The sequence below is a fragment of the Mya arenaria genome, chromosome 3 (genome assembly GCF_026914265.1).
Source record: "Mya arenaria isolate MELC-2E11 chromosome 3, ASM2691426v1".
Classification (NCBI taxonomy): domain Eukaryota; kingdom Metazoa; phylum Mollusca; class Bivalvia; order Myida; family Myidae; genus Mya; species Mya arenaria.
This window is the reverse complement of record NC_069124.1, coordinates 55053936-55175831: the sequence shown is the minus strand read 5'-3', so window position 1 is coordinate 55175831 and position 121896 is coordinate 55053936. Positions and strand designations below refer to the sequence as shown.

General features: G+C 35.3%; 8 protein-coding genes across 17 annotated transcripts in view; 5 read left to right on the top strand and 3 right to left on the bottom strand.

Annotated features, from left to right (window-relative positions):
* Positions 1-1789: 1789 nt before the first annotated feature.
* LOC128227772 (FHF complex subunit HOOK interacting protein 1B-like) lies at positions 1790-21347 on the bottom strand. Of its 4 annotated transcripts, none has more exons than XM_052938606.1 (13): positions 21224-21347; positions 19626-20413; positions 19229-19387; positions 18643-18729; positions 15535-15582; positions 13968-14135; positions 13524-13603; positions 12361-12501; positions 11193-11216; positions 7956-9133; positions 7334-7512; positions 6691-6886; positions 1790-6389 (listed from the first exon to the last, which is right to left on the bottom strand). In XM_052938606.1, the coding sequence occupies exons 2-13, from the start codon at positions 20382-20384 to the stop codon at positions 6103-6105; spliced, it is 3306 nt and encodes a 1101-aa protein (XP_052794566.1). In that variant the 5' UTR covers positions 20385-20413; positions 21224-21347; the 3' UTR covers positions 1790-6102. The 4 variants fall into 4 exon arrangements, with proteins under 4 accessions (XP_052794566.1, XP_052794564.1, XP_052794567.1 ...); XM_052938604.1 differs by lacking the exon at positions 11193-11216 and adding an exon at positions 10143-10244; XM_052938607.1 differs by lacking the exon at positions 11193-11216.
* Positions 21348-23742: 2395 nt separating this feature from the next.
* Positions 23743-29654, top strand: LOC128228489 (transmembrane protein 218-like). Its single transcript, XM_052939827.1, has 3 exons — positions 23743-23923; positions 27221-27314; positions 28719-29654. Exons 1-3 carry the CDS (start codon positions 23808-23810, stop codon positions 28860-28862), a joined length of 354 nt encoding a protein of 117 aa, XP_052795787.1. The 5' UTR covers positions 23743-23807; the 3' UTR covers positions 28863-29654.
* Positions 29655-30314: 660 nt separating this feature from the next.
* LOC128226853 (uncharacterized) lies at positions 30315-39793 on the bottom strand. Its single transcript, XM_052936934.1, has 4 exons — positions 39717-39793; positions 33913-35586; positions 33313-33506; positions 30315-32903 (listed from the first exon to the last, which is right to left on the bottom strand). The coding sequence occupies exons 2-4, from the start codon at positions 35584-35586 to the stop codon at positions 32573-32575; spliced, it is 2199 nt and encodes a 732-aa protein (XP_052792894.1). The 5' UTR covers positions 39717-39793; the 3' UTR covers positions 30315-32572.
* A 200-nt stretch (positions 39794-39993) lies between these two features.
* LOC128228044 (fatty acid hydroxylase domain-containing protein 2-like) lies at positions 39994-46344 on the top strand. Of its 2 annotated transcripts, none has more exons than XM_052939084.1 (8): positions 39994-40122; positions 40605-40779; positions 41055-41161; positions 41850-41965; positions 42357-42568; positions 42814-42974; positions 43979-44090; positions 44715-46344. In XM_052939084.1, exons 1-8 carry the CDS (start codon positions 40110-40112, stop codon positions 44872-44874), a joined length of 1056 nt encoding a protein of 351 aa, XP_052795044.1. In that variant the 5' UTR covers positions 39994-40109; the 3' UTR covers positions 44875-46344. The 2 variants fall into 2 exon arrangements, with proteins under 2 accessions (XP_052795044.1, XP_052795045.1); XM_052939085.1 differs by lacking the exon at positions 39994-40122 and adding an exon at positions 40266-40326.
* Positions 46345-54193: 7849 nt separating this feature from the next.
* LOC128228043 (fatty acid hydroxylase domain-containing protein 2-like) lies at positions 54194-67434 on the top strand. Of its 4 annotated transcripts, none has more exons than XM_052939080.1 (8): positions 54194-54287; positions 60414-60588; positions 60799-60905; positions 62990-63105; positions 63498-63709; positions 63949-64109; positions 65031-65142; positions 65764-67434. In XM_052939080.1, exons 2-8 carry the CDS (start codon positions 60419-60421, stop codon positions 65921-65923), a joined length of 1038 nt encoding a protein of 345 aa, XP_052795040.1. In that variant the 5' UTR covers positions 54194-54287; positions 60414-60418; the 3' UTR covers positions 65924-67434. The 4 variants fall into 4 exon arrangements, with proteins under 4 accessions (XP_052795040.1, XP_052795041.1, XP_052795042.1 ...); XM_052939081.1 differs by having other exon boundaries at positions 54201-54251; XM_052939082.1 differs by lacking the exon at positions 54194-54287 and adding an exon at positions 54529-54549.
* An 18178-nt stretch (positions 67435-85612) lies between these two features.
* On the top strand, positions 85613-90236 carry LOC128226133 (acid ceramidase-like). The gene is made up of 11 exons (XM_052936024.1): positions 85613-85707; positions 86022-86106; positions 86240-86323; positions 87170-87248; positions 87903-88023; positions 88309-88453; positions 88675-88729; positions 88833-88996; positions 89406-89582; positions 89811-89867; positions 90029-90236. Exons 1-11 carry the CDS (start codon positions 85613-85615, stop codon positions 90116-90118), a joined length of 1152 nt encoding a protein of 383 aa, XP_052791984.1. The 3' UTR covers positions 90119-90236.
* A 2109-nt stretch (positions 90237-92345) lies between these two features.
* On the bottom strand, positions 92346-110967 carry LOC128229103 (cyclic nucleotide-binding domain-containing protein 2-like). Of its 2 annotated transcripts, XM_052940783.1 has the most exons (18): positions 110323-110967; positions 106975-107207; positions 106592-106665; positions 100965-100982; positions 99521-99644; positions 98857-98931; positions 98481-98569; positions 98082-98155; positions 97670-97758; positions 97012-97163; positions 96515-96592; positions 96239-96299; positions 95958-96072; positions 95696-95763; positions 94283-94363; positions 93458-93610; positions 93164-93223; positions 92346-92702 (listed from the first exon to the last, which is right to left on the bottom strand). In XM_052940783.1, exons 1-18 carry the CDS (start codon positions 110663-110665, stop codon positions 92478-92480), a joined length of 2112 nt encoding a protein of 703 aa, XP_052796743.1. In that variant the 5' UTR covers positions 110666-110967; the 3' UTR covers positions 92346-92477. The 2 variants fall into 2 exon arrangements, with proteins under 2 accessions (XP_052796743.1, XP_052796744.1); XM_052940784.1 differs by lacking the exon at positions 100965-100982.
* A 2414-nt stretch (positions 110968-113381) lies between these two features.
* LOC128228113 (TBC1 domain family member 19-like) overlaps positions 113382-121896 on the top strand; it is an 18803-nt gene continuing 10288 nt past the window's right edge. The window contains exons 1-9 of one of the 2 annotated variants that reach the window (XM_052939219.1): positions 113382-113662; positions 115637-115709; positions 116315-116439; positions 117031-117105; positions 118488-118551; positions 119377-119473; positions 119881-119941; positions 121226-121334; positions 121857-121896. The exon at positions 121857-121896 is cut by the window's right edge and continues 73 nt beyond it. In XM_052939219.1, coding sequence (XP_052795179.1) covers positions 113570-113662; positions 115637-115709; positions 116315-116439; positions 117031-117105; positions 118488-118551; positions 119377-119473; positions 119881-119941; positions 121226-121334; positions 121857-121896 — 737 coding nt within the window. In that variant the 5' untranslated portion in view covers positions 113382-113569. Of the gene's footprint in view, positions 113663-115636; positions 115710-116314; positions 116440-117030; positions 117106-118039; positions 118138-118487; positions 118552-119376; positions 119474-119880; positions 119942-121225; positions 121335-121856 lie in introns of those variants that run through there. The other variant, XM_052939220.1, reaches the window with a different exon arrangement.

Here is a 121896-nt window from a genome sequence, read left to right as displayed (position 1 = left end):
GGATAAATAAATGTCAAAATCAATGGCTTTTATGAAGGACACTGAGTTTAATTTGAAAGAATGTGCAGAAAACACGGTATTTCTACCTTATTAGACGATGGTAGATCGCAGTAAATCTTTTAGCACTCATCAATCGTTTAATATTTTTGCGTAATTAGTAATTAATATTTTCCATAAATGCATTATTTAGGAAGTAGTTAAAAGTTTATCACTCAAACTCACTCACTCACTTTATGTTTGTTATACATGCATGTATTAATTTTGAATTAGAGTGTTACTTTATTACACTGCAAATCATCAGTCTGTGGTACAATTGTCAAAAGACCGAAAATGAAAAAAAAATATGAGACGGTTACAAGTTTAGAACAACCGGACGAAACTATGACCACTGACGCCAACACCTTTTACTAAATTCACATAGATTTCAGAACCATAGTTCCTTGGGCACTTCCATGATTGGCGTCTCAAGATGAATCCCGCCACCCAATTACCTATCTTATGTCTAAAAGTCCTTATCAGCCGGGACAAGGGCCGTATTCCCTGAGAAATATCTCCCCTTCATTAAGATTTAATGAAAATTAAGTGACTATTAATGAAAAACAAAAGCATTAAATAGCAATAATTGTCACAGGACTAAATAGAAGTAATAAAGTTTTTCTTCTAAGAGCTGATAGGATGATTTTCTCTGGCACGAGAATGACGTTGATAGGGCGAAAACAGATTGCTTAGAGGTTTGTGGTTATGTGGGTTCCGTATTTAGAGCTGAATGCGCAAAGGCTGTATGTGACGTTAGAAAAAGAAGAATATATAAGCTTTTCGTGTCACCCTCGGTATTTCCAAGTAAACATGTGTGTTTGTCTAAAACTGTAAATTCAAAGAAAAATATTAAAAATTGTGTTTATAGTTAACTTCCTAAAAAAAAATCCTATCAACCTGAGATTTAATCTATTTTCGAATCGTTCCATAATAACTCCATCCACATACCATTTTCACACAAGAGGTCGTGGGTTCGATCCGCACCAGGGGTACTTTCTCATGGCCTCTCATAATGGACACCAGTACTGGTTTCTGCCCAGGAAACAGACCAGTGAGTGATTCCATAAGCTATCAGCTTTCATCACAATCGAGCTAAAACAAATTAGTAAATACCGAAAAGACGAATTCTAACCATACCATTTACTTTTTTTTCTAATGATAAGCCATAGTACCAAAACCTTCCAACTGTTGACTTAAGCGTTATTTTGGCTGCTCTAAGATCGCTGATGGAGAAAAGGTTGTAAACTTTAAGGTTATGCTGAAGCCTGAACTGATTTAATAAACCAGTTTATGTACTCAATTGATGAATAACCACTCGAGCCCTGTTGGCTCGAGGTCGCTTTTCTCGTTGGCTCGAGGTCGCTTTTCTCGTTGGCTCGAGGTCGCTTTTCTCGTTGGCTCGAGGTCGCTTTTCTCGTTGGCTCGAGGTCGCTTTTCTCGTTGGCTCGAGGTCGCTTTTCTCGTTGGCTCGAATGTTAACACCAACTGTATTCTATTGATTGCAAACATTCCCGCTTGGCTCGAATTTCCGATGTACGATGTCGTTTTTTTCGGTGGTCCCTGTGAGTTGGAACGATTACGGGGTTCGACTGTACTTGCTGTACTCTTAAAAAACATTACCAGTAACTGAATAAGCAATCTTAAAACTATTTGAAGAAGTAGAAAGTAACTGTACAGTATAAGAAACCATAAATTTCGATATTATCAGTGAGATAACCGTGGTCAATGGTTCGATTTAAAACACAAAAACGAGTTAGTGGAAAGTTTATTGCGGCTTATAGTGTTTGACTAGGGATACAAACGCATATACAATAACTAGTAAAGATGATATGTAACAAGTCTACATAAAACAAAGCTCGTTAAGCCGGAACGTGGGACAAAATACATGACGCCAGAAACATGCATGTATCGTGAATAGATCCATGAATAGATCCGTGAATAGATCCGGGGATGTATTCATAAAGCATCTTAAGTAATTTTCTAACTTAATTTCGACTTATTAATATTTTCATAGTCAAATTAAAAGAAATGTATAAGTGTTTTTAACATTTAAGTATTTTGTTTGAATAAGGTCAATGAAAAGAATGTATTTTTGAATTTTTTAAGTTTTTATTTCATATGACTAAATAGATACCCAAATAAGAAAGTGACTTAAGTAAGGAAATAACTTGAGATGCTTTATGAATACTGCCCCCGAACTTCATTTATTAAGCAATGAGTTGAAGGTAGCGCAACCCAATTAAGTCCATCGCTGGCGTAAAGGGGTTGCACTATCTTAAGAGTTTGGAAGCACAAACAGGGACCACACAACCTTTAAAAGATATGATTAAACTTTGAAATATGTAACATTTGGAAATATTTTTAATAATGTTGATTTTAGTCATCATCATGATGTTTGAAGGTGTAATTAATTAAAATAAAACAAAGAATGTAAAACAAATTGGGGGAAGAAATGCGAAACAGCCTTAATAAAAGCTGATTTAAGACAAACATGGCAGTAACATTCAAGTCCATAAATGGAAAAATGTGTGCCTGAAACACTGAAAAACAATCTAAAATACTACAAATAAATTTATACAAATTGCACGACTTGCCTACATTTTCAATAGAACATGATTAAAATAGACAACATAAAAAGTGTCAAAATGTTTTTTTACTTTTTTCCTAGTTCAAAATGGGGTTTCTTACAAGCTTAATGAGTAATGACATATAGTAATATAAGTAATATATTTAATACATTCAGTGCAGGGCTGCGACATTTGCTGCCAGTTATGTGCATAAATCAGTGCAAGTGATATGTATGGTTATTTCATTTATTCATAGGGACTTTCACAATACTTCATTGTGCACATCAAAACTTGTAAATTTACTTTCAAAGCAACATTAAATTTTTTCTACCAATTGCAATAAGAACAATCTGGCAATAGCTCAGAACATTGTTAAAGTTCACAATTTTAAATTTGAAATACTTGATAATGTGCTAATAGATCTAAATAAAAGAAGTACAGCTTTAAGAGTTGTCTCACATACTGCACATTACAAGTATATCCATTAATCTTTCAGAACACCACATGTTTGAAAGTTAACAACGAAGACATTAACAACGTTAACTTGCACAACGTTCTGAACAATCGGCCTAATGTCTTGAGAACATCAAAGATAGATAGGGCAAACTGTTTCAAGCAGAACCATAGTTTTAAGATTTAAACCTGAGCTTAAGGCAACAATGCATTACTGGCAAGAAATCAAATAAACATAGGCTGTATAACAAAAAAATGAAAACTAAAGCTGTCCCTGAAGCGATGAATACCCAAGACACATTCTTCCCAGACACCACCTGGACACAGGGATGGTTGTCATATTTTGGAATTAAAAGCACGGGCATGTGCATTATAAAACTGACCAACATTCCTTTGAAGTTTCAAGAGCATTGATCAAATACAATTTATGTGATAAAATATTTTGCAGACCAACTTCAATGGCCAAGTGAAATGTCAAACAAAATGCATGTTCACAACTGCCCGTGCTGACCAACATTTCTATGAAGTTTCATGAAAGTAGGTTTGTAATACTTTTTGGGCTTTATGCGGCACAATATTTTCCGACCATTTTTACTTCTTCAAGAGAAAAGTGAAATGTCAAACAAAATGCATGTTCACAACTGCCCGTGCTGGCCAACATTTCTATGAAGTTTCATGACTGTAGGTGCAATATTTTTGGAGTTAAATGCAACACAATAATTTGCAGACCATGTTTAACCATCTTTCAATGTCCATAACTATTGTTCAACAGATTGACATATCAAACAAATTGCAGGAACACAACAACCCTTGCTGACCAACATTCCTATGAGGTTTCCAGGGTTACAATGGGACAAACACAATTCCTATATAGCCCCCCAAGGCAGGTATTCATAAAACATCTTAAGTAGTTTTTTCTTAAGTTAAGAATCTCGCTGGTCATATGGTATAAAAACTTAACAATATCTAAAATACTTAATTCTCATTAGTTTTATGAAATAAACAACGAAAAAAAACATGCTTGCAATTCTTTTAAAAATTGAGTATGAAAAACATAGGAATTTGTTTTAAGATAAAAAAAAGTACTTAAGTTGTATTATGAATAATGTCACAGATAATCTTTAAGGGGGTATAAAATGTTAGTACCAAAAAACCTGATAAAAACCTACCATAATAAATGTCAAATAATTCATAAAATTATATGTTAATTTCCCTGTAATGGATTTTAGAGATATTGATATATATTGAGCAGCCAAATTATTTTAACATTCATAGGAAAAACAATACTTTTATGAAAGAGGGTAAATCATTGTGTTATATGAAGAAGAGCCCTCGTTTCTTTCTTACACCACATCATTGTGACAAATATTTGAAGAATCAAATTTCAACTCATTTCATTGCTAAAAACATGTGCCCATAATATGAATATCAATTTAAAATCATAAGCTGAAATGTAAACAGTAATGTCAAGCGAATGTCAAGCGAAACAAAATAACCTAAGATAACGTATAAAGCATTTAAAATAGTTATTGAATATATATAAGTAAGGCATTTTGCTCATAAATGTCTAAAAACTATCAGAACTAAATGAACGACATAAAATACACACTGTACATTTAATGACTATTGGCCACAGTATGCAATTACCAAAGGCAGTGCAACAAGTACATATTATCAGTTCAAACAGAATTATAAAGAACCCTTTGATGTTTATTCAACAGACTTAAAATTGGAAAATAAAATATTTGTTAATCTTTGTTGAAACAAAGCACTCACAAGTTTTATGGTATGGTTAAAACATAAAATGCCCAAAATTTCACAGCCCCTCATTTCAATAAAGATTGTAAAACTTAAGTACGTAAATCTACATGCGTAACAACGTTTTTTATGTAAACTGCCTTTCAATAAAAAATATCTTAAGGACATTTATAGCGTGTAGTCCGATTTCTTGAATGTTATTTATGGCATTGATTCTGCCCATAACATTACAGGCATACCTGAGCACTCTTACGCAGGGTAAGATTTACAGCTAAGAAGCCTAAGATGTTTTATTGAAACTTGGTCCAGAACTTAAGCAACTCGAGATACAAATCCATGTTTTGTTTGAAGAGCTAGGCTGCTTACCATTATATAAGTCCATGTCATCTGAATACTTACTGCTAACTTAAATGAATAAAATGTAAAATCAAAAAAATGTTACTCGTACATTTCTTATTGCAAATAAATGAAACATAGAGTACTTCCAAATAAGAACAGGATGTCAATATTTCCATTTTCTGCTTAACAAGGGGCTTTAAATAAACCTATAAATTTTCATAATTATAAAGTATGACAAAATAACTAGAATTTATCATGTTTTTAAAGTAAGATTTTAGAAAGATAAAACATAGACAGGTACTTAAAGTTACTTAAAGCAAAGCCCAATTTCAGCTTAATTTCATCCTTGGCTAAAAGCCTAAAATGAATGTCAAAATGAAGATACAAACTGTAGATAGCATTAAAATATATAAACTTTCAATTGCAGTAAAACATATGAACGGAAGTGTAAAGCAGTGCTCTTATAAATAAGCATGAGGTAATTTATTAAAATACAATAACAACATAAAATATAACCTTGTCTCTTGAAATAGCCATATTTAGGTACATGTGAGGAACTCTTCACGAAGCTATAAACTAACTAAAAATAACCTAAAAAAGCAAATACTAAAAAATATTGCCAATTTTCCAGATTTTTTTTAAAACTTAATTATTTTAAATAAATGAAATTAATAATTTTTAAAAAAGGAGCAATGAAGTTTTATTCATATAATAATATTATTTAGAAATTAATCAGTCGTTACTTAACAATCGCTTATGCCATTAAAAGTTGGTAATATGTAAGAAGTATCAAGTGATTGGCTACTCCAATCCATTCTCTTTAAAACCATGAATAAATAACCCAAAACAGGCAGGCCCTTATAGCAATCTAATATAAAGTACAAAGTGTTCTTTGAATTTAGCAAATATTGATAAATGATACATTTTTCTGCCTTCCTAGCCCAGCATGTCACAACTCCTCATCCTCATGTAACAGTATTGAGTGTTCCTGGGTTAGAGAAGCCAGCTCTTTCACAAACTCTTCAAGCACGATGGCGCAATAAACTGCGTTCCTCGTCTTCAATGACTCCCCGTAGCTGGCGGGATTTTCGTCTGGTCGTCTGTGGATGTAACGCATGCCTCGGTTGCCTGTTAATAACTCCAGTTTGTTCCCATTTCCATTTGGGCTGGGTAACGACTTCTTGTCCCGTGTATTACGACGGAACAGGAGCTCAGTCAGAGTGCGGTGTCTTTTTTCTGTCAAAGGAAACATTTCGGATTTAGACATGACAGGAAATGATCCACATACAGCAGTCGTAAATATCATATGTTTCAACTTTCCAAAGAAATTAAACTGCTTTGTAAAAGCAATTAAACCAGCTTTATATACCAGTCTATGAATCTTGTTGTTTGTTTTAACACCTTAAGTCTGTTTCTTGTTTAGAACTTTTAAAAAAACACTGAATGTGTATCAAAAGGAAATGGCTAACATACCTCTAGAATAAAACTACAACTTCATATCTACTTTATACATAAAACTATAAAATCAAAATATAACCTTTTGATGGCATTTCAGCGGCAGTAGAAGCCCGTAATTTCGTGTTGAGTTCTGGGCTTGGGGTTTGAGAGTGGGCTCTCTCTGGGAAGTTCCCCTCTCGATGGGCAAGCGTCCTTCGGGCTCGCAACAACAGAGCCTCAAAGTTCTGTATGGTATAGGAGTAGTGGTCAACTCTCTGGCGTATTGACGTCAACACCTATTGGAAGAAAATAACATATTTTGTATACACTGAAAATGTTTAAGATTTTCAATCAAGCATATTGGCAGTTTCTCCCTCAGTGAGTAGGAGTCTTATTTTACATTATCACAGATTTAACATAATAATAGAAGCTTTGGAAGACATTTTATGTTTTATGTAGATTTCTATCAATGGTTAGTATTGTACTGAATGTACACGAGCTTCCTACATCCTACATGTATATTTAAGTATTGTCCTTTAATTAATTAATTACCATTAAACATAATCAGTCTGATGAAGTTTATGTAAGGGAGAAAAGTAACTATCACTAAAGAGGTTGCTTTCAAAATTGTCCATCCATAAATTAATATAGTAGCTACAGTTCTAAAGTCATCCCATCAACTGTTAATTATCAAAATTATTAAAGTATATGAAATAAAAATCTTGCTCATAAACATCCTTTACCTGTACAAGTGACTTGACGGTAGGCTGGAACACAAGATTGTGGTTAAGGAGAAAGGATCGTAGCAGTGGCTGACTGTACACAGCCAAACGAGAGATGAGACCCGTCAACATCAGGTTCACCGGCAGGGTGTTCTGCATCATACTCTCCAACTTGAGAAGCACAGCTGTCAGGAATGGCCCTGTTAATACATACAAGGCTTATTGAAGGGTATCATTATCTTCTTTGATGTACCACAGACAAGATCATGTAGCAATGCTTTACAAAAACTTTCAATGTTATGGATTTGGACTTGCATTACCGTAACTACTGTATAACATCAATTGCATACAATTTTATAAAGAGCATTGAATTGAATCTGCTACTAAGATTAACCTACACCTCAATTTTAGAATGAAGTGACCTCTGTCTTCAATTATTCATACTGATTAAGCAAAAATTGACACTAGATTTACAACATTTTCAGACAACTGAAAAAAACGTTTAACATGTCAGTACTGCATAATCATGCATCCTTCAGGATGATTTAGGAAAATTTAGTAATGATGCTCTATGACACAAAAAGGAAATATCCTTGTCATAAAATTTTAAGTTTAAATTACTGAATTAATCATTAAAGCTTACCAATGTTTGGTGTTCCTACACCTCTCACTGATGGATTTAGGCCGATGCTGAATGACAACTTTGCAGAGCCTATTGTCTGCACCTGAGTAGTCTCTGAAAATCTGACAGACTTGTCTCCCTTAGTTCCTGTCTGACCATCAACTTTTTCTTCTTCTGTCGCCTTGGTAACCAATATGCCACTAACTGGTTGCAAAGATTTTGGTATTTCTGTTCCAAAATGGTGTACGCTGACTTCCATAGAGTCTGTGTCTGAATTCAACTTTTCTGTGTCAGAATTCTGGCCAGCAGAAGATATGTCAATAAATGAAGTGATATCACTGGGCTTACTACTTTGTTCTGCTTTTGTTTTATTTGAACTTTGGGTAATCTGAGTATCAACAATTTCAAATTCTGTAGCGTTTGTAGTTTTTTGTCTAGTGGGATCATCAATGACATCAAATGAAGTGTCGTCAATGGATTTGAACGCCGCGCTGTCGTCTGCATGGGAGGTCTCACAATCGAAATACACAGAGCTCATCTCACCTTCAGCACCTAGCACCATCGATTCTCCATCTAAACTGCGATCCTTTCTTGGTGTTGATGTACAAGAGATAGACATTGTTTGTGAAACAGTAGTTAAAACTGACTCTAAGTTTTTCAAGCTATCTTCAACATTTGCCGACTTGTCTTGAGGGATAGCACTTTCTTCAAGCATTGTAATGAAGTCTTCATCAGAAGTGAATCGTCCTCTCTTACTGGCCCTTTCATATGTTAAGCTAATATCATCATCTCCAATATCAGTTTTAACTATTGCACTATCCACTATGCTAAAATCACTATTATCACAGCTTCTGGGAACAACATTAGAGTTATTTTCTACCCCATCGGTTCTTTCTAAACTACCGACATTTTCTGCATCAGTTGATGCGAACTTGCTCTCATCTGTCTTGTTAGAAACAGAATCAGTGAAATCTTTAGACAGTTCTATAGACTGGTTACTGGGGTCAACATCAAAACTGGTGAATGGTGGGTTGTCACCATCGTACGGATATTGCCATGAGTGGCAAGCCTGGGAACACTTCAGAACACGAAGGTGGGCATCGGCCAAGTATTCCAGATAACTGGTCTCAAAATCCTCTAGCTTGCTTCCAAATGTACCGGGTGGAAAGGCAGTGTTGACTTTGTCCTGAGAAGGGTCACTGGAAAAAGTAGACCAATTGTATTGAAGTAAACATGGTGGTAAGTGAAATTTAGGAAAGTAGACAACAAAAACACAAATTCAAAATGCATATAAATCTAAACATAAAGCAATTATATGTGGCATAGCAAAATATTTTATAAATGCATTACATTGAAATGAAATTTGCCACTCAAATTTACAACATTGGCTGAGCAGGTGTAAAATTATATATTGAAAGCTACAGCATGCATGTGCTCTAGTCAAACAAACTGAATCATGTAAGAATATTGGGCAATCTTTGATATGGCAAACCAACCAGGCCCCAAAAACACAGTCTATCTTTTAGGACTAGCATTGTTTTTGATGTTTTACCAAAAGAATGATTTTGAATAAACAGGATGTCAAAATTCATTTCAAGTTATAAGATTCTTAGCACTGACTCTGAACAAAATCATACACTTCCATTTACATACAGAAATTATTTTAACATAAAAAATCTAACTTTTACACAAATACAAGGGCAAACAGAGCATTACATTCATATGCCAACACTCGTCCATTGTACACAGGTATAACTGAACAAACGATAGTGTTATGGAATTTGGAACAACACATGCGCATATTGTCATAGTAAACATGAACATGTATAGTATTTGTATACCAAGTTTCATGACAATAATATGTTCTTTGTCTAATACCGGTATATCTCTGCCTTTTCCTTGATGACAACAATGACACCAACATGATGACATCAAGGCTATGAAAATATCTGGGCTCCATTTCAATACAAAGCATTAGGCTTGAGATCATAATTTATCAGACGTAACCTGCCATTCAATAGAAAATTTATCGTATAGATTCTGCACGTAACTTTACGGGAGGCCCTGAGCACTCTTTAGCAGCGGAAGCTTTATGACAAAGATATCTTGAAACCAGCCCGCCGACTTATTACCCGAAAAGAAAGACAAATTTGAAAACAGATAAATATTTGTTGAGAGGTTCTGTTAGTATAATACTGTAGTTGTTACCTGACATGGTTTTGTGTTAGTGTCTTGTCCCGTTTTGACCTGAACAGTTTTCTACTGGGCTTGCTAGGTGCTTTGGGCATGTTAGTAGGCATGTCACCCACACTACAAAATACAACATCTAACTGACCTACACCAAGAATTAGTAGGATTATTCACCAACATATGGTTTGTGAACAGGAACATTGTGTTACTGCCATGCATGTCTTAATGAATGCATTTGGTGTAAACAAAGTGTTTCTATCGTTCGAATATTTTTTAAGCTTGTGTTTGTTTGTTTGTGTATTCATCTGATTATACTATGCTGTAGACAAATGCATTCAATAGACATGCTTTATAATATAGCAACTGTTGTCTTATAAAATGATATGATTAGAGAATGGTGCTTCATCTGTAATCCAAAGGAAGGGACATAACTGCGATTATACTGTACTACAATACTTTATATAATCATGGTAACAATACAGTACCATTTCATTCAATATCATCTTTTGTTAAAAGAAAGATTCCAAATGCATTTTCTATGAACAGTTTACAATTATGCTGTATAATGACCAGAAAATCAAATATTTCATAATCATTGATAAACAAGAGTTTTGTGCAGTATGTCTCTTCCTTTACATTAATTGAGATAGCCTTAAACAGATTATGTCTGCCCTCAGTACAGACAATAGAATCTATGGCATCCAAGTGTATGTGTATATGTTTGTAAAATTGCTATTTCTTCTTATCCTTGGTTTAACGATGACTAAAATCAAAAACCTTGTTGCTTCATATCATTTCAATTTGTAACTTAAATAATGACTCATTGTAAATTGTGACAAACTTTGGCTGACAGAGTGTTTAAGTGTGACTCATGTGCAATGAAGTACAGTTAGTTTTCTGTCCTTAACCATATACCAATGTTTTGTGCAATAATACTACATTGTGACATCACTACATTCATACAAAATGGTTAGTGCAATGTGTAACATTTAAACATCTACAATCTACAAAACTAATGCTAGCATCCGTAAAAACAAAACAGACTTCCAAGGCTCAAAACATACAAACCCATTCAAAGTAATTGTTTTCAATCTGAATAGCAAATATAAACATGAAAATAATGAAAACATCAAGCAAATGAAAATACCATGATGCAAAATGAAAACAAAATATCAAAATCTTCTATAAAATGTAAACAGAAATACAACAAACAATTTCATCCTGTAGGATGCTTAAATTGTGCTATGTCCTTTTTTGTTTTTGCCTTGTTTAATATTAGCAACATTCTTAATCATCCAAAGGCAATGGTCAGTTAAATGATTTTGTAGGATTTGTATTCATTACAATGATAATATTTCACAAAAAAAATGTGGAAATTAAACACTCACTAAATTTAAACAATCTACTGTTCATCAATTGTAAAATATACCAAAGAAAAACAATTAGGTATCAGGTATGATTTATGAACTGAAAGATATTTACCATAAACCTGTGAGCAATAGTATAAGTTCAAGACCGCCATTGCACAAAAATTTGTATATAATGTGCTTCATTCACAGTCAAAATTTAAATTGAAGGTTAGTTTTATTTTCAAAGATTAAGTAAATCATTTTTTCTTGCTTTAACATACAATTTTACTTTTCAAATTTAATTGGCAGTGTTTCATTGACCAAAACGGCTGAAGTATATTTCTAATCAACATGACAAACATTATGATACTGGAAAACTATTGATTGTATGAAAAATAGTGGAAAAATGCATACAAAAGATGTCAATTTTATGAGAAATTATTTTAAAATCATTTTTCACTCATATGTACACTTTTTTCTTATTTAGTAGTAAATACACACTCATTTCTTTTTTACTATTCAGTGTAATATGTAAACAGAATATATACTCTCAGAATATATATCTGGCATGAAAAATGACTCAATAATTGAAAATTGAAAGATAAAAAAATGTCTTAAATATGCTATTAGTTATGAGGATTTATAATCTGTATAAGAGTGAATATGTGAACAACATGTTATCACCACACATCTCTGATCATTTTAACAAAATAATTAGCATGAACAATTAATTTATTCTGCTGGTATATATATATATATATATATATATATATATATATATATATATATATATATATATATATATATATATATATATATATATGCATAAAACATGATCTCATCAATTCTTATTCAGGTATTCAATGATTAGCCTGTTGTTTGCGTACCTGTGTTTAGGACTGTCTATCTCGGGGAGGCAGCAGGTGGGCCTTAACGAGAGAAACTTCTCTGCACTCTTACAGTAGATATCCTGGTCCTTCACCGCACGACGCTGACTCACCATAACGTGCCGGCACGGAATCAGGTACCTGGCGGAAAGAAAGCCTGTATTCAAATTCCTTGAACATTTCATCATATCAAATTAACCCAAGAAGAGCTGGAAATTAGCACAAGCCCAAAAGCCTTTACAGATAAAATGTATGCCCCACTTGTGTAAAATCTTAGTTTGTTTTACAAAACAGGGCTTGTTGAAGGCTTTTATGGTAAGAAATAATGTAAAAGTTTGGGTTTTTTGATCTAAATTAAACTTTGATTACTGCAAAAATTATGATTCATAATTTAATAAACTGGTCAATTGCATATCATTACTTCCCTATAAAAATGAATTCTTCTTTCATTTCCTAAGAATATAACTGAACTTGCATGCTCTGAGAATCCCATTTTTTAATGTGTTTCAAGGGGAACCTGGCATCTGACTTATTGCTCTTCATAAACACATAGAAAAAGATTTTTTAAATAACATCACTTACATGACCAGAGTTTCTATTGCATCATTAAAGTACATCCTCTATGAGTGTTAACACACATAGAGTAAGCTCAATGTCTGAATTAATGCAATTTATTTGTCAACAAAGAAAAAACTAATAAAGGCCGTATGGAGAATATTAGATTAGACCTTGAATTAAAAGATGATAAAACGAGCACTCTTAGCTGATAACAAAATCAGTTTAATGGAAAAGAATGTACCTCTGTGACTGTGTTAGAAAAAGTTGTTGTTTATTTTTGGTTTTCTAAACAATTAGGTTAGAAGGCTGGGATCATATGGAGGAAAAGGTACAATTTTGAAGTTACATGTATTTTGTTATATAATTTTCACAGGGCTTCACACATTATCCAGAAATCTACATCACTCTCTTGGAGCCCTCCTTATAGTTTCCCAAGAAAAGATTTGTCAAAAGAAATTATCTGATTAGATTGTTATCATTATTGTCTAAATAGCTCTTTGGAGTTCATGCTTGTTGGATATTTTTGTGAAACCAGACCCTGGCTCTCAGCCAATCAGATTCCCACAAGCACACCGAACATGCATCAACACGAGAATTTATCTTACTTGAAGACAAGGTCAAACATGACATCCTCACAGTTCAGGTCCACCAGCGTATGAAACAGTGACAGGGAAACCAGGCACAACTGCAACACAAGGTCATAAAATGTACCGTAACACCGTAATACTGTTTTAATCAATCTTGGAAGAGAATTTATAAATCAAATTATGTACAAATGTTCATTGGATCATTCATGGGACAAAGAAGCTAGCTATATTTTGCTTGGGCGATTACTTCTCACCTCATTTAAAACTGAAAGCAGTAAAAACAAAAGAAATGTTTGATATTTTTTTACATTTCTTTCTTCGCAAAACCTAACAAATTTAATGTTTTAACCTCCAATATTTCAGGCAGGTTGCAATAATTAAGCGCTTAACATGTATACAAAGTATATACATGTAATATAAAACTGTGTACAATCTTAAAGCTCTGTAAGTTCTTGCACTTACCTTGGAGCTGCTGTTGATGCGTGTGACGAGTGAGTCGAGAATGACAATCTCATCGTTTCTCTCCGTAAAGATAAACGCCAGGAAGGCACGCACGAGACTTGGCTCTGAGATCTTCCGTAGAAACAGGTCAAGGTACGCTGTGGCAGTAATCACTTCCTCACGGGAATTCTAGCCGGTAGAAAAGTTTAGAAGTTAAATCAAAACTGTATCAAGTCAATCGTATGGTACCATGCCTTGTTACATTGAAAATGCAACCTGAATAAAATAATAAATTACCAAATGTACTTCAGTTGACAGGAATACACTATATATGATTGATTTTCCATACTCATGGTCTTAAATCTAATCTTTTTCATAATAGATGTTAAAACGCTTGTGCATTTTACATATATGATATTGTAAATAATTGTTTTTTTCTGTCTATAGACCTATATTTGCATTTTCCAAGTTCAACATTAAAGCCTTCTTGGGAATGAAAGCAAATTTTAACAATTATTTCAGATAGTTGAAAAACAAGGCAACTCAGTTTGCCAAACATGTGATGGCTCCATGTTCTCTTATGAAGATTGCAAAATAAAACCAAAAACAGTTAACTTTAAACAATTGCAACAATAAGCAGGCTGTAATATAATCACATGCATGTATGTTTATGTATTAACTCAAATAGCAGGTGTAAATTATTTCAAAGAAAATTAATTTAAGAGCTTACATTAGAATTCTGTGTTTCATTAAAATGACTTGCTCATGGTTTGTAAAATGCATTTTTTTTACGAAATAATGTGTGGCAAATCATAAGGAGTGTTAAAACAAAAATACCAAAAGCTGGAACCCTTCAGCAAATGTTGATATTTGCTCAAATACTGTCTTTGAAGACCACAGTTTTCATTAGCATTTATAACACAATTGAAAATTAATTACAGCTGTGGTGTTGTATGATTGGTTGATTGACCTTATCATGTGATGTTATTAATGTATCTTTAAAATGTCAACATATTCACCACTTTTGTTAAAGTCCTGGTGGCCATGTGGATTAGCTGGCTGTATTCTATTTTGTTCTTGACTTTACCAGCGTGGGTTCGAACCCCACTAAAACCAAAACACTTTTTTTGTGCAATAAATGTATTTTTTTCTGCATTTTCGTTATCATAGCATAAAATAATGACAAAATGAGTGTTTTCAGATGCCTTACCGGGAAAACTAGTTATTGGTCCAAAAACATGAGCAAGTCACTTTAAAGTCAGGCAAACATCTAAACAAGACTAAATGAATACTTATTGAAGATTAAACTGAAACCAAAATTCACAAAACATTCATACAAATAAGATATATATACAACGTTTAAATAAACCAAAAGAACTTAAAGCAAACGAAAAGATTTTCATTGTGAAGTAAATAAATACAACATTGAAATACTACATTGTACTGAAAGAAAACTAAACAATTCATCTTACATGGTGCAACAACACCGATTGAAACTGAAATATACAGCAACACAGAGGGTATCATAGGTGAGGAATTCATAAGCAACATGGAACATAACAGTAACCATGGAAACTAGAATACTGACCGAAAACATAGGTGAATCAAGAAGCGGGGTAGGTAACCCCGAAATGTCCTGTACCAAAATGAAAACATTTCTTGAAACTAAAACATAAAATGCTGCAAACTAGGCCTATCATTCATCCAAGTCCTTGAATTAGACTTAATATGTTGACTGATTTTTAATCAAATCAAATTTGAATACCATTCTTATCTTTTTAAGTTTTTATCTAATTCAACCAAATTATAATTTAACGAAAATAAATTATCTTTACTGATAAATATCATCCAAAAACCATATAGTAATTAAATTACTAATGACTGCATTAGAAACAAAAATACTCAATTACTTTTTCTTCATAAAAACAAAATATAAAATTGTCATAATAGAATTAACAGTACAAACTTAACTGAACAATGGTTTAAATTTGTTGTCATATGAATTATGCAGCAACATTTAAAATGATTCTCCATGCTTACATGTTTTTTCTCGCAACCAATAAAATGCTAGCTAACACCATATTGATAATAAATGAAATAAGCTCTAAAAGTATATCAAATGGTCAATTCCTAATAGCTTAAAGGAATAAAAGATATTGAGAAATATGAAACCTTAATTTTACCATAACTAATATAAACCAAGCAAAACATTTTATATAAAACATGGAAGTTTATAAAATTGAAATTGGCAATGCAAAATTGTAAAACAGTAAAGTTATACACTGGATATATCTGAAAAACGACAAAGTTCTCTGCAAACAAAATGGATGTTGAGCAACAAAATGCATCTTACCTTCCACAAGAGACATGACCTATAGGTGCAGTGCCTCTCTCGCATGGGAGAGACGACATGCCCTCCTTCAAACAAACCACAGTCAACAAACTATGAAAGTCATATCTTATAAAGGTACAGTGCTGCTCTCGCATGGGAGAGAACGACATGCCCTCCTTCAAACAAACCACACAGTCAACAAACTATGAAAGTCATATCTTATAAAGGTACAGTGCCGCTCTCGCATGGGAGAGAACGACATGCCCTCCTTCAAACAAACCACAGTCAACAAACTATGAAAGTCATATCTTATAAAGGTACAGTGCCGCTCTCGCATAGGAGAGAACCACATGCCCTCCTTCAAACAAACCAAATAATCAACTTTGAAAGTAATACCTTATAAAGGTGCAGTGCCTCTCTCACATGGGCGAGAACAACAAACAAAACACACTGTCAACAATCAACTTTCAGTCATATGGCATTACTCTTATAAAAAGAATAATATACAAGATTTTAGTACCAATCAATGACAACAACTTCATGTCAGTGATGACAAATTAAAAAATAAAACAAACACAACTGTATTGGAATTGAATATCAGTACCCGTTACTCCTTTTAAACCCAAATTTGTTTGAAATCCACCTTTAGCAATTTGCCAACAAGGAATTAGGGTTCAGTGTCTGATAGAATACTCAATAGTGCCGATGTTCAACCAGTCTTGAGTACTCGTATAACCTTGAAACAAACTGTAATATACATGTACTGATCCAAGAAAACAGTCCGTCAACACCAACTGGCAGAACAATACATTGTTAAAATCAGGTGGACCTTAAAACATGTTAAAATGCAAATCAAATTTAAAGATATTGTTTTCTTAAATGTGTGCTGCTACGTGCCAAATCTTGCCTCCGGGTGTTTGAAATATTGAGTAAATCTTTCATCAAAGTCCTTCAATATAATCAATAATCATACCGTACATCAATGAAGTTTTAACACACACACACACACACACACACATACATCTAAACAACCAACAGTTCCAAACAGTCACTAGTTTTTAAAATATATGGGTAAAGAATTAAGAATTTTAAAGTATTACATGTATACAGTGTTAACTAATTCCTATATGGTCTCTATAGCTCTAGCTATATACATGTAATTGCAAGTGAGGTCTACAGGAAAATGTTTACAATGTTTACAATTTGAAGCTTGAACAGGGTAAAAGAGAGAAAATACATGGATGGGGAGTATTCATACTTCACTCGTTATTTCCTAGAAAAACAAAATATAAGCTGATAATGGAATAAATGGAGTCTTTTTTAATGGATATTGTTTAGTTTAATAGCCATTGATGTGTCTTTCTTGGTTTTCTGTTGTTTTTTTTGGTAACTTACAAACATGAACATTTGAAAATGTGACAAATATTAAAGGTAATACCATAGATGAAATTGAAAAGAAAAATTTAATACACATTTATATATATATATATATATATAATCATAAGAATGGACTATAACACAACTTATTTGGCAGAAAGAAGACAGGGCTGCCAATCTGATATTACAAGAGCACTGAAGAAAGAATGCTGATGCTCTTCTTTTCTTTTTTTCAGTCAAACAAGGGCATAACTATATAATTATTTAAAACAGAGGTTAACCCCTTGCTGTACATGTGCTTATCATCTCTGGCAACATTCAGTGGATGAAATAAACACAAGCCCGCAAGCCCTGTACTGGTAAAATGTCTTAGCAGTGCTTGTTAAAAAAATTGATGCCAAGCAATAGTAATAGAATTAGGGCTTGTTCATCCAAAAGTCTATTTTTCGATGACTGCAACATGTGAACCAAGTTTCATTTGAAAGTCTTGAATAGTTTTTGCACAACAAAAATCAGACACCAAAAATTTAAATAACTACTTAGTTAAGATTGGAGAATACGCAATGCTTTCTATTATTGAAAAAAAAAATCCCCATATTTACAATTCTTATACAATATTTACTTTCAAGATCAGTCAGAATTGTCAGTTTTCATTAATATGCAACAATACAACATTTTGAAAAATAATGGTTAATTTCAGTGTAAAATTTCTTAATCAGTTTCTTAAGCACCTTCATGTTTTACGGTATATTTTGTCTATAATTGAGACCAGTTTAAAAACTGAACATGCTTTAAAAATTTGAACATCGAAACCACAAACCAAAACCATTAATACACAAAATTGCAGCACATACTTTTCTCTAGAACCTAGTCAAAGATGTAGATCTAGATAATCATCCATGGCATAGATACATTTACAAGACATATCAATCTATGACATAGATCTAGTTTACATGAAGGAGACACAGAGACACATGCATTACTGACCTGATGAAGGGCAGGACCAAGAACAGGCACTAGGAAACCGTTGTATATGAACTTGATGAGCTGGTCTCGGACGAGCGGGTGGGCGATCTACAAATAACATGCAGCATGTTTCCAACATTCTTGATACTGTTTGGTTTACAAACAAAATTACTATCTAAGTTTTCTACAGGTATAATAGGAACTCTACATGTAAATAACGGGCTTTATTCATGCAAAAGTATTTTTGATTGTGTAATGCATATATGGCAAATCTTTAAAGAATGGATAGAAATTGCAATGCTGATAGAAAGAAGCAGTTTGGGGGTACAGAATAGTATGTCATGCATTGCTCATACTGTAAATTTATCATAGAGTAAAAAAATATTTATCTATAATGTGAATGTTTCATCAAAATATTTAAATGGAATGTCACTAAATACCTGGTACAGAGTTTAAGTTCATCATGTTTAGTGATGCAAAATATCAGCAAATAGCTTTTGAACAAAACATCAAATAATCTAACTTAAAAATCAAGACAACTTGTAGAATGTTATTAATATCATAACAAAATAGTTAAGTCTATTTGGAAAACTTCATGACACTCTACCTGTGCAACAGCATTACAGAACTCTAGAGAGTTTAGGAACATGGCCATCGTTGGCATCCTCTGGACATCCTCGTCTGTCATCTGACACCAGTCCTCCCTGGGGATCACTATCTTACGGGGCAGATCAGAGTACAAACCGCTTAGACCTGTCGCCAACACCTGAAAATTGTAATAGTACATGCACAATTGTTCAGGTAAAAATACTGAAAGTCTAAAATATCTTGAAAAATTTAAAATATTCATTCATTCAAAGGACATGTTCTACATTATTTATGGTGATGTCATGTAATTTAGACTTTGAAGGTAAAAGAAACATTCTAAATGCACATGACTTGTAAGCTTCAATGTGCATGTTAAAGAAAAATAAATGAAACTCACAAAGTCCTGACAGACTTACTGGGCAAAAATCAGAGTTGTCTGCAATGTATTGGCCAATGTATGGGTATTTAGCTGACAATGTCATAATCAACAGAAGGGCATCCCTGGCTTGCTGTCCAACCTTGCCTTCCCTGTGTATGAAGGGAATCAACAAGGAAAATATCAAGAACTTTGCCGCCCCATGGTCTGCATTCATGTTGAAGAAGCTTTCTAGAATGACTCTCTCTTTTGAAATACAAACACATAACTGATGCAGAACCAGTACCATGTTTTCTTCTACTCCTGGTGTGGTGTAACCATCCGAGCAATATGCAAGTAGATTTAATAATGGTCTAATGACTGGCTTATGGATTAAAAGAAGTTGGTGTGACTGGCTAATCAGAGTTTCAAACATGCGTAACTCTTCATTTACAAGGTTGTCTCTGGCAGTATGGTATCTATGGCACCATCCACAAAATTTCTCCAGTATTTCTTGTTCAAGAAGAAAATGCAGAATAGGCCCAGGCATTCCTTGTCCATCCTCACCATCTTCTTCTGCAAGTAAAGTCACCATCTGTTCGAAATTGTGACTCACTGCATTAATCTCATCATCAGTTGATTTTTCAGCATTTTCAACATCTCGCTCAATGATTTTGTAAGCCTGATGCCAGTGGTTTTGGAAAACTTCAAGACATGTCCCTGGGTCTGTGTCTCGTCGCGATCTGCGTTCAGCAGACCCTTCACTTCCTACATCGGATGACGTACGGGAATCACTCCTTATCTTGTTGAACCAACTCATATTGTCAACAGCAGTTGATTACAGCTGACCTGGTAAATGAAAGAAAGTAAGTTTTGCAGGTATCATACTAGAAATATGGTGAAATTAGCATTTGGTTGGTTAGTCGAATGGCATGTTTAAATCATCCCCAGTATGATATGGTGTTCATGTTAAAGGTAAAATGGCAATGGTAAACGTGAACTTTTTCTTAAAAATTGATAGTAACTCTCCAAGAAAGTCCAAAATTGTTGAGTTTGTTTAAGAGTTCATAAAGTTATGGCCTCTTGAACATGGTTGTCTCATCAAATATAGGGACATACAGGGGCAAGTCAGTTCATTTTAGAAAGATTAAAGAATAATATTGTTAAAAAAAGTATTAGGATGTGGGGGAGGGGGCGTGGCCATAGGGGTGAGGCATAAACAACACACTCTGCCCTGTGGTCTGAGAGTGTATTGGAATAATTCCATTGTTAATACAACCTACATTCATCAACACATTTATGGATTTAAGCCATTCAGAGGATAACATATATCAAATTTGCATAAAACCCCCCCATCTTGTCGAGTTCACAGAGTGGATGACGGACTTAAAAACCTAAAAGCCCACGTCAGATTCTTGGATTCTCAGACTCAACTACTCTGATTTTTTCGCAGACAGATTTTATATACAGCCGATTTATTTTGATACAATGTACAATTAAAATCGTACAATTCAATGAATAGCATTTAAAAAAATACTGTGTTGTTTTAGTGGTGTGGCACTTGACAGATACTGTACTGAATATTCAGGAAATCTCTATTGTAAGGTGTCCAAAGAATAGGGGTTTTTTAAAGTTTCTGTACAGAATGAGTATACTCACAGAATTCTACATGGTCGTTAATGAGAAAAAGGCATCCAATATAGCATGATATCGAAAAATACTTCCGAAAACTGTTTTGCTGTCAAATTGTGCTGACAAGTTCAAGGTCGATTCGGTGTGGTCAGGCGCTTGATCAAAACCTTCTGCCCAATAGCATTAAACAGGCTACATACCACCTGTCAAATGAAAGGGTCCCCTTTCATGAAGCGACAACCTGTCTTCATCGCTAAAAAATCGTATTGATTTAGTGACCTCGCAGCGAAACTCCGCGTCTGATGCATTACTGCTGTTGATATTAAATGATTACATGGGAAGTTATTAATTTAATAAGTATGTTATGCTCACATTCGTTATTTCCTCTTTTGTAAAAAGTAGAACATAACTATATATATTCTATTAAAATTTCTTATTTAATTACCATTCGACTAATATTTTAAGTAATGAATAAACCTGCATCACCATCACGGACCTGTATGGCATCGTTTATTGCCTTTGGTTTCGGTAATATTAAAATAAAACACGATACATTGTTGTTTTTCATCATTGTTATCTGAGAGTAGGATGATTTGGACAGGTTCTTAGCGCAAAGTCGTTATTTGTTATGGCGTACGTTGAGCATATCATAAGGTGCTACATATCATTTGTGTTTACCGCATTCTAGATAATATTGTCATGCATTTAAAGAGGTTTGAGAGAGTAAGCCTGCACAAAAACGGATATATATAATCTTCTACCAGGATGGTAAAATACTTAAGAGGACACTGTCAAAGTGACATATCGAGTGATAATTAATATAAGATATTGGATATTGCAGTATACACACTAGACCGGTTTGTTGCAAAACAATGATGAAGCAAGTGGGGTCGTGCCGAGCTTCGCGTCTGTGAGTGACGAGGCTACCGACCAATATGGAGAAGAACTTGATCCTCGATGGGCTTCAATCTTGTCTGTCTAAGCATATTGATCTGGTGATTAAAGGCGATGCGCACTCCATATCAACAACACCCCGTCGGGCGCATGTGAGTTTGGTTCGTGGTCACCTAGCCGGACAAATGGGTTTTCTCCGGGTTCTCCGGTTCTCCCCACAAAACAAGACCACACATTCGCGTAAAATCAGGCCAACGAGAGTGATTAATATAATGTTGTAATAACTTGTTTCACAATCGCTTTAAAATAAATATGTTTAAACTAAACCAACAACACCCCGTGTCATCAAATCCCTTGGTTCACGATCTTATCCTTCTAATACGGCTAGATGGTACGATACGTAACCAAAGAGATGCGGATGCAGTTTTGCCAGCAGCTAATCCATGCGGACAATGACTTAATTTTGGCGAATGCCGTATTTACCGATGAATCAACTGCGATACTGGAGCAGAGCAACGATGTCTCCAATGATACATGTACCTCCGACGGAGCACCATAAACACCGTCATTCCAAAGACTAAACACTCCACGGAGATCTATGTATTTTTTTGCTTTAGACCTTGCGGTCAAGGATAACCCGTGAAAGTGCAAGCACTTATTTCCAACGGGGTCCTTTGTTTTTTTGCTGAAGAGACCGCACGCTGAAGAGACAGTGGTGGGATACAAGGAAGTCCGGTGTGATACCTTAGCTCTTTTTTGAAGAGACCCCTTGGTTCTTTAACGTGCTCGGTGTAAAGCACCGATACACGGGGTACAACTTTCCTGGGTTAAACCAGTACTGAGAACACCACTTTTCCAAGCACTACCCTGTAAATGCTGAGCGCCAGGCAAGGGAGCTACTTGTACCAACTTTAAACGTCTTTTGGTATGACGCGGCCAGGGATCGAACCCACGACCTCCCGCTCCGTAGGCGGACGCTTAACCACTAGGCCACGGTGTGAGGTAGGATCAGCCATCGAGGTCGCCATCTTCCAGGCAAGAATGGATATGACCTTTATAACCAACGCATTTTGGCGAAAGGGGCACTTTTGTCTATTCCAGCATTTTATTCCGTGAAGAGAGTTCACCGCAGTCAGTAGCCCAATAAACAATATAATTATTCACTAATTCATTTAAATTCGATTGTGAAGACAGCGGAAAGCTTACAGGAGTCACTCTCGAGTCATTTTTTTGTTAGAAACCAGCACTGCTTCGCCCTGGTGAGGAATGAACACACCATATACATATTAATTAGTCGAGCTCATGCACATGTAGGCTTACACCTACATGTACACGAAAATACCACTAGATCACTATCACCCTGACGGTACTGTACCTATTCAGAGTATTTTTAATCCTTACAAATATGTAATAGGTTTTACTAATACGATTATATATATAAAAAACACAAACTTTCCATTAGCATTAAGATCTTAGATAATAGCGTCGCGAACAGATAACACCCGTGACCCGACCGCAAAATGAATAATAAGTTTTTAGTTAAAAATGGTATTATCTAACCGCGAGCTTTTCTTTAACTGAAATGCTATTGGACAGTGTGTGCACCATTAACCAATAAAAACAAAGCTTTCAAAATATTTCAGCAAGTTTGTGTACATTCGTGACCATTTTGTCTTGACCTGTTTTTTATGAAAGATTATTAGTTTATTTAGACAAAATGACTTCACATAATACTATTATGGGAATTGGCCTTGGCTTGTTTTTGATAATACTCGTGTGGGTATTGGCTTTATTCCTATGTATTGCATTTTCGAGGGCAACTGGTGCGTTATCGTAAGTATTGACCATATTTTTGTATAGTTTCGAGTTTATTATTTATACTGAGTATATTTGACCGTTAAAACTTAATTTGATCATGACATCAGCACTACAAGATGCCATGCACTCTATCCACATATTTAAATGCAGTGTCTCAGTGCAATCTTTTTGTTTAAAGGGTATCCCTCACAGATTGGCTATAGGAAAATTAGTCCAAATAATTGTACGTTGACAGATTTTTTTTAGATTTTTGATATGGCAAATCCTTCACATACAAATTGTTTAGTATCAAAAGTGGGTAGTTGTTCCGATCAGGATTCCGGGTTAAAGCATATAGCGTCTATAAAATATCATAAAAACAAGAAATATTACCAGATAATGTTATTTTATATTAGTTCCGTACACAAAAAAATAAATATCCAACTTATAATTATGAGTTTGACGGCTTTTTTCATTTCATTCTGTCAAAACATAACGATATATACATGAAGGGCACCTGCAAGGCTTTAGGGCACAGTTTTAAATCGCTCGGAACATTTCGGCCATGGCCGAGATGTTACGATTGTATAACGAGGTCTATCTCGAAGCTTTGTCGGAGGAGGCCGAGGTATTACAATTGTATCGAGTTGTTCCCCTTCGCATAATTGTTGTCTGTGTCAGTCAACTTTCGTTTTATTGGAAAGGTAAACAACTTGTTTTAATGCATTAAATGCTTGTTTAGTGCAAAATAACATTTCACTTACATGGTAAAATATGAATATAACTCTTTATGATCAATTTCAACCATAAAATACTTCACTTAAAACAATTTCAATATTTTTAAAACGCCCCCGTTTTTTGCACATTCCCGTTTAGACGTTATGGATTTGAAGAATCCCGTATAACACGTCTATTATTTTAGACTATAGGAAAATGTGAAAGCTTACTCAATACATTATTTTTTTATATAATTAATCAAGTCCTCGACTTTAAACTTGTTTAGTACCTCCATAGTGCATTGGGATAAAATTGGATGTACACTCACAGTTACCTGTACATGTAACAATACTTTCAGTACTTAGACCATCCTGGCAATAAGGCACAGCAGCAGGTCCTCACACTGCAGGTCCTCACATTCCATTTAAATGTGTGTTCCAAGCATTGATTTGAAGTGTCAAATTAAAAATTTGATACCTCAATGTTTGGTTCATTTATATCTTCAAAACTAATGCTCATTTATCTGTAGAATGGACAATTTTTCAAACGTGGTGAATATATTTAGTGACCATTCCCATATTTCCTTAGAAGGTTTGATAAAGTTGTGTGAGTCTAAATGATTAGCATGTTTTTAAACTCTTAAATGCTGAAAACAAATTTTGGCATAGTAATTATTGCATTAAACATCTCAATAAGCTTTGGAAAATCAGTCCTGTTAAGGATAAAGGGACCCTTCCTTTTTTGTGATCAATGGAGACAATCAATTATAGCTTCTTTTTAAAGCTTTTTAACAAATTTTGAATGTTAGTTTATTCATTATTTTAAGATTGTTTCAAATCATATCAGCTGGGTTTTTTACAATACTTTTTTTATAATAAAGTGAATATTTCAACAGGAATCATTTTCGCAGAAGTATATATTTAGTGTATGTAATGAAAAAAAGTCATTATGATCTATATTAAATTTTGTAATGGAAATAAACAGTTTCACTTCATCCGAAGTCCAGTTTTGAACTTAACGAAAACAATATATTTGTAAATTTATTCTGACTGCTCCCTCCAAATTATTTGGCAAAATTCTGACAAACAAAAAAATAAATTGCTGTGTCTTTTGTCTGAAACAAAACAGTGAATATACACACATATTCATTTTAAGTGTTTTAATGTTCTTTTCATTAGCTAATGCATTTTGGTGCCAATCTATAAGCGTCGCTTTTAAGCAGTGGTTAGAGTTCTGGACCCAGCAAAACAAAAATAAATAACAATTTTCTTAGTGTTTGTGAGAATTTTTCATTTCAAGTCATAATTTGCATGCGCAAAATGTCAATAAACTTAAGAATTTCAGTTTTTGAATTAATGTAATATTGCCAATTGTTTTGGGTTTTTTTATCAGAGGCTCTCTAAATTATCAAATGAGAATGTGTCAGGCCATTTTATTAGCTTGACTATTCGAAGAATAGGTGGGCTATACTACTCGCCCCGGCATCGGCGTCCGGTTAAAGTTTTAGGGCAAGTTGGGATTTTCACTTATAAGTCCAATACCTTACATTCAATTGAGTTATGGCCCCTGATTGACTTAGGTTAAAGTTTTAGCGCAGGTTAAAGTTTTAGGGCAAGTTGGGATTTTCACTTAAAACTCCAATACCATTCATTCAATTGACTTAATACTTCACACAGATATTCAGAGCCATCACATAAGGAGGTTAGATAACTCCGTATTATCTTTTATACAAATTATGGCCCCTGATTGACTATGGAACTTAGGTTAAAGTTTTAGGGCAGGTTGGGATATTGTTTAATAACTTCTATACCCTTCATTCAATTGACTTAATACTTCACACAATTGTTCAGGACCATCACCCAATGAGGTTACATAACTCCATATCCTTAATACAAGTTATGGCCCCTGATTGTCTTAGGTTAATGTTTTAGGCAAGTAAAAGTTAAGGGCAAGTTGGGATTTTAATAAAAAAACTTCTATACCGTTCATTAAATGCACTTAATAAAATTCAAAATTATTTACGACCATCTTACAACAAGAAACATAACTCCGTTTTAAGCCTAAATACAAGTTATGGCCCCTGATTTTTTTAAAATTTCCTTTGAAAGGCATATTTTTATATTCTTAACCACATTTTCATATTGGGAAATCAAGTTATTTGAATGACTTGCGTCATTGTTTGGGCGGGCTGGTGGGAGGGCAGCATCAAAGTCACCTTATGTATCAAATAATTTTAGTTAGGTTTGACATAAAGAGACCAAACTTGGTATTATTACATCGTTATTGTATTCTAAATCAAAGCGGCGTAGTCGAGCGCGCTGTCTTACGATGGCTCTTGTTGGTTGAGACATCAGCCTATGTTATTGGTAACAATAAGTTGTTTTTTTAACAAGTTTGAAACCGGGCTTTTATCGATTTCCTTTTTTAATTTTACCTTGATTATAATTGAATTCCAGTACAATTTAAAATTGCAAGTAAACCTATTTAAAGATCTATTCAATTGTTTTAAATATTTTTATATATACAATGTATATATAAATATATATCATAAATTGCAGTTCAAAAAATGAAGATGTTATACATAAGATACAGAAGTTTGTATTTTGTATATTGCAGGAATGTTGGAATAGCTCTTATTCTTGTAGCAATATTATTCAGTATTATATTGCTGGTGCTGCCCAGAGAAGATTTTAGTCAGCCTTCAACTAAGGTAAATGTTTTTTGTGGTTTTCTCTCCTGAACTGTCTGAAAGGTCAATCTTATTTCCAGCAATATAAAGAATAGTGTCATGTTTTGAAGTGTTTTCTGTTTTTATTTGACATTTAGTGATACCAGAAATGTAGGTTTTATACTATGATGCTTGTGTAGATCTGATTTATTCTAATTTAGATTTATTTGCCATTATCAATTTTGATGAATACATTCTTACCTGTTCTGTAAATATATCATATATATATGTCTTGATATCATGATTTTAAAACTAAACAATACTGAGTGTTACCAAATTTTGTTATATGTTATTCAGATGTTATCTGATTTATGCACCAGTCAATTGTAACCACGGCCTCCCCAGGTCCGGGGAAAAGCGGGGATTTTGACTTTTGGCCCAGCAAAGCCTGTGTAAAATCCCCGCCCTGCCGAGACAAACTGATGGTAAAATCTCTGCCAAATGCCCCCGCAGCCCAGAGACCCTAGGTAAGGCCCATCCCCCCTATATTTGGCGCAAAGACAAAAACACCGCATTCACCCGGCACTGCAGGATCATATGAAAGGTAAAAACACGGCCCATTTCCCCGGCTATCCTGGGTATACCCCCGGACCTGGGGGAGCCATGGTTACAATTGACTGGTGCATTATGCTGTGTATTTTGGAGTTGTCTTATAATTATTTTACCTCTGTATGTTAGGGACCATCAAAGGTATTTGTGTATTATTTTCATTTAATTACCCACAGTCAACAGCCACTTTTACTCACATTTAATGTCACATATTTTGAGAATTATGTTTAATAAATTGCAATAAACTAAATAAGCACATTCTGAGTTAAGTTTCAGTTTATTTGTATGTCGATGATTTATGATAAGTCTGATTTTAGCACATTTGCTATGGGTCACTGTATAACTAGTTTAAACTAACACACTAACCTGACTGGAAAAAAATAGCAATCGAGGAAATGTTTATATGCATGTTCACTTTAATATTTAAATAAAACAACTGACTGAAACAGTGTACTCAAAGAAGCATGCCATGTGTTGTCAGATATAGCATTAGTCTTGACTCTTGAGTGTTGTTGTCCATATGAATGGGGTGGGGGGGGGGCTCTTTGGGAGTTTAAGTGAAGAAGTGCGTCCCCTCCCCAAAAGCCAAATATAAATACAGTGTTTATATGTGGTTGTAAAGGGTTGAGAAATCTTTTATGGCTACTTAAATTATATTTTTTCTTCGAAATTGAGCATAGGAAGATGCTAATAATAGCCTTGTCTTTTTTGAATGTATTGTTGTTTGAGTTATGGCCAAGGTTATAGTATTTATGCAGGCCAATACCAAGGCTATGACAATGCCTCAACTTTTTCTTTGCAGAAAACATGAGTTATAAATGTTTTTGTATGTTTCAGATATACGACTATTCTGTCATCTACCGTTCCTTACTGATAGCTGGATGTGCACTATTCCTGGTTATCGGCCTTGTAGCATACCTTGTCACCCACGCTATGGAACCAGTGTACGCCAAAACCCTACGGCGTATCAAGCTGTCATAGACGAAGACTGTTGAGGGCACCGTATAGTCTGTGATACGCAAACAATGTTGACCTCTGGAGTGACAAGCATATACATACGTCATTGTGCAGATTCAAATCAATATAACTTCATTGTCAACCACTCTGTTGGAGTTTTTAATAGTTTGATGATGATTCTGCCAATATGTTTAAACATGGCCATTGTGATTTACATGTAGGCAGCTAGATGGAGATGGTATTGGTTTGTTGAATGATATTGCCATAATAGTTGCTTTTCATGGTTGTATTATATTTATAGATACTCATGTATGTTGGACTAGAAAGTAATGTGTTGAAATAAATTGATAAAGTCATGCTTATAGAGATCAAAGTAATACTAACAGAGATCAGTCAATAAAGTAATCTTATTAAACCAAAAGTAGGATTTATGCGGAAACAGCTTCATATAAGAGCAAAAAAGGAACATCTTTTAAATTTGGTATCAAAATATTTTGTAGATTGAACATATGAAAGGATGGTGTGAGCTTAATGCATAAATGTATATGCTAGAAATGCATATATTTATTTCAATTTGGTCATCACTGAACAATGTATTCATGTTCATATACTATCATTTCATGTTACTATGATGTTAGGTATATAAACTTATACGCAGTAATGTTTTTTTTATTCATATGTATGCTTCGGTTGTCAACATATATGACAGAACTTAGTAAGATCTATTCCGATATATACTTAATAGTCTTATGATTATGTGATATTTGAAGTATACTTGCTTTTATGTGATATTTGAAATATATACTTGCAACTATTTGATATTTGTCTTAAATTTATTTTGGCACATATAATATTTTTTCAATTCCAAAAGGCATTGTAGGACATGGAAAAAATTCAACATTACCTAGATTTCAGAAATACACACATTCTGACCAAGTTTATTGACATCGGAAGAAAATGAGAATGCTGTTGACATTATATGACAGGCAATAACCTGCTATCAAACTTGGTCAATGGTAATGGACAAAATATCTTAAACAACATGTACTGGTAGTACAAGATCCAGCCGTGAAGACCCTATCTCTCCAGAGTTACGACCTTTCAATTGACAAAAATGTAAGTAATTCCCAGTATCCACTCTCCAACTTTGGCAAATGTACACCAATCATCACCTATCTTGGTCATTGTTTATATATACCAGCTATCATGTAACACCGGGAATGGACAAATCATCTCCCAACAACTTCAATGATTAATTATAAAGGCTTTGTCACTCTGAAGTTATGGACCTTGAATTAACAAAATTGTCATTGTCTCTTCGTCTAAACACCAATCATCACCAAACTTGTGTCCCAAACGGGTATATTTTGTTATAACTATCAGCTTCTTAAGCGACAAATGTTATAACAAATCCAAAAATTATTCCCATTTCTTGATGATATCTTAAAAATACCACTATTAAGTGTCAAACAACAATTGACTAAATGCATATTTATTTTGGTATATGATAAGACATTAAAAACAGTTAACACAATTATTGGCAATTAAGTGTAATATATATCACATTTAACTAAATAATAAAATTAGACATTCTAACTACATCAACAAATAAAATGTAATGTTCCTGTTTTGTTCCTGACAGAACTCTTCATCTTTTTGGAACTGGGATAGATTAGCAAATCATAAAAACAACATTCATTGTCCAAGGTTCAGGAAACAACACAACCTTACAAAGGTCTCAGATATGTCAAAAAGTGATTGCAAGTTCTGTGTACGGTAATAACTGCTTTGCAATTTAACTATGATGGTTATTTACATGTTTTTATTAACCTGGTTTTTAATGAAAGACAAGTTTTAAGAACGAGGTTTTGGTTATCCAGGCAGGCTTCAAACTGTTGTTTTTCCACTCGATATCCTAAGTTTGGAATGACGTGATGGAACTTCATGTCTAATGGTATGGTGGTTCTAGGCCAAGGTTACTAAAATAAGAAAAATGGTTTCCACTCAATAAATTGTGGTGACATACCTCACTTAGTATTGCATTTGGGGTATGCCGAGTCAAGGTCACTAGTACTAAAAAAAAATGAAATGGTTTCCACTCAATAACATTACATGTGAAGTTTGGACTGACATTAAGTTATTGAAAATTACATGGATACTAACATGCATGTAATGTCTAGGTCACCGTTACTAAAAGTATAAAATGATTCCTTTCAAGAACTTAAGTTATTAGTGACATGTATGAATGAAATTGGTATAAGCTAGCTCACATGGAGATATATACTCGGAATGCATTTGTGCATATGAAGTCATTATCAAGGTCACTGTCATGAACACATAAAAAAAAAACGCTTGATACTTTTAGTTAGGAGTGATGTTCAGAAATGAAATTTGGTATGTGGCAAGCTTTTGTGGAGAAGAAACTTGGGATTGCAGTTTGGGTATGTATATTGAATATCGCTATTACTTAAATATAAAAACAGATTCCATTCAAAAACTCAGCCTTGACCTTTGACCTCAAAATCAAAAGGGTTCATATGCTAGTCATTACCAACCTGCCTACCAAGTTTGAGGTTCCTGTGGCTAAGCATTTTTGAATAATTTGATCAAAAACAAAGGGAATGGACAGACAGTTTGATAACTATATGCTGCCCTTTGGGGGCATAGCAACAAAAATATACCAATACCATACCTGTCTAAGAAAGAAATCACCAGAAAAAGAGCAAAACATGCAGGTTCATTAAGTATAATTCATGTTAAGAATTGAATTGCCAAAATATACACATGTTTATATCTCCAGAGGTCGATAAAAATTTATTTGAGTGTATGTTTTAACAATTATTATTATAACAATGGTCTGTTATTGAATTATAAGAGTTATAAAAACAATTCACACTGGTGAATGTTATTTTTTAAAGTGAAACATACAGTCAGATATTTCTGAAAGGGATTCAAATCAAGTTCCATTCTGCACAAAGCTTTAGAACTTAAAATTTGAAATAACAGCAGAAAAAATACTAGAATGTATACATGCATTCTAGCTGTTACAACCACCAAACTCATCAAAGAAAAAAGAAACCTGGAGTAACAAACTAAACAACAACACAATATATTCACTAATAAACAGTTTTACAAAACAAATTTCAACTAAGTAATGCTAATATTTAAATATTACCTATTGGCTAAAATGTCCAAAAATATCTTCAGTGAACTAGTAATTTAATGTCCACAGAATTAAATCTACATGAAATACTGAAACTATATGGGCACAACACTCAGAACAATTTCCACAACAGTTGAAATGTAATCCTGAGACAAATAAAATCCAAAAGTTTAGCACTGGTGAAACTTTTATTGAAACTTTAATTTTATCCAAAGACCCAAGATCAGAGAAGTTTGCCCATGTACCAAATAAGAATGTTCCATAAAATACCACAAAATCATCAAAAACTTTCTCTCAAGTTCTAAAAGAATATAGAATAAATAGAACATTCCAAACAATGGAACTAGATTATTTAACAGTGAACCACTGAATTTGAAATACATGTTCATGTAAATGCAAAAATATACATGAATCTGCTGAATAATTCCATTTTCAACTTGCTTGGTAAAAAGAGGCATAGTACTAACAATAAAGGAAAAAGTTTTATTGATATGTTGCATGAAAAATCTTTATAGCATTATACTATGAGGATAATGATCTTTCAGTATTGTGGACATGTTGATTAAAAAACTCAATTGTCAATGACCTGGCTTAAAGACTCAGCTAACAATTGAACGTAACTTGGATTTGCATGTGTTCCGTCAAATGTAAACTCTGGTTTTAACGCTTGTCCATCTTCAGTGAGCAGTTCATTTACGAAGTTCAACCAGTACAGAGCAGGTTCAGCAAGCAGCCTGGTAGCCAAGATCCTGTTAAACTGCATCACAATTGGACGAGTGACGTCCAGTACAGGCATCACTGGATGGACTAATATTTTCCAACCTCTTTTGGCCTGAAGTTCCTTGAGGACACGCACATATATCGTTATAATTGTGTCCATGCCATCTTCAATCCGGTCATACCTTGAAAAATAAATAAAAAAGCAAAGTTAAAATGTTTGAATAAAGCAATCATTGTCTGGTAGATCAAATATTTACCAGTGTACAATACTTCTTTTTCAAGGAAGCCTGGTGTTGTAGTAGTTTTATTCATTAGACAAAGTGGAATATAATGTCATTTACAATGTTTTCTGTGATCGTTCATGGATTAATACATTAGTATTAATATTTCAAATACCTTTGATGGGTGTCAGAAAAATCTCAGATTATTAAAAAACGTTTGAGCTATGTTAATGAAAGGATTAATGACTTAGTTTATCTATTAAGAGAAAGACATTAAATATTTCATGGTTACAAAATTTACCTAAAAGTGACCCAACGTGTTATGGTATATGTAGTCAAAGCAAATTCTATGCCAGAAAAAAAAACATACCTTGCTTTCTCCCAGCACTTCAATAATGCTTCTCTGCAGTCTATTTCTCCAAAACAAACTATCACAGTTGAGTCATATGGAATGTTATCAACAGCAGAGATGAAGTTGGCTTTAGGGTAAAAGGTACTCTCTTGTCGTAGATGCCAAATCTTTGTTCCAGTGGACAAGGCAGGTTTTATCATCGTGGATCTGTCCTGGAAATGTAAATTAAAGCACACTACAGCACACTAGCACTGTCTATAAATGTACGCTGCTATGATGATTCTAGTGGAATTACAAATAAAACTGAGTTTTGCTTAAACATTGACATTGTAGAATTATTTGAATTTATTATGTGGAATTGTTTAACGATTACGAAGTTTTTGTACTGGTTGAATGGACATAATCTCCACTTGTGATTCTGATTGTCACTTAATGAAGACAAGTCCTTAAAATCAGGCCCTGCTACGTTGTTTGTGCCATATATTGTAAGGTATAATAAATTTATATGCATCCATTACAACAAAACTAATCAAAGTCGGCTAATTGTAGCCCAGCTCATTAAACGGACAGAATTCTGCAAAGGATTTAATATCTGAATTTGAATTTTTCTTTTAATACCTGAATTTGAATCTGTCTCCATGCTGCTGGAATGCAATGACTGTCCCCTAACAGGTAGACATATTCTTCCTCTGGAACTTTCTTTACAGCAGGAATGAATGGAAACAACTTCATTCCCTCATTGATGCAGTTGAAATAAGCTGCCTCATTTCTGATGTTGGTCTTGTGCAGTTCTCTACCCAAATACAGAGGCTCTAGCACATTCAACAGTGGCTTCAATAGATCCAAGTTTCCCAAAACATACATAACCTTCACAGTTGTGAAAAGTATGGCTAAGAAATATCTTTCATCCTCACTGTATACATGTTCATATTGTTTGTCATCAGAAATGTCAAAACTGTCAACAAATAAATGTTCCAGAGTGTCAATGTCCTGCAGTGTTTCATTACCAATAAGTGATACAACAGAAGTGAAGTAACGATGAAAAAGGGAGCATGGTACATTTCCCAAACATTTTGATCCATACCCGTTTAAAAATGCTGTAACAACCTCAAAGATCTTCGATGGTGTGTTGACGAGTTCTAATGTATGAATATATATTAGTGCAATACTGGGATTCTTAGGATCAACTTTAAGAGCTTCTTCAAATAGTTCAAGACTTTCTTTAAGAACACTATGATCTCTCAAACAAGAACCCAGGAAGACCAAAGCCGCTGAGTCAAGAAATACACCAGATGCTACTTGCCTTAGAACTTTCATTCCAGATTTTTCACTCATCATTTTAGCAAATACTTCCCTTGCTCTTTTGTCATTCGGTTTTCTAGCTAGAACCCCTAGAATGACAGACACAGCTTCCTCTGCCTGACCAGTACCAATAGGAAAAAGAAGACTAGCATACTCTGTAAGTGCATCATCATGCCCCATATTTTCACGCAGAACACCCTGCAGAATGGTTATCGCCATGTCTTTTTCATCTTTAATGAGGTATGCCTTTGCCATAAGAACCTGAAGGTCCTGCTTGCTTCCTTTGCCCATTCCTCCCTCATTTCTAGCTAGTTTTGCACATTTCATCAACATTTCTACTGCAGCTTCACCATCCTTACATCCAATATATGCTTCCCCTGCTAATCTTAGAAAAACCAAGTCATTCGGATACACTTTAAAAGCTTTCTTAAGTGCAACATTAGCCTCTTTGTATCTGTCTGCTCTTAAATATGCATCAATCAATCCTTCATGCGCTGACCTATTTGCACCTTCTTGCTTTAAGATTTCAACATATATTTCTATTGCTTTTCTATACCTTTCATTTCCCATGTGGATCACGGCCGCATTTAGTTTCTGTTGAGTTGATGATTGTTCTATAATGTTTTTATCTTTAGTTTTGAGATCATTACTTTCACCATTTGTCTGGTGTAAAGACTTGCATGTGCTAGATCCCTGCTTCTCAACTATATGACATCTTTCAATTTCATGACCATCATCTCCAATATCTGCTGTCTTTGAAACAATAACAAACAGATCATTTTTGGTTTTACTAACAGCATCTGATAACTTCTTCGTGAAAGATACATTTTTACCATGGCAGTCTCTAACAACTGTAACTTTCAATTCCGGGGTGGTTTCATTCAGTTTTGTCTGGAAGTTATCAACTGCATTTTGCACAGTAAGATCTTCTAGATCCCAGTTAAAAACTGTAGTTACTTCAGGCTCATTGCAGTGGAGGTAAAACTTCATCTGAAAAGACAACAAGAAAACAAATAAATAACAACATAAAGTTTATCACAATATTTAGATGTACATTATGTAGGCTGATTTCAATCAACGTTCTGCTCCTTTTATTGTTAAAATCTGAAATATAGAGCACTTCTTTTATCATTACACACATTCTCAAGGGAATTTGGATTAACTGATGAAATTTAACATATAGAAAGATTTTATCATTACAACAATTCTCAAAGACATATCAAGCATTTTGTGAAGTACAGTCGAAACTTGTTGGCTCGGTATCTTATGGCTCGATATCCTCGTTGGCTCGAACCAGATAAAAAGGACCAATTTTTTCTTACTCTTTGTTCATATAAAATTCGATCGGATGGCTTGGTATCTTGAGGGTCGATATTTCTCCACGCTCGAAGTCATTTTCGCGGTCCCAAGTAAGAATTTCACTCTTTGTTTTGTTTGCTTAGGTCGATGTCATTTTCGCAGGTTCAGTTAGGAATCTAACACATTGATTTGTTTGATTGGCTTCATTTAGCACATTAGGCGCTAATCGATAAAATTGCTTGACTTGTATTATAATTATTATCAAATTTAAAAGGTTAAACAGTTTAAATAAACATGTCATCACTTTAAGTTCTGTCTCTAATTGTTATCCATCCATAAATTTCTATGCATTTTGATATAACTTATAAGCTATGTTTGTGTTACCCACTGTTTAAAATTGCTTGTTTGTTGTTTTCGCATCAATGTATTTTTATAATAAATAAAAAAAAAAAAATGATATTTTCCATGTATCGAATAAGTCATGTTACAAACTTTACAATGCGTAACTATGTCCAATAAATACTCTTCTCTTCTCTTGCGGAGATAGTGTAGCCAATAACAAACGAGGTAAACAGGACTTTTTGTAACGAATAAAAAAAACATTCTGTAAGCAATCCCGCTTGGCTCGATATTCTCGAGGCTCGGAATATTTTGGCCGGTCCCTAGAATATCGTGCCATCGAGTTTCGACTGTATTGTAACCCATGCTTCAAGATACATCCATGAACAAATTTTCAAACAAGAGTGCCATGATGGCCCTAAATCGCTCACCTGAGTAAAAGAGTTTAACCTTTGTTATCCATATAGCTTGATATTTGTTCTCAAAAAATATTGAAAAACATACTGGTCAAACATGTTGCCTGAATAGGACTTGTCACAGTTGCCTGCACACTGACAAGACTTGTCACAGTTTCCTGCACACTGACAGGACTTGATGATTGACTGCACACTGACAGGATTTTGTTCAGTTGCCTGCACACTGACAGGACTTGATGATTGACTGCACACTGACAGAATGTTATTCTTATACCTGCACATTGACAGGACTTTGTTCAGTTGCCTGCACAATGACAGGACTTGTTAACTGACTGCACACTGACAGCACTTGGTACAGATACCTGCACACTGACAGGACTTTTTTCAGTTGCCTGCACACTGACAGGACTTTTTTCAGTTACCTGCACACTGACAGGACTTTGTTCAATTGCCTGCAACCTGACAGGACTTCGTTAAATTGCCTGCACACTGAAAAAACTATGTTAAATTGCTTGCACACTAAAAAAACATTTAGTATAGATACACAAACAACAAACAGTGCAACATCCAATAAAATCAATAAACTTCCTTAAGCTCTAAAAATCAGATATCAGAACACATTCAGCACCTTCAACTAATATTTATCACTGCATCCATCTAAGACAACATCAATTTCCCTATGTTTCTTGATATAAGGCTTATTCACTATCCACACAGAAGATTTTAGCTTAGAATAATCTACATGAATTTTACAATAATCTACATGAAGTTCAATGGAAAAGTCTGATTATTAGATTTATCATTAAGTAAAAATTAAATTTCTTCTAAAGAATAAAGTGTATAATAATTATTTGAATAGATGAAAAAAGAACAATAATAACCTTAGTTGAAGACTTAATAAAATTTAAAATCTATTCCATTTTTACTAAAAATAGAAAGTAGTGGAATCTCCAACAAAAAGAGAGACCATATAGCAAGACTTGCTGCCCTTTCTTCACGGGTAAACTTTACATAACTATCCGATTTTAACAAAATGGGTTTATAATGAACTTGTAACCCACGGGGTGAGGCCAATTTTTCTCCAGCGGCATTATTTGAATAAACATGGAAGATAACCAATAGACAATGTTACACACCAAAGATTTAAGCACTAGGCTTCATAGTATTTGCCAAAAAAGTTTTGTAATTTTTCCTTCAGGTTGCCATGGCAACCAGAGTTCAGCATGGAATTAATTTCTTTGAACAATTTTGAAAAAAGCACCAACCAAGGATCATTCCTATGAAGTTTCATCAAAATTGTCCAAGCGGTTTAGGAGAAGAAGATGATTATAACCAATTGTTGACATTTTCCTTTAGGTTGCCATGGCAACCAGAGTTCTGCATGGAATTAATTTCTTTGTATGATTTTGAAAAAGCACCAACCAAGGTTCATTCCTATGAAGTTTCATCAAAATTGTCCAAGCGGTTTAGGAGAAGATGATTATAACCAATTGTAGACATTTTCCTTTAGGTTTCCACAGCAACCAGAGTTCTGCATGGAATTAATTTCTTTGAACAATTTTGAAAAAAGCACCACCCAAGGATCATTCCTATGAAGTTTCATCAAAATTGTCCAAGCGGTTTAGGAGAAGAAGATGATTATAACCAATTGTTGACATTTTCCTTTAGGTTTGTGCTCAGGTGAGCTAAAAATAATTTTGATGATGACTTCATATAAAGTCTTATATTTTAAAAAAAAGACAATATTCAAGTATTCTTTTTGCAATTCCCATTCACAGAATCGTGTGAGTGCTCTGAAAGTGTATGCTGGGTGATTTAAAGCATTTTGGTTAATGTTAATACAATCCATTCCTCCGGTCACCAAGGTGAACATGAAAAAAAACAATAATGCATCAAAGCTAATTAGATGGTGTGAGTTGAAAGGCTCGGACAATGAAATCAGCAATGAAAAACACTGAAATAAGCGACTGCCAATGCTTTTATGTTTTTTTCTCAGTCAAATGAGAGGCATAGCTCAATAAATGAACAGCATTGCTATACAATATACATGTGGGTTTAGTCTATGGCAACATGTTTAAAAAGTTTTGTATGAATATCAGGAGTTATGTCTTACAAGCAAATTTATGAAATGCCGATACTGGAGATTGTGACATGATATTCACATGACCATTAAGAGGTAATGCATCTGACAACACTTATTTTCTCATTATTTTACTGTATGAAATCCAAATTGCAGAAACAAATACAGTTATAGCATAAAAAAGTATTTTGGTTTAAGTGGGTTTCGAACTCACACTGGTAAAGTCAAGAAAAAAAGTATAAAACAGCTGGCTAGTCCACATGGCCACCAAAAGTGGTGGATATGTTGACCTGTTAACGATATATTAATAACATCATGTGATTATAAATATCAATCAGCCGATCACGCAACACCACAGCTGTAATTAATTTTCAATCGTGTTATTAATGCTTATGCAGATTGTGGTCTTCAAAGACCATATTTGAGCAAATATCAGCATTTGCTGAAGGGTTCCAGCTTTTGGTATTTTTGTTTTAAACACTCCTTATAATTTGCCACACTTTATTTCGTAATTAAAAAAAAAGTGCAATTTACAAACCATGAGCGACTTACTTTAAAAATAAGGTAAATGCTTCAGATGTTTCTTGAACATTTGATGCAAAGAAAACACATATTTTATATAACACATTTGCCAAGAAAAATACTGCTCCTGAACGAGTACTGTACAGTTCATACGTCAATTATGAAAAATTTTACTTGTTAGCAAGAGTAAAAGTACGTATAAGGCTTATCAGAGCCAAAATCAACTAGAAGTCAATAAGTTTTAAAACAAATAACACTAAAATACATTGAAACAATCAAAATTCAAGGGCTATAACTCTGGAATTTGTATTGATCTTGATCAACATATCGATCAATACTAGACGTGGACGTTTTGACTAAACCCTATCAGTAATTTGTGTAAAACAAGCAACGGTACAAGTAACTACTACTACTAGCATTCGAATCGAATAAAAGTAATAAGTAAGGAAAACATAATTACTTACACTTATACATAAATCTATTTAAATCGCCTTTCATTAAAATTTTTTCCACAATCCTTTACCACATTGGCCATCTGCTACTTCCCGTGCTAGTGTACTATTTGTTCGCCGTACACAGTGTAGTACGGTGCGATCTGTAGAGCCAATATAATTCTTTAAATAGTGCAGAGTATTTCATTTAAATAGTGTTTCCCTTAAAAATCTCAATCCTTTATTCTTCTTTCATCCACAAAGTTCAGTGTTGGTATGAGTATGTTAACGTAATAATGTAATTTACTACGGGGTTTTCAATCTGGGATGACAACGAGAAAGATACTCTTTTACCATTCCGAAATTGACAGTTCGCAGTGGAAAGATTTATTTTGAATGAAGATTTATGCATGGCAAGAATAATTTATGACTGCTGAAGGTTGGACATCCCTACTCTTTTCACATTATTCATATCACTCTTTGCGTTTGAATCTATGAAAAAGTATTGCGTAGAAGTATATAGCATATTTTATCGTTACCAGGCGAGGGTCAAAATCTATAACGTTTTTCTTTCTTATTTGCGCAGTCGGTCATAGCTTAAGCTTGTTAGAGAAATTGGAGCCAGAGGAGCTTAAACATACATGTATGTAATTTCAAAATCTGCAATAACAAATGATTTTGATCACTATTATTTGCACACATATATCAACTTGACAATCATTATCAACTAAGACATGTACAGTGAACATGAAAATGACCTGCTGCATTTTGATCTTCAAAAAAATATGATAATTATATATAAAAAATAATATAAAGTGCCAACATTTTTATGACTAAAGGGTCATTTTTTAAGTATAAAGAAAACTTAGAAACAACAAATAAACAAAACAGTTCCATCTGATCTTAATTTATTAATTACAGCAAAAATGGCTGACTTAAGAGACACACCAGAAGCTTTGGGGTTGCCAGCAGAGGTGAGCCAGAGCCAGAGCAAGGGCCCTAAGATGGGGCGAATAATGGACTCTGTGAAGAAAGCCCTGTATATCATGGGTTCATGCCTTCTTCTATTTGCTGCTGCTCGAAATTCATTTCATTGGTAAGTACAGTAGCAGGTAAATGTTGAATATAATTATCGGTTTATTTTTATTTTGTTACCTACTGTTTTTTTGCCTATTGATTTTAGCACATTATGCTTGATAATATACATGGGAATTTTAGTAACCTTTGAATAAATATATTGTAAATCATGTGCTTCATTGATATGTAAATTAATTTATTATTTGAAATATACATATGTGTGTTCCTTTGAGAATGTTTGAATATTGACTCTAAAACTAAAAATACCTGTTATACCTGTATTTCAATTTCCAGGCAAATCCATCGTCTGTGGGGTGCCACGGGAAGTTTCTGGCAGAGCTGCTGGGACTACATGTACACACACTGGGGACAGGAGAATGACTTCTGGTTCTGCTGTATTGGTAATGGATCATTTATTCATGGAGTCATAAATGATTTAACTAATAGTGAATGATTTCACTTTCTGAGTTATATTATTTACTTAATAATAATATTTAGTCGTCTGTTTATGGCAGAACAAAAGTCCAGGTATTGCCTTTCAGGTGTCTTTGTTGGTATTTAAAAGCTCTTTCCCTAAGCCATAACAAAAAAAAGGTTCAAGATATTGAAAAAACACCATTGCCAGAGACAATACACATATGGAGCAAGGCCCATAACTCTGGCTTTTTACAGTTCAGGGCTTAGATTAAGAATTTGAAAGTGGAAGTTTGAATTTCCTTGCCATCAGCTTTGGCAGTTTTTCTCCCAAACATGGATGTTCAAGTCTAAGATTTTTCACTTTCAATTAAGTTCCACTTTAATTGTTGTTAAGTTATTCTCTCTGATGACTGGGACAAGCATTGGCATATATACGCATCTGATTGTGCTGCCACTTGTCTTGATTAAATAACATGAAATTGAATAGGGGAATGAATTGAGAGAATGTTAAATCTCATCACTTCTCTGTTACTGTCCTCATCTTTTTTCAACCTGAAATATTGAAAATGAACTTGTAAATCAAATATGAAACCCAAAACGGCAATAGAAGCATTTCTTCCAGCTATTCAAATCCTTTTAACAACTTATAATGGATTTTTTTTTTCATTTCAGGAACATTTGTAGTGACACAAGGAGTGTTTTGGCTTGGCAACAGTTTCTTTATGCTGTTGGATGTCTATGGCGTGCCAGCATGTCTACTCAAGTACAAAATACAGGAGGATGTTAAAGTATATAATTTTACAATGTTGATTTTAGCTATAAATCTGTTTTTCAAAGAAAAAAAGTTTGGCTAAGGCCATTTCATTCAAACACTTTTTAACCATGTCCATAAGTATTTCAAATGTGGCAATGCCATTGTTAACTTGGGTTTTGGTACTCACTTTGTAAAATATATAGGTAACTTTCACTTAAACAAACAATGATCCTCTATAAATTTGCACTTACTCTTAAGTCAGTTCCAAGAAATGTGGTTAAAGCAGAGAGTACTGAACAAATAGTAAAACAACTGGTTAAAGATGCAATTCTGAAAATGGGTTGAAACTTTGGTGTATAAAAGTCGTGTCATCGATATAATTGAGGTTTGAATCAATTGAATTTTTATTGTTTTTTTTTTACCAGGTGGAAATGCCGAAACTGTGGAAGGCAGTCAGACAGGTAGTGTTCAACATGCTCGTTGTGGGAGTGCCGTTTATTTTTGTGGCATCCTACCTCTTCCAGTTACGAGGAGGGTCGTCAACAATAGGCGGGGAGCTACCAACGTTCACCTGGGTCATGCTGGAGATTCTTATATTCTCCTTTGTGGAAGAGTTCTGCTTCTATTACTCACATAGGTTAGAAAGAGTGTTAAGGTGCAGGGATGCAAAACTTCTGTGATACACAGCAATGAATTTTATATTGCAGATATATAATCAATATTTAATTTTAAATTTAAAGACCTCTTTCAAATGAAGGTTTTTGATTATTTAAATGACAAGTATCCTGGTTGAACATGAAGGAGATTACACTATATTTTTATATAAATCATATTGTGAATTTCTAATGTTTAACAGGTCTAAAAAATACAATATTTTTCCAGGCTGCTTCACCACCCTCGACTGTACAAGCACATCCACAAGCTCCACCATGAGTGGACGGCCCCCATAGGTATTGTTGCCGTGTATGCCCACCCAGTAGAGCATGTGATCAGCAACATCCTCCCGCCAACCCTCGGACCCCTCATCATGGGCTCACATCTTGGTATGTTGTGTAAGATCAGTCTTCAAAATTAGACGTTTAGCTGAACAAGCCCCAATTCTTGTATTAATAGCTCAAGATATCTTGTTACACATATATATATATATTTATTAGCTCCAGAATGTGAAAAAGCTCTGTAAACAATTGAACAGACCAGTGCTTGCAGGCTCTTGATAGTTTCCATCATTGTAAATTGTGTATAAAATTAGTTAAATTACCTGTTGTTGTTCAAAGTCATCCATTGATGCCAGTATTGAATGAAGAGATATACACATGACTGAATTATGGATTATTTGATTAAAATATAACTATGTATTAAATCTGTTAATGGAGCAATATTTTTAGAATCATAACTATGTTAAAAATTGGTGAGAAAACAAAAGATAGGACGCAGCGGAAAAATGTTTATAGAATTATTTCCCTAAACCAACTGAAAAGTTTGGATGAGTACTGGCATCTACTTGGGTGCTCTTGTTCACATCGAAAGTTATGGTCTTAGTGTTCTGTGACAATGTTGGTTACATTGTGCAAATTGCATTATATAAGTCACTTCAGAAATTCTGATGTTCATCGAGCATCTCTATGGTGTAGCTTAAATGGGTGAATTTCTATATTTGCTTGCCAACTGCGTGGCTGTTGTTCAGCCTTGGGTTGCTGTTGCCCACAATCCCCCACTGTAGCTATCATATCTACCCCTCCAGCAGTTACCCGAGATAAACAAATTACAATTTCACATTGTCCGTCTTTAAAAAAGAAAATGTTCTGATAGCCTTGGTGTCATTGTCTGCATTGCCAAGCGAAAACTTTATCTTACCAGTAATTTAAAAAAAACCTTGAAGACATTGAAATATAACTCAAATGCAAATTTGTACCCATGCTGCCAATGACAGTACATGCATGCATAGCAAAGCAAATAGCTCTGGCTCTAATATCTGTTAAATAATGCTTTTGTTTGAAAGTTATTTTATTTCCCATAGATTTAATGTTTCATTTCTATACTTTAACAGCAACTGCATGGCTGTGGTTCATCCTGGCGTTCCTGTCGACGACGATCTCCCACTGTGGCTACCACCTTCCTCTCCTGCCTTCACCCGAGGCTCACGATTACCACCACCTCAAGTAGGCCAAAGTTTTGTTTTAGCATATCATACATATCATAGTATTGTTTTACCATATAAGGAAATTGCAACAAAACATAACATCAGTATAGTAGAGGTGTGAAACTGCAATTTATTTCACCAACTGATCACAGGAAGCAATATTTTAACGGGTCATACTATATATTTTGATCTTGCAACGAAACTTCCTGTTTCCTTTATAAATGCTTAAAGGCAAGAAAAATGTTAATTGGGAAATTTGCGAGAAAAACAACATCATATGTCAATGCAATTTTGATGTAGTCATTTGAAACAATTTACACCCAGTTCTATGAACTTAACTTTTTTAAAGCAACTCTGGAACCAAAATCTGTAAGAGCAGTGAAAATTACATGATATTTCCCCGAAAAAAACATAAAAGAAATTATTAGACATTTCCTAGACATAAGCTTTCAAAGTAGCTGCTTTTAGTACTGTACTTTGATTAACAGTTATTTGTCTGTACCCAAGTGTGGATGTCCATGTTCTTTGAAAGCAATATTAGACATGTTAGGTTTACTGGGTGTTTGAGCAATGGGAATCAGCTTATCAAATCTTATTTTTTAACATATTGATGTATCATAAAAATATCATGTATGTTTTTCAGATTCAACCAAAATTTTGGAGTGCTTGGGGTGCTGGACCGTCTTCATGGGACAGACATCCAGTTCCATGCCAGTAAACAGTACCAGCGCCATGTCATGTTGCTAAACACGGTTCCCCTGAATTCCCAGTACCCAGCAGAACCCAAGAAAAAACCCGAGTAAGCTGGGAACCTACAACAGCATTAAGGGTAGATTGGTTCCCCTTAAGAACCAGCAAGTGCTATGATTATACCAGTTAATTGGGGACCAGTGGTGCATTTGTCTGTATTATTGATGAAATGGTTTGACAATTAAACAGAGCTATTTTGCAAGGTACATGTACCTGTATATTATATCATTTAGTATAAATAGTTGTTTTCTCGGTGGACATAAAGCTATGTTTATGGTCTCAGTAAAATTGACATATTTTTGCTCTATTAATCAGCAGCGAAATGTTTGAAAGATATAAAAAAAAGATATGTTGTGATTGTAGTTTCTGGATATTGTAGAAGCTGCTGTTGACAGAAGTCAATATATGTCTCATTTAACTTTATGAACACACAAGTCTGCTTAATAGAGAGTTTATTGTAACTTGTACCGGTCTCCAAGTCTGCATACAATAACTGCATATTCATTTGTTATCATCACAGAAAGAATTTACATATTTTTATATTGACTGTCCATTCAGAAACAATATTTAAGGCAAGTTTTACTTCAGTAGGCATTGGAATAAACCATGTAACCATTTTTTTAAATTATATAAAAGATGTACATGCAGAGATTTTACTTTTGATTTTTAATTACTGAGCCACGAGGAAATGCTAAAACAGTTTCAAAAAGACTTAATGGCTATATGTGTATTGAGCAATGGTATACATGTATGTTTTGTTAATGTGATCATGACTATTGTATTTACTAGATGCTTATATTAGCTATGCTATGATAGTGATCTTGAAGGCCATGACTTTATGTTGTTTTACTTGCTGTTAGGATCTTTTATTTTCTTGATATAAGAAGTTGTTCTATTTAGTACACACATCCTTAACTAAAATAGTCTTATTGAATACTTTATTAAGTATGTTTATGTTTCATTAATTACATTTTGTTTGACTATCTCTGTATGTCTTGATTTCTTGATCTCATTTTGCTGATTGGTTTAGGCATGCTTTAGTTTAGAATCAATTACAATTATATTTAAGTGTCTGAAAATGTGTAGAAAATCCTTGCTGTGTCAAATAAATGTTCAAGTGAATCTCCTTTCTCTGCAATTATCATTTCTATGTGTGTAGATGATTAAAACATTTATTGTTGTATATGGAATGTCGTCAAGTATTTCATGTGATTCGCCAAAAAAGCTTGAATTTTAAACAGAAAACATATATTTTCACCATATATAATCTAGATTTGATATGTTGTTGTTCACTGTTGCACTGTTAATTCTACACTGTTCTCCACATATATGTCTTAGAATACACTTAATCACATTTATAGCAAATAGATTTTTTCAGAAGCAACAGTTGACAGAAATTTCATTCCATTGAAGAAAGATATCTCCTAGTCAAATTTTACTCAGTGGGAATTTTTACATGTAGTTAGCATTGATACTTGGAAAAAGGTTGCCTCACCATCATTAATTAAATCAACAAAAGTATTCTCCTGCCTTCATATTGTGTTATCTTTTGTTGCAAACTATGAATAAAACATTGATTGTAAACATTTGAAAAAATAATATAATTGAAAAAATATTAAAGAAAATATGTTGATAATTGAAATGTGTAACATTTAGAGGTGTACTTGATGTTGTTGCTGGTCCATAATTAAATATTTAAATGATATGCCCCATTGCTTTGGATCTGTTGCTTACTTCTTTAATCTGGTCAATTTGAGACTGCTTCAGGTATTGTGAATTTAGTCTGTGATATGATGTGTTATTATGCCCCCTTTTGAAAAAAGTGGGGTATATTGTTTTGCACATGTCGGTCGGTCGGTCGGTCGGTCGGTCTGTCTGTCGGTCGGTCGGAATACCAAATGGTTTCCGATCAATAACTTGAGAACGCTTTGACCGAGGGACCTCATACTTGGTATGTGTATTGGTCATCACCAGCAGATGAACCCTATTGATTTTGAGGTCAGTGGGTCAAAGGTCAAGGTCAGTGTGACCTTTACATGAAAAACGGTTTCCGATCAATAACTTGAGAACGCTTTGACCCAGGAACCTCATACTTGGTATGTGTATTGGTCATCACCAGCAGATGAACCCTATTGATTTTGAGGTCAGTGGGTCAAAGGTCAAGGTCAGTGTGACCTTTACATGAAAAACGGTTTCCGATCAATAACTTGAGAACGCTTTGACCCAGGAACCTCATACTTGGTAGGTGTATTGGTCATGACCAGCAGATGAACCCTATTGATTTTGAGGTCAGTGGGTCAAAGGTCAAGGTCAGTGTGACCTTAACATGAAAAACGGTTTCCGATCAATAACTTGAGAACGCTTTGACCCAGGGACCTCATACTAGGTAGGCTTATTGGTCATGACCAGCAGATGAACCCTATTGATTTTGAGGTCAGTGGGTCAAAGGTCAAGGTCAGTGTGACTGTAAGCTGAAAAAAGGTTTTCTGATTGTCCATATTTTATTTTCTTATATAGTAGACAGTAGAAATTTATATGTCACTAAATGCATGAGTTGAAGTATCAGTTTTCAGTGAACATCTAGTTTAATTATGCCCCCCTTCGAAGCAGAGGGGTTATATAATTGCTTTGCACATGTCGGTCGGTCTGTTGGAAGACCAAAGCTTGTCCGAGTGATAACTCAACAATTCCCGGACCTATGGTCATCAAACTTGACATGAAGATTAGGTATGACCAGTAGATGACCTGCCTCATATGCATCCAATGACAAATCAGCTGTCATTTCAGTCCATGCATATTTCATTCAATTGTCCAAATATTTCTGGTTTGTGCTTTGATTGGAAATTAATTAAAAGTTAAGAAAAACATGTGTTTTGTTCAAGCATTTTCCATTTGTTGTTTTAATCTTTGGAATTGCCAAAAGATTATAATTCCATGATGTGTATTATAAGCCAATGTGATTGGTTGTTCGCCAGCGAGCACGCATATCATCTGCGCACATTTTGCTAGTTAACATTTTAGCAAACACATTTTCTAGCTAATGGATGTGTGTCCTATTGAAATCTAGGTCCTGTTCGATTATGGGTCAAGTCCCGAGAAATAGGTCACGAGGTCCAATTTTCTAAAATCTTTCAATCTAAAACAGTCCATGTGTCACATTTTTAAACCAATTTCTGTAAAACTTGCTGTGGATGTTTGTCTGTACATTCTTAATGAATATATTGATTATTGACTATGTCTGACCAAAAAGGTTAAATCAATTTAATAACGAATATTTACACCTCAACTTCCATTCCTTAAAATATGAACGGCAATTCGATATGTTCGGATCGCAATTCAATGCATACCAATATATATGAAAACTATTGATCTTGTTATTGTTTGTATTGTGACAGCAGGTCCCGTAAAATATAAATCAACATTTTAGAAAGTGTTAATTTATTATATTTTAAATGTATTGTTGCCATAAGGGTTTCAATTTTACGTTTAAAAGTCAGTTAAAGTGGTTGATCTTTTCCCGCGTTATTGTGACGTCATTTGAAAAAAAATGTTTCCGGTTACAGTCGGGTCGTTCTTTTTACAGAATGGGTAAGAAAGGATTACTGAAAGATTTTCTGAACTGAAATGAATTAATTCTTAAATGAAATAAAGAACTATTGGTGTAAATATAAGGACATATATAGGACTCCACACACACTGACCAGCCCAATTGCGTACATACCCCGATAATGACATCAACCGTGCAATTCATTCCTTAAATGAACATTTTAGATGAAAGAATATTTTTTACTAGGCCCCAATTTCTCGAAAATTCTTAAGTACGTTAAATGTGCTGAACGCGTTAAAGTCTTGAATGGCTCGTGTCGGAGGTAGATCTAGAAGTGTTAACTATCTGAAAATATTTAATATCTGATTTTCAGTCCAATCTTCATAAACTGTGGTCAGATTCTCATCATGTTCGTTCAAACAGTTCGCCACTAGAGCAGATAATTAAACTAGATAAAAAATATGACTGATGTTATTAGAGTTACTATTGAACTTGATGTTATTTGTAATTATGATGAAATATATGTAGAGATGGTCATATTTGAAAATTCAAGGCCTTTAACTCAAAGGTGACGGTTGCTGCTATACGATGGGCAAACTAGTGCGATATATTATGCATTGAAAATGCTAAAATGTTTGGTCAGTTTAATCTGTTATGTGCACTGATGATAAAAATATAATGAAAATATATTCAACACTTCAATCACCGACAAATATGCAATCAGAACTGATAATTTACAAGATAGTTTATAGTTGGTATCTGTATTTACATCTCATCATTGCACATACCACAAAACACATACAATGAAAAATAACATTAAAAAACAGTGCAATGCCATTCCATTCGGAATTATAAGAGATGGTCCATGACCTTTTACAGTAATATTTTACATATCTACACAATATTCATGTACATGTATTCTAAAAGCTAATAGATTTGCTAAAATCATTAAATATTTCATATCGAGTAGTAAAATATAGAAATTAATAGTTTCTTTTACCCCCCCCCCCCCAAAAAAAAACAACAACAAAAAAAACAACAATATTAAATTAGCTAAAATAATTTAACTTATTAGCAAAAATGTTTGAAAGCATGACAACATAATAAAACATACATAGTGAAGATGCTAATAAAAAGAGTAACTTTATTTACAAAGTAAAAAACGACGCCTTTGTAAAATACTGTAACAGGTTTTGGCACAGGTTTTTATTATAGTTGGATCTGTGCTGGAAAACAGGTAATTATATTTATCACTAAATATGTTATTTTTCATTAAAGCCTTATAGTATATAAGTCTTCCCTTAGATCATTGTAAACATAACAGTGCAACATAACGTGCAACTCACTTTCTATAGAATTATTTCCACCAAAAGGGCAAATTCTACTTTCAACATTCAGGCCTTCATACCGACCAGTTTCAATACGAATCGGGGCAACCCCGTGTCTAAATTTACTAAAAGCTTACCGATGAGCAAGAGGCAAAATTATTTTACAATATTGTTCAGTTACATATTCAGACTTAAAAGTCATATACAGTCTTAGCTTATTTTGACCATGCCCAGAAGACCCAATAATGTTCTGCAATCTAGCATACCATTTGCTCTTGAAATTATGATAAACACGTTCCTCAACAACTTGCACGAATCCAACACAAATGTAACCATCTAAACGTAAATACATATTTATTATTTAAGTCATTTGTCAAAAGAAAGGACTTTACATAATAAAACCAGTTCTTGCACAGTTGAGTTGCATTGCTGTATGCCCAAAGTGCAGCGCGTTTGTTAAACCTGTAATCGTCCATACATGCTATCTTTGATCAGTACAGTGATATACTTTTCAACTGGCGAACTATCGGGGGTTTCCAACCTATTTCACCAGCCAACCCATCGTTAGGCGTATATTTACCAACACCAAGGAAAAATCTCTGAGCCCTGTTGTGTACAGCTTCAATACAAGCGTATGACCGGTATACCCAAAGAGGAGCGCTATAACCAACAACAGGCCAAACAACTGTGTCATACAGTTTTGTAAATACATCGTATAGGAGTCCTCCAACAACCTTACATTTAGCAATCAGTAAACCTAGAGCTCGACTTGCACTTTGAGCAACAGACTTGACAGTAACATTTAGATCTAAGTGTTCGTGAAAAACCACACCAAGGTAAGTATATCTATCTACCGTTGTTAACTGACTAGAGCCAGACACAAAATTATAAGTTGTACGTGATACTGAATTGGGTCTAAAATGGACTATGTTGCTCTTAGTAAAATTAACATGCATATTGTTTATAGACACCGGTCACCCAAGGCAGACAAAAGTAACTGCATTTCGTCTGCGGACTCGGCTAACAGTACAATGTCATCAGCATATATAATAATACAGACTCTGTCGTCATTAACAGGCACACCAACACCAAACGATTTGAGATAAATTGACAAATCATTAATGAATAAATTAAACAATAGAGGCGAAAGAATACAACCCTTTCTAAGGCCACAATCTACATCAAACCATTCAGTTCTAAGGGAATTAACCCTGACACCGTATTATAAATGGACTTTAAAGCTGTAAACATTTTACCACCAATACCTAGATCGGATAGCCTATTCCATAGAATATTTCTATCAATAGTATCATATGCTTTTCTAAAATCAATAAAGGCACAAAAAGTAGATTTACGAGACGTCTTCCTTGTATCAAGAATATTATATAAAGACATAATGTGATCAGTCGTGCTTCTACGTTTCCTGAAGCCATTCTGCTCGTCAGAAACTATATTATTTTCTTCAGACCATTTGCTTAGCCTGCTGTTTAAGGCATGACAATACAATTTGTACATTGATGACGCCAGGAAAATGCCCCTATACGATAAGGGGTCTCTTTTATCCGCCGTGGACGATTTAGGTATAGGATTAATGATGCACTTACTCCACAGTGACGGGACAATACCCTTGTCAAAACAAATGCTAAACAGTACGTGAAAAAAAGAAACAGAAACATCATTATTCAATACCTCTACAGGAATATTGTCTACACCACATGCTTTGCCTTTATTTACAGACATTAATGCATTTCTGACTTCCAGGACTGATATACCATCAATGAAACAAGGATGCATATTTCCATCATTAGTAACATAACTATTTCGATCATTAACACTACGTTGACTGCCAACAGATAAATAATTTGAAGTATTAAACAGTGAGCTAAAATCATGTTTCCATTTGTTAAGGACAGTATTTACATCATTGGAAATAGAACCATCTGGAATAAGAACCTCCATTGGGATAACTTTGCTGGTTGTGACGTTGACACCTATTTTAGCCACTGACTTCCAAAACTTCGAAGAGTCAACATTACATTCATCAAGCAATTGCGTTTGTAATGTAAACCAGTATAACCGTTTAGCACGTTGTACTTGACGATCAAATAGTTTACGTTTATCTATATAAACAGTTTTAAGAGTTTTCTTAATACCAATATAAGCGCAAGATAGCCATGCCTTCTCTGCAATACATACGTTATTTCAAACCTCAGCTAAAGTATCAGACCACCAAGGTTTCCCGGGACGTCGTTTCTTGTTATTAGAACCAAATTGTTTAACTTAACTTGGCAATTTACTATTCATATTGTGGCTAATAATATTACACCAATCATTGTACACCCCATCTGTTATAATAATACCCGATCTGTTTATGAGATCTGTGGCCTGAATTACATTAAACTGTACAAAACCTGATAGCTTTTCGTGGCTCACAAAACAATAATCAACTACAGACTTTCCTTTAGTCGATACAGAAGTAAAGTTATTACATGCGTTATTTCGGCCATTTAAATACACATGTTTGCATTAATTAAAAAGTCTAAAAGCAGTTCACCATACTTGTTAATAGTAAAGTCAATAACTTCCCGGTCAATAACATCATCAATACCACGGATAAAGTATCATGGATCATTATCTCCACATCTGCCATTAAAATCTCCACATATATACATTGTTCCAACATCTCTATATTGATAAATCAAAGAGACTAATGAATCATAAAGATGGTTTACATCAAACATTCTGGAAGAATTTTCGGGTGGTAAATAACAGACACAAGGCAAAATAACCATATCACTATGCTTAAGAGCTAATTTCAGTAATGGAATACCTTCATTAAAAGTGTCAACCACTGATACATTAAATTCACTAAGTTTCTAATAAAGAAACCGACACCTCCGGAACCAGTCTTTGCGTTCCTGTGAATATGTGTCATATTATGGCCATACCATGAATAGCCATCAAGATAGATCTCCTCATTACCAAGTAAATGGCTCACGGCAATACCTATTATATCTAAGTTCAAAGTTAGAACACAGGAAGATCGTAGTATATGGTTGTCAGAATTAGCGTCTGTTTTCCAGCCTCGCACATTCCAAAACCCGGCGCTTATCTATCTAGGACCACGGTTATGGCCGCTAAAGCTACCACGAGAACCTCCTCGACCGCTGACAGTTTTCCACTGAGCCCGTGTGTCCGACTGGCGATTTTCGCAACAGTCATCCCGATAATCACGAGTACTGTCGCGACTATTGCGCTGACCATCTCCCATGTTATAATTGTCACGGCGTGAATTACGATTGTCGCGCGGCCCCTGATCTTGTGCATGGTTCCAGCGCCTATCATCGGTTCGCTGTATAACCCGAGATCCTTTCATAGCAAGATCGTTCGATTTTAGAGCGCCCAAAATGGTAGCAAAGTTTCTACTAGCCGCACGTTCCACAGGAGCCAAATCATTGTTTATACACACATTTAAAAATTGGCGGCTGTTTCTTAGCTGGGATTTGGCCTTCATTAACGCCTGTTTGTCTGCCCGCGTTTTCAAAGTTGCCACGACTACACCAGGCTTAGATGTTGTGTACGATTTGCGGCGATCAGCCCTGCTAAAGGTTATATTTGATAGCCTCAAACCATCTTTGATAATACCATTTACCTTCGCCTGTGTACTTTCACTTACACTCTCAGGTAGGTTACGAATAACAATGTTCAGTGACCTGTCCTGAGAAATTTCCGGTGCTCCAGTAGAAACAGTGGGAACAGACGAAGACAACGATGAGATTTGATCCCGTATATCAACCAGGTCTGCTGTAAGCTCTGCATTCATGGACTCTTTGAAAGAATCGAATTTATTATCAACGTCACGCTTTATTCTGCCAAGCTCGCTATTTACACGTTTATGTGAACAACACAATTTGCTGTGACATACTGATCATTTGCAAGATATGTGCCGAGCACAACTTGCTGTGACATACGCAGCCGACCTGATCATTTGCAAGATATGTGAACAACACAATTGACTGTGACATACTGATCATTTGTAAGATCTGGCCTAGCACAATTTGCTGTTACATTCGCAGCCGGACCTGACTTATTTACAAAATATGTGCCTAGCACAAGTTGCTGTTAAATTCGAAGCCGTACCTGACTTATTTACAAGATATGTGCCTAGCACAAGTTGCTGTTATATTCGCAGCCCGACCTGACTTATTTACAAGATATGTGCCTAGCATAAGTTGCTGTTATATTCGAAGCCGGACCTGACTTATTTACAAGATATGTGCCTAGCACAAGTTGCTGTTATATTCGAAGCCGTACCTGACCTATTTACTAGATATGTGCCGCACAATTTGCTGTTACATTCGCAGCCCGACCTGACTTATCTACAAGATATGTGCCCAGCACAATTTGCTGTTACATTCGCAGCCGGACCTGACTTATTTACAAGATAAGTGCCCCTGTGTACGGGGTTTTCAATCTGGGATGACAACGAGCAAAATACTTTTTTATCATTTCGAAATTGACAGTTCGTTGTGGAAAGATTTATATTGAACGAAGAGTTAAGCATTGCAAGAATAATTTATTCCTGCTGAAGGTTTGGCATCCCTACTCTTTTCACATTATTCATATCACTCTTTGCGTTTGAATCTATGAAAAAGTATTGCGTAGACGTATATCGCATATTTTATCCAGGCGAAGGTCAAAATCTATAACGATTTAACAGAAAATAAACAGAATGAATTGCGTCATATAACACATTACATTTTCGAGAGGAGAGACCGTTCCCATAAAAAGGGTGGCGGACTTTTAGTCTATATACAAGATCATATAAGCTATAATAGACGACATGATATAGAGTATGCTGATATTGAATCGATTTGGTTAGAAATAATTGGAAAACAATGTAAATCGTTTTTAGTAAATTTTGTTTATCGTCCCCCAAACTCGAGTCAAATGCGGATTGACATGTATGACTCACAAGGGGACATTGCCGATACTAGTAAATTAATGTAGAGTATTATATTCTTGGTGATTTTAACATTAATCACTTTAGTGATAAAAAATACGACAATACTAAATGGTCTCACTTTACAGTGAAATACGAATTGAAAAATATCGTTACAACACCGACTAGGGTAACGAAAAAATCATCAACGATAATTGACCATATTTATACAAATTTGATTAAAAACGTGCTTAACGTTCATGTTACACCATTATCATTAAGTGATCACTTTCCAATATGTTTCACTAGACATAAGATAAATAATTTAAAATTTTTGAACGAATTGATCACAAACCGATATCTTACCGATGTTTTAAGAATTTCAATGAACAGTCATTTCAAAATGATCTTATTTCATCAGGAGTTGATATGATTGAAACAATAGTCAATCCGAACGATGCTTTAAATGTATTTTATTCTATTGTAAATCAAGTATTATCTAAACATGCTCCTATTAAGCAAAAAAGAGTAATACATGATTTTCAACCTAACTGGTTTACTGATGAAATAAAAACAATGATATTTGAAAGAGACGAGTACCATAGAAATGGTGAACACGACAAATATAAGATATTAAGAAATAAAATTACAGCCTTAATTAAAAAAAGTAAGAAGGCATTTTTTAATCAAGTGGTGAAGGATAAAAAGGATTCAAGCTTTATCTGGAAGAATTTAAAGGATATTTCTCATTTGGAAAAAATAGGAAGATAATTTTCCCGGAGCAACTACAAATTGGTGATAGAGAAGTTTCTGGAGGACTCAATATTGTTAATGAACTTAACAATCACTTTACCAATATATCAAATATAATAGAAAAAACGTCCTTTAAACCCGAACGTTTTAGTAAACTGAAATACGACCTAAACGTTAAATTAGGGCACAAAACGTTCGAATTGAATTATATATCACCACTTGAGGTAAAACAGATCATTGATAAACTTGATATAAGTAAATCAACTGGGATAGATAAGATTGGCCCAAGAGTAATTAAACATTGCGGTGACTTCATCACACCATGCATTGCGTCTATTATAAATAAGAGTATCATGAACGGAATATTTCCATACTCTTTGAAAACTGCACGTGTATTACCATTGTTTAAATTAGGATGTAAAGATGATCCAAGTAAATATCGTCCAATTTCGATATTGCCAACAATATCAAAAATATTTGAAAGGCACATTGCAAACCAAGTTCAAGATTACTTCAATTCTACAAACATTATACACACTAAACAGTCTGGATTTAGGTAAAACCATTCCTGTTGTACAGCGTTAACAAGTTTAATAGATGCATGGGTAAAAGATATTGACAGTGGCAAAATTGTTATAAATAAAAATGTGCTGTCTTTCTAGACCTACGAAAGGCATTTGATTTAGTGGATCATAAAATACTAATACATAAATTAAACTTGTATCATTTTTCTGAAAATTTGATAAAGTATTTTAAATCCTACTTATCTTATAGAAAACAATTAGTTAATGTCGGAAACATACAGTCTGTCTTGCTGCCAATATCATCAGGAGTACCCCAGGGATCCATTCTTGGTCCACTACTGTTTCTTATATATATATCAATGAAATTGCGCTTTGTAATACGAATATAAACATCGATTTATTTGCAGATGACTCAACATTGCATGAAATCGGTAGTAATATAAACACCATTTAAAGTAAACTACAACGACATCTTAATCTCTTTGTCGATTGGTGCCAAATAAATAACATGTCATTGCATCCCTCTAATGCCAAGTGTATGGTTATCGGAATTATATATAAAACAAAACAAGTTAGTAAATTAAATCTTACAATCGATGGAACAGCATTAGAAAATGTGACTGTGCAAAAACTACTTGGAATCTCTATATATAATAACCTAAAATGGCGTCCGCAAATAGAAATTGTTTGCAAAAAATCAATTGTAAAACCTCACTTTTGAAACGTATATTGTCCTACCTCAATGATGAGATGAAACGTTTGTTTTACAATGCATATATTCTTCCAATTTTAGATTATTGTTGTCATATTTGGGGTAAAGGAAACTCAAATTACTTACATAAAGTTAAATCCTTGCAAAATAGGGCTGCAATAATCATTCTTAAAATTCCTAAACGATCATCTTTAATGCACATAAAGAACTTCAGTTTACAGACAGGTGTAAATATCACTGTGCAACCCTTGTCTATAATACCCTGAATGGAAAGGCCCCGAGGTATATGTCTGAATTGCTCATCTTTGCAAATAATGAACGCTATTCTCTAAGATCAACTTCAAACCAATATTTAGTTTTGATACAAACACCGCGAATTAACTATTTCATGGATTCCTTTTCGAACTACAGTATGAAGGTTTGGAATACTATTCCGGGTGAAATACGAAATGCAAAAAAGTTAAACACATTTAAGCATAATTACAAAGTGCACCTCTTGAAATGTGCATATCATTAGTTTCAAAAAGGTATATCATCTTTTCATTATCTTAAAGATGGAAATAACTGTTGTTTTATAAATTGTTGTGTTTTATTGAGTGTCTGTCGGCGTATACATGATGTATATTGAAATAACTTAAATTGTTATGTCAATTAAACAGGATTTGTATAGAATTATTACATTCAAAACATCAATAGTTCTTGTATACGAATGTGTAAGTGCGATGCAGATGTTTTATGATTTACCAAATGCATTTTGTTTTTGTTGGTTTGTTTTTCTTCATTGTAATTATGATGTTGTTATGGTTGAACCTGTAATTATGTCATAATGTGTCTATGCCTTCTCTAAGTAAAGATATTATTATTATTATTATTATTATTATTATTATTATTATTATTATTTTCTTTCTTATTTGCGCAGTCAGTCACTCAGTACCTGAGAAACAGGTCACATTTTATAGATTATAGCTTAAGCTTGTAAGAAAAATTGGAGCCAGTGGAGCTTAGACATACATGATTGTATGTAATTTCAAAATCTGCAATAACAAATGATTTTGATCACTGTTATTTGCACACATATCAACTTGACAATCATTATCAACTAAGACATGTAGTGAACATGAAAATGACCTGCAGCATTTTGAACTTCAATAAATGTTTGAAAATGATAATTGATGTTTTGATTAAAAATATGATAATTATATATAAAAACTAATATTAAGTGCCAACATTTTTATGACTAAAGGGTTATTATTAAACTATAAAGATAACCTTTAAAACAACAAATAAACAACACAGTTCTATCTGATCTTAATTTCTTCATTACAGCAAAAATGGCTGACTTAAGAGACACATCAGAAGCTTTGGGGTTAACAATTCTTGATAAACATACCAATTATATATATATATATATATATATATATATATATATATATATATATACTGTGCTGTTTGTAGATTTATGTGCTGTTCTATGTTTCTTATTTGTGATTTTGTGTTCTATGTCTTTGGCGTTTGCCCATTGCCACTAAACCGGGTTTATGTTTAAACTTTTTGCTACTGAGCATGTTTCTGTAGCTTTTTGCATATATATTGATACAAACACCGCGAACTAACTATTTCATGGATTCCTTTTCGTGCTACAGTATGAAGGTTTGGAATACTATTCCGGATGAAATACGAAATGCAAAAAAGTTAAACACATTTAAGCATAATTACAAAGTGCACCACTTGAAATGTGCATATCATTAGTTTCAAAAAGGTATATAATCTTTTCATTATCTTAAAGATTGAAATAACTGTTGTTTTATAAATTGTTGTGTTTTATTGAGTGTCTGTCGGCGTGTACATGATGTATATTGAAATAACTTAAATTGTTATGTTAATTAAACAGGATTTGTATAGAATAATTACATCCAAAACATCAATGGTTCTTGTATACGAATGTATAAGTGCGATGCAGATGTTTTATGATTTACCAAATGCATTTTGTTTTTGTTTGTTTGTTTTTCTTCATTGTAAATATGATGTTGTTATGGTTGAACCTGTAATTATGTCATAATGCGTCTATACCTTCTCTAAATAAAGATATTATTATTATTATTATTATTATTATTATTATTATTATTATTATTATTTTCTTTCTTATTTGCGCAGTCAGTCACTCAGTACCTGAGAAACAGGTCACATTTTATAGATTATAGCTTAAGCTTGTAAGAAAAATTGGAGCCAGTGGAGCTTAGACATACATGATTGTATGTAATTTCAAAATCTGCAATAACAAATGATTTTGATCACTGTTATTTGCACACATATCAACTTGACAATCATTATCAACTAAGACATGTAGTGAACATGAAAATGACCTGCAGCATTTTGAACTTCAATAAATGTTTGAAAATGATAATTGATGTTTTGATTAAAAATATGATAATTATATATAAAAACTAATATTAAGTGCCAACATTTTTATGACTAAAGGGTTATTATTAAAGTATAAAGATAAACTTTAAAACAACAAATAAACAAAACAGTTCTATCTGATCTTAATTTCTTCATTACAGCAAAAATGGCTGACTTAAGAGACACATCAGAAGCTTTGGGGTTAACAACTCTTGATAAACATACCAATTATTTATATATATATATATATATATATATAGTATTTATGTACTGTGCTGTTTGTAGATTTTGTATGTTTCTTGTTTGTGATTTTGTGTTCTATGTCTTTGGCGTTTGCCCATTGCCACTAAACCGGGTTTATGTTTAAACGTTTTGCTACTGAGCATGTTTCTGTAGCTTTTTGCATATATATTGATACAAACACCGCGAACTAACTATTTCATGGATTCCTTTTCGTACTACAGTATGAAGGTTTGGAATACTATTCCGGATGAAATACGAAATGCAAAAAAGTTAAACACATTTAAGCATAATTACAAAGTGCACCTCTTGAAATGTGCATATCATTATTTTCAAAAAGGTATATTATCTTTTCATTATCTTAAAGATTGAAATAACTGTTGTTTTATAAATTGTTGTGTTTTATTGAGTGTCTGTCGGCGTGTACATGATGTATATTGAAATAACTTAAATTGTTATGTTAATTAAACAGGATTTGTATAGAATAATTACATCCAAAACATCAATGGTTCTTGTATACGAATGTATAAGTGCGATGCAGATGTTTTATGATTTACCAAATGCATTTTGTTTTTTGTTTTTTGTTTTTTTTTTATTGTAAATATAATGTTGTTATGGTTGAACCTGTAATTATGTCATAATGCGTTTATACCTTCTCTAAATAAAGATATTATTATTATTATTATTATTATTATTATTATTATTATTATTATTATTATTTTCTTTCTTATTTGCGCAGTCAGTCACTCAGTACCTGAGAAACAGGTCACATTTTATAGATTATAGCTTAAGCTTGTAAGAAAAATTGGAGCCAGTGGAGCTTAGACATACATGATTGTATGTAATTTCAAAATCTGCAATAACAAATGATTTTGATCACTGTTATTTGCACACATATCAACTTGACAATCATTATCAACTAAGACATGTAGTGAACATGAAAATGACCTGCTGCATTTTGAACTTCAATAAATGTTTGAAAATAATAATTGATGTTTTGATTAAAAATATGATAATTATATATAAAAACTAATATTAAGTGCCAACATTTTTATGACTAAAGGGTTATTATTAAAGTATAAAGATAAACTTTAAAACAACAAATAAACAAAACAGTTCTATCTGATCTTAATTTCTTCATTACAGCAAAAATGGCTGACTTAAGAGACACATCAGAAGCTTTGGGGTTGCCAGCAGAGGTGAGCCAGAGCCAGAGCAAGGGCCCTAAGATGGGGCGAATAATGGACTCTGTGAAGAAAGCCCTGTATATTATGGGTTCATGCCTTCTGGTATTTGCTGCTGCTCGAAATTCATTTCATTGGTAGGTACAGTACCAGGTAAATGTTAAATAGAATTATCGTTTTATTTTATTTTGTCACCTACTGTTGTTTTTTTTTGCCAATTGATTTGAAATATATATGTGTGTTCCTTTTAGAATGTTTGAATATTGACTGTTGTACAAGAAAATAAACACTTGTTTAGGTGAATGTAAAACTAAAAATACCTGTTATACCTGTATTTCAATTTCCAGGCAAATCCATCGTCTGTGGGGTGCCACGGGAAGTTTCTGGCAGAGCTGCTGGGATTACATGTACACACACTGGGGAAAGGAGAATGACTTCTGGTTCTGCTGTATTGGTAATGGATCATTTATTCATGGAGTCATAAATGATTTAACTAATTGTGAATGATTTCACTCTCTGAGATATATAATTAACTTTATAATAATATTAAGTTGTCTGTTTATGGAAGAAAAAAATGTCCAGGTAATGCCTTCCAGGTGTCTTTGTTGGTATTTAAAAGCTCTTCGCATCAGCCTTAACCAAAAAAGGGTTCAAGATATTTAAATAACACCATTGCCAGAGATAATACACATACAGTAAAACTGCGATCGCTCGAGGACGCCGGGGACCGAGCCAAAACCTCGAGGGAACCGATGTTTCGAACGACCCAAATTTCAATTTTCCAGTTTGTTATGAAATATCTTTAAGTGTACGAGGGTTGATCTAGAATCACGTGGACTTTTTTTAATAATTTATATATCGTTGCACATACAACATAGAAACTTTAAATACAATACATATCACATATACGTTATATTTCCTAAAATTATCAGAGCAAAACATAAAAAATTCACTGAATTACAATCCATGACATGAACCCAACCGGCGATGTCCAATGACTTCAATCACGTTGCGCTCATAAAGCGTCACATTTTTTTCGAAGTGTTTCTCATCATCACTGACACACTTTTCATGGCGCATAATCCACTGTGTATAAACATTCGAATACATACCTCTAGAAAACGTGGATATCGCATTAAGCACATTTAGTGTCAGGTTTCATCGGTAGTTATGATCCAGTTCATAAATTGTTCACTTACTCAAGCATATCTTCGCAGAAATGTTTTTGAATCATGCACACGTTTTTCTCTCTCGTATTTTAAGTTTGAAGCCGTCAAACCGACTGTTTTAAGACACCGAATATGTGTTGCTTTGTGGAAATTGCTCATATGTTCAAAGGCTGTCGTATATTGAAAGTATACTAAATGTAAAATGTAAAAGATATATCGATAAATGAATAAATACAAATGTTTATTTTTTTACAAAATTGCCATATTGAAAAGCAAAGTGACAAGCAGGAATTCTTTTCAGAGATTCCGATGTTGGCTCGATATAGTAGCGCTTATTCATATTTTTATTACTCATTTAGATTTCCCACAATTAACTTCTCCTCATAAACTTCTTAAATGCCCTTATCAACTACTATCGGTCATGCATAAATGGGTTTTCACACCTTATCAAATTGCCTTTCAACTTTAATTGCAATTTTTACAACTTGCGAAAAATTTAACACCTAGCTATTGTTAGTTTATTTTGGAATAAAAGTGTGAAATTATTACCTCTAGGGAGCCATAAGGTTTTGTGCATTATTTATGCACTTGGGACAGACTATATTGCTCGACTCCTCGACATACTTAGGTTTCGATGCAGAGTTGGTATACTTATATGAAAAAAGAAGGAAAAATGTTTGGGACCAAGCTCCAGCCTCGAGGGACTGCCGGTTCCCGAACGACCGCTTGTTCGAACGACCGGAATTTTACTTTATGTAGAAAGACCCATAACTCTGTTTTATATTTTACAGTTCGGGGCTTACATTAAGAATTTGAAAGTGAAAGTTTGAGCTTCCTTGTCATCAGCTTTAGAAGTTTTTCTCTCAAACATAGAAGTTCAAGTCTAAGATTTTATTCATTACTTTGAACTTCCAAGCTTTCTCCTTTGTAAGTTTTATCAGAAATCTTATTTCTTAGGAGTAATATACATCCAAACTTCCTTGAATGGCATCCTCGGCACTCTAGCGTATTTATAATGATATAGGTTGTGAATATGCTAAGGTGCCATTGATGTTTAATGGAAGCCCTGTTAAAATTTACTTTCAATTAAGTTAAGTTATTCTCTCTGATGACTGGAAAAAGACAAGCATTAGCATCTGCTTGTGCTGCCCATTGTCTTGATTAAATAACATGAAATTGAATAGGGGAATGAATCGAGAGAATATTGAATCTCATCACTTCTCTGTCGCTGTCCTCATCTTTCTTCAACCCTAAATAATAAAAATGAACTTGTAAATCAAATATGAAACCCAAAACGGCAATAGAAGCATTTCTTCCAGCTGTTCAAATCCCTTTTACAATTTATAATGGATTTTCTTTTTCATTTTAGGAACATTTGTAGTGACACAAGGAGTGTTTTGGCTTGGCAACAGTTTCTTTATGCTGTTGGATGTCTATGGTGTGCCAGCATGTCTACTCAAGTACAAAATACAGGAGGATGTTAAAGTATATAATTTTACAATGTTATTTTTAGCTAGTCTGTTTTTCAAAGAAAAAAATAGTTTGGCTATGGCCATTTCATTAAAACGCTTTTTAACCTTGTCCATAAGTATTTCAAATGTGACAAAGCCACTCGTTAACCTAGGTTTAAGTACTCACTAAAATAAAATATATAGGGAATTTTCACTGAAACAAACAATTATCCTCTATAAATTTGCACTTATTCTTAAGTCAGTCCCAAGAAATTTGGTTAAAGCAGAGAGTACTGAACAAATAGTAAAACAACTGGTTAAAGATGCAATTCTGAAAATTGATTGAAACTTTGATGTACAAAAGTCATGTCATCGATATAACTGAGGTTTGAATTATGTAATTGAATTTTTATTGTAATTTACCAGGTGGAAATGCCGAAACTGTGGAAGGCAGTCAGACAGGTGGTGTTCAACATGCTCGTTGTGGGAGTGCCGTTTATTTTTGTGGCATCCTACCTCTTCCAGTTACGAGGAGGGTCGTCGACAATAGGCGGGGAGCTGCCAACGTTCACCTGGGTCATGCTGGAGATTCTTATATTCTCCTTTGTGGAAGAGTTCTGCTTCTATTACTCACATAGGTAAGACAGAGTGTTAAAGGATATAAGACGTCTGTGGTATACAGCAATGAATCTTATATTGCAGATATATAATCAATTTTAAATTTTAAATTTAAAGACCTCTTTCAAATGAAGGTTTTTGGTTATTTTAATCACTAGTATTCTGATTGAACATAAAGGAGATTGCACTATATTTTAATATAAATCATATTGTGAATTTCTAATGTGTAACAGATCTAAATAAAACAATATTTTTCCAGGCTGCTTCACCACCCTCGACTGTACAAGCACATCCACAAGCTCCACCATGAGTGGACGGCCCCCATAAGTATTGTTGCCGTGTATACCCACCCAGTGGAGCATGTGATCAGCAGCTTTCTCCCGCCAACCCTCGGGCCCCTCATCATGGCCTCACATCTTGGTATGTTGTTTAAGATCACTCATCGAATAGACGTTTTGATGAACACGCTCCAATTCTTGCATTAATATATGGCTAAAGATATGTTGTTACACATATATAAATATATATTAGTTCCAGAATGTGAAAAAGCTCGGTAAACAATTGACTAGACCAATGCTTGCGGGCATTTGATTATTTGTATAAAAATAGTTGAATTACTAGTTGTTGTTCAAAATCATCTATTTATGCTAGCATTGAATGAAGAAATATACACATGACTGAATTATCGATATGACTGATTAAAATGAATTTGTTAAATTATAACTATGTATTAAATCAGATAATGGAGCAAAACATTTTTAGAATTGTACCTCTAAACCTAAGTGTGCATGAGGACTTGGGTGCTGTTGTTTACATCGGGAGTTATGGTCTGTGTGGTCTGTGACAATGTTTGGTACATTGTGCAAAGTGCATTTTATAAGTCACGTCCGAAATTCTGATGTATAATGGGGATGTCTATGGTGTAGCTCAAATAGTTGAATTTCTATACTTGCTTGGCAACTGCGTGACTGTTGTTCAGCCTTCGGTTGCTGTTGACCACAATCCCCCACTGTAGCTATCATATCCACCCCTCCAGCAGTTACACGTGATACACAAATTAAAATGTCACATTGTCTGTATTTAAAAAAGAAAATGGTCTGATAGCCTTGGTGTCATCGTCTGCATTGTCAAGCAAAAGCTTTATCTTACCAGTAATTAAAAAAAAACATTGAAGATATTCAAATGTAACTCAAATGTAACATTGTACCCATGCTGCCAATGACAGTACATGCATGCATAGCAAAGCACATAACTCTGGCACTAATATCTGTTAAATAATGCTTTTGTTTGAAGTTATTTTATTTCCCATAGATCGAATGTTTCATTTCTATACTTTCACAGCAACTGCATGGCTGTGGTTCATCCTGGCATTCCTGTCAACGACGATCTCTCACTGTGGCTACCACCTTCCTCTCCTGCCTTCACCCGAGGCTCACGATTACCACCACCTCAAGTAGGCCAAAGTTTTATTTTAGCATATCATACATATCATAGTATTGTTTTACCATATAAGGAAATTGCAACAAAACATAACATCAGTATAGTAGAGGTGTGAAACTGCAATTTATTTCACTAACTGATCACAGAAAGCAGTGTTTTAATGAGTCATACTATATATTTTGATCTTGCAACGAAACTTTCCTGTTTCCTTTATGCTTAAGGGCAAGAAAAATCTTAATTGGGAAATTTGCGAGAAAAACAACATCATATGTCAATGCAATTTTGATGTAGTCATTTGAAACGAATTAAACCCAGTTCTATGAACTTAACTTTTAAAAAGCAACTCTGGAACCGAAATCTGTAAGAGCAGTGAAAATTACATGATATTTCCCCGAAGAAAACATATAAGAAATGATTAGACATTTTCTAGACATAAGCTTTCAAAGTAGCTGCTTTTAGTACTGTGCTTTAATTAACAGTTATTTGTCTGTACCCAAGTATGGATGTCCACGTTCTTTGAAAGCAATATAAGAAATGTTAGGTTAACTGGGTGTTTGAGATATGGGAATCAGCTTATCAAATCTTAACTTTTTACATATTGTTGTATTATAAAAATATCATGTATGTTTTTCAGATTCAACCAAAATTTTGGAGTGCTTGGTGTGCTGGACCGTCTTCATGGGACAGACATCCAGTTCCGTGCCAGTAAACAGTACCAGCGCCATGTCATGTTGCTAAATACGGTTCCCCTGAATTCCCAGTACCCAGCAGAACCCAAGAAAAAACCTGAATAAGCTGGGAACCTACAACAACATTTAGGGTAGATTGGTTCCCCTTAAGAACCAGCAAATGCTATGATTATACGAGTAAATTGATGACCAGTGGTGCATTTGTCTGCATTATTGATGAACTGGTTTGACAATTTAACAGAGTTATTTTGCAAGGTTCATGTACCTTAACATTATATCATTAAGTATAAATAGTTGTTTTTCTGGTGGATATAAATCTGTGTTTATGTTCTCAGTAAATTGGACATATATTTTCTTTAAATTAGCAATGAAATGTTTGAAAGATATAAAAAAGGGGTATATTGTTATTGTAGTTTCTGTTGTTTTGAAATATTGTAGAACCTGTTGTTGACATTAGCCAGAAGTACAGTGTATGTCTCATTTAACTTTGCGAACACACGTGTCTGCTTAATAGAGTGTTTACAGTTACGTGTACCAGTCTCAAAGTCTCTTTAATAGTCTGCATACAACAACTACATATTCATTTGTTAACATCAGAGAAAGAATTTATATATAATAATATTTACTGTCTTTTCATAAATAATAGTGTAAGACAAATTTTACTTTAGTAGGCATTGGTCAATTTGGAATAAACTATTTAACCAATCTGTTTTTTTGCTTGACATAAAAGGGGCCAGTATTCATACAAAGATTTTGATTTTGATACATATTTACCAGGCTAGGAGGAAATGCTAAAACAGTTTCGAAAGACTTAATGGCTTTATGTGTATTGAGCAATGGTATACATGTATGTTTTGTAAATGTGACCATGACTATTGTATTTACTAGATACTTACATTAGCTATGCTATTATGGTGATCTTGAATGCCATGACTTAATGTGGTTTTACTTGCTGTTAGGATCTTTTATTTTCTCGATATAAGAAGTTGTTCTATTTAGTACACACATCCTTAACTAAAATAGTCTTATTGAATACTTTATTAAGTATGTTTATGTTTCATTTATTGCATTTTGTTTGACTATCTCTGTATGTCTTGATTTCTTGATCTCATTTTGCTGATGTTTTTTGTTAGCATGCTTTAGTTTAAAATCAATTACAATTGTATTTATGTGTCTGAAAATGTATAGAAAATCCTTGCTGTGTGAAATACATGTTCAAGTGAATCTCCTTTCGCTGCAATTATATTTTTTATGTGTGTAGATAAAACATTTATTGTTGTATATGGAATGTCGTCAAGTATTTCATGTGATTCGCCAAAAAAACATGTATTTTAAACAGAAGACATATATTTTCATCATATTTAATCTAGATTTGATATGTTGTTCACTGTTGCACTGTTTATTCTACACTTTTCTCCACATATTAGTCTGAGAATACATATAATCACATTTATAGCAAATATATTTTTCAGCAGGGACAGTTGACAGGATTGTTTCCCATTGAAGAAAACATCCCCTAGTCATATTATACACAGTGGGTATTCTACATGTATTTAGCATTGCTGTTTGGATAAAGGTTGCCTCACCATCATTAATTAAATCTTCGAATAATAGTATCTTGCCTTTACGTTGTGTTATCTTTTGTTGCAAACTAGGAGTATAACATTGATTGTAGACATTTAAAGCTGCATTCTCACAGATATACCATATTTACAACTTTTTTTAATATAAATATCTGCAGTCTAATGTTTTAAGAGCGGTCTTATATAACTGGTTTCCATGGATTTTCGCATAAATTGGCTCGTTCCAAGACAAAAAATAAAACGGATGTCAAAACGTTCAATCTGTGAGAGTGCAGCTTTAAAACAAATAATATACTTGATTTTTATTTTAATTCAAAGATGTTGATATTTGAAATTTATAACATTTAGAGGTGTACAAATGTACTTTATGTTGATGCTGGTCCATAGTTAAATATTTAAATGATATGTTCCATTGTTTTGGATCTGTTGCTTACCTCTTTAATTCTTAATTTGAGACTGCTTCAGGTATTGTAATTTAGTCTGTGATATGATGTTGTTGTGTTATTTGTGCTTTTATGCCGAGATCAATGACATCATCAGAACTCTCATACAGCACTCGACCCTCGACCACCTGAAGCTACTCACTGCGCAATAACTGTTTAGGAAGTACATGTATATACATGCAGCCTAATTCTAACTCTCCATGCAGACATCAATGACATCATCAGTGCTCTCATACAGCAGTTGACCCTCGTCCACCTGACATTACCCACTACACAATAACTGCTTGGAAAAACATATATATACCTGCAGCCTCCTTTTCACTCTCCATGCTGATATCAATGATATCATCAGTACTCTCAAACACCAGTCAACCCTCATCCACTAGATTTTCATTATCAGCAATTCCCGCCAATGACTGGAAAGTAGAAAAAATGGTGTGTGTTTTATTAAGTCCCCGTCCCAGTATCTTTTAGTAATGTAAATGTAGTTTGGGGACATATAATTAAATAACCAATGTGCCCAAAGGTTTGTAAAAATGGTAGAAGACATAAGATATTTTTTTGGTATCTTGATGTTTCTTTTTTCTTTAATCTCTTAATACAATTACAATGTATTTGTTCATGACGGTTGCTTTTTATCAAAGATATTTTATAGTTTTATTTTACAATAATAATGTTGGCTGGTCCATTTTGATCACGTGACTCTCCATGGTCACACAACATTGAATTTTTTTCCAAACTGACGTTGCTTGGAAAGTTGTGTTTCCACAATAAAAAAAAAAACTGTAGCCAGAGTCATGGTTATTTTGCACTTAGAATGAATGATATCAACTACCGGTTGCAAGGGGCATCACTACCGTTTGCAAGGGACATCCCAACGGTTGCAAATGGTATCATTTGATGTTGCAGGGAGGGACGCTTCCAGTAACATGGATTCGCCAGCAGCACATAGGACTGGATGTTTCTGCCGCAGAATGCACATCATTCCTGCAAAACCAATACATGCAGAGCATCTTGTCCATTGAATTCCAACTTCTTGCTGAACTGATGTAGCCACACATTCTACAAACTACAAGAAATGTTTGATACGTAGTATGCCCAATGATTGGGGTTAAGAACAATACATAAAACATTAAACAGACTGTATGCACATGGGCCCAAACCTTAGAAAGTCGTTTCTTTGTAGATCTCTCTCAGCAACCCATGGTCGACTAAAGCCAGTATTAAGCCACATAACGTGTCTTCAACTGAAACCCCACATTGTTCTTATGATGAAATTGATGAAAAAAAGATTCGGACCCTTCATGGTTGCCGCCGAAGAAGCATTTCGTCCGAACAACGAAATAATGTCAACTCGCTTCGGTTAAAAACACTAGCTATCTGACACAAACTCCATAGATGAACTGAAATGCCACTGGCATTGGGATCAACAGAACAAAAGGTTTTTCAGTCAGAGGAAGTGTTCCGCCAGTAGTTTCCATGTATTGTTATAAAAATACAAAGTGAACTATCAAGTTCAACATTTATTTCTAGCTAATATGTTTCCATTAAAAATAAGATAATCCACTAGGTGTTACAAAAATTAAAACAGTTAACAAAATAAAATTTATAAAACAAAATGAAACTTAAACAAAATGAAACTTATGTTTCATTGCAACTGTTGTCAAAGGCAGCTGGTGCAAACTCTGAGAGGGGTGTTTGGAGTGCTTCAGGTAGCCAGTTGGGGAGACATTATGGTATAAACTACAAGAGATGTTTGATTATAAGTATGCCTTATGATTAAATTAGAACATAATACATTTTGTTTTACATAACACAACTATTAAACTGTAAGAACACAAACCCAAACATAAGTTAGTCGTTACTCTGTATCTCGTCATAGCACCTCATGGTCAACTGTCTATAACTGAAACCCCAATTGTGACAATGATGAAAAAAAAGATTCGGAACCTCTATGGGTGCCTCAAAGGAAGCATTATGTCTGAACAACGAAATATTGTCAAGTCGCTTCGGTTAAAAACACAAGCTATCTGACACAAACTCCATAGATAAATCGAAATGCCACTGGCATTGGGATCAACAGAACAAACTGGGTTTTCGGTCTGACAGAAGTTGAAATACAAGCTGCTGGCAGTACCTGTGTCATGAGACAGGGTAAATACCTCAATGCATGGCTTGTCCCTGTAGTTTTCATCTATCGTTATAAACATATACAGTGACCTTTAAAGTTTAACATTCATTTTTAGCTAATTTAAAACTGTTTCTTGAAAATTAAGATGATCCACTAGTTGTTGCAAAAACTGAAAACATTAAACCAAATAAAACACATATTATATTGCAACTGTTGGCCAAGGCAGCTGGTGCAAACTGTTAGAGGGGTGTTAAAGTGCATCAGGTATCTTATATTAGAACATAATGAATTGCATTCTACATAAGACATTAAACATACTGTATGCACATGAGCCCAAATTTTAGATAGCTGTAACTCTGTAGATTTTTCACAGCAACCCATGAATAACTGAAGCCAGTATTAAGCCACACAACATGTCTACAACTGAAACCCCCAATTGTTCTTACGATGACTATGATGAAAAAGATTCGGAACCTCTATGGACGCCTCTGAGGAAGCATTTCGTCTGAAGAACAAAATTATGTCAAGTCGCTTCGGTTAAAAACACTAGATATCTGACACAAACTCCATAGATGAACTGAAATGCCACTGGCATTGGGATCGACAGAACAAACAGGGTTTTCAGTCTGAGAGAAGTGTTGACACACAAGCTTAGGTCAGTACCTGTGGCTTTAGACCTGTAAATCCTTGAATTCTGGGCTTGTCTCTGTAGTTTGCATCGTATTATTATGAAAGGACCTATTAAGTTGAACACTGATTTTTAGCTAAACTTCATAAAAATTCAGAAGATCCACTAAGATGCTACAGAAATTTAAACATTTAACCAAATTAAACTTATCTTTCATTGCAACTGTTCTCCAAGGAAGCTGGTGCAAACTGTGAGAGGGGTGCTGGAGCGCATCAGTTAGCCAGCTGGGGAGACATCACAGATTATGGTGACATCAAACATGAGCTACTTGGAGAACTAAGGAATGGATGAGTTGACTATGATGATGTCATTGAACAGTCCAGTTGTTGTATTGACCAAGGAACAGTTTAGCTTAAAAAAGAAATCAAATTTAAAAAAAAAATGTAAATAAATAAAAATACTAAATAGATAAACAAATGAATAAAATTGTATGAGTGACTGAACAAATACATGAATCATAATTATGATATAAGTAAAAAGAAAAGGTGAGTGAGTGAGTGAGTGAGTGAGTGAGTGAGTGAGTGAGTGAGTGAGTGAGTGAGTGAGTGAGTGAACGAGTGAGTGAGCGAGCGAGTGAGTGGTCGAGTGAGTGAGTGAGAAAGCATTTCGTCAGAACAACGAAATAGTGTCAAGTCGCTTTGGTTAAAAACACTAGCTATCTGACTCAAACTCCATAGATGAACCGAAATGCCACTGGCATTGGAATCGACAGAACAAACAGGGTTTTCAGCCAGAGGAAGAGTTAAAACACAAGCTGATGTCAGTACCTGCGGCTTGAGACTTGTTATTCCTCGAGTTCTTAGCTTGACCCGGTAGTTTTCATGTATTATTATAACAAATAAAGTGACCTATTAAGTTAAACATTCATTTCTAGCTAACCAGTTTTCATTAAAAATAAGATAATCCACTAGGTGTTACAAAAATCAAAAACAGTTAACAAAATGAAACATTTGTTTCATTGCAATTGTTGTCGAAGGCAGCAGGTGCAAACTGTGAGAGTGGTGTTGGAGTACACCAGGTAGCCAGTTTGGGAGACATCAGGGTATAAACTATAAGAGATGTTTGATAATTAGTATGCCTGATTAAATTAGAACATAATATATTTCATTCTACATAAGACATTAAAAAAACTGAATGCACACAAGCCCAAACGTTAGATAGTAAAGTGTTACTCTGTAGCTTCGTCACAGCAACCGATGGTCAACTGTTTTCAACTGAAACCCCTAATTGTTCTTACGATGCCAATGATGAAAAAAAGATTCGGAACCTCTAAGGGCGCTCCCAAGGAAGAATTTCGTCTTAACAACGAAAAAATGTCAAGTCGCTTTGGTTAAAAACACTAGCTATTTGACACAAACTCCATAGATTATCCAAAATTCCACTGGCATTGGGATCGACAGAACAGGGTTTTCAGTCAGAAGAAGTGTTGAAACACAAGTTGATGTCAGTACCTGTGGCTTGAGACCTGTTAATCCTCGAACACTGGGCTTGTCCCTGTAGGTTTCGTTGTATTATTATAATGTGACCTATTAAGTTTTACATTCATCTTTAGCTAAACTGTTTCATGAAAACTAATAAGATCCACTAGATGCTGCAAAAATTGAAAACATTTAACCAAATGAAACTTATCTTTCGTTGCTACTGTTGTCAAAGGCAGCTGTTGCAAACTGTGAAAGGGGTGTTGGAGTGCATCAGGTAGCCAGTTGGGGAGGTGTCAGGGACTACAGGAATGTCGAACATGAGCTCATTGGAGGACCATTGAATGGACGAGTTGACCTCTGGTTGTAGTGATGACCAAGGTACAGGTGAGCTTTATAAAAAAATCATATCAATATGAAAACATGTTATAAATGAATAAAAACTGATGAATGAAAAAACAAATAAACAATTACATCAATTAATGAGTGATTGAACAAATACATTAATTAATGATTATAATAAATAAGTTGGTGAGAGATTGAGTGAGTGATAAGTGAATAAATACATGAATCAATGACTGACTGCCATATCTCTGCCGAATTAAGAACACTCGGAATGAGTATTACGACAAAGGATAACAAAGAATGTGAAGTTTTAAGTTGATACCTTAAAATTTTATATTACATGTGTATGCTAGACAAAAAAAACTGTAACAATTAACAAAGGGCAATTATTAAAATGATATTGCACCTGGAGTTATGGTCCTTGTGCATGACAATTCTCCTAAATGGCATCCATTTGTATATAAAGTTTGAAGTCAATACATCCAAGATTTTTGAAGTTATGTCCCGAACAAAAAATAAGTAGAACAAGACAGTTTTATCAATAACACTATAATTTATATAGAAATGAACAGTTCACATTATACTAATTTGAACTTTGTCAGGCCAGGTTATTCAAGGTTTGTTAATTTATCAAACACTAAAGAGTCTAATGTAGTTTATAGGCATTGGTGTGTCCACGGCATTTTATTATATTTCCAAAGAAAGTATAATGCTAAGAAAATAATTTGGGACGGCTTAGCATACTAATTATGGCATGAAAAGATAACGTCACATACCGAGCCAGCATCCATGGCCATCACACATTAGTAGTGGTTCCCATGGACATACCCAAGGAAATGTCTGCATCGTAAAGAGCCTCAGAAAACATTTGGCAGTTCTTTGAAGCTGCAGGGCGCCAAAAACACGAGCATATAGTCATCTGGAACGACAAAAAAAATAAGATAAACTTAATTTTATGGTTATTATCAAAAGGAAATTGTATAAATAAAATAAAATAATAAGAACAAGAGCCTGACATGAACATGACAAATACCTTTCAGACAAGTTTGTATGGAGTTACCAGGCATTACAATTGAATAATAAGGTTAATGGAGCTATCAGAGAACTACCTTTATAAGTGAGTATGAGTTTCAATTTTAAACACTGCACTCACAGTTAGTGTTAAGACATCATTGGCGAACGAAACATCATTCCTAAGATTCCTACGTCTGGCCAAGATTTCACTGGTGGACAGGTTCAGGTAGAATAATTGTACGGCTTGCTGTGTAAAAGTCGCAAAGTAGTCCTCATTATATTTACCTTGCCCTGAAACACCAAAACAAAAACATTTGTGAAGAACAAATACATGCGTATGAGTATTACAATTTCCTGTCACGGTCCTTTTACAATCTTTACATTATTTATCCTTTAAACATTAAAGCAAATTCACAAATATATTTAATTAATCTTTAAGGCACTTAACTGATTAAGTATCAGTGTTTTATCATGTTTTTGTGAACGGGGCCAGGGCCTCCAAAATTGTGTAAAAAGCCTTAAATTGTTAATTTGTTTTAGTATATTTCAAACGAAGCAAAACACTTCTAAATACAGAATTTGTAGAGATTAGAAACGCATTTAAAATAAACTGTACTTGTTGACCTGTTTAAAAGTTGCGAGAGAAAAAAGAAATATAAAAACTAATTGTAATTGTTTTGTCCAATTTTTGTGGAAAAGTACACTTGTAAGGGTTGTGAATAGCACAGCAACTTGGTATTTGGACAGCATTTTTGGCCAGTCAAGCTACCTGATTCGAGCAATTTGGTCCCTAGGGTGATTTATTGGACCGAGAATCATAACAAGTGTTCTAGTACTCTATGATACACATAATAGACAAATAACCCACTTTAAGCCGTTTCTTTTTACATATTAAATATTTTAAAATTTCATACAATCTTTATCATTCACAAGTTATGAAGGTTAGCAGATTTCGGATTGAGACATATGTATGGAAACGAGCTCAGATCTACAAGATTCTTTCAATAAAACAACTGTATACGTCACATGCATGTTCAGAAGGAAGTTATCTCCAAGGTGCAATCGCTCAACAAGCACAAACTAGTAGCGTTTTCGCAAATTTCTTTAATATTTATGCCAAAAATACTGTTTATTTACCGACTCACAGATCCCGCTTTTTTGGCCAATCTATCAGTAACCTGAACCTGCTACCTGCTCCTGCATTTGCATCTAAGGCCAAAACAATACACTTTAGATTCTCAGGAACTTTCTTAACAAATGGGGAGGGAGCGCTCATTTTTTCATCTGGCTTATTTTTTTTATCCCATTTTGAATTCACAAAAGAAATGACAGAAACATTGCATGAACACAATTTATTCTACATAAGAGTCATTTCATTTGTTTTGACATAAGAACAATATCATCAGCATCAAGCAATAAAAAAGAAGAGAGAAAACAAACAGAAAGAAGCAAAAAATCATATTTCTTTATCTGTCCTAATTAGTATTAAAAGTTTGTAAATTCCTTGAACATTTTTCAGAAAAAATAATAGTGGACATAACAAATTTTAAAAATCTGGTTTAAAGGTCACACTAATATTTTATAATACCAACTTCACATTTTGCATAAAAAGATGACAACGATGTTCATATTTGCCCCACATTGTATTTGGACGCGTAGAATATACATTTCTTCTGTGTTCGGCCTCTTTCAACTATATCATGGCGATGCTTATAAAAACAGCTGATTAATGTGCTTCAGTGATAAAGTCTGATTTTTGGTTAACACTTCACTAAATATCGGTTGAGTGTTATTGTTTTGGCCTAACAGATTGAATACAATATATATTTAATAAAACCAAATGCATAGTTAGTTCTTGGGCTAATATTGGTAAGGGTGTTCCCCAAGGTTCCATCGTTGGACCGCTTCTGGTTTTACCATTGATATATTTTATTTTCTTAATTTATCCAGCCTTTACAATTATGCAAATGATACTTCACTCTCAAATACAGTTTCTTCACTTAGCACTACTTCCCACATTCATTTATTTCTACTAGGCTAAAGTAAAACTGAATAACGTTTTTTACCAGCTACACATTACTATACTATGCCACAATTCCTATATACATAATGCTACTTACAACTTTGCTGTTTAAAATGCATATATATATATATATATATATATATATATATATATATATATATATATATATATATATACTATAATTCTTCTGTATTTACATTCTTGAAAGAACCCTTTTACAGTGATATGCCAACTAGCGGAACCGTACGAGTGTGAACTAGTCATACAGCCAGGAAAAGTAGTTGATGTAATCATTGTATACAGTGCTCAGATCCATCTTACTTTTTGTAATTGTCGGAGTGAATGTAAACGGCTTTGGTAATAACTGCCCCGTGTGTAACCTATTTAAACCTATATGCTTTTATTTCCAGGTCAGCAATTTATTGTTATGTTCTGTATGTTTGTAATTCATGTCGAAAACTAGTTCATTGAGCTAATGTTTTTTATCACATTACCGACTTTGAATATACAGTATTGCATCTTTTAGTGTAGGTCTCCATGGCAACCGAAAACGTCGGTAGTGGTAACAACGGTCTGGTTACCTATGGAGCTGTTATCCCGTCCCAACTCCGTGAATCCGAAATACCGCTATTTTTCAACCGGAATCGGGATATCCACTTAATTATGAACTGGAATGCTTAAAACCGTTTGATATAAAGATTCTATGTAAAGCGGCACGTACCCAACTTCTGACCAGTTAATTGATGGTATATAATAGAGAAATATTGCTGACGACAAAGGTGAAGAAGGTTTTTAAAAAATGCTGACCATATAAATGATTATATAAGATCTGTTTTAAGCATTATTATATTAATATATATCACTAGTTAAAAAATCAGGCAACAATCATTTCTATAAAGGCTTAAAAATTATCATGTGGCTATGAAAGTATCTTTATTAAACTCCAAAGTCATTTTTCCACAGACATCAAAATATGAATAAGCTGGAGAAATAATTTAATACGAATAATGGCACAGGTGTTTTGGTTCTGGGTAAAATGGCAGTTATTATCGGACAAAATCGATAATAACTCCTTCTTGTTATATATTTCATTTATAATGTATATTGTTAAAATTAATATTCACAAATATTAAATTGTAAGTACATGCATTTTTATTTTATAGAATGTATACCGTATGACTCTCCCATTGCATTACTAAATAAGAAAAAAAAGAAGAAGAAGAAGAAGAAGAAGAAGAAGAAGAAGAAGAAGAAGAAGAAGAAGAAGAAGAAGAAGAAGAAGAAATAAACCTCATGATAGCGTAACACTTTTTAATAACCCTGATATAGATTATATATTTAAATTTATTTGGTATTTTTATTAGAGCAAAATTCGTATAATATTTTCTTTAAGTCATTAGCCCCTCTGCGTTACATTGTTTTTATTATATACCTCAATATTTTCATGCCGTGCATTCATTCCATAGAATAAACGACTTGACTTCTAATCTTCGAAATAACTTCTTTTTAATGCTAAAGTGAAAAAAAACATGCATAAGATCTAGTGTCTAGTGCTCTCTAGTGTCCAAGGATATCGTCTTTAATTGAGCCTTATATGGAAAAGTTCCGACCATTTACTTCTTTTTCAGCACGCTTTTAAAAGAAGCCATAATCATTGAACACACACAAACAATTAATTAACTACTTGATCAGAGTCTTAAGCTCAATAAAGATTTACACTGAATACAGTGTTATAAGCTGGTATAAGTTGCTGGATACAGAGGCCGAGTTACGTCGGCATGAAGGTTTACGTAACAGTTTCATTCCTCCCTCTCTGTGAGCTCATGAATACCATCAACATTCTTTCTTTTTCTTGTTAGGGCGTGTGTGGATGTCTTTGAGTGACTTAAGCCATCGCCTAAGGAGTTAGAAGGTCTTGCCAATTCGCTGTACCTAGTCATCCCATAACGTGCCTTTTTGTCATTCCTCTTGTAGTCCGTCATATTTAAGTTCCAGAAGATTGGCTTGTCGTGGATGAGGTCCTCAGCCTGTACTGACAGCGGTCATCTTCATGCAGCAACCGAATCAACAGAAAGGTCAAGGGGGGGGGGGGGGAGGGGCACAGAAACCATCGGAAGAAGGAGATTGAGTGCGTGGTAACTTTGGAGCATAGCAGGGATATCTTGATGTGAATCAACTTAGCTTAGTAAAATGCTTTTTGGGCTTGTTCAAATTCTAGATTTTATAAGAAATCGGGTTTGGTCATCCAAAAGACTCATGTCGATAATGTTTAATAACATATCAATATTATCAGCACATTATGAATTTGTGTGTTCAATACTCCCTTTCAAATAAAGAAAAATCTGCTTATGCTTTTTATTTCATTTCGTTACAATAACATTAAGTTATAATTCAGCAAATGACTTAAACTAGTTTATGCCGACTGTCCAAGACATATCGCACATCTATAGAGCCATCATTTCTTCGCTAAGGCTAAAATTGCCAGAGAAGAATGCCAGCAAATGTAGAATATTCATTTCCCCAGACGTCATCATGTTCGGTCAATATATTTCTGACCCAAACATCGTCATTCTTGTTGACCCTTAGAAGCACGGTCTGACTACACTGTTCCCATTGAAGGTCATCAGCTTGCAGTCGCGCGACTTCGTTTCCGCTGTGTACAATTGCAGCGTTCAATGCAGGACCTCCATTTCGTTTAAACAAAGTCACCGTAAACATGTAAATTCCAGGTTGTGGTGCAATGAAAAATCCACTGAGTGCATGGTATCCATTGCCTTCATTCAACTGGACATTTTCGAATAGAATGTTTTGGTTTAGTCCAATGCCGCTCTGATCAGCATCCTTCACTGCCATGAACGCCACAAGAAGTTCGGGGGAAACTCTTATCTGAGAAATGCCTGGAAGAGGTGTCAACCTTGAAATAGCACATACTTCGAACCTTTCTTATTGTATCAGTGAGGTACTTTGTGAAAAAAAACTTGTGCATGTACGTGTGACGGCATCCAGCTATGTGTAAATACGTTTATTCGATAGCCTGGTAACAGATTTAAGTTTGTGAAAAACTACACAAAGACCCGAGTTTCTGATGTTAAGTAACTGTAAGTGTTAATCACAGTCTATGTCAAAACAAACGGTAATGTATGTACAGAGAGCCTGGAAAGCGGGTATTGATGAGCTTAAAATACATTTTAGAACATATTTCGTAGACAGACACATTTGAAAAGCATTTTTTATTCACTTTTAGATGAATAAGTTAAAGGTCATATTTCCGATCATTGCAAATTACAGTGAAATACTTGTAAGTTGGTTTGTTCATGTTTCAAAAATAAATAAAAAAAGGGATATCAAACGTAAGTGTGGGCTCTTCTCTTAAAAGTGGTTGTGAAACACTCACCACGTGTTCATATACCTCAAATATGTTTGTACTCAAATGCGTTCAACATAAATCACTTTGCATTTACATATATACATATATCTGGATGACGTCACAACAGAGAAAGTAGCGTTTCGTCATCAGTTAGAGGTGCGTTCAAGTGCATGTACAAGTCGTTTGTTGAAATCACACGGACTTTAATAATTACATTTGCTTTACAAAACCAAGGGGTCTCTTCGAAAAAAGAGCTAGGGTATCGCACCCGGATTTCCTTGTATCCCACCACTGTCTCTTCAGCGTGCTGTCCCTTCAGCAAAAACCAAAAGGACCCCGTTGGAAATAAGTGCTTGCACTTTCACGAGTTATCCTTGACCGCAAGGTCTAAAGAAATACATACATACATACAGGGCAATACAACACCACCAAACAATAGACAGACAGCACATGTATCAACCTAACTTAATTAATAAATGATGGTGTTACCGCCTTTAAATGGCCAAAGAAACAGCTGTCCATGTGACTGGTAGTTTAAACAAGCTCATGAGTACTCAAGCTTAAGTTTCGGAATCAAGCTTATCAATAATATTATTCAAAAAAAAAAAAAAAAACTATCATTAATTGCCAATAAAATATCACTTATGCTTTTCCTTCACATTAGTTTGCGTTCATCAATATCATTATTGTACAAAGACTCATACTGTTTTGTTGTCACGCCACGCAAATCCGCTACTTCAGACAAAAGCTCCTGAATGCTTCCCTCTTGAACACTGACGGTCACTTGCAACTTAGCAATAGTAGATTCCTGGCGGCCAACGATGTTCTTCAGCTCTCTATTTATCCGCCTTTGAGTCTCAACTGTTCCTTTTATATCAGCTATGACCTTTGCTTGTTCATCAATTTTTCTCTGGTTCTGTGACTCTGCATATAATGATAAAAGTGTATTCAGCGGAAACTTCACGTATGAACCTTACAACACAATACCACATAAAACAGTTTTCTTGCTGACAGAAGTCTGATGCCTCAGATATGCGTTGTTAAGTACTAAATAGGGTTTCTTTAAGCAATGCCATTCGTGCATTTTTTCTTCGTGAATTTTAAAAGAAAGTAAATAGTTCATTCTTTTTCTACAATCAGACAGCACTTGCCGAGGATTTGCCTTAACACTTTACAATAAAAAAATACTCACTTTCTACTAAAAGTGCAGGCTTGTACATACACATGAAGAAAATATACAAAACCTGTTTTATACCTCTGTGCATAAATTCCTTCAACTGTGTTTCCAACGCATCCAGTCTTTCTGCTATATCTACCCCAATGGCCGTGCATTCAAAACTAAAATTATTAATAGCCATGGCATTTTCGTCATTCACTGAAACCGAAATGTTATGTGAATAAGTATATGCGACTGTGCTGATAAAATTGAGCCAGCTAAGGGTCGCAATGTCTTTGATAAGAAATTACATATATCTAGCACAGATTTAAAGTATAACATTCATGCTAATGTTTGAAACTAACATCTAAATGAACTCGAATACTAGAACATGTTTTTATCGACCCCCTCCACCGCCTCACCACTAAGAGTCAAAGTTGTTGATATCGACCCCTTCCAACACTAATACTCATAGTTGTTCATATCGACCCCCTTCACCACCCTTCCCAGCACTTAGAATCATAGTTGTTGATATCTACCCCTCCACTAACCCGACTAACACTAAGAATCATAGTTGTTGATATCGACACAACTCAACCACCCCTACCACCGCTACGAACCTTAGTTGTTCATAACGACCGCCTCCACCAACTCTCCCAACACTACGAATCACAGTTGTTGATATCGACCCCCTTTACCGCCCTCCCAACACTAAGAACAATAGTTATTGATATCAACCCCCTCCATCACCATCCTACCACTAAGAACAATAGTTGTATATATCGACCCCCTCCACTGCCTTCCCACCACTCAGAATCATAGTTGTTGATATCGACCCCTTCCACCGCCCTCAAACCACTAAGAACAATAGTTGTTGATATCGACACCCCATCGCCCTCCCAACACTAAGAACAATAGTTGTTGATATCAATGCCCCCACCGCCCTCCCGCCACTAAAAATCATAGTTGTTGATATAGACCCCTCCACCAACCCTCCCAACACTAAGAACAATAGTTGTTGATATCGACCCCCTCCATCGCCCTCCCATCACTAAGAACAATAGTTGTTGATATCGACCCTCTCCACCAACCCTCCCACCACTTAAACATAACAATAGTTGTTGATATCAACCCTCATCACCAACCATCCCACCACTAAGAACAATGGTAGTTGATATCGACCCCCTCCACCGACCTCCCGCCACTAAGAACAATTTAGTTGTTGATATCTAACCCTCCACAGCCCTCCCGCCACTAAGAATCAAAGTTGTTTTTGTCGACCCTCTCCACCGCTCTCCCGCCACTAAGAACAATTTAGTTGTTGATATCGACCCCCCTCCACCGCCCTCCCACCACTAAAAACAATAGTTATTGATATCGACCCCCCCCCCACAAATAAGAAAAAAAGAAAAAAAAAAAAACCACCCTCCCGCCACTACGAATAATAGTTTTTTTTTATATCGACCCGCTCCACCGCCCTACCATCACTAAGAACAATTTAGGTGTTGATATCGACCCCCTACACCGCCCTCCCACCACTAGAACAATTTAGTTGTTGGTATCGACCCCCTCCACCGCCATACCACCACTAAGAATCATTGTTGTTGATATCGACCCCCTTCAGCGCCCTCCCACCACTTAGAACAATTGTTGTTGATATCGACACCCCCACCACCACCAGCCTCCCGCCTTAAAGAATCATAGTTGTTAAAATCGACCCCCTTCACCGCCCTCCCACCACTTGAACAATTTAGTTGATGGTATCGACCCCTTCCACCGCCCTCTCAACACTAAGAACAATTTAGTTGTTGATATCGACCCCTTCCACCGCCCTACCACCACTAAGAACAATTAGTTGTTGATATCGACCCCCTCAACCGCCCTACCACCACTAAGAACAATTTAGTTGTTGATATCGACCCCCTCAACCGCCCCCCCCCCCCACCACTAAGAACAATAGTTGTTGATATCGACCCCCTCCACCGCCCTCCCACCACTAAGAATCATAGTTGTTGATATCGACTTCCTCAACCGCCCTCCCACCACTTATGCCAATAGTTGTTGATATCGACACCCCCACCGCCCTCCCGCCTTTAAGAATCATTGTTGTTGATATTGACCCCTTCCACCGCCCTACCACCACTAAGAACAATTTAGGTGTTAATATCGACCCTTTCCACCGCCCTCCCACCACTAGAACAATTTAGTTGTTGATATCGACCCCTTCCACCGCCTTACCACCAATAAGAACGATTTGGTTGTTGATATCGACCCCCTCAACCGCCCTCCCACCACTAAGAACAATAGTTGTTGATATCGACACCCCACCGCCCTCCCGCAACTAAGAACAATAGTTGTTGATATCGACCCCTCCATTAACCCTCCCAACACTAAAAACAATCCTTGTAGATATCGACACCCCCACCGCCCTCCCGCCACTAAATATCATAGTTGTTGATATCTACCCCTCCACCAATCCTCCTAACAATAAAAAACAATAGTTGTTGATATCGACCCCCTCCATCGCCCTCCCATCACTAAGAACAATAGTTGTTGATATCGATCCTCTCCAACAACCCTCCCACCACTTAAACATAACAATAGTTGTTGATATCAACCCTCATCACCAACCATCCCACCACTAAGAACAATGGTAGTTTATATCGACCCCCTCCACCGCCCACCCGCCACTAAGAATCATAGTTGTTGATATCTAACCCTCCACCGCCCTCCCGCCACTAAGGATCAAAGTTGTTTATATCGACCCTCTCCACCGCTCCCCCGCCACTAAGAACAATTAATTTGTTGGTATCGACCACCTCCACCGCCCTCCCACCACTAAAAACAATAGTTGTTGATATCGACCTCTCCCCCCCCAAAAAAAAAAAACACACAAAAAAAAAACGCCCTCCCGCCACTAAGAATAATAGTTTTTTTTATATCGACCCCCCTCCACCGCCCTACCACCACTAAGAATCATTGTTGTTGATATCGACCCCCTCCACCGCCCTCCCACCACTTAGAACAATTGTTGTTGATATCGACACCCCCACCACCACCAACCTCCCGCCTTTAAGAATCATAGTTGTTAATATCGACCCCCTCCACCGCCCTCCCACCACTTGAACAATTTAATTGTTGGTATCGACCGCTTCCACCGCCCTACCACCACTAAGAACAATTTAGTTATTGATATCGACCCCTTCCACCGCCCTACCATCACTTAGAACAATTTAATTGTTGATATCGACCCCCTCAACCGCCCTCCCACCACTAAGATCAATAGTTGTTGATATCGACACCCCCACCGCCTTCCCGCAACTAAGAATCATAGTTGTTGATATCGACCCCTCCACCAACCCTCCCAACACTAAAAACAATAGTTGTTGATATCGACCCCCTCCATCGCCCTCCTCTCACTAACAACAAATGTTGTTGATATCGATCCTCTCCACCAACCCTCCCAACACTAAAAACAATAGTTGTTGATATCGACCCCTCCATTGCTCTCCCCTCACTAACAACAAATGTTGTTGATATCGACCCTCTCCACCAACCCTCCCAACAATAAAACAATAACAATTGTTGTTGATATCAACGCTCTCCACCAACCGTCCCGCCACTAAGAACAATAGTAGTTTATATCGACCACCTCCACCGCCCTCCCGCCACTAAGAATCATAGTTGTTGATATCGAACCTCTCCAACCCCCTCCCGCCACTAAGAATCAAAGTTGTTGATATCGACCCCCTCCAGCGCCCTCCCACCACTTAGAACAATAGTTGTTGATATCGACACCCCCCAACGCCCTCCAACCACTAGAACAATTTAGTTGTTTGTAGCGACCCCCTCCACCGCCCTACCACCACTAAGAACAATTTAGTTGTTGATATCGACCCCTTCCACCGCCCTAGTACCACTTAGAACAATTTAGTTGTTGATATCGACCCCCTCAACCGCCCTCCCACCACTAAGAAACAGAGTTGTTGATATCGACCCCCTCAACCGCCCTCCCACCAATAAGAATCAGAGTTGTTGATATCGAACACCTCCACCCAGTGAGTTTTGTAAGTTTCATCATCATTTTTTAACCACGACGTCAAAGGTCAGTAGATTGTACACATCGAACTGAATAACTGAAACAAAACAAACAAGAAAGTTAAGTTTAAGAGTGAATGCGTGGCATAATTTATTAATTTTACTTAGTTGTTATTTAGAAAGGTGAATAGGGCAATCGTATGACCCCTGAGTATAATGATAATGCACCAGTCAATTGTAACCACGGCACCCCCAGGTCCGGGGGTATACCGGGGATAGCCGGGGAAATGGGCCGTGTTTTTACCTTCCAGGTGGCCCCGCAGTTCCGGGTGAATGCGGTGGTTTTGTCTTCGCTTTAAATATAGCGGGGAATGGGCTTTACCTAGGGTCCCGGGGGTGCGGGGGCATTTGGCGGGGATTTTACCATCTGTTCGTCCCCGTAGGACGGGGATTTTAGCCGGGGTTAGCTGGACCTAAAGTCGAAGTCCGCGCTATTCCCAGGACCTGGGGGCCTTGGTTAGAAATGACTGGTGCATAACCAACATATACAGTGTGATATGATAAACCAGCACAGTAGTACTTTATTAACTGTTATCTTTATTTCAATCATAGTGGATTCATATTAATGATAATCAACCCTATACAATTAAATAAGATAAACCTAAACAATAGAACTTCATTGTATATTAAATGTAATCTTTATTACAAACTTGTGAACTTTAATGAGTTTATATTCAAGTTATTTCATATGTAAGTGTTCAATATTCTACAAGCCTTTTTGGTAAAAATCTCTCACTTGGAATATTCATCCGAAACACTGATTTCAAGTAAGTTCCTCATAATCCCATGTGTATGTACACCTATTTATTATAGTTTTTGGTATCATGTAATAAAGCACTGAATCATTTTTAAAACAACGTATTATATTTTAAGAACATGCTTAACAACATGCCTCTTCAATCCGTATTAATTTGATTATTAACATATAGTAATGGGCATTATAAGGAAAAGAATGTACATGATATGATAATTATTATAGTACTAGTATATACAGATCTATTATTTAGTTTTGACTGCAAAATTATATGATTAGAATGGACGCAAAATTGGCAAACAGTTGTTTTAAAGCAGATGCACTATGGTGATCATTTTTTGAACTTGTATACAAGCTAAACTAAAGCTAGAGGTTTGTAGATTTAGATATACACATGAATTTACACCGATTCTATATAAAGAGTTTGACATTGCCTCCCCGCCTCCTGTGGCCAAGATGCATGGACTCGCCGTGTACACTCTTTTGCTGATGGTGGCTGCTGTATACGGACAGATTCCTCCCGTATGTATATTTACTTTGTAAACATATGATGTGCAATAGCGTTCATGTAAAAGTGCAATTAATACGTAATTGAGACCAGCAATCCTATATAGGAGCTATCATGATAATGTATCAATCAGGTCAAACTCATATCATTATATTATATACGTATGCCCTCTTTTGTGGGATATCCAGTGAACATAATGTTAATAGATATAACTTTAGCTAGTCTGAGCACAAAATGCGTACTAAATATTATTAATAATTTAATACATGTTGAAAACATTCTACCTCCTTCTATATGACGTCGAATTTCCATTACAGTATAATGACAGTTGCGTGCAAGTTCCATACCCTCCATCGAAAGAGTAAGACTTATGTAATAACATAACTATAGAAGCAGGTTGTTAAGTACATTCTAATAGCTTTTGTTATGATAAAACCTTTAGTACATGATCACTATTATATATGAACAATGAAGTAGAAATTGCCAAACATAATTTAAATGTTAAGATTCATTATTAGTTGAAGTGTTAATTATCATGAATATTATTACCTTATAAAGTTGACCTTTCCTAAAATCACCTTAATTGTGATACGGCTAGGTCATGAATGCAAACATCAACGACTCATTTGATGGAAAAAACATTTTCTTATCTTTGTATTGTTTTCTTTTTGCTAGTCGGGCCGTACCCGAATACATCATCAACCTTGACCTACCACCAGAACAACGCTGGGCCCAGGTCGCCATGGAGAAACGGAAGGAGGTGTGGCATCATCATCCCTCTTTTCCATAAGTATCATCATCTGCAGCAATGTTTTGATGTACGTTATTTCGATTGCTCATTTGCTGCATTGCCCAATTATGACTTTATGGATTTGCAATCGTATTTGTTTCAGATTGGCGGCATTATCAGCGAATTCAAAAAGTTTTTGTTGAACTTCGGCGATGGAAAAATCTTCACTATAATCGAAAAGCTAGGGGTTGGTCAGTTACTTTAATCATTAGGTTTTATAGAAATGCTGAACGAATCCACATTACTTGAAAGTTTAAAACAAAACAAACGCGCCATTTTATTTTACCAAGTATCACCAAGAATTAATGCTGAATTGCTAATTGCTTGTTTTGAAAAAGTTATATTGTGCACGCCACCGGCATTATTGTTTATTTACCCTTTTATTATCATTTATTGTCTACATACAGTTTTGACGTGGGTTTTTTCCTTAGAGTCAAAAAGTATGGACAGTCTATACTTTTGTATTGCGATCGGTTTAGACCGACAGACTGAGGTTATCGCTACTGTTAAAACCCTTGTTGTTCAGTGTGTGTATACCACGTGATAAATTACGTCATATATGCTACGTCGGAAGGCAAAAATTTGCTTAAAATGAGGACTTAAATCAAAGATAACTTTTCATTTACAACACCATTTTAAATGAAACAAAGGGCAATCTATGCCACTTAAAGAGCCCCGCATATGTTTTATTTCCGAAATTTGATGAGGTCATTATTTTCAATCAACACTTCGACAAACCTGTTTCCAAAATACTTAGTACAGTGCTCCGTCAGACGGCCGTATTGTGGAAAGTTTGTCGAAGTGTTTTAAGAAACTAAACTCGAAATCAAATTCTGGTAAAAGACTGAAGGTAGGGCTCCATAAGCGGCGTAGACTGCGCCATGTTTCATTTAAAATGGTGAAGAAATAGTGAAGATATCTTTGTTTAAAGTCTTTTTTCCAAATCAAAATATTGCCTTCCGACGTAACATTTATGACGCAATTTACCACGTGGTATACACACATTGTTGTTGAACATTGCCTTATGTTACAGGACGACCTTGACAACGTGTTGCCTAGTCCTTACAAAGAGGAGCTTAGAGGAATGGCGAATGTTTCTGGAATTATGCTTGGTAGGAAGATCGCTTTATCAGTATTTACTCCTGATGTCTGGTTCAATCATATTTTAATTAAAAAAAAAACAAGATAAAATATTTCAATCAACCTCCAATCATTCTTTATCAATGGCATCTCGGTAACCCTGATTCAAGTAAATTTATGTAAAACGTCCAAGCTACTGATATAATAATTATACTCTGAATATGTATACATACTTTTGAATATTTAGACCCCATATTAAGGATAAATAGTTATTGACTAACACTTTTTTTGACAAATACAATATCGAGAACATTAGCAATTAAACAAACCTCGCTTCATTGCACCACAATATGAGTGGCCATATAATCAACAGGACTATGCATTAACTAGGAACAAAGGATTGTAAAAACAAACACCGTTTGTTCATGTACAGAAACAAAAAAGCCACACAGAATTCAAGAAGCACTGTCTATGAATAAATCTTGAAATTAAAGACGACCGGCGCGACACCAATTTTTACAATTCAGCCATTTGAAGGTAAGCACCAAGATGTTTGCGTACCCAGTAAGAGTGGCAGATTAAACTTCCTTATAATCAAGATTTAGTTGTTAAAATGTATCATGAGCGCTTGTTGTGTCAAGAATGCATTGTGTGTTTATTTTTTAAAACAATGCTCTATCCTGTAGGTGATTTGTTTACGTACAACATTTTCTACGAGCTGTTCACGGTATGTACGTCAATCGTGAGCCAGGACGTTAACGGCAAGATGTACCACGCCAGGAACCTGGACTTCGGTCTCTTCTTGGGGTACGAACCTAATGTTTGTTCTATTGTGTGATTTTACAAGGGTGTTCGAATTGCAATTCTCTTTCACATAGACGACAAAGGCTTTAACTTTATAGATGTGCCGGATTGTGCGTGTATATGGTTGAAAGTCTGGATAACTTAAGTTTAACGCCAACTTATATTTTTTTCTCAAGTTATTCCATAACAGTACAGTGAGAACAAAAGCTTTACATGTACATAATTCATTCTTGGATATCTATTTATTATTACATGAAATAAGACGTCTTTTTATCCGTTCCCTGTCAGTTGGGACGTGAAGAACCGGACGTGGGAGCTAACGGAGGTTCTGCGGCCGGCCATTATCAACGTTGACTGGCAGAGGGACGGTCAGACCGTCTTCCGGTCCGTCCAGTATGCCGGATACATCGGTGTCCTCACCGCCGTCAAAAAGGTAAACACACTCTAGACATTTTCTGTAAAGCATTGCAAGCTAGAAATAGCCGACCGATAACACCAATTCAGTTTGACAGTTCACACTTTTTCATAACGCACAAAGTCTTAGTAAAAGTATGTTGATTTGATCAATATGTTTGTAAGCATTAACAAATTAAATCGTTCCCCATGTATTTGAGATGTATTCAGCTTTATAGTTCTTTTTCTGTTTTTGTATAGGGTGTGTTCACATATAGCATGAACGAAAGATTTCGGCTGGATGGAGGATATATGGGTAATTAAAAACTTATATTATGAAAAATAAAACAATTTATTAATCAAATAATAAATCCATTTGTAATGACAAATCGTTAAAAGCACATAACATATTTTTGTAGGTATTCTTGAGTACATCCAAGATCACAAAGGTAGCTGGATGAGTCTTATGGCACGTGACACCTTGGAGACAGCAAAATCCTTCGAGGAGGCATTCAACACTTTCTCAAATACTCAACTCATTGCGCCTGGATATTTCATCCTCGGAGGCACGAAACCCGACCAGGTACTATACAGCTGATAAATGTATTTTCGCTGGCCTTCATGAAGCTATTTAACGTAATTAAAACTTCTCAAATTAATTTCTGTTAAGACATGATTGTGAGCATCGGAAACACGTTCGTATGAGTCGTCGAAGAAACATCATACATCTACAGCTACAAATTAGTTTGTGAATTGAGCTACTTTTCGCAGTTCGGATGAATCTTTTTAATACTACATTGTAAGTGCATATTATCACCATAGTGTCCTAAGCAATTGTAAACTCGCTCAATATAATAACATGTTTACACAATATACACTTCTAATGTTTAACCATATCAAACAACAACGTACACATTTAAAACAGCTGCACTTTACGCCTTTGCTAAACGAATGACATCTGTTCATAAAAAAGGCTAGTGTGTTTTATTAAGGGCGTGGTGATTACCCGTAACCGCGAAGTTAATGGAACGGACGTATGGCCGATGACGGACAAGACGGCGGGTGGCTGGTACGTCTTGGAGACCAACTATGACCACTGGAAGGCGCCGCTCTTCCTGGATGATCGACGGGGACCTGCGAACAAATGCATGCAACACATGGGCCAAGAGGTCAGTGGATAAGGGCGCTGTTTAACTGTTTAATGATGGGGCAAAGTTAATTGTCGGCCCGCCTTTCATGTGTTCGACTATCTGTTCGTCCCTTTGTTTACCTGTCTATCGGAATGTGTTGATTTCGTTCATATACCCAGTCTTTTAAACAATGTTGATATACCAAGATCGTTCTATTGTGCAATAAGGCGCTATTTCATGAATTTTGTTTTTAAATATTGATTCCAGAATGTGGGGTTTCCTGGGCTATTCAACGTTCTGTCATCAAAACCAGTGCTCAACAAGGTTGTACAAATGTAGAAGTTTGTGTTGCATCATAAAAGTCGATTTCGATTAAATCAAGTATCATTACATTCATTGCTATATACAAACGAATGTTCATTCCATCATTGACAAAAACTTGCATACTGACTAAATGAAATAGAATAGTTATTATTTACTTCCAGTTGACGACGTATGCTGCACTGATGCAGGTGGACAGCGGTACTCTTGAAACCTGGCTACAATATTGCCCTGACCCCTGTGAACCATTTTAGCAAATGTTCCTAGTACTGCCCGTTATATAAAATACAGCCCTATGGCCCAAGGTTACTTGTAGACATTATTCTGATGACTAATATAATGCCAAGAACATGAATAAAATCAGTATTTATTTGTGTTGTTTTTCGATTCATTTGTTTCTTAAAAGGCTTAATTTGAAATTGTTGCATACAAAACAGTTTTCTAGATTGATCAACATTAGCTTCATTACGTTCATATGTTTTGCAATTTTTAGAAGCAATATATGAGTATTAAAGCTGCACTCTCACAGATATAGCGTTTTTACAACTTTTTTTTTTTTTTTTTTTTTTGTCTTGGAAAGAGGAAATTTTGGCGTAAAAATCTGCAAACCTATGATGAAAGATCAGATCGCAGAATTTCATATTCCCATTTGAAAATCAATGTTTCATGGCTTAGACCATTACTAACGGTTTAGGAAAAAAACCCATAAAACATCAATTTTTGAACTTAAATATAAAAATCTGCGGCCTAATTTTTTGTCAGCAGTCTTATATGGCTGTTTAACATGCATTTTCTCAAAAATTGGCTTGTTCCAAGACAACAAATAAAAGGTTGTCAAAACGTTCGAGCTGTGAGAGTGCAGCTTTAAGTACTCACTTGATATAAATTAAACCAAATTTTTAAGTTCTTATTTTGAAACGAAACAGGACTTATTAAATGAGCGATTACAGTTGTAGACCCTGAGCGGTATCAGAAATTATATCAGTATAATGCCCAATTGTACACATTTCTGGACAAACATGTTTATAACAATTATATTGTTCGAACTGATTAATGGTCACTTTTAGATTCTGAATAGGATTGTACCTTTAATTTTGTCTTAACATGCGATCCAACGGACTAAAATGTTCTACTGTAATAATTTGTTATATCGTCATAAAATATTGATATAATATGTACCAATGTTTTTCAGCAAAGCCGCAAGCGACTTTTCGAATAAAACCAGTCAAGGTCACAATTAAATGCTTTAACTGTTTTTTTAAACACTTGTCCGAAAACTTTTAAAGGAATTTAATCACACTTGTGCCAAAGAAATATGACAAGATGAAATTGTGCGCTGCAAAAGATAATTTTTAGACACTTGGTGTAAAGTAATATTCCATTGATTCCTCTAAGTTAAAAATTATCTTCAAGTATTATAAATAATATACTAGTATAATTTTTCTGCATGTATCTGCGTTTTACATATACGTTGCTTTTTCTAACTATATCCCGTTAAGGTTCGGTTGCTGCTGTTTGTGTGCCTTTTCTTTTTCTCTGACCATTGATTTATCTGGAGCATAACTTGGAAACTACTTTTAAAAGGGAATTGAAGAAACTCGGAACATTGAAATATGGCAGGTCACGACGAGACATTGCAAGAATAGTTATTAACATTGGACATTTTATTGCAAATCATCTCTACGTATTCAATTTGTAATTGTAAACATTGTCCAGATGAACACTTCAAAGGATTTCATTAAACGGTGAACATTTATACATCACAATGTTTGAACAGTATAACACTTGGTCTCATTGCTGCAGATTCATCTGCTCTTGTATTGTGATGGTTTGTTTTATAAAGTTAAGAATAACTTGATAACTACTGAAAATAATTGAATGAAACTTTGAACGATGAATGATAGCAATTTTAAATTATGCACAGCTCAGAAACTTTTACTCTTCTGAGATGTTTCCCCCTTGTACTTTCATTTATTTCAAACGATGTTTGTCTGTCTATGACACGACTCGGTATCTTCTGCATGATTTGAGAGACTTTGAATACTAGTAGATAGCATTCTGCAGTGGTGCACAACGAAAATATGTTAACTCTAAGGCGCTTTCTTGCAAATCGTCCCCTCTTTGAACATATATTTTTCTCCTTGGGGAAAGGATTTAATAATCCATATGACATTGATGTATGACATTTTTAATTTGTATACTGCAAAACAATTCAACTCTAGGATATAATATAACAGAGGAATCTCCCATTTTACCTCAAATAAATGTTGTTATATCTTAAGTTACCCCCCCCCCCCCCTCATTTATTTCGCTCACTTCTATTGTTTGCATTCTTACATTATAACATTTCTTCTAATTTGCGCCGGTTAGTGTAGACATCTGTTTTCGCATGCGGCATTTTAAAGGCAACATTTCCATTTTTATTGGTTTTATTTCATAGAAATCGTACAAAACAAATCAATATTCACTTGTGTAAAAAACCTGGCATGAGATATAACTTTGATTCATTTTTGGTCACAAAATATACCACTAAATATATCACAGATCCTTGAGATATGACATTAAAATACACACATTTACAGAGCATCTATGACGGTTCCACTTGCAGCCAAGCTACGACATAAATCTATTCGAGTTTTCCTTGATCCTACTGGTGATGTCATTAAGAAGCACTTTTCGGTAAGCCGTCCAGTCCTCCTTGATTTGGAGGTTGTCCTGGAAGATCTTTTCTTCCGGGTACTGTTGGACGGTCTCCCGATGGCGCATCCTGACGGCCGTGTTCACGTGCTTCACAAAGAAATCCTTGGACAACATGATACACTCTGCTCCACGGCTTACCTGACAAGGATAGGCTTATCATTAAAATTTAAATATGAAGAAAAAAGATAATACGTAGAAAATGACGTAATTGGTAATACATTAACAAATGGTGGTCATTGGATAGTTACCTCTGGTAACTATAGCAACTTTTACAATAACGATTTGAATAATGTTTCAACAGTCGAACCCCGTTGGATCGAACTCGCAGGGACAGTTGAAAATACCTCGAGCCTCGAAAAATCGAGCAAAGCGGGAATGATTACCTTAAGGAAAAAGAAATAGGTCCTTTATATCTAATTTGAGCCAATGAGGAATTCGAGCCCAGCAAGTTCAAGCCAAAGGGTTTCAACTGTTTTCATTTATACTGGAATATTATCACTCGCTAGTTGAAAGTAATTCTGCACTCAAAACTTTACGCTAAGTTAATATAATACCGGAATCGCCTGCCTGTTATGAGTGTATAAAAATATCAAACTTACCAGACTGACTGAGGTATGAGCTCGCTGAACATCGCCTTCAAATCTTAGGGAATCAAGTCCCTGAAATTTTGTTTAGCAAGTTAAAGCTTACATATAAATCGACTGCCTGCTTCAATATATTTTATTATATATCTTATATATGTATGATTTTGAAAGATCATGTTTTGCTTCACCGGTTACTATGACTAATGGTAATCTAAAATACATCAACTCGGTTGGAATTGAAAAAAAAGAGAACTTTTAATTTTAAGTGTAATTTAGAACATTCCTGACTACAAAGGATGTTGTACTTACAAAGACGTCCCTTGGTTTCATAATGGCAACCTGCACGAATACAGGACCGGGCTTAGGCGGCGCTAGCGCCTCCGGATCCACTTCCGGCTTCTTGGGGACGCACACCGGGGGAAGCTCGTAATTCTTCCTCTTCGCGAAACTGCTCTTTGATGACTGAAAATAAAGAAACATATCGGGTTAAATATTGATGCATACTAGCCCCATGTAATATTGGTGTAGTTTGAAAGGTTGTGTTAGTTGATTAAATTCATATAAAACAATCACCAAAATACATATTTATTAAAGCTGCAATCAAACAGATATAACGTTTTATCATCTTTTTTTATTTTTTGTCTTGGAAAGAGCATTTTTATCTGCAAACCAATGAAATAAGATTGCTGACAAAATATCAGATCGCAGATTTTCATTTTTCCGTCCGAAAATTAATGTTTTATGGCTTAAACCGTTTACTAATGGTTTAAGAAAAATGCGTAAAACAACAATTTTTGAACTTAAATATAAAAAATCTGCGATCTGATTTTTTTGTCAGCAGTCTTATATAACTGGTTTCCATGGAGTTTCGCAAAAACTGGCTCGTTTCTAAACAAAAAATAAAAAAGCGGTCTACACGTTCAATATGTGAGAGTGCAGCTTTAAGGTGGTGTACGTACTGTAAGCCAAAACGTCATGTTTTGAGTTCAATTTCGTCTTAATTTGAAATTGTTCTAACCATTGATTTCCTTGAAATGTTACCATAGTTTTATGTTAGGCTACTCAACGTCAAAAGTAAGCCCTTTCGTGTTTAAATCAAAGTACCATACAAACACGGAACTCATAAATACTTACGAAGTGGGCTGGTTTCGTTGCAGGATTTTTGCTATATGCCTCTCTCGAGAATTTCGTTTGTGTGTTATCGGACCCCTCCTCCTGAAAATATTAAATAATTAACTAAATAAACCGAAGGTGACGCAAACGTGACACACACACACGCACGCACGCACGCACACACACGCACACACACGCACACACAAACGCACGCACACACGCACGCACGCACACACACATACACACACACCTTTAGTAAAATCACTTATGTTCAAACTGAAAGTAGACAAGTTTTCATTGAATGGTAACATTTTTAAAAGGTTTTTTTTAAATATCTCAGCACATGGCTGTACTTTTAAACAAATTGTTAAAATCTAAAACAATAAATGATATTAAGAAAACGGTAAAATATGAAAAAATAACAGAAACTTCATACTTATAATGCAAAACAAACGTTGAACAAAACAAGGTCATGTTTAAAATATCTAAAAGCCCTTTAACCTAGGTTATTGCATCGTATACCAGTTCACTATTTAGCAAGCATATGTTCATTGTAATGTGTCTGGATTTGAATCTGTATTTTAGTTTAAAAAAAGGAAGGAAACATAAGTTTGCCATAACACGGATTGAAGCAATCTCAAACACTTCTACCTCTCTCATAGGCTGTACTCTCTATTGATGAACATGTTAAAATCTGAAGTCTACGGTGAAACTTTGGGAGTTAAAACTTACTTATTGCACAACCTATCAAAAAGAAGGTTAAATCGCTCAAATTAAAATGCCAACAATATATGACGACAATAAATACTGGTTGAAATAATTGTGTCAGATAAGAACCACTAGAATTTGTGAAAAAATCAGTTGGTTATTTACTCATTTTCACATTAATTTATTGCCACTTATGCGTATCGGAAGAGGTAACTTAATGTACAGCCATGCAAAGCAGAAAGATACAAAAAGATAACCGTCATTCGAAACAACTCGGCCATTTTCAATCGAAACCAAACTGTGATGTATGCTGGTGCATCAGGGGAGGTAGATCTTAAATTTATAATAATGATATTAATTAATTAATTTTCGTGTTAATATAACGTGCAATTTATGATAGAAATTTAAAATTGATTCCCATTTAAGTGTATTTCATTCAAACAAAAAGTCCTAAGTGTAAAGCCCTTAGGTTTAACTGCTGAATTGAAATAACTACGCGATCTACTTGTAGCCTAGTTAAATGTTTAGAAATCTGACGTTGTAAACAATCCTTTTACATCGAAGGCTGTTTTCGATGGAAAATGACCGAGGTCCTACGGATACGGATTTTTGTATAACACACTCAACGGAATATTCTATATAGAAATTTGACCGCGGAAAATCGACAGTGGGAAAAACAAATTGCAAAGTAAAGACAAATATATTGAGTCAATCGCTAAACCTTACCTTTTTATCTTTGTCCTCTTCTTTTGTGGAGTTGGGTTTACTCCGAAGACCAGAGTCCACTTTTGGAGCTGTAAACATAAATCAAATATTTTAAATGATTGCACTTAATGTCAAGTAACTTACGATCTTAAACACATATTTAACAAAATTATTTAAAATTGCTGTAACAAGAGCCTCATACACCAGAGGGATGATATCATGCGTAACATGGTTAGATGGACCGTTGCCAAACCTCTGATGAATGAGAATGACAAGAGCTTACCGAATACGATGGCCTTGACCTTTGGCGGGAGGAAGTCATCGTCATTGACCTTTGGTTTGGCCCTGGTCGCTTGCGCAGTCACCCCTTTCAGTTTTTTGATAACGACACACGATCCCTGTAAAAAAGTTGCAAATATAATTCAGATCATGCTTCTTTGTATTGGTTTCAACAGTTTCTATTTTGATTTTTTACAAACATAAAATATAAGGTTTTCAATGCGGTATACTCTGCAGATTTATATATGAAGAGGTTCGAATAAAGAATATCATTTAATAGCTTACCGATTTGACTATGTACAACCATTCCGAATTGTTGCTATTGGCGACGATTGTAGTATTCCGTCTGAAGGAAAATCAAAGAAGCATGCATCACAAATATAATGAAGGCAACACAAATTATAGCTAGATAAAAGAAGGTCTATATACCTTTGCAGAATAAAAACATCTGATATGACCATTTTCGGCTTAGGAAAGTATCAGAATGGTTATGAAACTACACATAATACTTAAAACGTAATGTTATATCATCCCTTGAGCAACAAGAATGGAAGGACTTACTTGAAGAAATGAAGCAGGCAGTGTTCAGGATGCTCGATCAACTCTTCGATAGGCCAGTCTTTCATGAAGTCAAGGTTACTGAAAAATAAAAATGAATACAAGTATAATACGTCTTTTCAAGGGTGTGCAAGTCTGCATTATGCATTTATGCCCGAACGCAACACAAGAGAAAATAAACACATTTAAAGTGCGCAGATGTTTGAGAAGTTCGAGAAAAAAAATGTTGTTTTTTTGTTTCTTATAACTGCATAAAATTAAGACTGAAACATATTCATGTATTGATATTTCAGTATTACTTTGAACATTATACCTTATTTTAAACATGTATGAAACATTTACAATGTATATCCAATAGTTTGAACTTTGCGCGAAAACACACACACGTTCTCTTGGGTACCAATCCCTGGTTTCTACCTAGGATTGCTCTCTAGCGTCATTTTATTAGCTTTTAGCACTTAAGATATTTGACATACGTATAAGGTCAGATTTATATGTACCTGACAAAGCGAATATGATGCGGCATGTTGTCATCGCCATCCACGGACATGAAAATATCGAAGAAATCTTCACGCCCGATGGACAGCAGTTGCACAGTGTCCTGACTGGTCACTGTGGCCGTTCGCTTTGAGTGATGCAGCAATGCCAGTTCCTGATGGGACATATATTTGGTTACAATGCTATAATGTATTATAGATGGTTTTTATATTGCGTCTCACAGTTGGACAACAGCTTGATCATATCCTGGCTAGTAACTGTGACCGTCCACTTTTAGTCGTGTACTGGGGCGGACAAAAAAGTTCAATACAATATAAAAATATGGTAGGTGTTAAATATTCTTAAAACCCATATACATCAGCTGGTTCGAGGCTTGTTTAAACACTGGACATTTGAATCCCTCCACACGAAGTGATGAAGCAAAACAATTTCTGGTGAGCTAAATAAATGCATTTATCATACCTGTTAAATTTTGGTCAAAAATGTTTTGAGACATAAACATAAAATTTGGAAACCGGAAAGAAATATCCGTATTTCACTCTCCGTTATCTAATTATAGCTATTTCGAAATATTATTTTTGCCAATTATGTAAACAATACGACGGTCGATACTTTAAACTGTGTATTTCTTTGTGATTTTAAGGAAGCGCAAGTCCATACCCCAAAGCTCATTCCCTTTTTCATGATTGTTGCTGTTTTCACGAATGTTGCACCGGTCTTTGGGTTCTTTAAGAGGATGGTCACAACCGCTGTAAATTAGAATGGTTACTGCATTCACTGTTCGTAATATAGAATGCATATGTTAGAAATAGAAATGCTTATTATTTTAAACGAATTGATAAAAATAATACGTAAGTTTAACTTTTGCTTGCTTTAAATCATTTTACAAGTCACACATAGCAAGCCAGACAGCAATGCTCAATTTTCTGAACATAATCATCTATCATAATTATAGATCTGTACAATTCAAAGACAAAAAATAAAATTATATTTATTTTTGAATGCCATATCGTGTTGAAATAAAAGAACATGCGATGCCGTGTGAAAACGAATGAACACGAATGGAACATACCATGTCCTGAGAGAATGAAGTAGAAGTTTTCAGCGAAATGACCCTGGCGAATAATGATGCGTTTTGGGGCGACACTGAAACGTAAACAGGTTTGCTTTCATGAAGCCACGTTTTAAATGTGTTATTCATAAATCAAGAGTAACGTAGACACGTAAACATGTACAATTATGACTTTCAAAATATTTTTTTTAATTAAACGTATTGCATAACTTGGTAACTACATGGACTTGCATCCGAAAACTACTATGATTATTTTTTGTTAAGCTACAGGCTACGATGAAAAACAAGATACACACATGACGGGTGTGGTTTTGAAGACAAATATTCTGTTTGTATTCGTTCAATTGCCAAATAAGATATTTAATTTGAACGCCCACACATATAAAAGCTTTTACTTACACTTCATACCAAGCGACCTTAGCAAGCTTTTCCTGCATGTGAAGCGGGTACTCCGCATACGAGCGAAGACACTGCAGACCGAACATCGCCTTGAAATAAAACACAATTAATATAAGGCTATAACACATTAGAATAGAAAGTATTGTTCAAATGAAAATTAGCAACTTAAACTTAGTTCGCTTGATCGAATTGCATTGCTTTTTTTATTTGGAAAGTTAGGTTAAAACTGGACAACGATTTAGTTTGGCGTCGAAAATGCCCCAACCTCCACTGTGGTGCCAATATTTAACAAATGGAGGTTAAAGGTATGGTTGCCAATGCATTGAGGTTGTTTGTTATACAAGTCAATGATTTTATTAATGAAGTTAGTACCTACCGTTTGTACATGCTCCGGCGTTCGTCTGTCTGGACTAGTTGTTAGAATATTCTTGGTTTCTGAGCTCAATGAGATCTGAAATCAAACTTAAATTCAAAACACTTTCATGATGGGTCTGATCAAACGATTGATCTGAGGATGCTGGAAGATAATTTTATATGAACTCACGCTGTTTCCAATTCCTACGTAAAATCCATGCTCATGCAAACTTCCCCTTAAATACAAGTATCCGTTGCGTGGATAATGTTGGGTCGATATTGAGAGGCCACTTTGTGGATCAAGTTCGGGACCTCAATAAAGATAGGTGGACATCTATATCACTATTTCACAGCACCGACCTCACTAAATTATATGCAAAAATCCTGTAATCATTGGCCCATGTGACAGGTGCAGTTACAGAATTTGGCGTAAGAAGGGGGCGTTACTAAGAGGCGTTACCTTTTGACTTGTCTCCCTCCCATAGAACCGAAATTTATTGTGTTAAAAATGATGGTGGTTTGGGGGGATTCTCGTATTTTACAACGTTTTACTCCTGCATTGAATTAAAAATTAAACTTTTGGGTGAGCCCCACCTCCCCCCCTCCCCACACACACCTGGATCCGCTATTGATGTGATCCTTGAATGAACAAAGATGATTGACTCGCAATACATTTGAATTATTACCTCTCGTATGGCCTTGAAGTAGTTGGGGTCGAATGAAAGACCGGCGTTTTTCATGTTCTCTTCGGTGGTCGACTCTTCGTTTGCGATGTCCATGAACGTCCGCATACCAGGCATATCTGTTTGCCTATAGGGTGAAGCAGCAGAAAAGAACGCAATGACTCATAATGATAACTACGCTTCATGAAATATTCTGAGACTTTAAAACAAAGAAAATAATTCATCGAAATGTGGGACTCAATAATAAATTACCTAGAAAAAGTACTAAAAGTACATTTTATAAACAATTTTGCAATAAAATGGTAAAGTTCTGCACTTCTTGCATTTTGGGCAAATGACCATTTATCCATTTTTCCCGACGTATTTGATTTAAATGCGCAAGCAGTAGAGATAAAGCATATATTCACGCCACGAATAAGCCTTTTCTGCCCTATAACACCATGAAACGATAGCTGACTAAGAAAGTTATGGAAAACTTGAAAGGACTTCGGCGTCCATATTTCTAACTTCCTTACTTATATTAACTACGAAGGATGTTTCACTTTTGGCTTCAAATATCTGACTTCTAATCTCCTTGCCAATTTAGAAGGAGGAGAACCTCAACTTGTTTAATCAAATATTACATGAAATGGCAGTCAATGACTTTCAACGGGAAATCCGCGAATGTTCAAAATCTGTTCCGAAGTCTATTCCAACAGGTAGAAGTAAAAAGTTCGTCATTTGAAATCCAGGTAGAAAGATAGAAGTTAAATGCGTGGAACTTAAATATTAAGTAAAGCAGTTAGAAGTCAGAAGTAAGGAAGCTTGAAATATGCACTCCTTGCTTGAAAGTCCTGCTAAGCCTAACTTTCACGAAAGAATACTTAAGTCAAATATCAATATTAGTCTTTTACTACATAGCATCAAAATTTATTGAAAATGAATAATGTTTTTACACATTTTAAAACCACATTCTATCATTGTATATGATGATTAAAACCCTAGGTCTAGATTCCAAGGGAAGTATTCTACAACCAAAAATGTAGTTCATTGCCTTTTAACAGTTTATTCAAGTATATTTTTTGTTATAGAAATTTTGCCAAAATCTTTTTATCAACACATTATATGAAAAAATACGTTTTTAAAAAGCATAAAAACATGCAAGATTTTTGTTTAATATCATACTATGATTGTATGTTGTAAATCGAGTTGAGATTGAGATTTGAATATTTTTGCGATATTGGGACACGGGCTTCCATACCATCACTCTTGTACGTCCATTCTGCTGAGTTATAAAAAGCCCTTTTATTTCTATATATTTCTGTATAGGAAAGACACAACAAGAATTCATTAGAAAAAGCGCATGTATTATAAAATAATATAGATATGTGATTTGGATTTGAACTTGCTAGCATATATGATATTCACATATCATATAATGAGGCACTGCACACCATAACCCATATACCTTTTGATTGTATCTGCTCTGTAAATGTTAATTTTGAAGTGAAGAACATATGTATTGATAAAGCACTATTTATTTCAGGTATCAAGGGGATGATGGTGTTGGTTAGTGGCGGTATCCAGGAACTGATGATGTATGTAATGGCTGATGGTGATGAAAAGGGGAGGTATTCAGGACCTGACGGTGGTAGGAAGAGGCGGTATCCAGGAACTGATGATGTATGTAATGGCTGATGGTGATGAAAAGGGGAGGTATTCAGGTAGCGTTGATGTTGCTAAGGACTGATGGTGTTGGTAAGAGGCGGTATTCAGGTACAGTTGATGTTGCTAAGGACTGATGGTGTTGGTAAGAGGCGGTATTCAGGTACAGTTGATGTTGCTAAGGACTGATGGTGTTGGTAAGAGGCGGTATTCAGGTACAGTTGATGTTGCTAAGGACTGATGGTGTTGGTAAGAGGCGGTATTCAGGAACAGTGGATGTTGCTAAGGGCTGATGGTGTTGGTAAGAGGCGGTATTAAGGTACAGTTGATGTTGGTAAGGACTGATGGTGTTGGTAAGAGGCGGTATTCAGGTACAGTTGATGTTGCTAAGGACTGATGGTGTTGGTTAGAGGCTGTATTCAGGTACAGTTGATGTTGCTAAGGACTGATGGTGTTGGTAAGAGGCGGTATTCAGGTACAGTTGATGTTGCTAAGGACTGATGGTGTTGGTAAGAGGCGGTATTCAGGTACAGTTGATGTTGCTAAGGACTGATGGTGTTGGTAAGAGGCGGTATTCAGGTACAGTTGATGTTGCTAAGGACTGATGGTGTTGGTAAGGGGCGGTGTTCAGGTACAGTTGATGTTGCTAAGGACTGATGGTGTTGGTAAGAGGCGGTATTCAGGTACAGTTGATGTTGCTAAGGACTGATGGTGTTGGTTAGAGGCGGTATTCAGGTACAGTTGATGTTGCTAAGGGCTGATGGTGTTGGTAAGAGGCGGTATTCAGGTACAGTTGATGTTGCTAAGGACTGATGGTGTTGGTAAGAGGCGGTATTCAGGAACAGTGGATGTTGCTAAGGGCTGATGGTGTTGGTAAGAGGCGGTATTCAGGTACAGTTGATGTTGGTAAGGACTGATGGTGTTGGTAAGAGGCGGTATTTAGGTAAAACTGATGTTGGTAAGGACTGATGGTGTTGGTAAGAGGCGGTATTCAGGTACAGTTGATGTTGCTAAGGACTGATGGTGTTGGTTAGAGGCGGTTTTCAGGTACAGTGGATGTTGCTAAGACTGATGGTGTTGGTAAGAGGCGGTATTCAGGTACAGTTGATGTTGCTAAGGTCTGATGGTGTTGGTAAGAGGCGGTATTCAGGTACAGTTGATGTTGCTAAGGGCTGATGGTGTTGGTAAGAGGCGGTATTCAGGTACAGTTGATGTTGGTAAGGACTGATGGTGTTGGTAAGAGGCGGTATTTAGGTAAAACTGATGTTGGTAAGGACTGATGCTGTTGGTAAGAGGCGGTATTCAGGTACAGTTGATGTTGGTAAGGACTGATGGTGTTGGTAAGAGGCGGCATTCAGGTACAGTTGATGCTGCTAAGGACTGATGGTGTTGGTAAGGTGCGGTATTCAGGTACAGTTGATGTTGCTAACGACTGATGGTGTTGGTTAGAGGCGGTATTCAGGTACAGTTGATGTTGCTAAGGACTGATGGTGTTGGTAAGAGGCGGTATTCAGGTACAGTTAATGTTGCTAAGGACTGATGGTGTTGGTAAGAGGCGGTATTCACGTACAGTTGATGCTGCTAAGGACTGATGGTGTTGGTAAGGGGCGGTATTCAGGTACAGTTGATGTTGCTAAGGACTGATGGTGTTAGTTAGGGGCGGTATTCAGGTACATTTGATGTTGCTAAGGACTGATGGTGTTGGTAAGGTGCGGTATTCAGGTACAGTTGATGTTGCTAAGGACTGATGGTGTTGGTTAGAGGCGGTATTCAGGTACAGTTGATGTTGCTAAGGACTGATGGTGTTGGTAAGAGGCGGTATTCAGGTACAGTTGATGTTGCTAAGGACTGATGGTGTTGGTAAGAGGCGGTATTCAGGTACAGTTGATGTTGCAAAAGGACTGATGGTGTTGGTAAGGTGCGGTATTCAGGTACAGTTGATGTTGCTAAGGAATGATGGTGTTGCTAAGAGGCGGTATTCAGGTACAGTTGATGTCGCTAAGGACTGATGGTGTTTGTTAGGGGCGGTATTCAGGTACAGTTGATGTCGCTAAGGACTGATGATGTTGGTAAGAGGCGGTATTCAGGTACAGTCGCTGTTGCTAAGGACTGATGGTGTTGGTAAGAGGCGGTATTCAGGTACAGTGGATGTTGCTAAGGACTGATTGTGTTGATAAGGTGCGGTATTCAGGTACAGTTGATGTTGCTAAGGACTGATGGTGATGAAAAGGGGAGGTATTCAGGTACAGTTGATGTTGCTAAGGACGGATGGTGCTGGTAAGAGGCGGTATTCAGGTACAGTTGATGTTGCTAAGGACTGATGGTGTTGGTAAGAGGCGGTATTCAGGTACAGTTGATGTTGCTAAGGACTGATGGTGTTGGTAAGGGGCGGTATTCAGGAACAGTGGATGTTGCTAAGGACTGATGGTGTTGGTAAGGGGCGGTATTCAGGAACAGTGGATGTTGCTAAGGACTGATGGTGTTGGTAAGAGGCGGTATTCAGGTGCAGTGGATGTTGCTAAGGACTGATGATGTTGGTAAGGTGCGGTATTCAGGTACAGTTGATGTTGCTAAGGACCGATGTTGTTGGTAAGGTGCGGTATTCAGGTACAGTTGATGTTGCTAAGGACCGATGGTGTTGTTAAGGGGCGGTATTCAGGTACAGTGGATGTTGCTAAGGACCGATGGTGTTGGTAAGAGGCGGTATTCAGGTACAGTTGATGTTGGTAAGGACCGATGGTGTTGGTAAGAGGCGGTATTCAGGTACAGTTGATGTTGCTAAGGACCGATGGTGTTGGTAAGAGGCGGTATTCAGGTACAGTTGATGTTGCTAAGGACTGATGGTGTTGGTAAGAGGCGGTATTCAGGTACAGTTGATGTTGCTAAGGACTGATGGTGTTGGTAAGAGGCGGTATTCAGGTACAGTTGATGTTGCTAAGGACTGATGGTGTTGGTAAGAGGCGGTATTCAGGTACAGTTGATGTTGCTAAGGACTGATGGTGTTGGTAATAGGCGGTATTCAGGTACAGTTGATGTTGTTAAGGACTGATGGTGTTGGTAAGAGGCGGTATTCAGGTACAGTAGATGTTGCTAAGGACTGATGGTGTTGGTAAGAGGCGGTATTCAGGTACAGTTGATGTTGCTAAGGTCTGATGGTGTTGGTAAGAGGCGGTATTCAGGTACAGTTGATGCTGCTAAGGACTGATGGTGTTAGTAAGAGGCGGTATTCAGGTACAGTGGATGCTGCTAAGGACTGATGGTGTTGGTAAGAGGCGGTATTCAGGTACAGTTGATGTTGCTAAGGACTGATGGTGTTGGTGAGAGGCGGTGTTCATGTACAGTTGATGTTGCTAAGGACTGATGGTGTTGGTAAGAGGTGGTGTTCAGGTACAGTTGATGTTGCTAAGGACTGATGGTGTTGGTAAGAGGCGGTATTCAGGTACAGTCGATGTTGCTAAGGACTGATGGTGTTGGTAAGAGGCGGTATTCAGGTACAGTCGATGTTGCTAAGGACTGATGGTGTTGGTAAGAGGCGGTATTCAGGTTCCACCGATGTTGCTAAGGACTGATGGTGTTGGTAAGAGGCTGTATTCAGGTACAGTCGATGTTGCTAAGGACTGATGGTGTTGGTAAGAGGCGGTATTCAGGTACAGTTGATGTTGCTAAGGCTGATGGTGTTGGTAAGAGGCGGTATTCAGGTACAGTTGATGTTGCAAAGGACTGATGGTGTTGGTGAGAGGCGGTATTCAGGTACAGTTGATGTTGCTAAGGACTGATGGTGTTGGTAAGAGGCGGTATTCAGGTACAGTTGATGTTGCTAAGGACTGATGGTGTTGGTAAGAGGCGGTATTCAGGTACAGTCGATGTTGCTAAGGACTGATGGTGTTGGTAAGAGGCGGTATTCAGGTACAGTGGATGTTGCTAAGGTCTGATTGTGTTGGTAAGGGGCGGTATTCAGGTACAGTTGCTGTTGCTAAGGAAAGGTGGTATTGGTAAGGGGCGGTATTCAGGTACAGTTGATGTTGCTAAGGACTGATGGTGTTGGTAATGTGCGTTATTCAGGTACAGTTGGTGTTGCTAATGACTGATGGTGTTGGTAAGGGGCGGTATTCAGGTTGGTTGATGTTGCTAAGGACTGGTGGTGTTGGAAAGGGGTGGTTTTTAGGTACTGTTTGTGTTGCTAAGGACTGATGGTGTTGGTAAGGGGCGGTATCCAGGAACAGTTGATGTTGCTAAGGACTGATGGTGTTGGTAAGGTGCGTTATTCAGGTACAGTTGGTGTTGCTAAGGACTGGTGGTGTTGGTAAGAGGTGGTATTTAGGTACTGTTGGTGTTGCTAAGGACTGATGGTGTTGGTAAGGGGCGGTATTCAGGAACAGTTGATGTTGCTAAGGACTGATGGTGTTGGTAAGGTGCGTTATTCAGGTACAGTTGGTGTTGCTAATGACTGATGGTGTTGGTAAGGGGCGGTTTCCACGGTCGGGAGACATTTATCTCACTAATAGAACATAAAATAATTCTATGTATAAGTTAAGTAATGATCGTAAAAAGTAAATAGTTTCAAAATACATGTGTTAATTCGACTTCTAAAGTAGACCTAAGTACACACAATTAAATATGAATACTTGAATAATTTGACGTATTTACATATCATGCAGTTAATCACTTATAAAACAGTTCAAGTGCAGTATTTCAAACATATTCAAGTGTCAATTAAATATATCTTCGTGCCATTTTTTGCCTTCTTCAATTTTATTTAGCAACATAAACTGTAAATTGAGAAAGAAATAAACAAATAGTGAGCGTACTCAAATATTTATTCATCTTATCTTTATGAGATTCCAATAAGAAGTGCAGCAACTGTTGGTGACAGTAAATTATGGGACCCAATATAATTGATAACGGACGTTGGTCCTTCAAGCTACTGTTTGCTTCAGTGTTCAACTTGCCGCAGACTTACGGGGGCTCTTGACTTTATACATACAGGCTTCTCAATATAAAATTGAGTGCGTTTTTCAGGAGTTTTTGTACCAATGGTTTATTGGTCATATTTCAATTTGAGCTTTCTGGTGAGTTTTGAATGCATCAGAGGCGCCGAACAACTTTTTCAATAGTTGTTGACTGAAGTAATAGTTATATGAGTATCATTCAGGTTTGCCTTGAAAATAGATGCCTTAGTTCTTAAACAATGGTCTTAAAGTTATACTTTCTTTTTTTCTTCTTCAGTGATGAATCAAAATGAGAAAAAAAGTCAATGATCAAACACAATAAACCTTACAGGTGACATAAAGATCATTGCTTTTAAAACAACCGTATTTGGGAATGTATGGCCATGCCGCGGGTCGTTAATCACTGTATGTTGGGTGCCACTAAAGTATCAATGTGTGTATTTGTTTACCTTCGTGTAAGAGCACTATTGTAACTACTTACTTGTTTTTCGCTGATGCTGACAATCTACAAACAGCCTTTACACTTTTGATGCAGGTGATGAATTTATCCCTCAGCTGCAAAACAAACATTTCTTTTTTAAATGATTTAAAAAAAAATCTTTCATACACTAGTAGAGGTCTGTCATTCTTCTTAGAAAGACTGCGTTTATTCGAAAATAAAACATATACTCTTCTGTGATATAAACTATATAATTAAAAAAGCTGGGATGAATCCTAACAATGAAACACAATCTAGAACAAAGAGATGCACACTTGAGCTAAATAAAACTAGTGACGGCAAAAGCGAGTCTTCCATGCATGCAGTCAGGGACAACTGGCGTCTACAAAAGACATTCGATTTCCTAGAAATTAGCAGGTTCCTACCTGTTTACGTCTGTATTCTTTAGCCACCACTTTCTGTATGGCAGTGGACTGGCGTCCGCTGGGGCTGGGCGTGAGCATATTCCGCTTCTTGCCACCCGGTGTTCCAAAGCCCCCAGAGTCCGGCGTCACACACAGCTCGTCCGTGCCGCTAGCGGTCGCATGAGGGCCGTGGCCGGGGGAGAAGGTGTCGTTAGAGCACGAACCGTGGCTCTTGCCGTCTATCGGGATGTGACCTGACACAAATGATCATAGATCATACATCCACGTGTACATGAGCAATTCGTATCGAATACCATAGTTTATTCATATTAATATGTATGTATTGCACTATTTTTAAAGTGACACTTTTATTCAAAATCGATACAAACACATGAATAAAAAACATTATTTTTGAGTGATAAACCTTTAACTACTGACTAAATAATGCATTAATGGAAAATATTAATTACTGATAACAGAATTGTAACTGTGTATTAAATAGCTGAAAACGCAAATAATATTAAATGATTGGTGAATGCTATAAGATTTATTGTGATCTACTATACTCTATAGTCTCATAAGGGAGAAATACCGTCTTTTAGGCATTTTTCTTTTAAATTAAACTCGGTACAAGAACCATTGTTTTCGACATTTATTTATGTATTAATTGTGGTAAATCGTATGTGGGAGTAAGAGTACATCTTTAAACTAGTTAGTGGCACGGTAGTTGTGCAATTATTATCAAAACAACATACACAAAAGTGCCGCTCGTAAAAAGAAACATGTACAGAATAATACAATAAAACATTCAGCGTCCCAGGACACCCGGTTGAACAAAATTCATACTACTTTATGGTATTCATATAGTCTTGATTATAAGGAATTTCATATTATACCCCTGCAAATATTAACCAAAAAGTCACACACAACTGTTTATCTTAAGAATAGGTAAAACAAAATAAAATGATAATTTTTGAATGACTTTATCAAAAAGGACGAAAAAGTGGCTTCTTTGAGGAGCTGTAGAGAAAAAAGAGCCAAGGTCATTCCCGAGCTAGAGACAAAGAGCGGAGGTAATGATAAAACGTAAGTCACGGGTGCTCTTTTAGGAGCTGTGTATAAAAATGAGCCAACGACACTTCCGAGCTAAAGCAAAAGAACGGATATCATCGTAAATTTTAAATATGACTTGTTATTTTATCTTATATCACAATTATGAGGGCTTATTTGAAAAATCGGGGAATGCAGTGCCATATAAATATGTTTAATATTCACACGTACTTCGGTTTATTTTGTAAAACTACTGTTTATGGAGTAGTAAGAACAATTATTCCATGAAACACGAGCATGTGTACAAACGAAAGTATAATATTTTCATCACTTTTCAGCTGAGTTTTACTAAAGAAGCATACATTTAAGATAATGCCAATATTATCGAGTGTTCTGTCGTCGGAAATGATTGACCGCCTGTTCACTGGAATAAGCATGTTTACACACCCTTCTGTGGGTTGAGCTGGAGCCAAAAGCCAGGGAGCTTGACGAAAGGGTGGAGGCTGAGTGAATACGCTGTATAATAATGCACTAAACGCGGAATATTTAGAATGTTTAAGGTCTTGTTTTAATAAATGTATCATAATATAACCCAAAAGTAGTTTCCTTTGCTATAACACTTGTATTAAGACCATAGACACCTTATATATACGTATCCTTGCCAATTTGTATTTACAGTTCTTCTAAATAACTGAATGAACAAATATCTAACAGAACCAAATAGGTTGAGATCGGGCACAGTCTTACGGACATCAATTAGCATGCATGGCCTTTTGTGGGTATATTGTAGTCGATGTCGGCTTTATAATTCTATCACGATTCAGTACGAATGGACAAGATTGCTACAACACGATTTATACGATTTGCTACTCTACTAAGGCGTGTAACATATATTTGAGCAATCTTGAAGGTGCACTCTTACTCCCAAATAAGATTTACCACAATTAATAATATTGTTTTAATATTCCAAAAAGGATAAATAATTGTCGAAAACAATGGTTCTTATGAAGGATACTGAGTTTAATTTGAAAGAAACGGTCATAAAACACGGTATTTCTACCTCATAAAATCACTATTTGAAACCACAGTAAATCTTTTAACATTCACCAATCATTTAATATTTTTGCGCTTTCTGCTTTAAAATATATGGCTACAATCTTGTTATCAGTAATTAATATTTTCTATAAATGCATTATTTAGTCAGTAGTTAAAGGTTTACCACTCAAAATTGATGTTTGTTATACATGTGTATGTATTGATTTTGAATAAAAGTGTCACTTTGAGGAAGCCTCATATTGTTGTTATTCATATGACCGTACTAATACTGTTGCCATGCAGTATTCGTATTCCAACCGCTGGGTAATCGTGAGCAATCGTATCAAAGTATCGAATCGGTGCCATACGTTCCCGATTCTTCACGATTCATGCATCTACGATAAGTCAGGGAGGATTGGGGGCTACAATCGTGACAGTGAGCGTCATGTTTAAACAAAGGTCACGATCTACTACTATCGTCTACGATTACTCACGGATGCCAGTCCGTACGACTATGTTAGATTGAGTAAATGACTTCGCTACCGGATTGCGCTAGGATTGGAAACAAATCGTAACAAATCCTAGCAACACCTCAACAGTCGTACGTGGCTCTTCTCGATTCGCCAGAATCACCAAAGACTCACAACGACTCACGAATTTACCGTATCAAATGTATTCACCATCTGTCAAGATTCACCTCAATTAGTGGACAATATCGTGGCAGTGAGAGAATGTGTACCGTGGGCATCGACGATGGCACCAACTAGCCACGCTAATACTTCTTTGGAGCGATCGGGCATTTTTAATGGCATTTTAATATTCTTGGTGTCAGTTTCCCTATGGATGAAAGCTGATGCAATAAATTTGTTAGGACACCTAGGAGCTATTCATGGGATTCTGAGAGGTATTCAAGTGAAAAAGTACACAATTGGTGTGATTAATGAGGAAATAGTAATCGATGAGTTGAACAAGAAAGATGCATTTCGTTTAAGTACGCCGCTTAAGTGCGCGACTATTTTTAAAAGCACTTCAACTGGAAAAAAGAGTGTACACAGTTTAATTACCTTAAGACCGAGCTACTGTTCGATTTTAATTCATGTGTATTGTTGAAAATATGCCATGTATGAAAACAGTATGTTTAGTTATTTTTTTCGAAAGTATTTGATGTTCAATATTTTCAACTCGTTTCCTATAACTGAAGATATGATATTAAAAGATATTCCGAGTTATGTTGTTGCAAGAGTGTTTGATTTTTAACATTAAACATGCTTTTTCTACCCATACCTTCATCCTCATAAATGGGATGGAGGCCGTCCGCGGTGGTGGACTTAGCGTCCGTGGCAGCCACATCCTCGTCCCCTGACTCATCTTCGCTATCCGGGTCCCGCTCCCGATCGATCAGGTCATCTATAAATATGACGTCTTTCAAGATGTGTTTGTACTGGTGGAAGAAATAGTACTTGGCATCTTTGACGATCTTCTTTTTCTCCTTCTTTTTTGAGGCACTGTCTGCCTTATTTTTGTCGGACTTGAATTTCTGCAATGCCTGGAGGTTTGAGCCGGTGTAGTTTTCGGGTTTTGAGTAGTAGTCCAAATCAGTTGCGTCGGGGTCGTTTTTGCTAGACATGACGGAAGCTGTCACAGATGTTTTTTTTATTTGATGTAATTTGTTTCATATTTGAATGGTGGTATTATTGCAACACTGCGTTTTCAACACGTCTTATGAACTTACTGTTATGTCTCTCAGGCGCGTACTATGGAAACGACGTTAAGAGTAATTTGTGACGTCATATCACGACGTTAACGCCATTTTCAAAATTGCGTTTATTATCCAAAATACATTCTCATTTTATTGTGAAATAAATCCATTGATTTTCATTAAAAAAATCCTTATCTTTTCAGCAATATATATCTTTTGTAATGACACAATCAAAAAGTCTTGATTCAATTATTAATCCGTTTTCTTGAGTGAGTGGCACGTCCATCTATTGAACACTGCAAAGTCATTATAATGTTAAACGCCTGGGAAAACTTTCAGTATCGGTATGGATGAATAAAGGCTTACAGAATCATTAAATATCAATTTCCGTGCACTTATATTTGCTATTTGCATTTTACATCTTCCAATTAGAGGAAACAAACTTTAGACCTTTTCACTATTGGATATCCACACTAGAGCAAATAATATCATTATTGTCATTCATCATTCTACCATAAAATGGTTTCAGCAAACAAATACGGACGGGGCATCATATATTTATACATTTTACAGGTTTTCAATGAGGTTTAAGAGGTAGTCACGTCGATAACAAAGCTTATCAAGGAATGGGGCTCTCGTAAGATATCACAATAAATCAAACGATAATGATACTGAGGATTTAAACACTTTGGAACATGTCTGCTGATGTTCAATAAAAAAATAATCTTAAATTATCAAATAAAAAAATGTGTGTTGCACATCTCACAGACCATTAAGCGAATATCGTGATTTGACAACCTAATTTGAAATAACAACAACAACAACAACAATAACAACAACAACAAACATGAAAAAGATAAACTTGTATCCTTCACTTTAAAACAAAAACAACATGGAAACGTTTAGTAGCCGTTACTTGTAGATTCTAAATATGATTTGATTTTTAGAAATGTAATATCAGTTCCTTTCTACCATTAAGATGTTTTATATTAAACATTTGAACTTGAAGCGTATGATAGCTTTAGACTGTCGTTATTTCATGACCATTTGTATACGTAGTTTTTGCGTACATTTACATGTACAGTACATAACAGGGTATTGGCCTTCTAATTTCAGTTTTGTCACTTTTCAAGTGCTGTTCATTTATCGCTTGCTATTCTCTAATTTACAACAAAAATAATCCTTGAAGCGTTATCAATCATTTGCGAGGCTTGTCGAAAGATTTATAGGATAAAGCATTCACAAAAGAGCACCTTGCCAAAATGACATAAATCTTGTGGGCATTGGTAATACTTTTAATGAACGCTTATACAGGGACGCACCTGTTGTGGCTGTAGACTAATACCAATAAGTCCAATACCTATATGTTTTTTTTAGAAAAAAGTGTTTTGATCACTTCATTTAGGTATATTGCACATATACATTTTACACGAATGACTAGTCACGCGCAACTCATTAATTGATTAAAAACAGTATTTTTCACACAAAAAGTACTTACAATAATAATTAAATATGCGTTGCAAGAATAAGTCATTGGTGCTGTCTTTGATTTAGTGTAACACAAAGATAAATGAGTACGAATTTACTGGCTTATAGCAATACGTAAGACTTGAATTAGTATGCAGCCACACTCTCCTGAAAGTTCCTATGAGAATAAGCAGGGGCGGATCCAGGAATAGACGTTAGAGGGTGCGTAACTTCTGGGCACAACCTTTTGACATTCGTCCTTCCCTAAAAAACCGACATTTGATTGTTTTTAATGTTTGCAGACGGGTTAAGGGGTACTCCTCCTAAATTCTTTTCACAATTTATAGTCCGAAATAGTGCAATTTGGGCGTGTTTTATTACTTTTTGTTCTCCGAAATTGTCACAAATAGTAAAAATGTACGATTCTAGGGAGGGTGCACGCCGTTTGTGCCCCCATCCCCAAATTCGCTAGTGATTAGGAAGCAAATTAAGGTAAAGTGTTTATTAATGTGACACCCGGCCCTATCAATTCAGGACCTGAGTCCGCTGGACCGTTCATCATGAGACACCATGATTGATAAACATCTTTACTCCCTTTCCTATATACATATGAAGATATGCCGGACACCTGGCAGGAAGTCAATCATTACTCATTGTTCAACTAGTTACTGGGTAAGCAACCGTCCATATTAGAACAAGCCCCGTACCGTGTGGCGCTCGAACCTTCGACCTACATGTATTATGTAGCAGAGATATCTGCTACAATAAACATTTTATCATGATTTTCGCGAAAATAATAATTTACACTTATTTCATTATAGTTAAATGAGTATGTTACACACAAATGTAAAGCTTTAACATTGTAACTTAATTCAGTTTTCCATGCAGTGTCTGGTATCGTTAGAGATACTTTACGACAGAGATCCTCCATGAAAAGGTGTAATATAAATATAAGCAGTTTGTTTTCTTTTTTGTCTCATAAACAAGTTCATCATGAGTCGATTTAATGTCAAAGGTTAACATCAATAGTTAAAACGTATTTTAAATCTTTGCAAAAATAATAATGATAATTCACCTGAAAGGGGACGTCACCGTTGCGTGGAGTTCGACTGTGTCACACACAATGTTTCCTACACAGTGACCGATTTAATGTTAAAGGGAGCTTACTCTCAGGTTATTGGAGATGTAAACAAAGAAGTTGTTGTTTTTAAAAATGTAAGAAAAATGGAGAAAATAGACATGTAAACGTGAAAAGCATTGCAAAAAGTTGCATTGTTAAATTGCCTGGTAAACTTTGTAAATGTCACTCAAACTTTCTGACATTTTCACAGCTGTTAAAAAGTTGAAAACAAAAATCATCTGAACATGGATTCCCATTTTTCTCCTGCATATGTGCAGAACCTCATGCAGACTCTTAAAGCCTCAAAGATTTATACCGATCTACATAATGCTGCTCAGGTTGGTATTTCCTTATTCACAATGGGGCCTGAAGTAAACCAGGGAGAGTGCCCGTTGCATGGTTTCATGAAACACTAATTCAGATCGACTACAGTCAACAAAGCATCGCCATTTTGGAACTATTTAGCAAGTGCCCATTATCATTCTGCTGAATATACTGAGCACTCAGGGATCTGTCATTCTTTGCTAGGAATACAACAAGTGGGATATGGACGCGTAGAGTCGCCAAATAAAAAATCATCAAAGACTCTCAAGCGGCTGTTTATATAGACTAATCCTGAATTCCTACACAGCCTGTGTGCAACGACCTGTTGTCCGAGCACCTAGACTAAAAGATAAGACCTGGGGCCATATTCAATAAGCATCTTAGTTAATATTTTCAACTTAGTGAAAATTTCTTAATTTTTGACACCGATTATTTTAAAACTATCTACTTTTCATCAAATTTATTCATGTGCATTTATTGTTTAGACCATTTTCTTGCTTATCTTTATACTCTTGGTCACGGACCTATAAACCATGGATTGGCAACTCACACGTGCAGTGCGATTTTATTCCGAGATCTTAGCGTGTGGTCGTTTTCGAGACGTCCGACATCGGCCGAATATATACATGTAGGAAAACATTAATTAAAACTAAATATAAATTTAATCAGGAACATATTAGGTCATGATTAATACTTCGATAATTAGAGAAAATACAATAACGACCAACTACAAACATATTACATGCAAAATGTCAATCGGTGACAAAAATAATTATCAGCAGAGCTGGCGGAAATAACCAAAAATCGCTGTTAATCACCGATCGGAGATTCTGCGGAATTTTCCGATATTTCCTGAGCGCACGCTAAGGATTGTGGGTAAATTATAATTTCTTATCGTTGCACCGATATCGGGCAGTTGCCAATCCATGGTTTATAGGTCCGTGTCCTGGTGTACAAACATTGTTTGTTTTCTTAAAATTCAAATTAGAAAAAAAACAATTTTTCACTAAGTTGAAAATTGTTACTAATATGCTTATTGAATATGGCCCCAGGTGTTGCAAAAATTAGGTTCATTTCAACCTACCTACCATTTTGGACTGATCCAATTGCAAACTCTGCCAGGTCGGTTGCCACCTTCTTTTGATAATTGGTCTCGAAATGTTCAAAAAATTCACGTTTGATTCATGGATTGGGCACATTCTTAACTTAGCCTACTTCATATGTATTAAATACTTACATGTGTGCAAAATATGTCAAATTGTAACTAAATTATTGATATTGTACTTTACAAAAATAAATGTACCAAAACATGACAAGCCATGACCAAATAAACAGTGGTCTAAATTAGCACAAGCCCAAAAGCCACGCACTGGTCAAAAGCTTTTATATTTATATTTTATATAGCAGGGCTTGTTCAAAATCTGATGCCAAGCAGTTGTATAAAAATTTGGGCTTGTTCATCCAAAAGCCTAATTTTGATCACTGAATATACCTTCTTGTAACTAGCATCAAAGTTGTATACAAAGACTTTCACACTCATTTTTTATTTATTTAATAAAACATACATGTTCACTACCTGAATGTTAAATTTTAAATCCAAATTTCACTATACCCTACGATATAAGCATAATGCCCACTGCGTTTATTTCTTTATTTTCCCGGTTGTTCCACTGTGTCGAATCAATGCTATACGTGGCAGTGCAAATTGATAATTAAGTGTTATTAATGTGTGAACAATTCTTACTTTTTTATGCAAATTCTACATCTTGTAATTAAAAAGCACTGTATTCACTGTCTATGCAGCATCAGGAAATATTCATACTTCTCATCAGGACTGTGTTGTGTTGTTTTAATACAGTATTCATATTTTTTCACGAAAATAGGCTATTTTAGCTATCTAGTTCCACCGGTATATATAGTTTTTGAATGAATAGGAATTCATAGAAAGAAGACAAATTCTTACAACCAATCTGTTTTATACATTGTAGACTGAGATCTCAAAAAACACAATCAGAGTTTCAGAGCTGAAAAAAGGAGTCCAGACAGGGTTGGCTACATCAGGTACATGACATTTTAGTATTTATTCATATAATATGTATGGAAATAAATCATTTTCAAAGTAAAATGAATTTATTGTTTTCATGATCTGTATAAATGAAGTATATGGCATGTAAAGAAAGTCAGAATTTTTCAAGATGCATATATTATTATATGTGATTTTGTGTTATGCCTTACACTTATAATATAGCACGCCTCCGACATAAATGACGGAACATCATTTGTCCAGGCCTGGTCACGGAATGATCCTATTATAATCCATATTGGGTCACTTAAATCTTTATATTAATGTACCATCATGGTGTCTTTTTTCTGATTCTGAACAGATGAATAAATGAAACATTTCCCAGATAATGTTGGGGTTTTGATCAATTTAAACAAGTTGTCCCTGTGATATACATAAAGGGGTTAGTAGGTGATCCGTTATGGACAAAGGGGGTGCAGGTAACCATATTCGGGTCCGAGCTTTGATCTCCCTGACATGGTATCCTTTGCCCCCTTTGGGTAACCTACTAACCCGCAACTTAAAATACATATTCATATAAAAGCAACACAATATACTTCCTTTAATAAAGATAATGCTTACCACTTGTCTTTCCCTGAGTCAGGATGGGAGAGGAAGTTGCGGAATGTGATCTACCAGTACCTGCAGGTGAACCCCCTCTCCATCCATCCCCTGGCTACACCCCCAGAACACATGAAGGAACCACTCCTTTACCTCCGGAAAGCTCAGGTATAGATTGTAATATTATCATACATACAATTTTAGTATATTAATATGACATTGACTAATTGAAAGAAATAAAGAAGTTAAATTCATTGATTTAAAGCAATTTTTGAATCATTATGTTTCAGCATTATCCTAGAAGAATGTTACCGAAATTCCTTTCAATAATTACATATTAGTGACTTAAATAAAAAGCATATACATAAAAAGTTCTTCATCATGTAGTCGGGTACAGCAGTTTAAAACTACTTAGTTTAAAAACTATTTCTTCAGTCTATGTGTACATGTACATTTTTCCAACTGTATAAGTATGTCTATGTACAAATTGTAATATGTTACAAAATAGCTTTAATTCCAGCAAGCAATGTACCTGTAGATTAATATCTGTGAACTGATTAAAAGCAGTAATGTACAGTGAACTATATAATAAGTATACTAATTCATAATGAATTGTTGAAATGGCAACAGAAAGAAGTATTCTTTTATTGTCTTTGGACCTGTTCTTTATTAAGTTTATCACTAAAATGAATTATTTCAGTGTTTACCAGCCTAAGGTGATATATTTTATATTTTGAAAGAACATTTTTTTTATTCCAGCAAGCTTGGGAGAAGAGAATACTCAAGAGTTTGAACAGCATGTGTACAGAGCTCAATATTCCTCTAGCTAGAAAGGTAACAGCATGTGTACAGAGCTCAATATTCCTCTAGCTAGAAAGGTAACAGCATGTGTACAGAGCTCAATATTCCTCTAGCTAGAAAGGTAACAGCATGTGTACAGAGCTCAATATTCCTCTAGCTAGAAAGGTAACAGCATGTGTACAGAGCTCAATATTCCTCTAGCTAAAAAGGTAACAGCATGTGTACAGAGCTCAATGTTCCTCTGGCTAGAAAGGTAACAGCATGTGTACAGAGCTCAATATTCCTCTGGCTAGAAAAGTAACAACATGTGTACAGAGCTCAATATTCCTCTGACTAGAAAGGTAACAGCATGTGTAAAGAGCTCAATATGCCTCTGGCTAGAAAGGTAACAGCATGTGTACAGAGCTCAATATTCCTCTGGCTAGAAAGGTAACAGCATGTGTACAGAGCACAATATTCCTCTCGCTAGAAAGATAACAGCATTTGTACAGAGCTCAATGTTCCCTGGCTAGAAAGGTAACAGCATGTGTACAGTGCTCAATGTTCCTCTGGCTAGAAAGGTAACAGCATGTTTACAGAGCTCAATATTCCTCTTGCTAGAAGAAACAACATGAGAACAAAGCTCAATGTTCCTCTTGCTAGAAGTAACAGCATGAGTACAGAGCTCAATATTCCTCTTGCTAGAAGTAACAACATGAGAACAGAGCTTAATGTTCCTCTTGCTAGAAGTAACAGCATGAGTACAGAGCTCAATGTTACTCTTGCTAGAAGTAACAGCATGAGTACAGAGCTCAATGTCCCTCTTGCTAGAAGTAACAGCATGAGTACAGAGCTCAATGTACCTCTTGCTAGAAGTAACAGCATGTGTACAGAGCTCAATATTCCTGTGGCTAGAAAGGTAAAGCATGTGTACAGAGCTCAATATTCCTCTTGCTAGAAGTAACAGCATGTGTACAGAGCTCAATATTCCTCTCGCTAGAAGTAACAGCATGTGTACAGAGATCAATGTTCCTCTTGCTAGAAGTAACAGCATGTGTACAAAGATCAATATTCCTCTGGCTAGAGGTAACAGCATGAGTACAGAGCACTTAAGCTACTGGTTTTACGATTATTGGATGTCTGTCATTCATAATTTTTTTTACAGTAGCTTTGGTTGTAAACACTCTTGCATCCACATTTTAAAGAAATCATATTTAAACTTGTATAAAGCCATAAAATCCCAGTGGAATCCAGATAGGACTATTAGGTCAAGTGTTATTCCCCTTGATTTATCCAACAATGAAAACGTTTTATGCTTGTGAAAAATCCAGCAGCTACAGTTTTTTTTGTCCGATTGTTATGAATGGTCTTTATAAAATCTAGGGTTCATGAATTAGAACTTGTCGAGATTCTCATACTATCAATTGAACTTCCAGAGGCCAGACAAGGAACAAAGGGATTTATTGTCAAGATGGACAGAGCTTGGCACTGATGGACCTGGTTAGTACTTTCATTTGTTCATTATCATTGTGGTCTGATCAAATATTGTAATGTTCTTTAAAAAAAATATTTTATTTAACAAAACTGACTGTTACTGGTAATCATGTGCGAATATATTATTTTATGTTATGTCAATTTTTTCTCAAGAATTAAATTCAATTGAATTAAATAAATCAAGATGTTCAGTCTTAATAAAAAAACTTGCAGGATATGTAGTAGTATCTTTTGTAGCCATCTCAATTTGTTATTAAAATGGAGCTGCTGGACTGCAAAGACATTGGTAATAACAAAGGTTTTGGTACTATTTCATATCAGTGTTAGTAATGTACAATTCCAGTTCAATCTGCTTATAATAATCCTGCTGCGCAAACTGATATTTCTTTATTATACTTAAAACAGGTTTCATTTTGTTCAAGGGACTGCTTCTATTTTTCACCCATTTTTTTTAACCATGTTGCATCAAAGATGTAACAATGAAATAATGTTTATGTCTCTGCCAACTTGCATAGGACTTAAACAGTAATATAAAATAATTACTTTATTGGGTCGCAGATTTAAAAGTGCTTTAATAGAAAAGAGAATAAAGTTATAAATTTTTAGGGTTATTGTTTATAATATAAGTTGTATAGGATAGAAATGATTTTGCCTTTGCTCGCTTCAGTTTTTAAATAATTATTAATATGGAAAAATAGTATTTTTTTTACTTTCAACACAAGCTTCAATCTTTCTTGGTCAAATTATACATACAATTTGTTTTAATTGTGTGGCCAATCGGATGAGGCTATTGTATAGTTCTACAGCTATAATCTTTGTTTTTTAATACAGACCTCAGTCAGATCCGCCCAGTGTATGCCCCCAAGGACTTTCTGGATGTGATCATGGCTCTACAGAACCCTAACTACAATACTGGCGACTCGACTGGGTAGGTTGGCATCTTTGTCTATTTGCATGGGAGCAGTAGCTTTTTTTACCATTAAGTGTTGTTTGGCTTTGCTTAGCAAGACTTAAAAAAATGCTTTAAAAATCAATGCGTCAATGAAATGAACATGGCAAAGAAATAAATCAGGTATACATCAAAGCAAGGTTCATGAAATATCACGGCCATATTTATAATCATGCTTAATAGTGAAAAATTTCAAATTCTTCGAATTTTCAACAAAGCATATCTTAAATATCTCCTATTTTTCATCAAAATTATCTATAAACCTGTATTGTTTGGATCTTTTCTAGCTTTTTGTACATTTTTGGTGTTAAAACATTTGTTAGTTTTCTTCTAATTTTTAACGTTTATCCTTCTATTTCTGATTGATTCTGATATATACTTTACAGCACATACACGTTGTGGGGACTGGTGCAGCTGCCTCTGAAATTGAATGATGTCAATAAACTCGTGAGTTGTGAAAATTCTCCTTGTTACAAGTACACCATGCAGGGGCCAATTATATAAAACTGGATAACTTATTCCTAGGTTATCTTTTGGTTAGTTTGCACATGCGAGCAATTTAATTGGTCAAGAGTCATTATGAATTAATATTGACCAATCACTAAACAGTTTGACTGACTTTAACCATACGAAACAATTTACCAGTTTTATACAATTGACTGCAAGGCTCCAGATACAGTTTTGATTCACGCGGCATTTTACCCTCAGATTTGTTTTCAAGAGGGAATTAGGTGCTTAACATATTCTGAAAGTATTCATTCAAATTAATATACCAACTTAAACATTTAAATAGTAAGTATCAGATAAAATAAATGATTGTTTAGTTATCATTTCTAAGTTAGATGCGAAACCATTTGCCAAACTTACTACAGATCTCCTACGCAATGACCTGACCCCTTAAAATTGAAAAGATTAAGTATTGTTAAGAGAAATAATCCCTTTTTTAAACTGTCTACCCTCCACTTTTCAAAATTTAATCAAATAATACCATACTGGCTTATACCCATGCAAATAGATAAGAGGAACTAAATCCAATTGAAATGTTCAAAATCCATTGCATTTTTTTGTATTATTTAATACGTATTTACGCAATTACGAACCTTATCTAGAGCTCTGTGCATGGGTCTAGGCATAGCTGCTGCCGCTATTTTCAATTTCATTTTAATATAATTGAAACTGGTCGGCCCAAACATTAAAATAGTTTGAATACCAAAGTTGTCTTTATTATTATTGGCATTCTGAAGATGTTAGAAATAAATATAATATCAATGGAAAAACTCTGTACATCAAAAGTGCACACACAACAGTAACTGTTATATATGTCAGAATAAAGTCAAATATGGAAAGTAAGCTGGTTGTGAGGGCAGGTTTGGGCTTGTAAGTTGTATCCCGTCCATTTAAGATTTTTTTGTAATTTGAAATTAAAATGGTTACGGTAATTTTCTAGCAGATTTCATCTCCTTTCCTGCATTGATTTCGAGCTGTAAAAATCATTTCAAGTCTGATTCAGACAACCAATTCATTTTGATTGAACGCAGACCATCAATCAAAATAAATGGGAAATATTAAACAAAGTACAAAGTAAAATACTAAAATAGGTTAAACTCATCAAGATTTTATGAAATTGGAATTTTCTGTTCTATTATTTCAAATTTTGCATTTTTTTCACCAGACCTAGTATTCTCAGGGGCTCAGAAGACCTTTACTAACATTGCCATTTTCTTACTCCAGCGATTGTTGTACAGTGACATGGCCATTAACCAGTGTCAGACAGGTGTAGATGACGTTGACATCCCACCAGAGATGTTTGATGCTGATCGGATGAAGCTGGGAAGGAAAGGTAAGGCCTGTTCAATTGGTGTTCCTTTTCTCTGTTTATTTTTTTAATCTTTGCGCATTCAAAGGAACAATGTGGTTAACATTTTTTATATTTCTTCCAAATGCATATGATTCCAGGTAAAACATACAAACCACCCTTTCTGTTTCAGTATTCATGGTGTTGATATTCATTATGATCAGATTATTAGGACTATGAAAGTGTAATGTAACCAGGTATTAGATATGTACATAGCAGCACTTATGTTGTCTTGCTGTCGAGCTAGCTTTGATTGTGATGCGGTAGAGTGTCCATCTGCAGAGGCAGGGGTTTTGAGTTCTATCCCTGACAGTTGCTTATAGCAATTTGTGCAGTCTGTTACATTTGACCCATTGACCCATAATGTGGGGCTATGTTCATTTGTACATATTTTGGATCCGTTACAGAAGTTAATTATCTTTACTATTCTAACATTTAACCACTGAAATTTGTCAATAGTTGTACAGATTATTAAACTGAAGCAATGAACTATACTCTTTATTAAAGTGATAACAGCAGACCATGGTCCGCTTGCCCAGGAGTACGC

Coding starts and splice junctions, on each gene's coding strand:
- LOC128227772 (XM_052938604.1), bottom strand. CDS start 20,384: ATGAGTTGGTTCAACAAGATAAGGAGTGATTCCCGTACGTCATCCGAT. Junction 15,583..18,642: donor TTGGTCCTGCCCTTCATCAG/GTCAGTAATGCA, acceptor ATTTTGGTACAG/GACATTTCGGGGTTACCTAC. Junction 6,887..7,333: donor CCGTCAAGTCACTTGTACAG/GTAAAGGATGTT, acceptor TTCTTCCAATAG/GTGTTGACGTCAATACGCCA.
- LOC128228489 (XM_052939827.1), top strand. CDS start 23,808: ATGACTTCACATAATACTATTATGGGAATTGGCCTTGGCTTGTTTTTG. Junction 23,924..27,220: donor AGGGCAACTGGTGCGTTATC/GTAAGTATTGAC, acceptor TGTATATTGCAG/GAATGTTGGAATAGCTCTTA. Junction 27,315..28,718: donor TTAGTCAGCCTTCAACTAAG/GTAAATGTTTTT, acceptor TGTATGTTTCAG/ATATACGACTATTCTGTCAT.
- LOC128226853 (XM_052936934.1), bottom strand. CDS start 35,586: ATGAAGTTTTACCTCCACTGCAATGAGCCTGAAGTAACTACAGTTTTT. Junction 33,507..33,912: donor GGAGACAGATTCAAATTCAG/GTATTAAAAGAA, acceptor TTACATTTCCAG/GACAGATCCACGATGATAAA. Junction 32,904..33,312: donor AAGTGCTGGGAGAAAGCAAG/GTATGTTTTTTT, acceptor TTATTTTTCAAG/GTATGACCGGATTGAAGATG.
- LOC128228044 (XM_052939084.1), top strand. Junction 40,780..41,054: donor GCTCGAAATTCATTTCATTG/GTAAGTACAGTA, acceptor TTCAATTTCCAG/GCAAATCCATCGTCTGTGGG. Junction 41,966..42,356: donor AAATACAGGAGGATGTTAAA/GTATATAATTTT, acceptor TTTTTTTACCAG/GTGGAAATGCCGAAACTGTG.
- LOC128228043 (XM_052939080.1), top strand. CDS start 60,419: ATGGCTGACTTAAGAGACACATCAGAAGCTTTGGGGTTGCCAGCAGAG. Junction 60,589..60,798: donor GCTCGAAATTCATTTCATTG/GTAGGTACAGTA, acceptor TTCAATTTCCAG/GCAAATCCATCGTCTGTGGG. Junction 63,710..63,948: donor TGCTTCTATTACTCACATAG/GTAAGACAGAGT, acceptor ATATTTTTCCAG/GCTGCTTCACCACCCTCGAC.
- LOC128226133 (XM_052936024.1), top strand. CDS start 85,613: ATGTTGAAAACATTCTACCTCCTTCTATATGACGTCGAATTTCCATTA. Junction 88,997..89,405: donor GAGGCACGAAACCCGACCAG/GTACTATACAGC, acceptor TGTTTTATTAAG/GGCGTGGTGATTACCCGTAA. Junction 89,868..90,028: donor CAAAACCAGTGCTCAACAAG/GTTGTACAAATG, acceptor ATTTACTTCCAG/TTGACGACGTATGCTGCACT.
- LOC128229103 (XM_052940783.1), bottom strand. CDS start 110,665: ATGTCTAGCAAAAACGACCCCGACGCAACTGATTTGGACTACTACTCA. Junction 98,932..99,520: donor ACTTCAAGGCCATACGAGAG/GTAATAATTCAA, acceptor GTTTGATTTCAG/ATCTCATTGAGCTCAGAAAC. Junction 94,364..95,695: donor AAGAGGACAAAGATAAAAAG/GTAAGGTTTAGC, acceptor TAATATTTTCAG/GAGGAGGGGTCCGATAACAC.